The 144,179-nt window shown below is 37.2% G+C and overlaps 1 protein-coding gene across 1 annotated transcript; it reads left to right on the top strand.

Moving 5' to 3' along the window:
* Positions 1-1,091: 1,091 nt before the first annotated feature.
* PROS1 (protein S) lies at positions 1,092-79,987 on the top strand. Its single transcript, XM_047794331.1, has 15 exons — positions 1,092-1,473; positions 25,031-25,188; positions 28,400-28,424; positions 37,206-37,292; positions 39,604-39,726; positions 39,824-39,955; positions 43,197-43,322; positions 49,030-49,151; positions 50,678-50,793; positions 54,277-54,466; positions 67,053-67,220; positions 68,629-68,797; positions 73,567-73,715; positions 75,896-76,121; positions 79,511-79,987. Exons 1-15 carry the CDS (start codon positions 1,398-1,400, stop codon positions 79,669-79,671), a joined length of 2,028 nt encoding a protein of 675 aa, XP_047650287.1. The 5' UTR covers positions 1,092-1,397; the 3' UTR covers positions 79,672-79,987.
* The last annotated feature ends 64,192 nt before the right edge of the window (positions 79,988-144,179 follow it).

Genomic DNA, 144,179 nt, shown 5'->3' on the forward strand with positions numbered 1-144,179 from the left:
CCTGGCCTTGCTCAGTGTGTTAAAGATCCGGCGTTGCTGTGAGCTGTGGTGTAAGCAGCAGACATGGCTGGGGATCCAGCGTCGCTCTGGCTCTGGCGTAGGCCCGCGGCTACAGCTCTGATTAGACCCCTCGCCTAGAAACCTCCATATGCTGAGGAAGCAGCCCTAGAAATGGCAAAAAGACAAAATAAATAAATTAATTTAAAAAAATAAAAGAGGGAAGTATATGGATATATTCAGCAATTCCTTTGCAAATGTTCTTACCAGAAAAGTGATTCTAATATCATCCTCCATGCAGCTGGATCACAAAACTACAGAAAGCCAGAGCAGGATTACACCCTTGAAAGATGATCAGCCTATTGACTTTGACTCATAGACAAAATAAATCAATTGATATGTTCATGTGCAGAGAAATACTGCAAGTGATAATAGTAAGTGTGCCATAAGTATGTACTACTACTTAACACACTTATTGCTTCACGTGTTACCTCTTTAAATTCTTACATTAACATTGTGAAAAAACCTACTATTACCCCCATTTATTTACAGATAATACAACTAGTAAGTGGCAGAGCATTGCCATTTGAATCCAGGTAGTTTCGCGCCAACAGCGGACTTCAACATTAAGTAACATTTCACGCGTGCATGTCTAAACACAAAAAGGAGAGGTTATGGGTAAAAAACAAAAACACGAACTGTTGCAAGTTTATAGAATTTGATACATTCTCTTTTCCCCCAAAACATGTTTTTGCTATAGTTTTTTTTTTAACACTATAAATGCAAGAACAAAACAAAAATGTGCGTGATCAAAACTATCATATTTGCTTCTATTACTTCTGTGTTCTGTAGCGTTCCTAGTGTTCTCTAGGTTTAGGTTAACATCCTCATGACCAACCTCAGTCTCTCCTGATTTTTCCTTCTAAGCCGGGGGTACTCCTAACTCTGAGTCCTCAAAGTTTTCTTGGCCGCTCAGCCTTCCACTCCAGCTCACTGGAGGGTTTTTTGTTTTGTTTTGTTTTTACTGCGTTTGCTTCTCCTTCCCCTTGTCAAACCACAAACGCTGGAGATTGGGAAAGGGCGAGCGAGGAAGGACGTTTGGACAGTGTTTACTAGGCCTCCAGCACTCTCCCTGAGCCCTGCCCCCAGCTCTGAAAAGAAAAGCTTCCTGGAAAAGTCCTTGTTATCACTTCCCACGTCGGGCTGGGGGCTGGGAGCTGGGAGCGGGCGGTCCCCTCCGCCCCCAGCTCGGCAGCTCCGCGGGCTCGTAAGCTCGCAGGCGCCGCTGCGCCGCAGTCTTCAGAGAGCGGCGCCCGGGTCGCAGCTACGGGGCGCGCCGAGCGCAAGGGTCCCCACAGAGACGCGCCACCGTTGCCGCCTGCGCCTCCGCCCGCTTCGCCATGAGGGTCCTGGGTGGGCGCTGCGGGGCACTGCTGGCGTGCCTCGCCCTAGCGCTTCCCGTCTTGGAGGCGAACTGTGAGTAATCAATAGGGTCTTTTCTTCTTTCCTCAGTTGTGCCAACTGAACGAGCCCTGTCGGGAGGATTTTCTTTTCCAGGGCTTCAGCCTCCTAGAAAGTTGCCAGTAAGTCCAGCAATCACTCGGCTGCTTCCATCAGCCGTGGATCTAGTGGGCAGTGTAATGGTGGGACAGAGTTGATATTTACCCTGCTCTGGGAATCCGGGGTTGCCTACAGGACAGATTCTAGAACTAGAGTGACACTAAATATCAATGAAAGAATTAGGACACCTACCCATTTGCCACAAACAGCTGAAGTTCTCAGAGGAGAAAGATGGGCACGTTATAGTATAAAACGCGAGAGGAAAAGCTAACGCACTCTGTCTTCCCTTTGCACAAGCTCCTGTCCTCAACCAGCACCCCCTGCTGCAACCTACCTCCCTATTGCAATTTCTGAACTTTGAGCTTGGTTTGCTTATCTCAGCATTGACAAACTAATTGTTTTGAGATGACTGCGGGTTTGCAGAGCAGTAGGGAGATGTCATTTTAACCTTGAAATCAAAAGGACTGTTAAATATTGTAGTTCTTAGATCATTTTGTACTGGGGATTTTTGACACCGAGTGCCACTGCTGAGGTCCTTGCATGAGTTCTTTGAACTTTATCTTTGTGTTTCCTATTCTTTATGTTCCCATGCCTGGATTCAAGGCAGGTCTCTAAAAAATACATAGGGATATTAAGGCATTTAGCACATCTTAGTTGTCAGTTAGTTTGTTCTCTAAAGTTTAAGCCTGTTCACTGATCAAAAATGCTAACTTGTGTTATGTTTTATTCTCAGGAAATGGCATGGGAGAGATAAACTCCGAATTAAACCATAACTTTTAAGTTGCTTAAAGCTCCAATGTAAGCTTTTCAAAGATGATAATTTCAGGGCAATTAAATAGGTATTTACTAATATCCCACTGGTTTTTACTAGTTACAGATCAGGATGAATGAAGTATTTTAAAATTCTAATTTAAAGGCTAAAACATTTGTTGATCTTTTAATAAAGACCTACAATAGCAGAAGTTCAACATTCAAACCTCTGTCGTTAAGCCTATATGTTGATCTTTATTACTAAAGACCTACAATAGCAGAACTTCAACATTCAAACCTATATCATTAAGCACATACACTAACTCATTATCTATGTAGTTCATTAGGACAATTAAGTATTTGTCTGATAACCAGTGTTTTGGAGAGGAGAAAAAGGCAAAAATGGCTTGCCACACTTACTGCTTGTCATCACAGGAATTTGCTAAACCCTTTCTTTTTGTAGAGATTGTTACATTTTCATTGAACCTAGGCAGAGTTAAAAATGTGTGTATGTATATTATACACAGATAATCAAACCATGTAGATGGAGAAATATACTTGTCATGTATACTGGTAAACAAACACTGATACAGTGGCTAAATTAATTCTACAAATACATCATATAAAGAAAAGTTGTCGCTAGAGTTCCCCTCTGGTGCAACCGGTTAAAGATCTGGCACCAATTTTAATCCCTGGCCCAAGACCTTCCACATGCCATAGGCGTGGCCAAAAAAAAAAAAAAAAAAGAATAGTTGGCCCTATAAGGCCTTTATTTTTAAAGATATTGTAGTTTAATTGAATTAAAAAGTCAGTCACTATAAAATCATAACAAATACTTCTTCCTTTTCTGCCTTCATTCCTGACCTATGCATTTTGGTTTTAGGAAAAAGAGCACCATATAAGATAATTCAGAGCATGTAGCACTTTTTCAAAAAAATCACATTTTCAAAGATAGTGTGTCTCAAAAGGCCATACCTGAGCCCTGAATAATTAGTTCGGAATTTCATAAGGCTAGCTCTTTCCAGGTATCATAATACACAGACCAATGAAAACCATAATAATCACCCCATTGATTTATTTCCTTATTAAATATCTCTAACCTATAAGTACAAATCACTGCTCTTTCATGAAAAAAGTGCCCTAAGTAGTCAGCCATTCACCAGGTAACTGGTTGAATTTTGTAGTCTGTCCAACTTCCAACAGCTGAATGAATGGAAGTTCTGTTAATAAATTTGGTGTTTTGCTTTTTTTCTTAGTAGCAAGTGTGCAGTGGTCTCTGTGAGGGAAAGTTGTGTATTTGAGTCTACAGGTAGCCTGCATCCTTGCCATGATACATGACTGCTATTTTATGAGTATTGAATAGATACTAGACCGAGTAACACAAAGCCACAGCCTGAAGTCCATATGTACCCACAGACTTGTGTGTTGGTTCTCATGGCGATTTAAAAATCAGAAAATTTCATCTAAAGTTTTGGTTTTTTTTTTTTTTTTTTTACATTTTACTTTTAAGGACTGCACTTGCAGCATATGGAAGTTCCTAGGCGAGGGGTCAAATTGGAGCTGCATCTGCCCACCTATACCACAGCCACAGCAATGCAAGATCCGAGCTGCATCTGTGGTCTACACCACAGCTCATGGCAACTTGGGATTCTTAACCCACTGAGTGAGGCCAGAGATTGAACCTGCATCCTCATGGATTCTAGTAAGATTTATTAACTGCAGAGCGACGACAGAAACTCCTCATGACCTCTTTGGAAAAACAAAAGAAGATCTTGTAATACTGGGGCCCACATTCCAACATAGCAAGATTCAGCTAGAGCTGATTCATGGCTACCTTCTTTAGCTAGAATATACTCTCTCCAGTTTGCCATAAATCCAAGGATCCCTCATTTTCTATCAGCAAATTCTCTTCCCTTGTTTATGGTACCTGTTTGACACTTGTAGATTTTTGAGTTTATGGCCCTTGCACTAGATTACTTGAAAAGAAACACAGCTGACAGTCATTAAGTGGGCCATTCTGTCCTCTCTTATAATTAGGAACCTCTCTGGTATGGGACTATCCTGTGAAATTAGCTTGGAACACAAATATTCTCAGCTCTGAGGCAATTCTTGCCCAAAATTCCTTGTTTCTAAGCCTTAGATCTAACTTTACAGATCTCTAAACAAATGGACAGACCATTTGTAACCATTGAGATCCTGATATCAGATAATTTCTCATTCTAAACAACGTGAAAAATAAGGTTTATCTGTCTGCCCATCTTAAGGGTTTGTTTCTCCTATGCTCTTCAGCATCACCCTTGAGAGATGCTGTGTTTGTTAGTCCATTTCTGCCTTTAGATTTATAGCAGGTCTACCTCTGGCTCACGGTGGTACATCACACCGAAGCATCTTTTCATTTTCATTCTTGATCATGGGATTTTCTTTATGAGTCCATAAAGGGAGCTGGAGGGAGGGAAAGAAGTCAGGAGAGTGAGCCATCTGCATAGGCCACTTAGCAGTGCTTTAAGCTCATCCCATTCATATCATTTGAATATTCCACAACTGAACTCCTGTCATAACTAAATTTATGGCTAGATGAGAAACGTAGAATCTCATTCGTGATGAGCTGATCAAATCACAGAGTCTCCTGTGTCAGATCTTTATACCACAAAAGTCCAAAAGGGCACCAGGAACAAGTTTCTCAAAGGGAAAATAGTTTCAAAGGGAAAAAAGAAATGTGACTTTGTCCCAATTCATAGACGTCTCTACTGAAGTTCTTCTGGGACTTGCTACAGTCTCTCAAGAGTACCCTGGCATTCTATGGACTATTTGAGCCTGATTGGATCTGATGAATTGGCTCAGCTACAGGAAAGACTGCTTGAAATGAACTTTGAACTTGCTAGAGGGCATTCTCTTATTCTGGTTCCCTCCTACATTTGGCAGCTTTGGGGCTCATATTGTAAAAAGATTAAAAAGGGAATATGCCTCAAAAATGAGAGATTCATCAAAATCTATTCTACTGTCTTAGTGACAGCCATCCAGGATAACAACTTATCTGTTACTAGGGCAGGAATATTCCAACATGACCAAATTGTTGCTGAAAATAGTTCAGTGTTCTCAGGCCTCTCACAGATTGAAGATTGAGGCTGACTGGGCCTCTAGTTAGATAGTTTCAGGACAGAATTCCCTTCGTCAACTGAGATTCAAAAACTTCAGTTGTGAACAACATACCTTGGATCTTAGGTGTTTTGCTTTCTCAAATGCCAGTATCTAATAATAACTAAATTTGGGGGAATTTTTTTCCTTAGTACAGTTACCCAGTGCATTTATTTTGTGTTTTCGAAAGGTAGGAGAAAAGTTTATAGATACTGCTTCAAGGGTATCTCTCCTCTGCTTCATTCAAGAGGTTCTGTATTGGTAATTAAGACAAGGTGGTGGTTTCTTTGTATTGTGACTCAACAGTCTCTATTTGCTAATCCAGAGAGTTTTGGACTGGTAAACTCCATGAAGAATTTTGTGGGTTGTCTTTCCATCTCATTCTTGGGAGATCTTTGGCTGTTAATCCTTTCTCCAAGATTTGATCAATGACTTTGATTCAGGTCACTACCTAAGCTCACTCACCCTGGTTTCTCCCATCCCACCTGAAATTTGGGAGCCCATTTCGTTGCAGTATCTCCCAGCAGGATTTCTGATCTAGGGATAACAGCTGGTAAAATGCTTTTTAAAAATTCCTCAATAATCTGTTTTTATAATATTCATGAAAATATGTTCTTTTCTTCTATATTAGGGAGTGGGATGGATACGTGAGGAACTGAATAGGTAGGGACCACGTGAACCATTCAAGGCAGAATGCCTGTCTCCTAGTCTTTGTATATTCATTCCCTTATATTATGCCAAGGAATGTCTGGCTTTTCAGTGTTGTTCAGTGTGTGCCAAGGTTTTGTCTGGGATGGCATTAGCTAACCATGTCAGCAGTCAGAACTGAAGCTAGTGTCCCTAGCTAGTACATAGAATGAAATGAACAATATTAATACATTCAGCCTGATTCAAAACTTTATACGCCTTTTGGTATTAGTTTTTTATTGTTGTGTAACAGATTACCACAAACTTAGCATCTTAAAACAACATAATTTATTTTTGCATAGTTTCATAAGTCAGAAGTCCAGGTTCAAGTTTAGGATGCTGCTCAGGAGTCTTATGGATAAAATCAAAAGGAATGAAGATTGGAATCCTCTTCCAAGCTTACTGATTATTAGTAGAACTCAGTTTCTGGCAGCTGTAGGACTGGCTGTCAGCTTGTGAGGGCACCCACCCTTCCCACCAGGGGGTTTTCTTCTCAACATGGCAGTCTGTTTCTAAATGATCAACAGGAGGCATCTGCTGCTGCTGGTTTTGTCTCTTCTATTTCTGAGGACTGAACATGGAGTACAAGGCCCCTGATCTGGAGGCTTCCAGATTCTTCTCTCCAAATGAGTTTCCCTGCTGCTCTACTCCAAAAGGATCATTCTGTGTCCCCTCTTCCTTGTGGTCTTTTCACCTGCTAGTTCTCCTGCTTAGAAGACTCTTTCTCTTTATTGTCTTCCCCAACCATCCCATGTGATCTGTCCAAAGCTTCCCAGACTTTAGGATACTTTATAAGATTTTATTTTCCTTTTTTTTTCCTATCATAGATTGGCATGTGATAAAGCTTTCTAGGATTTTTATTTCTACATTTGTATTAAAGGATAAGTTAGAAAATTGTTGTTTTATTTATTTGCTATTCTCTAATATTTAAATATTTGGGGGCTCTTTTTCTTTTGCTTTATTGGTTGTGTTATTCAGGGAATAAACTGAAGTTCTCTGTCTTATCTATGTGAGTTTTTGCTTTCTCTAGAACCCTCTTATTTTTAGAATTAATGAAGGAGCAAATTAGCACATTATGCTCTAAGTATTAATTTAACTTTTCATAATCTTTTATTAGTTAGGATAAGATACATTGTGGAGTGATAACACTTTAATCCACAAATCTTGAAATTAATCTCCAAATCACCAAATCTTAGTGGTTTAGCAAAATGAAAGTCTGTTTTTTTAATCATGTAAAGTCCAGTGTAGTTTGTGTAAATATCTTACATCATTAGTTGTACCATCTGGAACACACAGCCTCCAATGTCCCTTCAAGAAAGAAAAGCAATTGAGGTGTACTTGTTCTTAAGTGCTTTAGTGTGCAAATGACAAAACTCACATCTGATTATAGTTTAAATAGACCCAACCCAAGGAAGCATGGGGAATATTTGGTCAGCATCGTCTCTGTTACAAACAGTCTTACTCTAAGGTCAGGATTGTTTCTAACTCTAAGAGAAGCACAAATGCTTGTCTATTTAACCTTTGGTGATATATATTACATAGTATGAGGTTGTTTTAAATATCTGAATAAAATTTTTGATATAGAGAGGGCATAATTGACTAAGCCTACTAACAAACCAGCTGAAGGCTTAGTATAAAGACATTGAGTTGACTAATGATGGGGCAGGGTGAAAAAATATTATAACTGTTGATATTGAAATTATTCCTATGGTGAGAACTGTTACTGTTTTAGAAATTGCCTCAAAAAATGGATTTAGATTTAGAAAGTAAAATCCCTAAAACATTTTCTATAGCTTTGCTTTGCATGTAAGTCCATGGACCAGCAGCAGCAGCATTACTGTGGAGTTTATTAAAATGAAGTATTTCTGGCCCCACTTCAGTCCTACTAACTCAAAATATGCATTTTAATAAGACTATCAGGTGATTCCTCTGCACACTTAAAGCTTGAACCATTCTGTTCTTCCTGTAATATATTTCCCTTATATATCTTTCAAAATAACGTTTGGCATTTTCTTATTGAATTTCACAGCTATTCTGTGAAGCACCTTCTCAATTTAAGGAAAATGTTACATTTACTCTGCCTGTATCTAAAGTTGTTACTCACTCCTCTTCCTATGCCCATTTGATCTTGGAGAAAGAGTTTATATTCTGGAGATCTTCATTTCCTTTCTTCTCTCCCTCCCACTGGAATTGGTGACTGAGAATATTAATGGTGATTCTATTGTTAAACCAACTGTGTACATTTTAAACTCTCATTTTAAATAATAGTAATTATTATTATCAACATTGCAACATTTGACACTGTTGAAAATTATCCTTTTAAAATTGACCTCCTTTTATGTCTATAAACATCTTCACAGTTTCCGTTGTGGTGCAGTGAGTTAAGGATCTGGCATTGCCACAGCTGTGGCATAGGTCACATCTGTGGCTTGGATCCCTGGCTAGGGAGCTTCCATATGCTGTGTGCCACCAAAAAAGAAAAAAAAAATTCAAATTTTATTTCTTCCTCTACTTACATGTTACTAATTCTGCTTCTTTTTTTTTTTTTGATGCTTTTGCTTTTCCTTAAATGTTAGAGTTTCCTGGAGTTCCATTATGAACTTCTGGCCTTATTGGACGTCTTTCTCCAGCTTAAACTATTAGCTTAAGCTTACTATCACCCTAAAATTTAAAATCATTCAAGTAATCTATGCTTACTATAATCTAATTTTGAAATACAGATACATATGTGCTTAAAAAATGCCTTTTAAGTTTAATTAGCGAGAGAGCAATGTAACATTTTGCTTTATATTCTTCTAAGCCCTTTTGTCTGTATATATACATTCTTAGAAAATAAAATATGAAAGTGCAAGAATGCGATTTTCCTCTACATATTATTTGTGGCTTGACATTTCACCTAAAAATATGATGATTGTTTTAAAATCAATAAATTAAAATCTATGCAACACTTTAAAATAGATTATTTTCCTTTATGTATGTTCACCATAAGATATTTACCCAGAACCATATTTTTGGATGTTAAATTATTTCCAGGGTTTTACTTATATCATCAATATTGTGATGAACATATTCATATATATTTCATTGCATATATCCATGTTCATTTTCTCAGTTTAATTTCCAAGAAGTAGAATTGTTAGCTGAATGTCTAACAATTAATTAATAAGGGTGCACTTATTTTGCAGGTTTTAGATACATGTTGATAGATTTTACCCTGGAAATCTGCTTTTATAAGTAGACTTAAAGAATGTCTAATTCCTCTCATCTTTGCCAACATTGGATATTAACTTCTTTTAAAATGTTTGTCAATGCAATAGGAATAAAAAGGGGCTTACTTTTGTGGGGTATGGGGAATAGTCCATTCTGTTTTTCTGTTCATCCATTAACTTTTCATTTCAAAATCAAATTTAGTTCTCTGCTTCTCCTTTTTCATAACATACTTTTATTTTATGGATGCCAGATCCTATCAATTTATTTAGGATATTAATTAAAGAGTCTTCAAAGAGGGAATTCCTTGGTAGCCTATTGGTTAAGGATCCAGCGTTGCCACTGCTGTGGTGCCAGTTTGAACCCTGGTCTAGGAACTTCTGCATGCTGCAGATGTGGCCAAAAAAAAAGAATTTTGAAAGATATTTTCTGTGCTTTCAATTACCTCCTTTTTTTTTTTCTTTTTTTTTTCTTTATAGGGCACCTGCAGCATATGGAAGTTCCCAGGCTAGGGATTCAATCAGAGCTGTAGCTGCCAGTCTACACCACAGCAATGCCAGATCCAAGCCGAGTCTTCAACCTACATCAGAGCCCACAGCAACACCGGATCCTTAACCCACTTGAGGGAGGCCAGGGAAAGAACCTGCATCCTCATCTATACTAGTTGGGTTTGTTATGGTTGAGCCACAGTAAGAACTTCTGCCCTTCTCTTTCATGCTGTTAATTTTATACAAATATCTGGTGTTACTTCATATTTTTTGAAGTTGATTAGATTGTCTAAATAACTGGCTTAGAGTTTCTCTAACAGGACATTCTCTTTTGGGAAAGCTGTTATCAGTCCTCTGTAAGTGGGCAGGTTTCTCTTTAGGGACCTGTGTGGGAATTGGGCAAGGGCAATTGTCCAGGTAAGGAGTGAGGGTGTTACTCTTTGAAAATAACACTTTTTTTTTTTTTTGGCTTTTTAGGGCCGCACTTATGGCATATGGAGGTTCCTAGGATTAGGGGTTGAATTGGAGCAGTAGCCACTGACCTACACCACAGTAACGTGGGATCTGAGCTGCTTCTGTGCCTTACACCACAGCTCAGGGCACTAAGTGAGGCCAGGGATGGAACCTGCAACTTCATGGCTGCAAGTCGGATGCGTTTCTGCTGCTCGACGACGGGAACTCTTAAAATAACACTTTCTAGCTGCCCTGTTAACATTCTTTCACAGTGTAACTGGGATGAGGTTTGGAGTGAGTGGAAGTTTTTTTTTTTTTTTTTTTTCTCTTCTAGCCTTTTTTCGTGAATGTGTGGCATATGGATGTTCCCAGGCTAGGGGTCAAATATGAGCTGCAGTTCTCGGCCTACACCACAGCCACAGCAAGGTGTAATCTCTAACTCACTGAGCAAGGTCAGGGATTGAACCTGCGTCCTCATGGATACTAGTCGGGTTCGTTACTGCTGAGCCACAACGGGAACTCCCTGAGTGGAAGTTCTCATCTTCTTGTCATCCCAGTTCCATACGTGCATTCTTCCCAAGCAACATCACCCTATCTATAGGGAGCAGTTTTCAAGTTTTATCTTTAAGACTAAAATGACTGCCTCTTCTCTCAATGGAAGGAGGGAGAGAAACTCCAGTTGCTTTCCTATTCTGAATGGAGTTGGATAATTAATCTGATGCCTATTCTTACTTGAGTAGGCCCTGTTTATATGAAGACTAGTAATTTTCATCAGCTCTGGAAAATGTTCTACCTGTCCTTATATGATAATTTTCTTCATCAGTATCCTCTGTTTTTTCTTTCCAGAACTCCTCTAGAATTGATCCTTTGTGACTTTGACTCACATATTTCTTGTTTCTGAAATTTGCTCTATAGACCAAGAGATTTAATTTTTTATTTCAACCTTTTTTTAAGTAAAAATCATATTGTAAATTTCTTGAAGTATTTTTTTTTCTTTCTTTTAGGCAGGGCCACACCTGTGGCATATGGAAGTTCCCAGGCTAGGGGTCAAATCGGAGCTGCAGCTGCCAGCCTATGCCACAGCCACAGCAACGCCAGATCCGAGCCATGTCTGCCACGGCTCATGGCAACGCCAGATCACTAACGCACTGAGCGAGGCCAGGGATGGAACCTGCAACCTCATGGATACTAGTTGAATTCATTACTGTTGAGCTGTATTCATTACTACTGATGGAACCTGTAACCTAATGGATACTAGTCGAATTCATTACAGGAACTCCCAAAGTACTTTTTTCTTTGATTTTACTTTCATCCATTTCTTTCATGGATGCATTTTTTTTCTTAAATCACTGTAAAAATATTCATTAGGCTTAAAATGTTTTTTAAAGTTCTCTGAATTACCTGATTTTTTTTTCTTTTGTTGGTTTTCTTTTTCATGCTGTTGGTAGTTGCTAATTTTTTCCTCTCTATTTCTGATGACTCTTGGTTGCCTCTTCATATTGAAGCAACAGTATTGGGTTGGTTTTAGGTGACTTGTGTGGGTTTCTTCTGCTATTTTATGTATCAGTCTGGTTTTCTACTAGTCTTTCTTCTAAATGGGAGAGTTAGCAGGTAGCTCTGTATACACTCATTGTTGATTCGTTTATATGATATGTTTATTGGGCTCACTATGAGTGTACTGCTGCATGTACTTTGGGTTGTATTCGGAAACAATACTGTGTGTCATTGCTGGACTTTCAAATTAATCCCCCTGCTTCTGGTTGCCCTTCTCCACTAATGAATGCTGTGTTATAGTCTTTCTGAGACTTCTTATTTCCAAAGGGCAAAAAGGTTCTTACTTCCCTTGTATCTGTATCTCATATTTTTGATCAAGTCTTTCTCCCTTTGTTTTATTCATCAACAGGTTTTCATTAGTTTTCCTTCCAGCTTGGAGAATTTGCTGAAATAACTTAACAATAACCTTTTCCATTCTCTCAACTATTGTAAGTTGTTCTTTTTTTTTTTAAAGAGAAAGAAAATTATCTTATCATTTTTATGCAATCTCAGAGAGAGAACAGATAAAAGCTCCTTGAGTCTGACATCATTAACCATAATCACCACTTCTTCTCTCTTTTTTGCTTTGTCAGCCATACCTGTGGCATATGGAAGTTCCCCAGCCAGGAACTGACCTTACTCCACAGTGGCAATGCCGGATCCTTAACACACTGTACCCTGGCCGGGAGATTGAATCAGTAACTCCACAGAGACAAGCTGGGTCATTAACCCACTGTACCACAGCAGAAACTCCCATAATCACCATTTTCCATGCTTTTAAAGAGCAGCTAGAAATAGTCGCTAATCTTTTTACCTTATGTATTAGTCTGCTTTGACTGCTGGAACAAAGTATCACAGGCTACATGGCCTAAACCAGAGAAATTTATTTTCTTGTAGTTCTGGAGGCTGGAATGTCCAAGGTCAAGGTTCTGGCCAGTTCAGTTTCTAGCCATGGTTCTCTTTCTGGCTTGCAGATCTTGCTTTCTTGCTATGTCCTCACATGACTTTTCTTCAGTTCATACATGCAGGGAGAGAGAGCAAGGTCTCTAGCATCTCTTCTTCTAAGGACACTAATCCTATAGCATCAGGGCCCTACCCTTATGACCTCATTCACCCTTAATATTTCTTTAGAGGCCCTATTGCCAAATAAGGCCACACTGGAGACTGCTGTTTCAACATATGGATTTGCTGGGTTGGGAGGACAGAGGTTGTCATGTGGCACAGGTTCCATAGTGCTTCATCATGTAGAACAAAAATGTTTTGTGGTGTTGTTGTTGTTGTTTTTTCTCATTATGATGCAAGAGAAAAGTCAGTTTCTTTCCTTCCTTCTTTCTTTTTTTAAGTGATAGTTATTTTTTAATTGATGTATAGTTGATTTACAATATTATGCTAGTTTTAGGTGTACAGCATGCTGATTTGGGCTTTTTTAAAAGATTGTATTCCATTATAGGTTATTACAAGGTTTTGGGTACAACTCCCTGTACTATACAGTAAATCCTTGTTACTTATCTACTTTATGAATAGTAGTTTATATCATGCCCCAACTTATTTCTCCCCAATTCCCTTTCCCCTGTGGTAACCATAAGATTGTTTTCTGTATCTGTGAGTCTATTTCTGTTTTGTATGTAGATACATTTGTATTATTATTATTTTTTGTCTTTTTGCCATTTCTTGGGCCACTCCCGCGGCATGTGGAGGTTCCCAGGCTAGGGGTTGAATCAGAGCTGTAGCCACCAGCCTACACCAGAGCCACAGCAATGTGGGATCCAAGCTGCGTCTGTGTCCTACACCACAGCTCACGGCAACACCAGATCCTTAACCCACTGAGCAAGGGCAGGGATCGAACCCACAACCTCGTGGTTCCTAGTCAGATTCGTTAACCACTGCGCCACAACAGGAACTCCACTGTATTATTTTTTATTTATTTTTTATTTTTTTTATTTTTTTGTCTTTTTGCCGCTCCCGTGGCATATGGAGGTTCCCGGGCTAGGGGTCGAATCGGAGCTGTAGCTGCCAGCCTACGCCAGAGCCACAGCAACGCAGGATCCGAGCCTCGTCTGTAACCTACACCACAGCTCACGGCAACGCCGGATCGTTAACCCACTGAGCAAGGGCAGGGACCGAACCCTCAACCTCATGGTTCCTAGTCGGATTCGTTAACCACTGCGCCACGACGGGAACTCCTGTATTATTTTTTAGATTCCACATTTAAGTGATTTCATATACTTTTTGTTTTTGTCTGGCTTACTTCACTAAGCATAATATTGTCTAGGTCCATCCATGTTGTCACAAATGACAACATTTCATTCTTTCTGTGGCTGAGTAATATTCCATTGTGTGTGTGTTTTTGTATGCCATATCTTCTTAAGCCAATCGTCTGTTGATGGGCACTTGGATTGCTTCCATATTTTGGCTATTGTAAATAGTACTACTGTGAACATTGGGGTGCAAGTACCGTTTCAAATTGGAGTTTTTACTTTTTTTTTTCCAGATATATACCCAAGAGTGGAATTGGTGGATCATATGCTAGTTCTATTTTTAGGTTTTTAAAGGAACTTCCGTACTGTTTTCCATAGTGGCTGAACCAATTTACATTCCTACCAGCAGCGTATAAGGGTTCCTTTTGGGGAAAGATAGTTTGGTTATTTTTTGTTTGTTTTATTTTGCAGTTATTTTTTTAGGTTGGCCTGAGTTTTTATATGTTAACTGCACCTTTCCTTATCATTTGCTTTTTTTTTTTCTTCTTTCCCTCCACTGCTTATCCCAATCATTTTCTGTCCTTTCCTTAATAAGTTCTCATTTTATTCCATTGTTATTTAGATTGTGTGTTATAGCCTTTTAGAAAGTCAGTAGGGGCTTCTGAAAGCCTGGCAGAAATTGTATTGAATTATAAACACCTATACAATTTTTACCAATATTTCAAATAATCTCATTTCCTTATCAGCACTTACAAAATAATAATATCTTAAGAGTCAAATGGGAAGCCATTGAGATCTAGAGTCTTTCTAACTAAGCCTTTGAACATACTTCAGACTTGCTTATTGGGAAGATCTGGGAGATGTTACAGGATGTAGGATATTGCGGAATTAGGCCAGCTCTTTCATTGTTGCCTTTTGCTTTTCCAAACATAAATACAGACACAAGCCAGTGAACTAATAACATTAATTGATGCCACCCTAACAAAATAGGTCAAATAGAACAAAAACAAAACATTTACTGTGCTATATAACTTCTTGGTACGTGACATCAAATCAGACGGTGTTTTGGTGTCCTAATGTGTAGGAGATAAAAAAGACAAAGCAAGATGACTATGTGAATATCTTGCTACACATCCTAAAAAGAGACTACCCAATGTTGCCTCAGAAAGTATAGCTAGTTTGCAGTGTAGTAGTCTAGAGAATAAAAGAGAAGGGTGTAGAAAATTTCTCTTCACATCATGCCAAAATCTGAACTCTGAGTTCCTTCAAATGGAGTACCTTAATTTATCACTTATACAGGAGAAAAGAAATGAAATAATGGTCAATGGTCACATTTTTTTAAAGCCAACAATGGCTTTCTACTTCAAAATGAATACCAACGATCACCTCTTCTAATCCAAATGTTTCAGAACATTTCTATGTGCAGCATATAATTCACAGATTATTTCCTCTTTTTCTTTCTCAGATTTAAACCCTATCCAGACCTACCTCTTATGATTTTTTATTCTCTTAAATTATTTTTCATGAGCCTGTGTAATGCTCAGTTCTCTTGAAGGACAGCAGCATTGTTCACCTTTACAGAATACTTTTTCTAATGCCTTTCTAACTCTTATAATAATATGAGAAGAATCACTTGCTCAGCAGTGTAGTCCTCAATATGAAACAAAGTATGAAATTTTGAGAAAAGCAAGTATGTTTACTCTTTTTTTAAAAAAGTAAACTTTCTTTAAAAATTGAAGTATAGCACATGTTCAGACGTAGCATTTATTTCTGAAGACTAACACAAGCTTTTCTCAAAGTTTGTAATGATTATAAAGCCTGATGAATGCCTAAGTAAAAATCTATCTTCGGGTTTTTCTTACTCCTTACAACCTTCACATTTTTAAATAACTCTCCTCAATTGTGTCTGTGGTAGAAACCTTTTTTTTTTTTTTTTCTTTTTAGGGCCACACCTGTGGCACGTAGAAGTTCCCAGGGTTGGGGTGAATACAATCTGCAGCTACCAGCCTACACCTCAGCCACAGCAACGCCGGATCATTAACCCACTGAATAGGGCCAGGAATCAACCCCTTGTCCTCATGGATACTAGCTGGGTTCATTGCCACTGAGCCACAATGGGAACTCCTATGGTAGAAATTTTTATGATAAAAAAATGAAAGCTTTTACACTTAATTAATATGTGATTATTTAAAATAAAATATGTAATATTTGGCCATATGTTTTCCCATCATTATTAACTAAAAGTCTCCCTATATTACATGCATTTTTATTATTTTCTTTTTTTGTCTTTTAAGGGCCAAACCCACAACATATGGAGGTTCCCAGGCTAGGGGTCAAGTCGGAGTGGTAGCTGCTGGCTTACACCACAGCCACAGCAATGCAGGATCTGAACCACATCTGTGACCTACAGCACAGATCCTTAACCCACTGAGCAAGGCCAGGGATCAAACCTGCATCCTCATGGATGCTAGTCAGATTCGTTTCTGCTGAGCCAAGACGGGAACTCCATTACATTGTTCATATCAGTCTTTGGTTAATCAAAACATGCCATTTCAACAGTTGAGGCATAGAAAATACAATTACATATGAAATCATTAACTAATTGTTCTATTTGTACATTGAATGCCATTTTCCCTGACCCTGTCCCACACTGGAGAAGAAACAAAGATTCAAATACTCTGTCACACCAAATGCTAGCCCAAGATTCTCTTCTCAGACACATTATTTTAGAAACAGTTGTTTAAAAAATTTTACTGAAGTATAATTGATTTACAGTGTCTACAGTATTGTTTTAATTTCTTTTGGACAGCAGTGACATTCAGATATATATACACACACACATATATATACACTTTTTCATATTCCTTTCCATTATGGTTTATCATAGGGTATTGAATATAGTTCTCTGTGCTATCTATCCTATATAGTTTGCATCCACTAATTCCAAACTCCTGATCCTTCCCTCTGCCCCTGCCCTTGGCAACCACAAATCTGTTCTTTATATCCATTTCTGTGAGTCTGTTTCTGTTTCATAGATATGTTTATTTTTTATTTTATTTTTTATTTATTAAAGGATAGCTAATTTACAGTGTTGTATATTTGTGTCTTATTTTAGGTTCCTCATATAAATGATATATGGAATTTTTCTTTCTTTTTCTGACTTTTCATTTAATATGAGAATCCCCATCCATGTTGCTGCAAATGGCAGTATTTCACTCTTTCTTATGGCTGAGCATTATTCTATTGTATGTATGTACCACATCTTCTTTATCCATTCATCTGTCAATGAACATTTAGGTTGCTTGAATGTCTTGGCTTGTAAATAGTGCTGCTATGAACATAGGGGATGCATATACCCTTCTGAATTATAGTTTTCTCCAAATATAGCCCAGAAGTGGGATTGTTAGATCATATGTCAACTCTACTTTTAGTTTTTTGAAGCCAATCTACATTCTCATCAACAATGTATGAGGGTTCCCTTTTCTCCACACCCTCTCCATTATTTTTTATTTGTAGACTTTTTAGTAATGGCCATTTTTTTTTTTTTTGTATTTTTAGGGCTTCACCCATGGCGTACAGAGGTTCCCAGGCTAGGGGTCCAATTGGTGCTTTAGCCACTGGCCTACACCACAGCAACATCAGATCTGAGCCAGGTCTGCAACCTATACCACTACACCACAGCTCATGGCAATGCTGGATCCTTAACCCACTGAGCAAGGCCAAGGATAGAACCCATGTTCTCATGGATACTAGTTGGGTTCCTTAACTGCTGAGTTACGATGGGAACTCTGTGATGACCATTCTGACTGGTGTGAGGCATTATTGTAGTTATGATTTGCATTTCTCTAATAATTAGTGACGATGAGGGTATTTTCATGTGCCTATTGGCCATCTGTATGTCTTTGGAGGAATGCCTATTTATGTCTTCTGCTCAATATTTCAATTGGATTTTTTTTTTTTTGATATGGAGTTGTATTAGCTGTTTGTATATTTAATATAATCCCTTGGTGGTTTCACTGTTGGCAAGTATTTTCTCCCATTCTGTAGGCTATCTTTTCATTTTGTTGATGGTTTCCTTTACTGCCCAAAAAGTTTTAGGTTTGATTGGGTACATTTACTAATTTTTGCTTTAATTTCTGGGATTCTGATCTAAGAAAATATTGCCATGATTTATGTCAGAGAATATTTTGCTTATATTCTATTATAGGAGTTCTATGATACCACACTTATATTTAGGTCTTTAAACCATCTTGAGTTTACTTTTATACATGATGTGAGGAAGTGTTCTGATTTCACCAATTTTCTGTAGCTGTCTAGCTTTCCTAACATCACTTGCTGTAGAGACTGTCTTTTTTCCATTCTATTTTTTTATCTCTTTGTCAAACATTAATTGACCATAGGTATGTGGGTTTATTTCTGGGCTCTGTATTCTGTTCCATTGATCTATATGTCTGTTTCTGTGCCAATATCATGCTGTTTTAGTTACCATAGCTTTGTACTATAGTCTGAGGTCTGGACAGATTATGCCTCCAGCTTTGTTCTTTTCACTCAGGATCGCTTTGGCAATTCTGGGTCTTGTATGGTTCCATATAAATTTGTTCTGGTTCTAGTTCTATGAAAAATGTCATGGGTAATTTGATAGGGATTGCATTAAATCTGTAAGTTGCTTTGGGTAGTATGGCCATTTTAACAAGATTAATTCTTCCAATTCAAGAGCATGAGATAGCTTTCCATTTCTTTGAATCATTTTTAATTTCCTTTGTAAATGTTTTATGGTTCTCAGAATGTTAAGCCTTTCACCTAGGAGTTCCTGTTGTGGTTCAGTGGGTTAAGAACCCAACTAGTATCTAAGAGGATGCAGGTTCAATCCCTGCCTTGCTTAATGGGTTAAAGGATTCTGTGTTGCCATGAGCTGTAGGGTAGGTTGCAGATAAAGCTTGGATCTGGTGTTCCTGTGGCTGTGGTGTAATATGGCAGCTGCAGCTCTGGTTTAACCCCTAGCCTGGGAACTTCCATATGCCACAGGTACAGCCCTGAAAAAACCAAAAAAACAAAAATCAAGTCTTTTACCTAATTGATAGGATTTATTATTAAGTATTTTTTGCTGATATGATTTTAACAGCAGTTGTTTGTTTACATTCCCTTTCTGATATTTCATTGTTAGCATAAATAAACTCACCCAATTTCTGTATGTTAATCTTGTATCCTGCTACCTTGCTGAATTTGTTTATAAAATGTAGTAGTTTTTGTATGGAGTCTTTAAGGTTTTCTGTCATGTCATCTGTAGATAGTGACAGTTTTACCTTTTCCCTCAAATTTGGATATATTTCATTTTTTTTTCTTTGTCTGATTGCTGTGGCTAGGACTTCCAATATATGTTGCATTTAAGTGATGAGAGTGGGCATCCCTGTCTTGTTCCAGATTTTAGCAGGGAGGCTTTCAGCTTTTCACCATTGAGTATTATAATGGCTGTGGGTTTGCCATAAATAGCTTTTATTATGTTGAGTTACATTCTATCCATAGCCACTTTCATAAGGGTTTTTATTATGAATGGATGTTGAATTATATCAAATGTGTTTCTGCATCTATTGAGATAATCATGTGGTTTTTGTCTTTTCTTTTGTTGATGTGGTGTATCACATTGATTTGTATAGGCTGAACTATCCTTAGGATAGGGGCAGTTTATCATTCTTGGGGTGCTGAATAAGAATGGCTAAAAAAGAGAAAGTGGAACTGAAAAAAGAGATGAGCTTTTGAAGGGAGGAATATGAGACCCATCTGTGTGAAGGACAAGAGAACAGAATGGAAGAGATTCAGAGGATGAACTATCCTAATGCTTAGATCTCCTCCATCTGCCACCTCACCCTCATCTGACTGACTAGTTTTGGACAAACTGCAGATCTATGGTCCTGACACCCATGAACGGGGGGTAGCAAGCTTGGGCAACCTAGTGGGAAAGGCACCTGAAGAAAGGATCTTGTCTTGATCAAGGTTGAACTAAATTGAATAGGGGAAGAGTTTTCCTGTTAGTAGAGGTAATACTAACCCTGCTATCCTTACTACAGGTTCTTAAATGAAGAACTAATAATAATAAATTATTTTTTGGAGATAAGACAATAAAGTTTATGCTGAAAAAAAAAATTTGCCCCCACAGAAAATATTGAGGGGAACGTGTGAAGGCTGTGAAGACAGTTTAAAAAAAAGAATTCTAGTTAATGTTTGCACAATGTTTATATTATTGATGTGATTGTTCAATTTCTGTGGTTACTGTTTTGAAGAAGGGATGACTCAGATAAGTTAAAAAAATCAAGCAGATCCAGTTATACTTCTTTTTTCTTTTTTTCTTTTTTTGGCAGCACCTGCAGCATTTGGAAGTTAGTTCCCTTGGCCAGGATTCCATCCTGGCCATAGCTGTGACCTCTGCCACAGCAGTGGCAACCCCAGATTCTTTAACCCACTGCGCCACAGCAGTAACTCCCAGTCATGCTTCTAATCTTGAAGGGCTTATCTCGAAACATTGCAACATAAAAATTTGAATCTGAATGTAACACTTTTCAAGCAACATAGTTAAGTTTTAACCAGGACGTTCTTGAAAAATTTCTTAATCTTCTTTAGAAGTGCAACAAATGCAAAAATAGAATGGGTTTTTGAGGCAGGCTTGACGCTATTCTTAGCTGTGTGAACTTGGTAAAATTAAACTTAACTTCTCTCAGTTTTAGTTTGTGCAGAACAATTGTGATTAGGATTAAAAGGAGATAATGCAAAAGCAGCATTTACATGCTTCTAGTGCCGTGGTTGTTGTTAGGATGGATAACGGAACTTTTTAAACATTCCTGCATGCCAGCAGGGTGGATATTTGGGGGCAGATAGATTTGAGCCAGCTGATAAAAACACTTCTGACCGGGAGTTCCCATCCTGGCTCAGTGGTTAACGAATCCTGCTAGGAACCATGAGATTGCAGGTTCAATCCCTGGCCTTGCTCAGTGCATTAAGGATCCAGCGTTGCTGTGAGCTGTGGTGTAGGTCGCAGATGCAGCTTGGATCTGGCACTTCTGTGGCTCTGGCATAGGTCGGCAGCTACAGCTCTGATTGGACCCCTAGCCTGGGATCCTCCATATGCCACAGGTGCAGCGCTAGAAAAGAAAAAAGACAAAAAAACAAAAAAACACAAAAAAAACCCCACCACTTCTGACCGTATATTTGTCTCATCCTACAGTTGTAATTCTTATTTTGGATCTGTGATATCATGTTTATATCTTTTTGACAAAGGAATAGTAGATGCCTTTGAGAGCACACTCTGTGTTGATGGATGGGTTTATTTTATAAAGAACTGTAAATACCTTATTTTAAGATACCAAACATGTCCACTACACGACAACATAATTTATTTTTTATTTTTGTCTTTTTAGGACTGCACCGGCGGCATATGGAAGTTCCCAGGATAGGGTTCAAATAGGAGTGGTAGCCGCTGGCCTACGCCACAGCCACAGCAATGCGGGATCTGAGCTGCATCTGTGACCTACACCACAGCTCACAGCAGTGTTGGATCCTTAACCCACTGAGCAAGGCCAGGGATCAAACCTGTGTCTTCATGGATACTAGTCAAGTTTGTTTCCACTGAGCCATGATGGGCACTCCCATAATATATTTTTTAAAATCAATTACCATGTGCCTTAAGTGGCATAATGCATGGAAGAAGGAGCACTGAACTAGGAGGATGGTATATTTGAATTCCTTTCCCATTAGGATCACTTCGCAGCTCTATGGCCTTGAACAAATCATGTAACTTCTTTCAGCTCCAATTTCTTCCATAGGAAAATGGGAATGAATTCTAATCCTGTAATACATTTCATTATTTATGAGGATCAATGAAATAATTAATATACACTTTGAAAATTAGTAAGTACCATGCCAATTGGGAGTATTATTGGGGTGAACCTAGGTGAAATAAAACATAAGCTTTCAAATTCAGTCAAAATTTATTTAGACAAATTTAAAAAAAATCTTTAGTTTTATCACCCAGAGTTCCCAGAGTGGCGCAGTGGAAACGAATACGACTAGGAAACATGAGGTTGCGGGTTCGATCCCTGGCCTTGCTTAGCGGGCTAAGGATCCGGCGTTACTGTGAGCTGTGGTGTAGGTCGCAGATGTGGCTAGGATCTGGCGTTGCTGTGGCTGTGGCATAGGCTGGCAGCTATAGCTCCCATTTGACCGCTAGCCTGGGAACTTCCAGATGCCGCAAGTGTGGCCCTAAAAAGCAGGAAAAAAAAATTTATTAGATCAGAGGTATAGGTTTTCATTTTTAATATTCCTCTAATCATTGGAGATAATGAAATTTCTGCCTATTTTCTGAAAAGCACCAGCAAGCAAGTAGTTATTAGTGGTCACAGTTCTGAGCATTGGAATATCTGTGATCTAAGTTGTATTTTGCTATTTATTACTAGCTTTATACCTTAGAGAAAATATTTTGAATGCTCCTGTTTTTTTGTTTTGTTTTGTTTTGTTTAAGGGCTGCACTCTTGGCATATGGAGGTTCCCAGGCTAGGGGCAGAATCGTTACTACTGCTGCTGGCCTACACCACAGCTGCAGCAATGCGGGATCTCAGCTAACGGCAATGTTGGATCCTTAACTCACTGAGTGAGGCCAGGGGTAGAACCTGCATCCTCATGGATCCTAATTGGGTTCATTAACTGCTGAGCCACGACGAGAACTCCCGCTCATGATTTTTCATCATCTCTGAAATAATGGAGGTTACTACATTTCCTTATAGTTTTAAAAATTTATGTTGGCATTTAACTACCACCTTGGTTCTCCCTGGACAGTTGAGAACTTGCCCTTCACAACATCAATATAATGTGTGTTATACCTTGTCAGTGTCCTGCAGTGGGGACCCTTGTAGGGAAAGTGATATTCTCAAATATGAATATTAATGTCTGAATTCTAAATCTTTATATTTTGTAAGGAAGAAACGCCAAGGAGTGATATTTATGGTTTGTTTTCCAAGTGCATTTGACCTTGATTGTTTTGTTATTATATCAATATACTCATTTTAAAAAGAATATATTACTGTTTTTTTTTCACATATTTGCTTTGACATTCAGAAGGGCCAAGTTTTTGCTGTATTTATTATCAAGTAGCATACTTAAAACTACCTCAAATAAATGAGATAATTGGCAATGTTGGACTCTTTCATTGTTGATTGGGCTGCCATTTATCAGTCATCAATACACTTGCAGGCAGCAGGCTCACAGAACAGCATCTTTTAGACACATTGCACAGCCTTGATTCAGTCTTGATCTTGATGAACAATGATAAAGATGTTGAGAGATAGAGTTAAAAATATAACTCAAACACTTTAGTTAGTTAATCATTGCATTTAAACTTCTGTTTTAGCAAGGAAAAAAGTAATTAAAAAGATAAACTTAATTCCTCTTGAAAGATTTTCAATTATTCAACTAATAATTATAGTGAGTCTTGATTAATTAGGCCTTTTATTTTTCTTTCTTCATTCTATTGTCAACTTTTGATTATCTATTTCTTATTATTTACTAGGTTATAAGAGAAATAAGAGAAAATAAATTTATCTGTTTATGTTACTTATCTTTATGAAAGAACCATTTGTGGTTAAAATCCATATTAAAAATTTTATGTTTGAATAATTTTTTCTTTGACTTCAACGTGCAGTGGCTGAATGTGGGATCTCAGTTCCCTGACCAGAGATTGAACCTAGCCATTAGACTCCTAACCATTAGAGTCCTAACCACTAAATCACCAGGGAACTCACCATATACTTTTCAGTTCAACAGTTCTGCTTCTAAGTAAAGTCCTACTTTACACATGCACATAGAAAAGGTATGTATGGAATGTTTATTGAAAGACTTTATTATCAAAAAATTATAAATGACATAAGTAACTATCCAGAAGGGAATGGGAAATATATATATACATATATATGTATAATACATGTACTGTGGAATAATATGCAGCTCTGAAAAACAAGAAAGACACTCTTACACTAAAGATCTTCAAGGTATATCATTAAATTAAAAAACGTACATTGTAGATGCCACCCCTATAGCATAATCATATATATTACCAGCCATACCTGTAGATATGTAGACAGATACATAAAGAGTTTGGAAAGACGCTCAAGTTATCTTCAGTTATATTTGAAGAAAAGAAGAGAGGGTATGAAGTTTGGGCTTTATCATTTTAGTATGTAAATAGAATATTGTTTTTTAATGAAAAATTTAAAGGCACAAGTACAATCTACAATGGAGAGATAAGCAATAGAGTGAGGGCTGGGAGTGTGGACTAGGGCACAAGTGATGTGGACAGGGAGTTGGGGGTGCAGGACAGGAAGTAAGATGAAATAACAAATGTTTTTTCTTTCATTTCTCCCATTTCTTCCTTTCCAATCTATTGTCTGATGTTGAACTTTGCTATGTTATTTTTATTGTTGTTGGTCAACTGGTTAAACTTTTTCTAATAGCCGAATTTGCTAAACTTTTTCTTTGCCTTCTATATTTTGTGCTTTGCATAAGGTCTTCCTTTTGCCATGGATTTTTAATTTCTTGTTCAAGTGTCTTTCGAATAGCTGATTGGACTATATTCCTGCATTTCTCTGTCTCCACAGAGATCACACAAGTTTTCCATTAAAATTGAGAAAGTCTGTTACTCTAGCTTTGAAGACGATGTGGCTATGACTTTTGACATAGTCATTTCAGCATGATGCTCTTTCCAATGTAGTCATAATGAGGTAAATGTTAAATTATTGTACCTCAAGCATCAACTTGAATAATTTGTGTAAATCATTAGACAAGTGTGTAGCTGCACACCAAACTGCTCTCTGAGTTTTTAACCAAAGCGCTCATGTATCTGCATTTTTTCCACTGTTCAACCCTAATAACTTTAAATCTCGTGTAATTTACAGGCAGAAAATGATTTAAAATCTCATTGTGTAATAAAATATTTCAGGCGGAGAAAGATATGTTCATGTAAACTTATCTTCTTTCTTTCAGTTTTGTCAAAGCAACATGCTTCACAGGTCCTGATTAGGAAACGCAGAGCAAATTCTATGCTTGAAGAAAGGAAACAAGGTAATCTTGAAAGAGAATGCATCGAAGAACTGTGCAGTAAAGAAGAAGCTAGGGAGGTCTTTGAAAATGACCCTGAAACGGTAAGAATTCATGGAAAGTGGTAAGTTAGCATACCTGGAAATACAACTACAGATGGAACGTTTCCAGCTTGAGTCTGTGTTCCCTTGTGTTCCTTTTTAAAGTTAATGATTGTGTGTATCACCTTCTGCATGTAACCACTGAAGCATTTCAGGAAGTACCTTCAAGGGAAAGTAGGCTTGTTAGGGAGACACTATTTGCCAAAAGCACTGTGCTCTAACCAAACTGTAATTCAGTTATACCTAATTGTTGCAAATAGTAGGAACCTCACGGTTTGTAACTACTTTTTCCCAGCCAGAATTTATAGTATTGGATGAGGGGGAGGCATCTCAAGTATGTGTATGTGTGTGTGCATTTTTATCATTATATTGCATTGATCTCCCCATTGGCATTTTTATTCAAGCTTTAGGAAACAGGGCCTGTAATCCAGTGCTTGGTGTATAATTGTTACTCGGTGAATGCTTAAGGAATAATTCATTACAGTACTCTGTTCCTTGAGAATACTTTTAATTTGCTCAATAAACTTTTGGGAGGTTACCTGAGCCTACTTAAAATCATCAGTAATACCTGAGGTTAGAATTTATAGCTTTAATATACAAATTTTTCCTAGTTAGTCTAGAAAAATATAATCATAAAGACCCTTAAATATTATAGAAAAATATGGGGCCTCTAGATATGATCTTCAGTCCCCTGATTTTACTAGAGAAGGATGTGCTCTAACATGTCTTGCAGGTAGCAGGAATATTAATAGTGCCTCTGTGACTTAGGGTGAGGGTGACCTCGAGAATTCAAGTTTGGTAACCTTCAGGTTTACCTTAGTTTTTTTTCCCTGAGATGAACTACGTAACCAAAAAGAAATGAAGGAGACAACACAGACGAAGTGCCTCCTTCATCTTTGCAGTAGCTCCTGGAACCATGAGACTAGATGAGAAGAAACAAGCAGGAATCATTGTCAATAGTTAGAACTTGTCCAAGACCATGATAACTTGTGTTATCTGGAATGCCTTTTAATCCTCTTACCTCCACCTACTCTAATAGGTTCAAAGGGCGTTTTTCCTAAGGGGCACAAAGATTCATTTTTAATACTCTCCAGGATTGAATCAAAATATTTGTCTTAGTTTTGTTGCCTTTTGTGAAAAAACACTTCACAAGACAAAAATGTTTTATTCCACAAAATATAACAGTATCCTCTTACTGTGTAGGAAACAGATGCACACACACGAACCCACACACATTTCTTTTTATTATGGAATTTGAAAACATATCCCAAAGTAGAGAGAACAATGTGATAAACCCAGTGTAGATACTTCCACTGTCAGTGATTATCAATGATCTGCCAAGTTCTGCCTATTCTCTGTCCCACTCACTCTAATTTTTATTTTGTTTTGTTGGAACATTGTAAGGCAAGTCTGCATTCCTAAAATTTCATAATCATATATCACCCATAAATACTTGAGCATGTATTTCTAACAGTATAAATATGCTTGCATAGTTTAACTTCTTAGTAGCAAGTGGGGGAATAAGACAGAAGACATATGGAAAGAGGAAAAATAGTGGAGAAAAGTAACTTAGTCATGTGCCTCATCTCCTTTAAGCATGCTGACAATAGTGTTATTGACAGAAGAGTAAGAAAACAGAAAGAATGGAAGAAATGAAAGAAAAGAAAAAAACATTTGTCATTGCTTCGCACTTCCTATTCTGCTGCCCACAGTCCCTGTCCCTCTCCCTTGTGCCCTAGTCCACCCTTCCAGTCCCCACTCTATTGCTTGTCTTCCCTGTTTCCCTGTTGTTCCTAATGTATTCCTTTCACCATTACATCATCTCCTTTTGAACTTATTCATCTTTGCCTATCCTCCTCGCTTTTATTCTATAGTAGACAACACTGCTGTCTGAATTGCTTAGTGGAAGAGCCCATCCTTATAAACTAATAGGTAAGTGTTGTGTAGGTTTACATGTGAGAGGAGGAAGGTGGGAGGACTTTAACTCTGTCCTGGATGGTTATGTTCTTGAGGCTGTTTTTGTGTAGAAATATTTGTTTCTCATGAGGAGTTTTTGTGCTATTCATGCTGCTTATTAGGTATATTATGGCTTAAGAAGACTTTTGTGAACCAGCCTAGGAGCTTTTCCTTTTTTTTTTTTTTTGGTTTTTAGGGCTGCCTTTGTGGCATATGGAAGTTTCCAGGCTATGGGTCGAATTGGAGCTGTAGCTGCCAGCCATAGCCATAGCAATACGGGATCCAAGCCTTGTCTGTGACCTACACCACAGCTCACAGCAACACTGTATCCTTAACCCAGCAAGTGAGGCCAAGGATCAAACTCATATCCTCATGGATACTAGTCAGTTTCATTACCACTGAGCCATGACAGGAATGCTTACCATCAAGAATCATTTAAAAAATTTTTCTCCTTTTGGTAAAGTGAATTCCGTAGTCCAAATTACTGATTTACAGATTCTTGGTACATAACCATTTTATAAGTAAGATATTTATAGGTATGTAAGATGCTAAGAGATAAATGTCAACTTCAATTCAAATCATGTTGCTATTATTCAGCATTGAATCTGGTGAGTGTAATCGGCATGATGTAAAATGGGTATCTAATTATCATGGAAAATTAAAAGGTTTAATTAATTTAAACGGGGGCATATATGGTCACATTTAACATCTTCAGTGGAACCTATTTTCAGTTTAGAAGCTTTTGAAACATGATTTAATCAGTCAGTATTGCTTTAAGTCTAAGCATCTTATTGGTTTAATGTTCTTTTTTTTTTTTTTTCTTTTTAGGGCCACACCCATGGCACATGGAGGTTCCCAGGCTAGGGGTCCAATCAGAGCTGTAGTCCCCAGCCTATGCCAGAGCCACAGCAACACTAGATCCAAGCTGCGTCTGTGACCTACACCACAGCTCATGGCAACGCGAGATCCTTAACCCACTGAGCAAGGCCAGGGATCGAACCTCTGTCCTCATGGATGCTAGTCTGATTTGTTTCCACTGAGCCATGACAGGAACTCCTAGCTTAATGTTCTTAGTCATCTATTCCTGGTGTACATTTCACTTTAAAAAATGTAATATTGTAATGTGGAAATGACAGTTATATATAATTTATTTACATCTTTAATGTAAAACACATTTTAAAATTAAGTATCAACTCTGTAGTGAAATTTAGGTTTGCTAAGATATATTAGATATATTTTTTCTTTTCTTTTTTTCTAGGAATATTTTTATCCAGCGTATTTAGGTAAGTTCAAAAGATCTCAATCATATAATCTTAAAAATGGAAGAGAAAAAACATGGTCAAATCCAACCCTTTATCTGTATGTTTGCCATCAAATACTATTTCATTAGCTGTGGGAGTAATGTCTCGTTCTGGATGCAAATTTTTGTCATTTTATTTAAAGACATGTAGACAAATTTGGAATGATTTTTCTAATTACTATTGACATTTTAACTCTTAGTTTTTTTATTCTCTTGTCTTTCTCATAAAGAGTCATTGAACTGATGCAAAGTTATGTTCAGGTACTAGAACATTGTCTAACAACTACATGAATTTTCATGTTATCTTTTTCAAAAATTTTTATTGAAGTTTACAATGTTGTGTTAATTTCTGCTGTACAGCAAAGTGACTCAGTTATATATACGTATATATATAAAATGTTCTTTTTTGGGAGTTCTCGTCATGGTGCATGGAAAAGAATCCGACTAGGGGAGCTCCTGTCGTGGTGCAGTGGTTGACGAATCCGACTAGGAACCATGGGGTTGCAGGTTCGATCCCTGGCACTGCTCAGTGGGTTAAGGATCCAGCGTTCCCGTGAGTGTGATGCAGGTTGGAGACTCGGCTCGGATCCTGTGTTGCTGTGGCTCTGGCATAGTCTGGCAGCTTCAGCCCTGATTAGACCTCTAGCCTGGAAACCTCCACATACCACAGATGCAGCCCTAGAAAAGGCAAAAAATAAAAAAAATTAAAAGTAAATAAATTTTAAAAAAAGAGAGAATCCAACTAGGAACCCTGAGGTTGCAGGTTCCATCCCTGGCACTGCTCAGTGGGTTAAGGATCCAGCATTGCAGTGAGCTGTAGTGTAGGTCACAGACATGGCTCAGATCCTGTGTTGCTGTGGCTGTGGCATAGGCTGGCAGCTGTAACTCTGATTAGACCCCTGGTCTGAGATCCTTCATATTCCACGCGTGTGGCCCGAAAACAAAAAAGGCAAAAAAAAATATCCTTTTTGATATTCTTTTCCATTATAGTTTATCACAGGATATTGAATATAGTTCCCTGTGCTATACAGTAGGACCTTGTTTATTCCATGGGTTATCTTTTAATGAAGGGAAAAATCTCTACACTCTCCTGAGATTATGACATAAATAATTTTCATCTAAATATTAATAGAAATTAATAACCTCCCTCTTTCCTACACCATGTCCTTATTCCCTGTGATAACCTACGCGTGTTTTGCTTTGGGATACAATTCTGTGCTCTCAAGGAGTGAGGTGGCATTTCCCTATCTAAAGAGATTAGATAATCCCAACTACATGTCAGTTATTTTAAGAAAATATAAAAATATTATATTACTATTTTGGGAGACTTGCCAGCATTTCCAAAGAATGAAAGTGGGGAATCATTTGTTCTTCTCTTTCTGATGAGATTCTCTGTAGGTCCAGACCACAGAGGGGTGCTCAGAGTATTCCCCATCTGTGCATTCTTCTACTTAACTCATGCTGGCCAATGGGAAGCCACAAAGCCTGCAGAAATGAAAAGTAAATCTTCCTTGAAAAAAAAAAGTAGAAATGTATTTTGATTTACATTTATAACTGTGTAGCCTAAAATTGTTAATATGATTTTGCAAATAACTGTTTCTATTAAACTCTCATTTCTCTTGAAATTTGAGGGTTAAATTACAGTTTAGGGTGTACCATTTTCTTTGTTTTTGTTTGTTTCTGAATACCCATACAGAGATTGCTGAGACCATCTTTCGACAGGGGACTCCTTATACCTCTCCCCCTTTCCTAAGGAGCCTTCTGTTGAAATGATGGTATGTATTTATATTAACCCTTCAGGACAGTTAACAAGATAAGAGCCCAACATCATTGAGTAGAAGGCTTTGCTGAACCAAAAACTTCTTCATAGATCCTGCAGTGGGTGCTCTTCTGTCAGTGTCCACAATAGTGTGAATCTTATTTGTGTGGCACTTTCTGAGTCAAGGAGACCCAGCTATAATACACTGCCCCTCATTTCACCTTCTCTTCAACTGCAGGGCATTGTTTCAGTGGTATCTTTCTTTAGAACCACATAGCATGATCCATTTCTGTTCTTGGGCTTCTGAGTGTTTTCCATTTGACTTATTACAATTTCTTTTTATTAATTCAAACCCAAAAATTATCTCATACAAGATCTTAAAATTATTTAACTTCCATGAGCTATAGTTTTCCAATTTACCAAATGGATAGTAACAATTTATCTAATAATTCTAACAAGAAATAAAATGAGTTAATATTTTCAAAACAGGAGTTCCCGTCGTGGCGCAGTGGTTAACGAATCCGACTAGGAACCATGAGGTTGCGGGTTTGGTCCCTGCCCTTGCTCAGTGGGTTAAGGATCCGGCGTTGCCCTGCGCTGTGGTGTAGGTTGCAGACGCGGCTCGGATCCCGCGTTGCTGTGGCTCTGGCGTAGGCCAGCGACTACAGCTCCGATTAGACCGCTAGCCTGGGAACCTCCATATGCCGCGGGAGCGGCCCAAGAAATAGCAGCAGCAACAACAACAACAACAACAACAACAACAACAACAACAACAACATATTTTCAAAACACTTCATGAAATATGTCATCCTAATTCTCTTCATTTTTCCTTCCTGACTTCTCCTCTAGTCTCATTTTCTTTTCTTCCCTTCCCTTCCCTAGCTGCTAACAACAGACTTAACCAGTTTAGTTTGGATTTGGAAAGAGGATGTTATAAAAATTGTGCAGTGGTATTATTTATGTCTAGACGTGAAAATTCAAGTTTTTCTAAAATATTTTGCTACATGTCTTTAAAGGGCAATGGAATATAGATATGAAAAACATTTCTTTTGTAAAGTTAGACTTTCACTCCCCGCTTTCTAAATCAAAAGCAAGAGTTTATACTGTTAATGTGAAGAAAAGATGGAATATCAAGAAGATTTGTCTCTCCATGTTAGGTAGGAATTTTAATATTTTGTAACTAAAATAGATAATATTTGGTCTTTAAAAATTACAAGCTTACCTTAAAAATAAGTATTAAAATCCTTTTTTTTTTTTTTTTTGGTCTTTTTGCCTTTTCTTGAGCTGCTCCTGCAGCATATGGAGGTTCCCAGGCTAGGGGTCTAATTGGAGCTGTAGCCACCGGCCTACGCCAGAGCCACAGCAATGCAGAATCTGAGCCGTGTCTGTGACCCACACTACAGCTCACGGCGACGTCAGATCCCTAACCCACTGAGCAAGGCCAGGGATCGAACCAGCAAGCTCATGGTTCCTAGTCGGATTTGTTAACCACTGTGCCACAACGGGAACTCCGGTATTAAAATCCTTGTTTCTTAGGTCTATGTAGTAAGTCTGTTTCTGTAGGCATCAACACTCTGGAAAACAGCACACCTTTGATCACAGAGTACGTTTAGATAAAGATAACATTTTAATCCAACATTATGTGTTTTGGAAAAGTTAAGAGAAATTATTTTTCTTTTTCTTCTATTCCCTTCAACTTCTTCTCTGTCTTTGTACAACTTTCTGTTTTCTTTGCCTAACTTATTTCTTAGTAAGATAGAAAAACCAAGTCCTAAAATAAAGTAGTAATAATAATAAGATGTGGGCTGTATTTTCAGACCTAAAAATTTCTGCTGTGTAAAGGTTAAGCAACTTATTTAACTTTTCAGGTTCTGTGTTTAAGTCACACTATAACTAACTTCAGAGCTGTTGAGAATACAAAATAAGTACATGTAGATTCTAACTTCAGAGCTGTTGAGAATACAAAATAAGTACACATAGCTTCTTCTTCTTTTTTTTTTTACCATGTGGAACTTTCTTCAAATGTGAAGAATTATTATTTAATTGACTTATATAATGAAACAAAAATATACTTTTTATTATGATTCTTTTATTTTTTATTTTATTGTATTTTATTTTTTTGCTTTTTAGGGCCATACGCATTGAATATGGAAGTTCCCAGGCTAGGGGTAAAATTGGAGCTGTAGCCACTGGCCTACACCACAGCCACCACAATGCAGGATCCGAGCCTGTCTGTGATTTACACAGCTCATGGCAATGCAGGATCCTTTAACCCACTGAGTGAGGCCTGGGATCAAACCCATGTCATGGTTACCAGTCAGTTTCATTAATGCCGAGCCACGACCAGAACTCCATGATTTATTTTTTGATTCACATTTTATATTTTCGTCGTTATGTAGTTATAAGTATATGTGATGAATTCTGCTGTTGAAAACAGGAAAAAAATGCTCTAAGTTAAACTTTTTTGTCATTTGATGTGTATATTTTGTAGGCCAGTGGTCCTAACTAAGGAGCTATAACCCTTTATTATCCTGTCTCTGGTAAACCTAACAGTAATTTTACTAATCACCACAGCTCATGCTGGTAGCTCTTTACAGTGAGATAAGTTCACCCAAGAAATTAGACCACTAATACTAACTCATCCTTTTTGGACAGTGTTTGGATTTAAAGTTGTAAGCGTCTGGAAACTACTTTAGTCTATCCATATATTCCATGTACTGCACTGAAAGCATGGAATTTGGACACAAATACTCTGAATTTTATTATATAAAGAGAAGTTTGTGTTCTGTTCCTTAGAAAGTAGAATAAATAATTCTACCATCTGTGTGGACCTTTGAAATATTACCCGATAGAATGGATGATTAAATTAATGGGAGAAAAACTTCTTGGGAAGAATGCTAAATTCCGAGCCAAAATATAAACATCAGAAATAGTTTTTAGTTTCTAGTTCTTACCAAATTGGTGGATTGGCTCAGACTGCTGACTTCTCTTAAAATCATCTCGAGAGAAACAGTAGCATTCCAGGCACCAATAATAACAAATTAAAATGAAAACAAGAAATGTGAGAAACCCATGGGTAGATTGAAGGATGATTTGACCTAGTGTGTGTGCAGAGCCCGGAATGTTAACTGATGAGGCAGTGGTAAGAGGGCAGATTGGAGTATTTTTAAAATGATCTAAGCATTTAAATCAAGTGAATTTTTAAAAGTTCAACAGAGCAAATCCCAAGTAACAAAAAATAAGGAAACAGAAAAAATAGAGACCTCTGGCGAGAATAATCAAAGAAAAAGAAAAAAAGGGAAAGAGGAAATGTCAAAACACAAAGTGTAGCATAAAAGGAGAAAACATCTCATAAAATATTAATAATACAAAGCTATAGAAAGTAAGCCATATTATTGTGTTGAAAGTATATGTAGACTAATGAATTTAGCGGAGTTCAAAGACAGACCCATGTATATACGGCAACCTAATATTTGGTAAAGATGATACTGTAAATCCCTATGGATTGTTTAGAAGATGGTGTCAGGGAGACTGGCTAAGTATAATCAGAAAAATAAACCTGGATTCCTAACTACCACTAAAAATAAAGTGGATTCTAGGTAGAATAAAGACAAAAATATTAGAACTATGAAATTAAAGAAAAAACATGGGAGGAGTTCCCGTTGTGCCTCAGTGGTAATGAACCCAACTAGTATCCATAAGGATGTGGGTTCAATCCCTGCCCTTGATCAGTGGGTTAAGTACCCGGCCTTGCTATGAGCTGCAGATGCAGCTTGGATCTAGTGTTGCCATGGCTGTGGTGTAGGCCAGCAGCTGCAGCTCCAATTCAACCCCTAGTCTGGGAACTTCCATATGCTGCAAGAGCAGCTCTAAAAAGCAAAAAGATTTAAAAAAAGAAAAAACATGGGAGAATACAGTATCTTTGTGATCAGTGGCATGGGGAAAAAATACTTCAAATGCAGTAACCATAAGGCAAAATAATTGGTAAATTTAACTGCAACAAAATTAAATTCTTATACCATATAATTAATATCTGTCTCTATACATAGTTAGAAAAATTGAGGACTTTTGAAGGTCTACTTCTTTTATGTGTGTGTGTGTGTGTGTGTGTGTGTGTGTGTGTGTGTGTGTGTGTGTGTGTGTGTGTGTCTTGAGGGCCACATCTGCAGCATATGGAGGTTCCCAGTCTAGAGGTCAAACTGGAGCTGTCTAGAATGAAAATTTCTTTTTAGGATGTCCTATCCTGACCACTGGAACTTCTTTTGAAAGTGCCTTTTTCTTAGGCTTTTCTCACTGATGGCCCTAATTTCCATTTCGTAGGAGAGCTTCTGCTTCAGGCTACAAAAGCTGGGACAGTCTCTCTCCAAATCTCACCTTCTTATTCACTCTCCCCGATTGAATCCATTCCTGTTGTGCAGCAAGAAAGAGAAGGGGGAATGTGAGGGATCTGAATTGCAGTGCTTTGGAGCAGCCATGCAGCTGGTTCTCCACATTGTAATTCTAAACACTGGTTTCCAAAAAAAACACCATAGTCACATATATTAGAATAGATCCATATATAAGGGACTTTTTATGGGTTAAACCTATTCTGTAGTCTGGCTTGGGGTCCTAATTGCCATATGAAGCATTTCACCTGGACTTCCAGCTTAAGGATTTTCAAATTTTGGTTGTTATTCATTGTCAGATTTGTTCAGAGGAGCAAAATGAGGATTTCTTACAAAGATCCTGATGAAACATTCCTAGTAGAACTCTGGGAGTGGGTGATTCAGGACCCATGTATATATGGCAACCTAATATTTGGTAAAGATGATACTGCAAATCAATTCAGAGAAAGAATACTTAAGACCTAAGGCTGCTTTAGATCCCACTGGGCCTCCAGAAAGATCACCATGATGTAAAGTGTTTTTATGCGCAAATATTGGTGGTAGGCTAAATAATGACCCCCTCCTATCCTCAGAACCTCTGAATGTCAACTTATATGTTATTTTTGATTAAGTTAAAAATCTTGTGATGGGGGTATTATCTTGGGATTATCTGGGCCCAAACTAGTCAAAAATGTCTTTCTATAAGAGATACAGGAGAGTTGGTAGTAGGATATATGACAGTGAAACAAGAGCTGGGAGTGATATGAGAATGGGTCCATGAGCCAAGAAATGCAGGTGGCCTCTAGAAGCTGAAAAGGGCAAGGAAATATATTCTCCCTTGAAGTCTTTCTTCCCCACTACTATATGGAATCTATCCTTCCTATCCTCCCTGACCCCCAAATCTGGGTGGACCCTGGGACAGCTTTGATCATTAGCTATGGTGGAAGTGATACAGTGTCTCTTTATTGGCCTGGCACCTTCTGCCTTCTTCCTCTTGGAAGCTAGGTACCATGAAAGTAGTGCCACTTTATCACTGCATCCTCAGGGAAACTCAACCACATGGAGAAGCGCTGAAGCATGGCATGCCATATGAAGAGAGAGATGCCAGGAACCTTGTGCTGTCAAACATGTGAGTGAAAAACCATCCAGGAGGTGATCTTCCAGTCCCAGGCATCCTGGCTGATTCCATGAGCAGCAGGGACAACAGCTTAACCAAACCCTTTCTAAATATTGGATTCCCAGATCATAAGCAAAACAGAATGATTATTTTTTTTTTGTCTTTTTGTTGTTGTTGTTGTTGTTGTTGCTATTTCTTGGGCCGCTCCCGGGGCATATGGAGGTTCCCAGGCTAGGGGTTGAATCGGAGCTGTAGCCACCGGCCTACGCCAGAGCCACAGCAACGCGGGATCCGAGCCGCGTCTGCAACCTACACCACAGCGCAGGGCAACGCCGGATCCTTAACCCACTGAGCAAGGGCAGGGACCGAACCCTCAACCTCATGGTTCCTAGTCGGATTTGTTAACCACTGCGCCACGATGGGAACTCCTTTTTTTTTTTTTTTTTTTTTGTTGTCAGAATGATTATTTTAAGTCACTAATTTGGGAGTTTGTTTGTTACTCAGCAAAAGATAACCAAAACACCACCTTTTTAGTACGTCGGTGAATATCTATACAATGAACTGATACATATAATGTTGTCTTCAGTGTCTATTAAGAAATTTTATATTCTTAGCACTAAATGACCCCTGGGGAATTTAAAGTCTGTACATATTTTTGTCTTTTTTTTTTCTGTCTTTTTAGGGCCGCACCTGCAGCACGTGAAAGTTTCCAGGGAGGGATCTAATTGGAACTGTAGCTACTGGCCTATGCCACAGCCACAGCAATGCGGGATCCAAGCATCTCCAACCTACACAACTCACAGCAATTCCCGATCCTTAACCCACTGAGCAAGGCCAGGAGTCAAACCCTCATCCTTGTGGATATTAGTCGGGTTCGTTAACTGCTGAGCCACTACGGAAACTCCAAATGTCTGTACATATTTTATTTCTATTATTCCAGCTGTTGTTTCTGCCAGAAATAAATTAGAAGTATATCTAATTTCACAGAGTTGTAGTGAGAAATAAAATAAATAAAGTAAACCTGCTTTGTAATATTGAGGCAATATATAAATATTATTAAGTTAGTATTTATGCAACTTTGGAAGACTTGGAAGTTGCCTACAGCAACCAGAAATACTAACTCATTCTGTTGACTTAATTATAGACAATTTATAAATCAGGCTCTGGTTTACAGATTTTAGGTTAACTTTAAGTCTCTGCCACAGACTTAAGAACAAGATTTATGTGACAGTAAATTTTCCTGCTAATCCAAGATATTATTCACCTCTGTCTTTAAGGTTCTTCTCCAAAGAGAAACTTCTAGAAATCTATTTTTCTTGATTCTGTATTTATTGCAGTCTTGCTTGTAGATTTTTAATTTTTCTAAAAGGTGGATGGAAACATTTAGCATTATCATTTTGAATGCTCAATCTTGTAAGTCCACAGAAGCATAAATATTCTACCTCTTTGGATGATTTCTGCCATGATTTCAGATCAAGAAAGTGTCTCTACTCTCTAAGAAGGTTGCATTGTTTGTATTTACAGCTTGTCTTGGCTCTTTCCGTGCTGGATTATTTACTGCTGCCCGGCTGTCAACTAATGCTTACCCTGACCTAAGGAGTTGTGTCAATGGTAAACACCTCTACTATCGATTTATAAAACAAAACAAAACAAAAACCTACAAGTAAGGCAAACCCATAGAAATATAACTAATGTTTTAAAATCAACAAATGAGCACTTTGAAGGACTATAGACCCATCAAGGAGGCATTCTTAAAATGCCTTTGGAGAAATGTTTTTCAGTTGTAAATATTGTTTTACATAAAGTAAAATTCCCCCCTAATGTTTAAATTGGACAGCGTTTCTTGTTTGCTAAGCTTTTGGTCATTGACCTCAGGATTTTATTCCCAACAGCTTTACTTAGGTTGTTGTGCATAATCATGTAGTTGTGACCAGCTGTTACAGTTGATTAATAGATCAAAGAAGAGTCATGTTTTATTCTTCAATCTTTTGGCATCAACAACATGAATGTGGCGATATCAAATTACATTTTTCCCTCTGAAGTTCACATAGGCCTGGTGATAATTTTGGTAGATGATTTGTCTCTAGTTTATCAGTTTCCCCACTGAACGTCAGAGAGGAAAAAGGTGAAATTGCAACATGTAAATTGTGATGTTTGTCCAGTGACTATTTACCACGCAGCATTGGCATTGTGAAGATTCTCATGTATCAGCATTTTCTATACATAGGTTAAAGTTGGCTGTAAAACAGTTTGCCAGAATGTGTATATTTAATTGGTGCTATATTTTTTTTAATTTAATTTTAAAGAACAGAAAAATAATTTGATGATTTTCTAATTAGCCTGTGTGCTGCCATTTTAATGACCACCTAATGTATTACTACTTTTTTTTTTTTTTTTTTTTTTTTTTTTGCTTTTTATGGCTGCACTTATGGCATATAGAATTTCCAAGGCTAGGGGTCGAATCTGAGATACAGCTGCCGGCCTACGCCAGAGCCACAGCAATGCCAGATCCTAGACACATTTGTGACCCACACCACAGCTCACAGCAACACTGGATCCTTAACCCACTGAGTGAGGCCAGGGATTGAACCCACAACCTCATGGTTCCTAGTCAGATTTGTTTCCACTGAGCCATGACGAGAACTCCTACTTTTCAAAAGATGTGATTTTATGAGGACATTTTTTGAAAAGTTTTTTAATTAGGTTTTAGTTAGGCTTAAAAATTTTTTTCTCTGCAAGCAATAGAAATCCCTCTGGCTAAGAGGAGAGGGAATATAATGGAAGAATGGAAGGAACTTGCAGAGTCAACTAGGAAGGCTAAAGAAACAAATGTGGAAATATGCAGGAGCCAGGGAACACTACGGTGTCTGGTGAGGGAAGAGACACCACAAACAAATCGAGAAGCAAATGAACATATCATTTGAGATAGTGACAAAGAGCTGTGACATTTTATGAAGACTATGTCCTTTCCTTAGGAATCACAATATTCTGCTACCTGTTGCCCAATGTCTGAAAACCATTTGACCAGATTTCTATTTATTGATTTATTTTTAAAATTTTTAAAATTTATTTTATTTATTTATTTTTGTTGAGAGTTTATTTTGTTATTATTTTTTTTTCTCTTTTTTTCTTTTCATGGCCACACCTGCGGCATATGGAGGTTCTCAGACTAGGGGTCAAATCAGAGCTACAGCTGCCTGCCTGTGCCACAGCCACAGCAACGCCAGATAAAACGTCTGTGACCTACATCACAGCTCGCAGCAATGCTGGATCCTTAGCCCACTGAGCGAGGCCAGGGATCAAACCTGCAACCTCAAGGTTCCTAGTTGGATTCATTTCCGCTGTGCCACGATGGGAACTCCTTTTATTATTTAAATTTTTTTTTCATATAATGATTTTTATTTTTTTCCATTATAGCTGGTTTACAGTGTTCTGTCAGTTTTCTACTGTACAGCATGATGACCCAGTTACACAGACATTCTTTTTTAATGAACCTTTCCACAGAAAAGAAAATGATGGACTTGCAGAATTCTATTTAAAACAGGAGGGTAAATCTGGTTCCTGTTACTTTTAGTCCAAATTGGAAGTCTCCTGTTTTTCCATTGATACTGAGTAATTTTATCGTTCTGTCTACCTCATGGAATTGTTTTAGGATCAAATAAGATAATATATATAAAAGAATATCAAATGAGTTATAAAAAAGTACAGTATATATTAACAAATATAAAAGTAGTTCCCTTTTGCAAAATAAAGATTTGTCTAATGGATTCACTGCTTTCTAAATGAAATATTATTTAAAGGAAGGAATTGTACTTTTTTTCCATTGATCATAGACTTTGTGCACAGGATTTCTATTAAAGGATATATAATTCTATTTTACTGTGGCAAGTGATAAAATTAAACAGATGTATATTTCCTGCAGCCATTCCAGATCAGTGTAATCCTCTGCCATGCAATGAAGATGGATATTTGACCTGCAAAGATGGCCAAGCTATGTTCACTTGCATTTGTAAATCAGGTTGGGAAGGAGAGAAGTGTGAATTGGGTAGGTATAACAAATCCAGCTAGTTCATCTGGACTGACCTCCTGAAAATTTCTTTGAAGGCTTTATTTCTTTAAAAATAATTTTTCCCCCTTTTTAGATATAAATGAATGCAAAGATCCTGCAAATATAAATGGAGGTTGCAGCCAGATTTGTGATAATACACCTGGAAGTTACCACTGTTCCTGTAAAAGTGGTTTTATTATGCTTTCAAATAAAAAGGACTGCAAAGGTAAGAGTAAGAAGGTAGAATAAAATAGTATTTACTGTGTGAGAGCAAAATTCAGTTATAGGAGTTTCCCCGGAAAATTCATGGAAAACTCTTGGGCTATAAGTGCTTATAATAAATATACATTATTATCCACCTTGAAAACTTGTGATACTAAGGAGCTGCCTTTTAGTTTATTATTTATAGGAGATTTTTGTTATTTACAGAGTATTTTCTTGTTTTCTTATTGTATTTTATTGTTTGTAGAGTGTTTTGTTGGTTTCTTATTGTGTGTGTATGTATGTACATGCACGTGTATGCATTTTAATGAAGAATTTCCTTGCATGGTGATACAGTAAAGTTTCAATACCCATCCTTGCCTGCTACAGTCTTTGCAAAAATCAGTGTTTATCCTTTTTCTTTCAGACACTATAATATTATTTCCTTTACTGCAGTAAGATAAACAGCTTACAAATAAATCACCACAATCCTTAATAACTTATTTCATTGTATTTTATATTTTCTTGTCAGAAATACCTCTCTAATTTCCAGTATAAACCCTTCATCTTTCACCTTTTCCTGTTGTGATTTTGAAAAAGAAGTTCTGGTTTTCTTTCTCTTTATACATTTAAGATTTACATCACTGATCATAGCTCTTTTTTTTTTTTTTTTTGTCTTTTTGCTATTTCTTAGGCCGCTCCCGCGGCATATGGAGGTTCCCAGGCTAGGGGTCGAATCGGAGCCGTAGCCACTGGCCTGCACCACAGCCATAGCAATGCGGGATCCGAGCCACGTCTGCAACCTACACCACAGCCCACGGCAACGCCAGATCCTCAACCCACTGAGCAAGGCCAGGGACCAAACCCGCAACCTCATGGTTCCTAGTCGGATTCGTTAACCACTGCGCCAGGATGGGAAGTCCATAACTCTTTTTTAAAACTTCAGATTTAAATAACTTCTGTCAGCTAGTTTAGCTTTTCACAGGTCATTTTACTAGTGTATATCTTTTGTTTCTTATTATGCTTCTCTTCCTCCCAAATTATAAGTTTGTTCTCTCTGCCTAATGTCTTTTCCATTAGACTACTTTAATGGCCATTTTTATATCTTCGATTATAAGTGCTAGGTATGTGGATGATTAAAAATGAAATTTTCCAGCCTAGAGTTAAATTTTGCATTTAGAAACTAAGAACAAATTTTTCTTTCTTTTTTCCTTTCCTCTTTCCCTCCCTCCCTTCTTTCTTTCCTTCCTCCCTGTCTCCCTCATTCCCATCCTTCCTCTCACCCTTCCTCCACACATTCCTCTCCTCCTATGTCTTTTTCTTTCTTTCTTCCTCTTCACTTTCCTCTTTCTCCTCATCTTAAAACCATCATAATTCTGCATACCATATGCATTCCATAAATAAATAATATCGATTCATACTTCTACACCTAAATACTTGAATAGTCTGTACTTCTAAGAATTTGTAATTTATTTTTTTAATTTAAAGGTATTTAATCCATATCCATTAATATACATTAACAAGAAGTTCTCTTATAAGAGTGTCTCTGATGATCAGAAAATAAGTTCTCTTGTGCTTATTTATATAGTCTTTTATCCATGATACCTAAATAATAAAATGTAGAACTGTTACATAGGGCCTTTGCTGAAATGTAGATATGCTTGGAATTATGTGTGACAGTAAATGTCTAAAAATGAAAGAATAAAACTTTTCATCAGACATTAGATGTCAGTGGAGAGTCATAAAATGTATGTGCTATAACCTATACCAATGATTTAAATGATTCCTTTGGTTTGTAATATGCCTCAAATTTAGCTCTTTTAAAAATCAAGTATTTTATTTTGCAGTAAATAAAATTGTAAATTCACTTGCAATTGGGAGAAGTAATAAAAGATCCTATGTACCCTTTACCCAGTTTCCCCCAATTGTAACATCTTGTAAAACCATAGTACATTATCACACCCAGGATATTAACATTGATACAGTTAAGATATAGAGAAATTCACTTACCACAGGAGATTGATTCATTTATTTTTGTGCATGTTATTTTAAATAGAGAAATGTCTGAAAATTTGCCTATTAGTCTGTGGAAAAATTAAACTCTCAGCTTTTTAGAGCAGAAAATCCATTTTTCATTCTGAGTTTGTCTTTCCTCAGAGAGTACAGATGAGAAGAGTTCACTAATAATATCTCCATTGAACTGTTTCTGTCACTTGTTCTGTTTTTCTCACAGGTGCTTATTTAGTAACTAGTTGCAACCAATACTTTGTCTCCTATTCTACTATGTAATATAATAAATACATCTGAAATTTCTGGAATGTTAATTTAGCACTAAAATTTATGTTGTATTAGCTGCATAATGAACATAATACATTAATACTTTGAGACCTTACCCAATCCCATTAAAAATTTTTTTTTATTGAAATATGGTTGATTTACAATGTTGTGTAAGTTTTGGGTGTACAGTAAAGTGACTCATTTATATACATGTAAGAGAATACATATATTATTTTTTTACATTTTCTTCCATTATTGGTATTATAAGATGCAGATATAGTTCCCTGCCCAATCTCATTTTAAATTTGAATCACTTGGAGTTCCTATCATGGCTTAATGGTAACGAACCTGACTAGTATCCATGAGGACACAGGTTCAATCCCTGGCCTTGCTCAATGGGTTACGGATCTGGTGTTGCTGTGAGCTGTGGTGTAGGTTGGCAGCTATAGCTCTAATTTGACACCTGGCCTGGGAACTTCCATATGGTGTGGGTGCAGCCCTAAAAAAAGACAAAAAAATTTGAACCACTCTTGGATACTTGAAGCCATAATAATAGTATGCAGATTTAGTTATTATCCATTCCCAAAGTAAAGCCTGACTGATGAACCATCTCATATTTATTTTTTAATATTTGTGATAAGACAGTATATACGCCTTTAAGGCCATATTTTAGAAACGTGTTTAGGGATACATATTAAGAATATGATGAGTCTCTTTTTCCATTTATTTTCATACGTAACTTAGTAGATAAGAACAACAACTAACCTTTTTTTTTCTTATATGTGACTACAAAGGAAATGGCAAACACCAGATTCCCTATGCGTTTGTATAAAAAAAAACGTATTTAAAATACTAAATATTATTCCCAGGCCACTCTATTGCCTCATTAGATATACAAAACTAGATCCAGAAAACAGAAGTCAGGGGTTCTTTGCTTGTATCTTCTGGAATGGGAAAAATGTTTTTTAATATACTGGTTTCATTTATAGATGTGGATGAATGCTCTGTGAAGCCAAGCATTTGTGGCACAGCTGTGTGCAAGAACATCCCAGGAGGCTTTGAATGCGAATGCCCTGAAGGCTACAGATACAATCCCACATTAAAGTATTGTGAAGGTAGTGTTTTGGTGGTATCATTGGTGGTGGAGAAGGGGAGTTTGCACCCTGTTTTGATTTGAGAAGCATTGATTTGTTTGACCTCAACAATCAGATTTTCTAAGATGGTAAAATCCATGATATAGTTTGATCATTGGGTGATGGTTGTTTTCCTTCCAGATTAAAAGTATTTAAGACACATGGTCTTTAGGTTTACTGTGTTATGCAAGGTTTTTGGCCCTCTAAACTGTATATGAATTGGAGACCTCCCATTTGTGATAAAAAAAAATAAATACATTTTCACATCATTAAAATTCAAAGATACAGAGAACTTTAAGTGGGAAAGAAAAATATACACAAAGAAAGACAAGATTTAAAAATCACTTGGGTGGAGTTCATGTCATGGCTCAGTGGAAGTGAATCTGACATATCCATGAGGACACAGGTTTGATTCCTCACCTCCCTCAGTGAGTTAAGGATCCAGCATTGCCCTGAGCTGTGGTGTAGGTTGCAGATGCAGCTCAGATCCCATGTTGTTGTGGCTGTGGTATAAGCCAGTGGCTACAGCTTGGATTCTACCCCTAGCTTGGGAACCTCCATGTGCTGCGGGTGTGGCCCTAAAAAGACAAAAAACAAACAAACAAACAAACAAACAAAAAAAACCACACAGATGTTAAAACAAGGATTGTTAGAAACTTTCAGTTTTATATGAAGCTTTTCAATGATTTTCTGTGTCTATATCAGAGTATCCTTTATTGTGCAATAGGAAATGGTCTAGTTCTGTTGTAATTAAATACATGTAAAAGAAAATATCATTATAACCAAGTAATAAGCTCTAAAGCCTTGAGAAATGCTGATTAGTAATGTCAACGCCTGTGGATTTGGGGGAGCCCCTTGCAGCTCGTGATTACATCATCCTTCTGGCTCCAGCATGCTGCCATGTGTGCCTCGGGCAGCTTAGACCTATTAGAGGGATTTTTTTAAAAAAATCATAGATATAAACAAATGATCTCATATCCTCCTTCAAATTTTTTTACATTTCAAATTGAATTTAATACCATGACTAAAACCAATCAAGTCAATAGTAATTTTTCTATTGTGACAAAATATACACTACTTTAACTACTTTTAAGTGTACAGTGGCATTCATTACATTCATACAGTAATGCAACTATTGCCATTCTGTTCCAAAATGTTTCCCAAAAGAACTCTGTAAACATTAAATAATAATAAATTCCCCCTACTCCCTTTCCCAACCCCTGATACCCTCCAACCCTACTTCTGTATCTGTGAATTTGCCTAAATCAATAATAATCTTAAAATAGTTTTTTTAACTATTTATACTCCATTTGAGATTTTTGATGTTTTATTTCCTCATGCACTCACTGAAAAATATACTCCCCGGGGTTCCCTTTGTGGCTCAGTGGTTAATGAATCCGACTAGGAACCATGAGGTTGAGGGTTCGATCCCTGGCCTTGCTCAGTGGGTTAAGGATCTGGCATTGCTGTGAGCTGTGGTGTAGTTTGCAGACGTGGATCCCGGATCCCACGTTGCTGTGGCTCTGGTGTAGGCTGGCAGCTACAGCTCTAATTTGACCTCTAGCCTGGGAACTCCATATGCCGCAGGAGCGGTCCAAGAAATGGCAAAAAGACAAAAAAAAAAAAATATATATATATACACTCCCCCACACCATTTCTAGTCTCCCATCACTTCAGATAGACATTATTGAAATAAGCCCCAAGAATAAGCAGATTTATTATTAACCAACTTCACCATAGTATTGCAGTTATATTCAATTAATGACCAATTTTTTAAAAGATTTAAACTGTAACATATATATAATATTTTATTACTTTATTTAATTTTAATGTTATTAAGAGCTCATTAATTTGGGGTTCTATTTCAAGGAATTTTGTGGGGTAGCATATGCTATTATAGTATGTATGAGTTTAGGAATTTTCAAAGATCACAAGGTGTATTCATCAAGGACCTTTTTTTTTTGACTCTGTTTAGGGGCACACCTGTGGCATATGGAAGTTCCCAGGATAGGGTTCAAATCAGAGATGTAGGTGCAAGCCACAGCTACAGCAACACGGGATCTGAGTCACGTTTGCAACCTAAACCACAGCTCAGGGCAACACTGGATCCTTAACCCACTGAGCAAGGCCAGGGATCAGTCCTGTGTCTTCACGGATCCTAGTCAGGTTTGTTACTGCTGAGCCATGATGGAAACCCCCTAATCAAGGATCTTATGTAGCTCTGAAATGTACTAGAGCATCTTATTACAGGTTTTCAAGAATGACTTAAAATATGCGGTGGGGACAGAGACCATATAGATTTCACAGTGTGGGAGGAAATAGCACAGTAAATTTTTTTTTTTAAGTTGAGAAATATAAATATGTCCTTAAATTTATTGCTACCATTAATCATTGCCTTTGGAAAGTGATATGTTTTTGATGTGGTCATTTAATCCTCAGTTAAATTTTTTTAAAATTTTTATTTATTTATTTTTTTATTACTCAAATGGATTTATCACATCTGTAGTTGTATAATGATCATAACAATCTGATTTCACAAGATTTCCATCCCACAGCCCAAGCACATCCCCCCACCCCCCAAACTGTCTCCTCCGGAGACCATAAGTTTTTCAATGTCTGTGAGTCAGCATCTATTCTGCAAAGAAGTTCTGTCTGTCCTTTTTTCAGATTCCACATGTCAGTGAAAGCATTTGATGTTGGTGTCTCATTGTATGACTGACTTCACTTAGTATGATAATTTCTAGGTCCATTCATGTTGCTAAAAATGCTGGTATTTTGTTCTTTTTGATGGCTGAGTAATATTCCATTGTGTATATGTACCATATCTTCTGGATCCACTCCTCTGTTGATGGACATTTAGGTTGTTTCCATGTCTTGGCTATTGTAAATAGTGCTGCAATGAACATTGGAGTACATGTGTCTTTGCGAGTAGTGGTTTTGTCTGGATAGATGCCCAGGAGTGGGATTGCTGGATCAAATGTTAATTCTATGTTTAGTTTTCTGAGGCATCTCCATACTGCTTTCCACAGTGGTTGCACCAATTTACAATCCCACCAACAGTGTACTAGGGTTCCTTTTTCTCCACACCCTCTCCAGCACTTATTGTTTGTAGACTTTTGGATGATGGCCATTCTGGCCCATGTAAGGTGGGACCTCATAGTGGTTTTGATTTGCATTTCTCTAATAATGAGTGACGTTGAACATCTTTTCATGTGTTTTTTGGCCATCTCTATGTCTTCTTTGGAGAATTGTCTGTTTAGATCTTCTGCCCATTTTTGGATGGGGTTGTTTGTTTTTGTTTTTTTGGTATTGAGATGCAGAAGTTGTTTATAAATTTTGGAGATTAATCTCTTGTCAGTCGATTCATTTGCAAAGATTTTCTCCCATTCTGTGGGTTGTCTTTTTGTGTTGTTTAGGGTTTCCTTTGCTGTGCAGAAATTTTTAGTTTAATTAAGTCCCATTTGTTTATTTTTGTTTTTGTTGTCATTCCTCTAGGAGGTGGATCTGAGAAGATGTTGCTGTCGTTTATGTCAGAGAGTGTTTGGTCTATGTGTTCCTCTAGGAGTTTGATAGTGTCTGGTCTTATACCTAGGTCTTTAATCCATTTGGAGTTTATTTTTGTGTATGGTGTTAGGGAGTGTTCTAATTTCATTCTTTTGCATGTGGCTGTCCAGTTTTCCCAGCACCACTTATTGAAGGGGCTGTCTTTTCTCCATTGTATATTCTTGCCTCCCTTGTCATAGACGAGTTGGCTGTAGGTGCGTGTGTTTAATTCTGGGCTTTCAATCCTGTTCTACTGATCTATATGTCTGTTTTTGTGCCCATACCACATGCTTTTGATGACTGTAGCTTTGTAGTATAGTCTGAAGTCAGGGAGCCTGATGCCTCCAGGTCCATTTTTCTTTTTCAGGAGGTCTTTGGCTATTCTGGGTCTTTTGTGCTTCCAGAGAAACTTTAAAATATTTTGTTCTACGTCTGTGGAAAATGTCCTTGGTAATTTGATAGGGATTGCATTGAATCTGTAGATTGCCTTGGGTAGTATAGTCATTTTGAAAATATTGACTCTTCCCAATCCACGAGCATGGTAGGTCTTTCCATGTATTTGTGTCATCTTTGATTTCTTTCATCAGTGTCTTATAGTTTTCAGAGTATAGGTCTTTTGTTTCTTTAGGTAGGTTTACTCCTAGGTATTTGATTCTTTTGGATGCAATGGTAAACGGGATTGCTTCCCTAAATTCTGTTTCTGATCTTTTGTTGTTAGTGTATAGAAGCGTCATTGATTCCTGTGTATTAATTTTGTATCCTGTGACTTTGCCAAATTTGTGGATGAGCTCTCACAGTTTTCTGGTAGAGTCTTTAGGATTCTTTAGGTATAGTATCATGTCATCTTCAAATAGGGATAGTTTTACTTCTTCCTTTCCAATTTGGATTCCTTTTCTTTCTTTTACTTCTCTGATTGCTGTGGCTAGGACTTCCAGAACTATGTTGAAGAGTAGTGGCGAGAGCGGACATCCTTGTCTTGTTCCTGATCTCAGCGGGAATTCTTTCAGCTTTTCACCATTGAGAATGATGTTCACTGTGGGTTTGTCGTATATGGCCTTTATCATGTTGAGGTAGGTTCCCGTTATGCCCACTTTCTGAAGGCTTTTTATCAGAAATAGGTGTTGGATTTTGTCAAAGGCTTTTTCCGAGTCTATTGAGAGGATCATATGGTTTTTATTCTTCAGTTTGTTAATGTGGTGTATCACACTGATTGATTTGCGGATATTGAAGAACCCTTGCATCCCTGGGATAAATTCCACTTGATCATGATGTACAATCCTTTTAATGTATTGTTGGATGCCGTTTGCTAGTATTTTGTTGAGGATTTTTGCATATACATTCATCAGTGATATTGGCCTGTAGTTTTCTTTTTTTGTGGAGTCTTTGTCTGGTTTTGGTACCAGGGTGACGGTGGCCTCATAAAATGAGTTTGGGAGTATCCCTTCTTCTGCAATTTTTTGAAATAGTTTTAGAAGGAGAGGTGTTAGGTCTTTTCTAAATGTTTGATAGAGTTCTCCTGTGAAGCCATCTGGTCCTGGACTTTTGTTTGTTGGAAGTTTCTTAATCACAGTTTCAATTTCAGTTCTTGTGATGGGTCCATTCATCTTTTCCATTTCATCTTGGTTTAGTCTTGGAAGATTGTACTTTTCTAAGAATTTGTTCATTTCTTCTAGGCTTTCCATTTTATTGACATATAGTTGCATATAGTAATCTCCAGTTACATTAACCTTCAATTAAAAAGGATCTTTTCTTCTCTTCCCTTCCATATCTTTCAGTCCTTCCCTGCCCTCACTCCTCCTCCTCTCCTCTCCCCTTCCCTTCCTTTTCTTCAAAACAAAGGTAGTGCCAATGGAATTCATATGATCAGAGGTGACAGTTACCTTGAGACTCTCAGTCTTTTTTCTTCAAAACCAAAAAATTAATATAATTTTTATATTTTACTAATTAGTAATTACTGAAAGTTATTCATTTGACTAACTGTTGATTCAGGTATATAAATAAATAGACATTTTACTGTAACTCACTTAAATTTCCATGGCCAGTACATAACTGTGATTTGATGTTAAAAGTATCAGAATATTCTTTTTCTTCTTCTGTTGGATCGAACATTTTAGGAGATTAAAATTTATGTTTTCTTTTACCCTAGATGTGGATGAATGCTCTGAGAACATGTGTGCTCAACTTTGTGTAAATTACCCTGGAGGTTACTCTTGTTACTGTGATGGGAAGAAAGGATTCAAACTTGCCCAAGATCAGAAGAGTTGTGAGGTAACATTTTGCAAGGCTAACCTGCCCATCTCTTTTTTAAACTGAGAGATCCAGGTACTTTATTACCACATAGCTGAGGTAAATCAGGAACATGTAGATATTCTATTATAATTGTTATAATTCTAAGCAGGCTGTGAGTCACAGTCTCTTTACTAATTTTGGTCATGTAAGTGGTTAATACTGTGGATAATGAGTGACTGAATTTTAAAAAAATGCTCATCTGTATAGCCTGTACATTTATAAAATGTAAAGTGTATATTTACTTAAGAACATGAGAAAAGCTGAGGTTTATACTCCTCTTTGTGAGAAAAAAAATCTTTCATAGAAACTTTAGTGAAAGCATTTTCTTGTGTCTCCTTTTCTTCATTCCACTCTGACAAGTTTGATCACGCCTTAAGCATGTTAGTACTTCCAAGCATACTCATAAAATCTCTGGTGGAACAACTTTGTCAGAGTAGGATTTATTTGGGGTTTAAGTATATCAAAATTCAGAGAGGTCAATTTTGTTAATCTATGTCTCTCAAACTTGCTTTTAGTTACTCAGGCTTTATTCATAATTGACCCAGAAATTGAATGTTGGGAGTAGGTTGTAGTTTTTCTTCTATTGAAAAAAGTAGGGCAACATATGAAGCTCTCTCTCTTCCCCCCCTCAAATAAGGATCTTTGGTCCAATTTTTGAATCTCTTAATTTTTAAAAGTGAAAGTGAAATTTTATATGCTTCGAGGCAGTTTTAAAAACCCCTAAACTAAGTAATGATTTAATCACAGATTTACATATATACTTTTATATCTGCTACCAAGAAAAAGCTGTACCTGTGCCCAAAATGTTGCATTTTATATTATATCACCTACTTGGTAAAAGATGGGACGGGAAGGTAGTTGGCACATGTAGTAACTTTGGTAAGTAGTTAATTGAAACATATTGTGTGAATGTCTGTTTTGCAATTTGGTTTCCTATTATTTTAGTATTTGTTGTAGTTACACATCACCAGAATAGATTTATTGAAATTCTAAGGTGAAATAAGTTGTTATTTTTGGACCTAAATTTCTCAACCTATTTACACAATTCCCTTAGAATATCACTATGTGTATGCCCAACTTATCTCTTAAAGAGCTTTCCGTTTTGGGAAAAACAAAACAAAACTTGATATCAGATTATATGACTCTAAATCACTTTTTTTGGTGAATTCCTTGGAGATTAAGATGATATCTTAATTTATATTTATCCCATTCAGGTTTTCCAGCATTCCCTTTACTATCTAGGTAGCACATTTTTGCTCAAAAAATTTTGGCTTAATAAAACATTAAAACATATGTATTCTTGGAGGTTTTAGTGATGGACTATACAAGGAAGTAAAGGTATTACTTTATTAGTACCATAGGTGGTCTTAGTCTATTTGAGTGTAACACAGAGGATACGTTTGAAAGGAACTCTAGTAACCAGAGAAAGGTTGATATCTAAGTATCTCAGGTAAACACCAAGTAGTAACCTATACTTTTGGTTTGTTTTGTGTTCTTTTCTCCAGGCTGTTCCAGTGTGCCTTCCTTTGAACCTTGACAAAAATTATGAATTGCTTTACTTGGCAGAGCAGTTTGTAGGGGTTGTTTTGTATTTAAAATTTCGTTTGCCAGAAATCACCAGGTGAGGTACCAATGTCAATGATAATTTCTAGCGGTAAGCAGGTCAGGACAGAAAAAAGGAGGTGACTGAAAAGGTTTGAAATGTATGAAATTTTATTAAGAATCAGATAACTTGGGTGTATTATCAGTCAGATGATTTGAGGTACCTCAGTGGTCATTTTTTTCTTCACACATAATTTTCATGCTTGAATCATTGTGGGTCATCCTAGGCTGATCTTCTCCAAAGATCATTTTACCTCCATAGTTCTGCCTTTTCTAGTAAATACATAGTTATTAAGAATTTGGGAAAGTAGATTTAATATATTTGTGAAATTTACATTCTTCCTTATATACATTGTAAAAGCTAAGTAATGAGAGAGATTCAAAATATTGCTTTTAGAATATAGCTGTATTCATAATTATTAAGGAAACTATATAAGATTGCTTAAGTTGTATTTTAAAGAAATGCATTACATGATTCTAGTTAACTATCTGATTACTTTGTTATTCCTGTAGTTAGGTTAACTTTACGGAGGGAGTAGTTTCTGTTTTTGAGTCATGACTCTAATTATCAAATTTTCTCAGAGCCATACATTGTTGGAACTGGGAAAAAAAAATAGAATTTTGTTAGAATAATGGAAAGGAAACAAATTTGAGACTGATTACAGAATCTAAATTTTAAAATATTTTAATTAGATAAGTATGCATATTTAGAATTTAATTTGTTAGATATAGGAATGATTACTCATTAAATAATTCAACTCAATTAATAGAAATTTTATCTTTAAGGAACATTCAAATTTATTCACTGATAAAATTGTGCTCTTTCAACACTTCCTTTTCCCCCCAATTGTGGCTTTCCCCTTTAACATATCAGAGCAAATAATATCTTCTGGTGATATAGATTGGAGACAACCTTTCCTTACTATGAAATTAATAAGAATGAGAGAGAAGAGTTGATTATTACCTACCTCAGGTACTTTCTGAGGTATTCATTTCTCACTGATAATTTACAAAAGCTTGGGCTCTAAAATTGGATCAAATCGGCCAAATAATTATTTCTTTCAGTATTTATTTATTTATTATTTAGTTAAGCTTTTTATTGAAGTATCATACATACACTCACACGTATATATACAGAAGTGACATATTTTACATGTACACTTGATGAATTTTTATAAGCTGCCACCTGTGTAACAAAGAACAACTAAAGCTTGTTTTTTTTTCCCTTTTTTGCAGAGTCCTTTAGCTCTGTTTCCCATGATCAAATACTTACCCTACCCCAAAGTTAACAAATTCCCTTTTTTTCACTCTGCAATACCTCTGAAAAAGAATGAATTGTTCCCCAGTGTAATGTATCAGTATGTTGATGTATTCCAGACTGAAAATATGAGAAGAATTACTGGTTTAGTGTGATTTTGCAAGGGGAAGGAAATTATCTCCATAATAGGATCAACTTCTGGAAGACCCTGAGCATACACAGATTCACGTTTTGGCAAGATAATAATGGCTTCACATCAGCAAAATGTGATGATTATGAAAGAGAATAGAAGTCCCAACTCCAAGCAAAATGGTTCTTTTTAACATAATCTGAGTTCAGTAAATTGATAGTATATTGTTATCTACCCAACATACCATACTCCACATTTCCCTCTCTATAATCGCTTCCTGGAATTCTAAAGACAAAAGTTTATACTGTCACTTTTTCTTTGTTCCATTTGAGGTAGATCTGTGCCCCATTGCTAATGGTGCCTCTATTATGATTACTGTCGTATGCAGAATAAGAAAGTGTGGGATTCTTTCTTGCTGTATTTTGTAATTATCTGAAGTTTTGATTTTTTTTAACTTAAATTACCTTTATTTTAACTTAACTGAGATGACTAATAGTTATACAACTATTTTTCCTCTTCCCTGTTTATCTCTTTTCAACTATTTTGTTTTGCTTGTCCCTTGGAAACTTTAATGATGATTCTCATTGTATCCTAAGGGCACTGAATTGATATATATTCTTCTGTAGTCCAACATCCTTAAGATTTTTTCCCTCCTCTGTGGTAGCTACATATATGTGCAGAGTCTGAATAGCAATGGACATTACCAGAGTTCAGATAGCCCCAAACACATGGCTGTATCTTTTAGGCTCTCCTTCTGCTATTGAAATTAAGCTAACAGATACATTCAAGTTTTTGACTTTACCTTTCTTACCACACATGAAGGCTTAATTATGGTTGCAGTCATCTAGATGCTATCTTGTACATTTCTGTGAGGAATTCCTTCCTGACATATATGAAATCATGGGGAAAATATACTTTTTGATGGATGAACCAATCATGAAATTGTAGCATCTTTTACTAATCATGTAAGGATACAGAAAAAAAAACTTTTTTTTTTGTTTTTTTGTTTTTGTCTTTTTGTCTTTTTTGTTGTTGTAGTTGTTGTTGTTGTTGCTGTTTCTTGGGCCGCTCCCGCGGCATATGGAGGTTCCCAGGCTAGGGGTCTAATCGGAGCTGTAGCCGCTGGCCTACGCCAGAGCCACAGCAACGCGGGATCCGAGCCGAGTCTGCAACCTACACCACAGCTCATGGCAACGCCGGATCGTTAACCCACTGAGCAAGGGCAGGGACTGAACCCGCAACCTCATGGTTCCTAGTCGGATTCGTTAACCACTGCGCCACGACGGGAACGCCGAAAAAAAAAACTTTTAATGTCAGAGTATATAGTTTATAAAAGACTCCAGGAGAGGGATAAAATGTCTAATATTTGCACATGTGTACTCCAGCATTTTAAAGAGTGCTTTCAAAACAAATACCAAAAGATGAAGTATTATCAAAGCATCTGTTCATTGGGGAAAAAAATATTCCAAGAATAAGTAAGAAAATATAATAACTTTTTTTTTCCTTTCACCACACCTGCAGCATGTGTAAGTTCCTGGACCAGGGACTGAACCTGACACACAGCAGCGACCCAAGCTGCTGCAATGACAATGCCAGATCCTTAACCCTGTGCTCCACAAGAAAAGTCCAAGAAAATATAATAACTTCATTTTATGTATTTTATTTTATTTTATTTTTGTCTGTTATCTTTTTAGGGCCACACCCGTGGAATATGGAGGTTCCCAGGCTAGGGGTCGATTCGGAGCTGTAGCCACCAGCCTACATCACAGCCACAGCAGCACCAGATCTGAGCCGCATCTGCGACCTACATAACTCATGGCAACACTGGATCCTTATCCCACTGAGCAAGGCCAGGGATTGAAATTGTGCCTTTCATGGATGCTAGTCATATTTGTTTCCACTAAGCCATGATGGGAACTCCTAATGATTTTAAATACGCATGGAGTGAGAGATAATGCATGAACAGACTAATCCTACCCTTTTCTTTTAGGAATTCCAGAGGAAGAAATGGTTGATTCTTTCAACATATTGCTGTTTGCCAGTACGAGAGAAAAAGGATAATATAGTCTTTCATGTTTCTCACTGTTAAGGCTCTTGCTTTGTCCACTGTTTAGATTTTCAGCTGAATTTGATTTCCGGACATATGATTCGGAAGGTGTTATCCTGTATGCAGAATCTTCTGATCATTCAGCTTGGTTCCTGATTGCACTTCGTGATGGAAAGATTGAAATTCAGTTTAAGAATGAACATACAACCAAAATCACAACTGGAGGCAAAGTTATTAATGATGGTCTATGGAATATGGTATGTTTCACAGAATTCATAAAGAATATTTCCACTTTGATGCAGTTTGTTTAAAATTATTATTATTTTAATAGTGATACCAAGCCAAAATGAGTTTGAGTTCATCAGATATTACATGAAGTATATTCTACACACTGTAAATGGCATGAGAAACAATAACCTCTCTTAATACACTGGAAATTTTCTCATAACTGAAGTTGTTTTCAATTATTTGCTTGAACTACTTTGTCTTTAACTTCTTATCTTTTTTAGTGACTGTCATTAGGTGAACAGTGATGTAGCCCCTGTAGGTCAGGGGTGGATAGCAAATAATGTTTTAACGTAAAAGAGAAATACACATAGTAACAAAATAAAAAAGTTAATTTAATTTTAAATATTAGCATATAGATACAGTCAGTTTGTGCAAAGAGGATACACCAGCTGATACCAGAGTGCTTAGAAACTAGCATTTTTAGAAAATTCCTTAAAATGAACCATTATTTTAATAATCAAGAATGGCACGTTTTCTCCACATCCACTTCAGCACTTATTGTTTGTAGACTTTTGGATGATGGCCATTCTGGCCCATGTAAGGTGGGACCTCATAGTGGTTTTGATTTGCATTTCTCTAATAATGAGTGACGTTGAACATCTTTTCATGTGTTTTTTGGCCATCTCTATGTCTTCTTTGGAGAATTGTCTGTTTAGATCTTCTGCCCATTTTTGGATGGGGTTGTTTGTTTTTGTTTTTTTGGTATTGAGATGCAGAAGTTGTTTATAAATTTTGGAGATTAATCTCTTGTCAGTCGATTCATTTGCAAAGATTTTCTCCCATTCTGTGGGTTGTCTTTTTGTGTTGTTTAGGGTTTCCTTTGCTGTGCAGAAATTTTTAGTTTAATTAAGTCCCATTTGTTTATTTTTGTTTTTGTTGTCATTCCTCTAGGAGGTGGATCTGAGAAGATGTTGCTGTCGTTTATGTCAGAGAGTGTTTGGTCTATGTGTTCCTCTAGGAGTTTGATAGTGTCTGGTCTTATACCTAGGTCTTTAATCCATTTGGAGTTTATTTTTGTGTATGGTGTTAGGGAGTGTTCTAATTTCATTCTTTTGCATGTGGCTGTCCAGTTTTCCCAGCACCACTTATTGAAGGGGCTGTCTTTTCTCCATTGTATATTCTTGCCTCCCTTGTCATAGACGAGTTGGCTGTAGGTGCGTGTGTTTAATTCTGGGCTTTCAATCCTGTTCTACTGATCTATATGTCTGTTTTTGTGCCCATACCACATGCTTTTGATGACTGTAGCTTTGTAGTATAGTCTGAAGTCAGGGAGCCTGATGCCTCCAGGTCCATTTTTCTTTTTCAGGAGGTCTTTGGCTATTCTGGGTCTTTTGTGCTTCCAGAGAAACTTTAAAATATTTTGTTCTACGTCTGTGGAAAATGTCCTTGGTAATTTGATAGGGATTGCATTGAATCTGTAGATTGCCTTGGGTAGTATAGTCATTTTGAAAATATTGACTCTTCCCAATCCACGAGCATGGTAGGTCTTTCCATGTATTTGTGTCATCTTTGATTTCTTTCATCAGTGTCTTATAGTTTTCAGAGTATAGGTCTTTTGTTTCTTTAGGTAGGTTTACTCCTAGGTATTTGATTCTTTTGGATGCAATGGTAAACGGGATTGCTTCCCTAAATTCTGTTTCTGATCTTTTGTTGTTAGTGTATAGAAGCGTCATTGATTCCTGTGTATTAATTTTGTATCCTGTGACTTTGCCAAATTTGTGGATGAGCTCTCACAGTTTTCTGGTAGAGTCTTTAGGATTCTTTAGGTATAGTATCATGTCATCTTCAAATAGGGATAGTTTTACTTCTTCCTTTCCAATTTGGATTCCTTTTCTTTCTTTTACTTCTCTGATTGCTGTGGCTAGGACTTCCAGAACTATGTTGAAGAGTAGTGGCCAGAGCGGACATCCTTGTCTTATTCCTGATCTCAGCGGGAATTCTTTCAGCTTTTCACCATTGACCGTGATGTTAGCTGTGGGCTTGTCATATATGGCCTTTATTATGTTGAGGTAATGCCCACTTTCTGAAGGCTTTTTATCAGAAATAGGTGTTGGATTTTGTCAAAGACTTTTTCTGCATCTATTGAGGTTTTTATTCTTCAGTTTGTTAATGTGGTGTATCACACTGATTGATTTGCGGATATTGAAGAACCCTTGCATCCCTGGGATAAATTCCACTTGATCATGGTGTACAATCCTTTTAATGTGTTATTGAATTCGGTTTGCTAGTATTTTGTTGAGGATTTTTGCATATACATTCATCAGTGAAATTGGCCTGTACTTTTCTTTTTTTGTGTGTGTGTGGTATTTTTGTCTGGTTTTGGGTGATGGTAGCCTCATAAAATGAGTTTGGGAGTATCCCTTACTCTGCAATTTTTCAGAATAGTTTCAGAAGGATAGGTGTTAGCTCTTCTCTAAATACTTGATAGAATTCACCTATGAAGCCATCCGGTCTTGGACTTTTGCTTGTTGGAAGTTTTTAATTCACAGTTTCAATTTCAGTACTTGTTTTTAGTCTGTTCACCTTTTCTATTTCATCTTGGTTTAGTCTTGGAAGATTGTACTTTTCTAAGAATTTGTTCATTTCTTCTAGGCTTTCCATTTTATTGGCATATAGTTGCATATAGTAGTCTCTTATGATCCTTTGTATTTCTGTGATATCTGTTGTTACTTCTTCTTTTTCATTTCTAATTTTATTGAGTCCTCTCTCTCTCTCTTTTTATTTTTTTGTCTTTTTGTCTTTTCTAGGGCTGCACGCACAGGATATGGAGGTGCCCAGGCTAGGGGTGTAATTGGAGCTGTAGCTGCCGGCCTATGCCAGAGACATGGCAACGTGGGACTGAGCTGTGTCTGCAGCCTATACCTCAGCTCATGGCAACACCAGATCCTTAACCTACTGAGCAAGGCCAGTTATTGAACCTGCAACCTCATGGTTCCTAGTCGGATTCAATAACCACTGACCCGCGACGAGAACTCTCTTTTTTTTTCTTGATAAGTCTGGCTAATGGTTTATCAATTTTTTTTGATCTTTTCAATGAACCAGCGTTTAGTTTCATTGATCTTTTCTATGGTTTTCTTTGTTTTTATTTCATTAATTTCTGCTCTGGTCTTTATGAGTTCTTTCCTTCCACTAACTTTAGGTCTTGACTGTTCTCTCTCTAGCTGCTTTAGATGTAAAGTTAGCTTGTTTATTTGAGCTTTTTCTTGTTTCCTGAGGTAGGCTTGTATTGCTATTACCTTCCCTCTTAGAAATGCTTTTGCTGCATCCTATAGGTTTTGGAGTGTCGTATCTTTGTTGCCATTTGCTTCTAGGTATTTTTAAATTTCCTCTTTGATTTCTTCAGTGATCCATTGGTTGTTTAGTAGCATGTTGTTTAGTCTCCACGTGTTTGTTTTTTTTTTTTTTGCAGTTTTTTTTGTTGTTGATTTCCAGTCCTATAGTGTTGTGGTCAGAAAAGATGCATGATGTGATTTTAATTTTCTTAAAGTTACCAAGCCTTGATTTGTAGCCCAGGATGTGATTAATCTTAGAGAATGTTCCATGTGCACTTCAGAAGAATGTGCAATCTATTTCTTTTGGATGGAATGTCCTATAAATATCTATTAAGTCCATTTAGTCTAATGCTTCATTCAGTGCCTGTGTTTCCTTACTGATTTTTTGTCTGGATGATCTGTCCATTGCTGTAAGTGGGGTATTAAAAGTCCCCCGCTATTATTGTGTTATTGTTGATTTTTCCTTTTAAGGTTGTTAGCAGTTGCTTTATATATTGTGGTGATCCTATGTTGGGTGCCTAGAAATTTAAAATTGTTATATCTTCTTCTTGGATTGGTCCTTTAATCATGATGTAATGTCCTTCCTTTTCTCTTAAAATATTCTTCATTTTAAGGTCTATTTTGTCTGATATGAGTATTGGCACTCCAGCTTTCTTTTGATTCCCGTTTGCATGGAATATTTTCTTCCATCCTCTCACTTTCAATTTGTATGTGTCCCTAGAAGTGAAGTGGGTCTCTTGAAGACAGCATGTATATGGATCTTGTTTTTGTATCCATTCAGCCAGTCTATGTCTTTTGGTTGGAGTATTTAGTCCATTAATATTTAAGGTAATTATTGATATGTATGTTCTTATTGCCATTTTATTAACTGTTTTGAATTTGTTTTTGTTGCTCTTTTTTCTTCCCTTCTTGTTCTCTCCTGTTGTGGTTTGATGACTATCTTTAGTGTTGTATTTGAGTTGATTTTTCTTATTTGTTTGTGTATCAATTGTAGGTTTTTGGTTTGCAATAGCCCTGAACTTTTGATACAGGAGTCTATATATAAGAGATTGTTTTAAATTGTTGGTCTCTTAATTGCAAGTACATCTCCAGTGTCCTTGCATCTGTACCCTCCTCTTCTCACAATTTTTGATTTTGGTGGCATAATTGTGCGTGGATGATTTCCTCTCTTTACTGTATATATACCTTTACTTGTGAGCCTTGTCATTTGTGGTGTTTTTGTTTCTGGTTGAGGCCTTTTCTCTTCTGTCTAGAGAAGTTCCTTTAGCATTTGTTGTAAAGCTGGTTTAGTGTTGCTGAATTCTCTTAGCTTTTGCTTATCTGTGAAGCATTTGATTTCTCTTTCAAATCTGAATGAGAGCCTTGCTGGGTAAAGTAATCATGGTTGGAGGTGTTTTCCTTTCATCCGGTTAAGTATATCATGCCACTCCCTTCTGGCCTGCACAGTTTCTGCTGAAAAATCTGCTGATAACCTTATTGGGGTTCCCTTGTATGTTACTTGTTTATTTTCCCCAGCTGCCATCAATATTTTCTGCTTGTCTTTAATTTTGGTCAGTTTGATTAATATGTGTCTTGGGTTGTTCCTGCTTGTGTTATTTTTATATGGTACTCGTTGTGCTTTCTGGATTTGAGTGAGTGGATCCTTTCCCATGTTAGGGAAGTTTTCAGCTATTATCTCTGTGAATATTTTTTCTGTCCCTTTCTCTCTCCAGAGGGAAAAAAGAGGGCTTCTCCTTCTTGCACCCCTATAATACAGATGTTCATGCGTTTAACACTGTCCCAGAGTTGTCTGAGACTCTCTTCATTTCTTTTCAATCTTTTCTCTTTTCTGTTCCACATCAGTGATTTCCACTAGTCTATCTTCCACCTCGCTTATTCGTTCTTCTGCCTCCTGTATTCTGCTGTTGCTTGCTTCTAATGAATTTTTTATTTCAGTTATTTTATTTTGCATCTCTGCTTGCTTATGTTTTCAATCTTGTATTTCTTTGCTCAATCTTTCCTATAAATTATCATTCTTTGCATCCAGTTTATTTACAATGTCTTGCATCATCTTCAGTGTCAACAGTCTAAAGTTTTTTTTCTGGATTCTGAGAATCTCTAGATCACTTGGCCGATTTTCTGGGTTTTTTTATTTCTCCCTTATCTGAGTTATAGTTCTGTGTATTTTCATTTTTATAGGTTTTTGGTATGGTGTCCTTTTGCAAACAATAGAGTTGTAGCCTATCTTACTTCTGGTGTCTGCCCCCCTTGTGACTGAATTTGGTATGGGGGCTTGCTGTGGGTGGGACTTTGCCTCTGGGAGAGATTAGAGGTGGCTGTAGGTGGGGTTGTTGCTGATGATGGGACTAGATTTACCCAAAATGGCCACCTCCAGAGAAACATATGGTGATGAACATTCCCAAGAGCTTTGCCTCCAATGTCCTTCCCCCACAATGAACCACAGTCACCCCCTGTTTTCCCAGGACATCCTCCAAGAGCTGCAGTCAGGTCCAACCCAGATTCCTATGGAGCCTGAACTTTGCTTTGTTCCAGGACAGTGCATATGAAAGTCTGTGTTTGCCTTTCAAGAGTGGGGTCTCTGTTTTCCCCAATGCCATGGAGCTGCTGCACACAAGCCCCACTGGCCTTTAATGCCAGATGTTTGGGGGACTCTTTCTCCTAATGCCAGATCCCCAGGAATGGGGATTTGACTTGTGGCTCAGAACTCTCACTCCTGTAGGTGAACTTCTGTGATATAGTTACTTTCCAGTTTGTGGGCTTCCCACCTGGGAGGTATAGGGTTGCTTATATCACGTAACCACCCCTCCTACCTCTTGATGTGGCCTCTTCTTTGTCTTCTGGAGTAGGATATCTTTTTGAAGGTTTCTAGTCCATTTGGTTGAAGGTTGTTCAGCACTTCGTTGTAATTTTGTTGTTTTTATGAGAGAAGTTGAGCCCTAGTCCCTCTATTCCACCATCTTAATCCCATCTCCAAATATGACAAATTCTTTTAACATTTGGGAATCCCTGGGAGACTGTGTTCTGGAGGTGGCTACTATTTGTTCAGTCAGTGTCTCCTTAGCTGACCGGGTCTGGGTTCTTCCCTTTCTGGCTGTGGTCATGGCAGATACTGGGAGCTGCACATGATCCAGCCTTTGTGGTACCCCTGGGTAGGGTGAGGCTTAAGAATGGCACTTTAATCTACTGTATTGAAATTGAACTTTTTGGATTGGGATTACTTGGAGAAGGGATGACTCTTAGTACACAGTGGAGAGAATTCTTTTCTGCAGTTAAATCACTGCCATTTTCAACAGAGAATAGCTGAGAGAAGATCAGCTTTGCCTTAGAAAGTGGTGCCCCTTTGGGAACTGACTAGAGGTCCATATTGAGTAGCCATATAAAGTTATCACTAAATTATTGGATTCTTATATTTACCACTCTTGCAATCACGTATTCAGTAAGCTTTTAGTGAGCATGTCAAAAGTGCTAAGTTCCTGAGTTCAAGATGCTAGAACCTATAGCAAGAGATTTTCCTTGCTCTTGAGCTTAGTACCTCATAATTTAGAAGCTGATGCTGCCTTGTGAACCAATACAGTGTAATACACTGTATACAGTGTATTACAGTGTATTACAATACACTGTATTGTGTAATACAATACAGTGTATTGTGAACCAATACAGTGCAATACAGTGTAATGTGAAATAGGTTACAGTACAGATGGTAATAAAGAACAGTTGGATACAGATATGGTTCTCCAAAGAGGCAGTCATGGATTTTTGAGCTCCTAACTCTAAAAGAATAGTATCTTCAGAGTTCTGTTTTGGCACAGTGGGTCAGTGATCTGGCTTGTCTCAGTGGGTGAAGGATCCAGCATTGCTGCCACTGTGGCATAGGTCAAAACTCCAGCTCAGATTCAATCCTTGGCCTGAAAATTTCCATATGCAGTGGATGCAGCCGAAAAAGAAAGAAAAGAATGAAAGAAGGAAGGAAGGAAGGATAGAGAGGGAGAGAAAGAATAGTACCTTCAGAAGCTCAAATGCAACTGTCAGAGAAGTCAATAAAATTCTTTGATTTCTGATGCTTATTAGTGTAGCTTTGTTACTGCATCTTTCATGTTATGTCCGTATCTAAAATATTTGATGTATACAGCTATTCCTCTAGTGTGCTGAAGAATACATTTTAATGTCTAACGTCCATAAGGCACCTATCCAAAATCGCTAAAATCACTTTTGCAGTAAAAGAGAGTAAACAGAATTTTTTCCCAATGAGTTTATAAAAATTGAAAATATCAACTGTTTGGAGGTGAATTTAGATAAATTTCTAGGTATGATATAATATGTATAAAGAAGAAGGTAAAGAGTTACCTATGAAATTAACATCATGAGTTGCAGGTAGTGTTTTCTGAAGAATTGTTCATGAGTCATATTGTTAAAGATAAGATTTGGGCTGGATGGAAGGCAACTGTTCAGTTTCATTCATTTGTTTCCTATGCTTATGATTCTTGGTAATAAGAAAGTGTAGTTAATGGTATGCCCATGTTTTAATTAAAACATTTTAATTAAAATCGCCCTCTATAAACTGAATATGATTTTATATAAAAAATAAAGTTTAAGGGAATTTCTGTTGTGGTGCAGGGTAAACAAATCGGACTAGTATCTATGAGGATGCAGGTTTGATCCCTGGCCTTGCTCAGGATCCGGCATTGCCCTGAGCTGCAGTGTAGGTTGCAGATGCAGCTTGGATCCCATGTTGCTGTGGCCGGATCTCCGATTCAGCCCTGGCCTGGGAACTTCCATGTGCCATGGGCATGGCCCTAAAAAGTGAAAAAATAAAATAGAATAAAATAAAACAAAATAGAAAGTTTAAGAGCAATACACAAGTCAGAGAAAACTGCTCTGATAATAAATTTGGTGCTAGCTGTTTTTCTTTGAATTGTAATTCATTATTTTAACCATTGATGCACTTTAACTCCCACCCATAAGTAGGATTTCTTTTTTTCACTCCATATCGTTTATATTTAAAATATTACTGAATGTTATTTTTACAAAATTATAATCCTGACAGCTTATTAATGAATTATACTGTTTTAAACTTATGCAGCACAGGAGTTCCTGTTGTGGCTCAGTGGTTAACGAACCCAACTAGTGTCCATGAGGACATGGGTTCGATCCCTGACCTCGCTCAGTGGGTTAAGGATCTGGCATTGCTGTGAGCCGTGGGGTAGTTCGCAGACTCGGCTCCAATCCTGCTTTGCTGTGGCTGGAGGCTACAGCTCTGATTGGGCCCCTATCCTGTGTGTGTGGCCCTAAAAATATAAAAAGACAAATTTATGCAGCGCTGAAATTATTTCAAATAAATAAACATTTTAAGGAAGCATTTTAATGTTAATTAAGGACAAATCTGTTAAGTTAAATTAATTACTGAACTATTCACTTGATAGTAACTGTTTCACTAATTTAAATTTTTTTTAAATTTCAAATAAAATATTTTAAAAATAAACATCAAAATGTATAACTTGGAACTGTTTTCTAATTCAGATAAATAAAATTGAATATGTAGTTATTAAGTCATTAGAATGGTTATAACCCAGAGAAATAACTGTTGCTACTTTTTAAGTAGTTATTATATTTCATGATTGGGTATGATCCTAATATTGGTGGGAAGTATATGATTTGTGTAATAAATTCATTAATTCAACAACATTTATTGAGCACTTTATGTGCTATTCCTTCTTCTAGGTGGTGGGGATACAATAGTGAATAAAACAATGTCTCTGCTCTTATGGAGCTTGCATTCTGGTGGTGAGATGAAAACCACAAATGCATCAACAAATAGATATGTCAGTGATTAATGCTATGAGGATATAGAGAAGCAAGGCCAGGCAATAGAGAATGATGTAGGTGAGTGGGCATGTGGAATCAGGAAAGCCATTTCTGATGAGATTACATCTGACCAGAGACTTGAGGACATCAGCCAGGACAAATGTGGGGTTGGGGAGTAGATAATTCTGTGCCATGTGAATAGCAAGTGTAGACTCTCGATCTAGAGGATGTGTTTGTTGTATTTGAAGAACAACGCAAAGATCAGCATAGGTGCAGTGCTGTGAGAGAGGGAGAGAGTAGTAGAAAACGAGGTCAGAAATGTGGTCTTGAATAAGGTTTTTGTAGGGGCAGGAGAACTGTAGTGAGGACTTGTATTTTATGCTAAGTAGAAAGACCTTAGATGATTTTATGCTAAGTAGAAAGACCTTAGATGATTTTATACTAAGTAGAAAGACCTTAGATGATTTTATACTAAGTAGAAAGACCTTAGATGATTTTGCACATTAAAAGATAATCCTGGTCAGGATCTAATGGTGTTTTGGAGACTAGACAGTAGAGAGTAAGGCTAGAACAGGACATGGGGTTAGGAGACTAATGCCATAACCCAGGAAGGGAAGATGGCAGCTTTTAACCTGGAGTGTTAATAGTGGGAGTGGTGAGAAGTAGTCAGATTCTGGATATATTTTTAAGGTCCAGGTGTCAATTTAAGATAAATAAAGACTTGGATATTCAACATAAAGAGGGCTTTAAAGGCCATGAGATTTATTATTGTCAATCTGTGGCTTTAAATTTTATCACATCTAATATAATGCCCTAATTGTTATATACAGAAGAAAATAATTTATAAAAATGATATCTATTTCAATATGTAAATGCTCCCACTCAAGCATAGTATTTGTCAATGCTTGCTTTTATACATAATATAACATGAAAGCTACAAATGAAGACTAATGCTGGGGTGTTGTATTGGCAACTCAGATACCATAAGAGCGTATATGATATTGCCATCAGTAATAGTAACTTTCCAAAATGTTGAGAAAATCTTGGTAAAGATCCAAACATAGGAGTTCCCATCGTGGCTCAGTGGAAACAAATCTGACTAGCATCCATAAGGAAGCAGGTTTGATCCCTGGCCTCGCTTGGTGGGTTAAGGATCCGGTGTTGCCGTGAGCTGTGGTGTAGGTCACAGACAAAGCTCGGATCTGACATTGTTGGGCATAGGCCAGCGGCTATAGCTCCAAATCTACCCTTAGCCTGGGAACCTCCATATGCTGCAGGAGCGGCCCTAAAAAGACAGGAAAAAAAAAGATCCAAATATAACCACCGTCAATCCTTTCTTGGCTTATAAGACTATTACATTCTTGAAAAACTCTGAGAGTGCTGAACTCATGCAACAAATATTTTGTGTTTATATGTACACACAAACAGGTAATTATAAGAATGAGTGTACCCTACATGAATATTTAGTAGGAATGTTCCCAAAGTTTGCAGGATATTTTATTATTTACTTTGCACGACTATTCTGCACATTGCAGGGCAGCTAGCATCTTGCACCCTCAGTATATTCTTACTCACTGTGAAAACTAAAAATGCCCACCACCCCTAAATTTGCCCTAGAGTGGGGCATCCATTTCAAAATATTTGCGTGACTAGAGGGAAAACGACTAGGGGCTGAGCTCTGGGGCTTATTGAGGTTGGTAAGAAGGAAAGGATCCAGTTAAGTAAGGAAACTGAGAAGGAGTGGTAAGAGTGTGGAGTAGAAGCAAGCCAGACTGAGTTCCTGAAGGCTACATCTTTCAAGGAGGGAATAATCATTAGAATAAAATGATGCTGACTGTTTATATTAAGGAAAGAGCCTTGACCAACATTAAAATCTGTAAATGTTACAAAATTTATTTTACTTATTTATTTATTTATTTATTTATTTATTTATTTATTTATTTACTTACTTATTTATTTTTGTCTTTTTAGGGCCTCACCCCACAGCATATGGAGGTTCCCAGGCTAGGGGTCTAATCCCAGCTGCACCTTCCGGCCTATACCACAGCTCACGGCAGCGCCAGATCCTTAACTCACTGAGCGAGGCCACGGATCAAACCCAAAACCTCAGAGCTCCTAGTCAGATTCGTTTCCGCTGTGCCATGACGGGAACTCCTTATTTTACTTTAGAGCATAGTTTTTCTTTTCCTGTAATAGTGCTTTAATATGCCTGTTGTTTGGCTTCCCTGATTGATTAGTAAATGAAGATTTTGCATTTTGGGTCCTACAGTGAGGACACTGCAGAAATGGTTCTTCAGATAGCCTTTATGGGAGGATTTTTCTTATTCTTATTTACCATTACTTCCAACCTTTTTTAGAAACCCAAATTACTTTCAAAATTGGAAAAAACCCGATTTAATTTAATGTATTGTGCTTTCTTATGACTTCACATACTTCTGAATTTTGAAATAAAATACAATTTGTGAGTGATAGGCAGAATACTGAATGTACTAACTTCTCTTAATTTATGTTAAAAATATATTTACATTGCTGATTTCATATTTGTACTATCGGACAATTGCAAAATGAAAGCACTTAAAAGTTTACTAAGGTTTTGTAGACTGTCTTGCTTTCTTTTTAAAAATATATTAATTTTGGTGTTCCCATTGTGGCGCAGCAGAAACAAATCTGACTAGGATCCATGAGGATGCAGGTTTGATCCACGGTCTTGCTCAGTGGGTTAAGGATTCGGCATTGCTGTGAGCTGTGGTGTAGGTCGCAGATGTGGTTTGGATCTGGTGTTGCTGTTTCTGTGGTGTAGGCCAATAGCTACAGCTCCAATTTGACTCCTAGCCTGGGAAGCTCCATATGCTGCAAATGCAGCCCTGAAAAAAAAAAAAAAGGCAAAAAAAAGATAAAATGTTAATTATATGGCACACTGGGGTTGAAAGATATATTTTATCAATGGATGTTTAAGTTTAACAGAGAAATATTAATTTGTGTGTGTGTGTGTTTTTAGGGCCTCACCTGCCGCATATGGAGGTTCCCAGCTAGGGGTCGAATTGGAGCTGTAGCTGCTGGCCTACATCACAGCCATAGCAATGTGGGATCCAAGCTGCGTCTGCGACCTCCACCACAGGTCATGGCAACACCAGAGGCTTAACTCACTGAGTGAGGCCAGGGATAGAACCTGTGTCCTCATGAATGCTAGTCGGATTTGTTTCCTCTGAGCCACAATGGGAACTCTGAGAAATATTGATTTTTAAACTTTAAAATTTGATGTTAATTTAACTTTTGATCAAGGATTACACAGTAAAAGAAATTTTTATCACCTTTATTCTAATTTGACATTTCAAATGTATTGGCACAAATTAACAAGTACATTAAAATGATCACTTTGGAAAATTACGTACTGGAATAAAACAGAATTTTCAATCTTAACATTTCAAATGATATGCAGCAATGTTTAGTTGTTTGATAATTTTTGTCTTTTTAATTGTAGGTCTCTGTGGAAGAATTAGAGCAGAGTATTAGTGTAAAAATAGCTAAAGAAGCTGTAATGAATATAAATAAACCTGAAAGCCTTTTTAAGCCTACCAATGGGTTTCTAGAAACCAAAGTATACTTTGCGGGACTACCTCGGAAAGTGGAGAATGCACTTATTAAACCGGTAATGACCCAAGCTTATATCATTCATCACGGATGAATTCCTTTTGTCGGTAATAGATTTGAAAATGTGTTTTTCTGAGAGTCAAAAGAAGTTATTTTGTTGAACACACCAACTGTGACAACTTGAATTGAACATGGAAAAGTAACATTATCAACCTTTGAAGTTATATTAAGGAAATGAGAAAATGAATGTAGTGTTTTTGAGCCCATTTGAATTCCCAGAATTATACATGGAGAAGTAGATTTTAAAAAATTCTCCAATCGTCAATTCAGTGTTAACATCATAGCAGTTCATACCATTAAACATATAAATATGTATAATTTGAATCCAAAAGTACATTATTTTGTAGAAGCCAAAGAACTTTCTTAGGTCTGATTTAGGACTAAAATCTGGGAGATAAGAATAGCACAAAAGGTGGAAGAATAGCACAAAAGGTAGCACTTAAAAAAAAAAATCTTTGGTGGGAGTATAACAGCAGATCGTAATAAATTGAAGCTGGATATAATAGATGATTATCTGTATGTGGTGTTTGTCTAATTTCCATGGAAAATGTTTCATGAAGGATACTAATCACTGACCTTGAAGAGTTTTAAATTTTTCATTTTGAAATCATGGGTCTGCCAATTTTACACTTGCTGGTTTAACTTAAATATTTACTATTTTATATCCATCTTTCAGTTACTTTAACTTTTAAAAGATTTCTGTGATATGATATAAAAACTGAATTAGTTAACTCATGTCAGAGTGAATATACCTGTCCTTTGAAATTGATAAATCAAGACATTTTAAAAGTAAAATAAATTATTCAAAAAGAATCAACTATTTATGAAATGGCTACATATCTTGAATCTGGCTGGATGCTTTAGTGAAACTAAAGAATGCAAACTTTTGTTCCCGAAGAGGCTTAATGTCTGATGGTAAGACAAACATATGTTGTAAATGCAGTTAAAGAAAAACAGATCACCTTGCCGTACAGTAGAAAATTGACAGAACACTGTAAACCAGCTATAATGGAAAAAAATTAAAATAATTATAAATGGATCCCCCCCCCAAAAAAAAAAAACCCAGAAAGCAGCCGAGAACCCAGGGCCACAGCTAGGAGCAAAATATGGAACTTGAGGGCAGAAGTTAGTGCAAGAAGATATAGGAGAGAGAAGTGGGGCTTGAGGTGTCAAAAATCATTAGGATCCCAGTAGGGATCTGTGATGACATAAACTTATTTTCACTGGAAAAGGCTGTCTATCTGAAGGACACCTTGAAAAAAATCTAGATGAAATTCAAAATATTTTAAAATGTTGCTGAAGAATTTTCCCTTCTAAATGAAAACCTATACCTATAATCAATTAAGCCACTTATGAGTCTGTCTAAGTTTAAAATGAATTCATAGGTCTGTATTTTAAATTGCTAGATTAACCCTCGTCTAGATGGATGTATTCGAGGCTGGAATTTGATGAATCAAGGAGCTTCAGGAGTGAAGGAAATCATTCAAGAAAAACAAAATAAGCATTGTCTTGTCACTGTGGAGAAGGGTTCCTACTATCCTGGTTCTGGAGTTGCTCAATTTAGCATAGATTATAGTAAGTGATTTCCCATTTTATCTTTCTTTTCTCATTAATGTTTAAATGAATTCATTAACCAATAGCAATAATTCCTTCAGTAAACCATATTGAATACTTACTCTATGCAAGACATAGTGTTAGGCTTATTCATACTGTTACATTTTTTTAATAGAATTTTCCCTAGTATATTGGGGGAAAAAAAGGTAGTTGGATATGCTTATGTTATTACTTTATGATTATTGGCACTGATTAATTTTGGGTAAATTCAATTGACCTGTTTTAAGGTTCACCAATTTCTCAGTTATATTGAGTCTACTGATTAAGGCATCAAAAGGATTCATCTTTATTTATAACATTTCCATTTGATCTTTTCCTAAAATATCCACCTCTCTGTTGAAATTCCTCACCTGTTCACACGTATTGTCATCTTTTTCATCCAAGCCTTCAACTTATTAATCATAATTATTTAAAATTCCTTATCTGATAGTTGCAACATCCATGTCATATCTAAACCTGGTCACATTGAATGTTTTTTCTCTTGACTGTGTGTTGTTTTACCATGCTTCTTTCTGTGTTTAATGAGTTTTGGCTTAAAGGTGGGTGTCATATAAAACAGTAGAGACTGAGATAAATAATTTTTATGTCTGGAGATGAGCACACATCTCCTTTTGGTAGGTCCTTAACAAGGGAGCTTGAATCAATCTGGGCAATAGTTGAGCTGCTGAGGTTTTCTTGTTTCCGTGACTACACCTCAAATTCCTTTAATATTACCTTGTGCTTAGGGTAGTACCGGTTTGCCAGAGGATTTCTTTTAATAGCTGGATCTATCCTCAGCTTTAGATATTCCTCTGAGGTGCCTCAATAAGGTGTCTCTCCATGGTCTTGTCTGACTTTCAGAAGAGTGTTCTTACTTGTTACTTGATACTTGCTAGCATAGTAGAGGGGTCTGGGGGTCAGGGGAGCATTCTTTGATGTTCTGGTGCAGATTAAGTCTTATATAAGTGTTATATCCCTGGCTCTTAGGGGTGTGGACTTTTCATTGCCCCCTCCTGCCCACTAGCAGTGGAGATATCTAATGGTCAGGACTCAAAGGTGTGTTCCTGCTCCTTCTCCATGGTAAATGATTTTTTGTTGCTGTTGTTTGTTTTATTTTTTTGCTTGTTTCTTTCTCGCATCTATAGCTGCAGTGGGTTTTCTCATGTGTCCTAATAGTGACAAGATTTGCTGCTTTTCCCCTACCGCTTGAAGTCTTGCTTAGAGGCGACAGAAAAATCTGGGTGAGACTTTGTGCCTTTCTTGCAGGTTGCTGCTCCTCTCTCAGGGGGGCCTGAGCTAGGAAGGAAACTTTCTTTAATCTCTTTCTCTGCTCCCACTTTTTCTCTTGAGCACCCAGTAAGATCCTTGAATATGAATTTCCCAGGTGTCTGCAGTTCCCCTGGCTTCTGCATTCTTACACCAACCCCTGCTTGGATGTTAGCATTTTGTTAAAATTTTTACCTGAATTCTTTTTACCAAATTATTTAATGTCTGGTGTCTGCTTTGGGTAAGAGGGTAGTCTCCTCCTGTGTCTCCCTGGAGGCACCTGTCTTTCTTTAGGTTTCTAGTCAGTTGTTCTGCAACCTCAGCTTTTTGAAAGTTCAAGAAAAGGTGCACTTTATATATAGATAGTTGGTCTTTTTTTTTAATTTTTAGCATTTTTTAGAATAGTTATTTCCCCAATACAATTTTTTTTCTACTGTACAGCATAGTGACCCAGTTACACATACATGTACACATTCTATTTTCACACATTATCATGCTCCATCATAAGTGACTAGACATAGTTCCCAGTGCTACACAGCAGGCTTTTGTTATTTTAAGAGTGGGAGCAATACTCTCTCCAGTTTTCTATACTCTAAGAGGAACAGGAAAACTTTCCAGACTGACCCCAGTTTTTCTTTCACCTTTGCAAATAATACTTCCAGGATATACTTGGATATATATCCTTGTACCTTTGCGTGATTAATCCCTCAGAGTTTATGCAAAGATACAATTTCCACTGCTCAATCAGGTTGTCTTCCAAAGATGTTTTATCACTTTATGCCAACAGAAGAAAGTTTATACTTTAGATTTGTTTCTAACTTGAGAGTTGGAAAATTAAATCTTGTAGTTTTAATTATTATCCCAGTTTCAACTGAAGTTGAATATCTCACCACACCATACTTTACTGCATTCTTTGTCTTTTTCTGTTTCAAGAGTTCATTATTTGAGCTACTAACATTTTGCATTATAAATTTAGTCTTAATTTGATATCTCTACTATACGAAGAAATCACATTTTAAATTTATTTACAGCCTTAAAAAGTATTACTACAGTTTTAAGGTAGAATCTTATATGAGTGCTTTCTGTTTTCCTAAGGTGAATTAATACAGTATCTTTAATTTCAGCTCTGTTCTGTATATGAAAGTTTTTTTTAATGCTTTGAGTCGATGGCTGAATATTGGAAAAAAAATAGACCCACAGTAATTTGTTCAAAGGAAAAAAATCCCTGGAAAGAAAATGAAAATAAGAGTTTTATTGTACCTGAAAAAATTACTTTTGTCATTAGTTATTTCACAGATAACATGAAGATGACCTACTTCATAATTAATATTTAATGTTACATTATAATTGCTCTTCATTTTAGCTTGAATTTGTTAATATTTTGTAGCAAATTTATTTACTTCAAAAAGATTATATATATATTTTTTTCCTCTTGGGTGAGAATGAAAGGATTATAGTGAAAACGTAATAGTATTAGATGTGGCTAAATGGAAGAACATCTTGTCAAAGGAAAATTATTTTCTCCATTCACATTCAGCCTTTCAAAGCCTCCAAGTGGTATTTGTATTGTTATATATTACTTTATATTAAATGAAGAATCCTCTGTTCAGGTTTTAAAAATAGAAATCCAACTACTTTGAAATCACATTAATTCAACAAGTATTTACATGACTTCTTCTAAAACAGTGATGATAGAGACATGTAGAGCTTGCATTTTTGTGGGATAGACAATTGACCTAGTAATTAGGAAAAAAAATGTTAAGTATTATAAGAGAATCATAGAAGAGTCCCTATTAGAATTTCAAAGTTAACTATTTGAGAATATTCAGAATATTTCTCTACTATCAAACCATCCAACCATCTCTATAGATCATATTTGACATATGATCTATAGAGATAATATTTTTTTTCCATTGCTCTAACCTGACCTTTATATGCAAGAGGAGTGGTGGGGTGGGTGTGTCAGCCCAAATTATCTCCCAGAAATATTACAGTAAATTTGTTATTCATGGGAACTCCAGGGTGGTAATATTTTAAAGTACACATTAAAAGGAGTTTCATATGCTATTTGTCTTTCTCTTCTGACTTAACTTCACTCAGTATGAGAGTCTCTAGTTCCATCCATGTTGCTGCAAATGGCATTATTTTGTTCTTTTTTATGGCTGAGTAGTATTCCATGGTGTATATATACCACATCTTCCTAATCCAATCATCTGTCAGTGGACATTTGGGTTGATTCCATGTCTTGGCTATTGTGAATAGAGCTGCAGTGAACATGCGAGTGCATGTGTCTCTTTTAAGTAGAGTTTTGTCCGGATATATGCCCAAGATTGGGATTGCTGGGTCATATGGTAGTTCTATGTATAGCTTTCTAAAGTACCTCCATACTGTTCTCCATAGTGGTTGTACCAGCTTACATTCCCACCAACAGTGCAGGAGGATTCCCTTTTCTCCACACCCCCTCCAGCATTTGTTATTTGTGGACTTATTAATGATGGCCATTCTGACTGGTGTGAGGTGGTATCTCATGGTAGTTTTGATTTGCATTTCTCTAATAATGATATCACTTATATCTGGAATATAATATACAGCACAAAGGAACCTTTCCATAGGAAAGAAAATCATGGACTTGGAGAATAGACTTGTGGTTGCCAAGGGGCAAGGGGAGGGAGTGGGATGGACTGGGAACTTGGGGTTAATAGGTGCAGTCTATTGCCTTCGGAATGGATTAGCAATGAGATCCTGCTGTGTAGCACTGGGAACTCTCTCTAGTCACTAATGATGGAACATGTAATGTGAGAAAAAAGAATGTATACATGTATATGTAACTGGGTCACCATGCTGTACAGTAGAAAAAAAAAAAGTTTAAAAAAAAAAGGAGTTTCAACGAATTTACTGTAGTAAGGTATTGTCATTGCTGTGGCTCAGATCACTGCCATAGTGCAGGTTCTATGTATATGTAACTGGGTCACCATGCTGTACAGTAGAAAAAAAAAAGTTTAAAAAAAAAAGGAGTTTCAACGAATTTACTGTAGTAAGGTATTGTCATTGCTGTGGCTCAGATCACTGCCATAGTGCAGGTTCTATCCCTGGCTGGGAACTTCCACATGCTGAGAAGATGGCCAAAAATTCCTCCAAACGAAACAAAACAACCACTCCAAGATTTGCGCATTGGAGAATATCTAAGACAGTAGGGAAGAGCTGTTAAAGAGATAACAGAAAATTCATAATAAACCTAAACACCACAATCCAGAATCCCATTCTAGGAAGAAGAACAAAAGGATGAGACTCCATTTGTGTGTTTCTTGCCTGAATTAAAACTGTTTTTCTTTGGCTTTATTTTGCCTAGGTTGTATAGAGTGTTGAGAAAAGAGAACGAAAATCCTTAGTATCACACAAAGATGGCTTTGAGTATTAATAAGACTATACTTGATTCCTCCTGGTACACTTACATCGATCCTGCTTATGTTTCATTGTTTAAACAGAGAATGCATCCAGTGCTGGGGCTTGGCAAGTAAATGTGTCCTTGAATATTCGCCCATCAGCAGGCACTGGTGTTATGTTGGCCTTGGTTTCTGGTAACACAGTGCCTTTTGCCTTGTCCTTGGTGGACTCTGCCACTGAAAAGCTTCAGGTAACTTTACTCTAAACCTTTATATTCCTTGTTTTGTAATTTTTTTTCCAATCTATAAAATGCATAGCATGGCAGTAGTTACCTCAAAGTGCTATTATGGAATTTAAATGAAATAACTTATATAAAGTATTTGGCCCAATCTCTAGCACATCATTGCAATTCAATAAATATTCATCATTATTACTTTTTTACCGGCTTCTTTCCAAAGTTTGAACCAAACAGTAAGGGAAGCAGGGATGGAAAAGCCTAGTGCTTCTATAGCTAAGATTAGGCAGACTCAGACACAGGCTACTTTGGAGCTTTCTCTGAGTACTTAGAGACCCTCTCATATTCAGAATCTTTGAAGTACTATGGAATTTATGTGTACTAACAAAATAGAAGTGAGTCTAATGGCAATCCATTCTGAAATATTCAGAGCCTAATTATAATGTTTTGTGCTTTCTGGCACTCTTAATCTTTTCTGCCATGAGTAAGTTAGGAAAGACTAGAAAAAACCAAAATCAGTCCACTTGTCTTCTTTCTGGCAACTATGACTTGAAATTAGGAGGAAGAACAGGGAAAACTCTTGGATAAGAGAAAACATGAGAGCTATCAGATCTGTATTGTTCATCCTTCCATTAGAGCCTAATAGTTCTGTCCATGTGTCATCCACAGTAGAGTCCAAGTTAAGGCAAGCAGCTTTTGTTTGTGCCAAGGCCAGCTTGGAGGCTCTCCGTAGCTTTTAGAAAGAGACATATAATTGAATAATGCCTTTAGTGAGTAAAAGGGGATGCTGTTTGCAATTTAAAGGATAGTTAGGGTCAGTTTCTGGTGAGTTATTGTAAGCAACCTGAAGAGATCCTGCTGAATTTTTGTTTATAGTTGACCTCAGGAGCTTGCTACATTTGGATTTCAGCTTTTTGTTTGCTTGTTTGTTTTTTTAAAAACAAAATGGAAATCCTATCTTCAGCCTTGCATTCTTGCTGAAGAAGAAGTTAACACATGTTATATCTCTGATATTTATTTTATCTTTTTGTATTTGTCTTCATGGCTCTTATGGCTTTTTTTTTTTGCAAGACAGATTGCTTTCTTAAGACTTGTGTATGATGTTTCATAACATTATTCCACATACTGTTGATCACTTTAGAACATTTTCTCAGCTGACTATTTTTAAGGCTTCTGAGAAGTTCCCTGGTGGCACAGTGGATTAAGGATATGATGTTGTCACTGCTGTGGCTTGGTCCACAGCTGTGGCACAGGTTTGATATCTGGCCCAGGAACTTCTGATCCTGGGCCTGGGAACCTCTTAATGTGGCAGGTGTGGCCAAAGGGAAAAAAAGAGAAAGACTTTTCATGAGTTCAGGATATAGATATATATATATAGCACAGTAATAGATTTTTCTCAAGTAACCTGTGTTTGGGAAGTATAGACTGCATTTAACATAGGTATCTTGGATTTCTACAAAAACACATCATACTCTCTACTATCTGGGAAGCATCAAAACATCCATCTCCCTAGTTTTTATTTCATTTTTTCTCTTACTTTTTACATTTCCTCTACACAATGTAAAGCTATATGCAGAGATGACTCTTGGCAAGTTGAGTAAGTTAAGTGTATCATCAGTTTGAAAATTTCAGAAAATAGATTTTCTTCTTTGAGAATATTCTGATAAATGCTCTATTAACTTATTGCTGGCAATCCTGGTTTTTCTTGGAGACTTCATTCAATTTGTCCAAAGTCTACAGGATTGCTTGGGTGGCACAAATAAACCTTTCAGTCTTGTCTTCAGTCATGTTCTTACTAAAGCACTTTAAATTTTCCAAGTCTTCTCCAAGAGTAATTCAACTCCCTCCTCTTTCATATATAAGTTTTTAAATTAGGAAGGCTCATAAACAAATATATTGCTTAAGACATTATTTTAGGTTCCCATGATTGATGAGAAAACCCTGTTGCTTTATTGAATTTTCAAACCCTGGTGTACATTTGCATCTTAGCTAAACCTGGAATTTGTAAAACTAATGTATACTCTAAAATTTTGATTATTATAATAATTAATAGTTTTTTCATTAGAACTTGAAAACTCTTATTATTTTTTCCCTTCATTGAAATTCAGTTTTTGAATTTCAAAAACCAAAAAGTTACTCTTATGTAGCATTACCATTAATAATTGCTTACCTTGAGTCTTTGCTCTATTCTTCAGGATATCGTGGTATCTGTTGAAAATGTGGAAATAGCTCGAATAAAGGCCTTAAGTCTGTGTTCCAGTCTACAATCCCTTCTGGAAATGAGAGTCAGTGTAAACAGTTTGGAGCTATTGACTCAATTTGAAAAACGTAGGATCTCCTCTGAAGACTATCAGGGACAATTTGCCATCTTGGATAAAGCAATGGAAGGAACAGTGGCCACTTACCTGGGTGGCCTTCCAGGTATCTTCTTACTTTTTCTTCAGTTTTAAAAAGTACATTTTTAATGAAATTGATAGCATTTTAAATATATAATTATAGTAAAACAGCCTATGTATACAACATATACATATATACAGCATATGTAATTGTAGTTAAAGTGCTTCAGAGGGAAGACAAAATTCCATTGTTCATTATTCTTTTTCTGGGGACTTGCATGAACATTTCATGGGTACATCTTTATTTAATTTTTTTTAATGGTAAACTGAAACTAACCAAGTTTTGCTGTGTTTGACTGTCCTAGCCAGAAATGATTTATTATTTCATTTCATCTTCTAAATTATCTTGTGAGTTTAATATTTATTCTTCAATTCAGCCATCACCCACCTAATATTTATTAAGAACATATGTCCCAGGCAGCAGGGACACAGTAATAAACAAATGGATATGATCTCTGCTATTAAACCTTTACAATCTAGTGGCAGAAGCAGATATTAAACAAGTGATTAGGAAAATATCAAAAAATTATAATTGTCATAATGTCTATGAAAGAAAATCAGGGGTTGCTTTTAGAACCTGAAAATGAGGACTTGATCTGGTTTGGGGGCCAGGGACCAGCTCTGTTAGGAAGAGACTAAGATAAAATCTGATATTTGAAGGATTAAATGGATTTAACCAGATGATGAGGGTGAGGGTTGGAGCTGGTATGCAAATAAAATTGTCCATGGCAAAATGGAAAGGGGTTGACATGCTTGAGGAAGGTCAATGCTGTGAGAGCATATTGGATGGGGTGGTGGGGGCGGGGGGGGGTGTCTGTGAGGGTGGCCAGCACAAGAGAAGGCTGTGAACTGAGGCTTGTGGACTTGGTTCAGGGGCCTGTTTTTAAAAGCCATCAATCAGGATCATTAAAAACTTTTAGAAAAGGATGTGGTATATTGATGCAACTTAAAAAATATCCCCCTGCATGGGGGACAGAGATGGACAGGTGGGAGACAAAAGTGGATGAGATGAGTTGGGGGCTGCTGAAGTATTTCAGATCTTAGAAGCAGGGATAATAGTAGTGACAACTGGTACGTAATAAACAGTCTGGGCATTATTCAGAGTGCTTCAAATATATCAACTCATTTAATTTTCAGAGTAGAGCTGTGAAGTAGGTACTATTGTTATCTTCGTTTTGCAGGTGAGGAAGGAAGCTGCTAGACTAGGGTGATGGCCGTGGAGATAGTATATAATGAATAAATTGGAGATATATATGAGAAACAAAGTTAACAGAAATTAAGACTGAAAGATGGGTATAAGAATCTCTTAGGTATTTGGCATGAGCAGTTGCATGGGTGAAGATTCCATTCACCAAGATGGGGAAAACTGGAGGAAAAGCAGATTTATCTTTAACTTAATATTGGAAAATATGAAATTGACATCAACATTGTACTTTAAATACAAAAAACCTGAGGCAGAAAGTTTGTTAGAAGCATTTTCAAATGTCATTTGCATGTTATTCTCATGGGGAAAATTCTCAGTTTGATGTAACCTTCATTATATTACTTTAACTTCTTAATGTATTCATTTCCCATATATGGAAATGTTATCTGAGTTTTGGGAAAATAGAAGTAAATAGCTATAAAATTTATAAATAGATCTATAGATATAGATCCATAGATTGATAGATATGGATACATAGTTACATTAATGTGATTAATTATTAGGAAGTATAGTTACAGTTCGAATGAATGAATTCTACATCCAAATCCACCTACTACCTCTTTTACAAATTAGTTGAATGTAATTTTGGGAAATCAAACAATGAAAAGAGTTCAAAAGAAGTAAAAATATCAGAATTTCAGTGGTTCCAGGACTTTGGCCACAGTACTGACTTCAGGCAAGAGGTGTTTAGAAAAAGATGGAGGAAAAAATGGAGGAGAACTGAAAATTGAGATATTGAGGCTGTGAGCAAAGGGATGGTCAGTTATTAATTGATATGCGAAATAGGCATATTAAATTGCATGTCGTGAATTAGAAATCAGGGGACACAGATGATTCTGAAAACATTTATACAAGTGGTATAGCCTATGGGAGTCAGCCAGACTTGAAAGACCTTCTTAAAAAAACAAAAGTATGGGAGTTCCTGTCGTGGCGCAGTGGTTAACGACTCTGACTAGGAACCATGAGGTTGCGGGTTTGGTCCTTGGCCTTGCTCAGTGGGTTGGGGATCCGGCATTGCCGTGAGCTGTGGTGTAGGTTGCAGATGCAGCTTGGATCCCACATTGCTGTGGCTCTGGTGTAGGCCGGCAACTACAGTTCCGATTCGACTCCTGGCCTGGGAACCTCCAATATGCCGTGGGAGTGGCCCAAGAAATGGCAAAAAGACAAAACAAAAACAAAAACACCCAAAAAACAAAAGTATGGACTTTATTCACTGTATTGGCAAGTTACAAGTGGAAATTTGAAGGTTTTTTTTCTTTTCTTTTCTTTTCTTTTTTTTTTTTTTTTTTGCCTAAGGTTCCAAGAAGGAAGATAAGGGCTGAAGAAAATCCACTGGCTATTAAAATTCATGGAGATTAGAGTTCCCTGATGGCCTAGTGGTTAAGGAGTCAGTGTTCTCACTGTTGTGGCTAGGGTTTGATTCCTGGCATGGGAGCTTCCACGTGCTGTGGACTTGGCCTAAATAAATAAATAAGTAGAATAAAAATAAAAAATAAAATTTGTGGAGATGAGATGCCACAAAAGAGGAAGCAACTAAGAGATAGATGTTTTGACGATGAACCATAGTTCTTAGGAATCCAAGGATGTTGCCTTAGTATTAAATTTGATAAGGAAAGTTAGTGTTGAAAGTCCCAAAGGCCCTAAACTATTTACTGAAATATTATTAAAATTGCTATTTTTTAGAACACCGAACATTACATAAAAATGAATATCTTATCATGACCTGCTATTGTATGCTCAGCAAGACACTATTTCTTTGGAAAATACAGAAATCTGTTTTTATTCCAGCAAAAATAAAAGATATATATTTATCTTTTAAAAAGATTTCCAAGTAGCTATAATTTTGAGTTGGAAAAAATGGCAGTAATTCTTAAACTATTGCTCATAGTAAAAGAGAAATAATAAAGTAGAACATCAGAAATAAGAGGATGCTATTTTTTTACTCCTTTTAAAATGAGTTTATCTGAGGTTTGGATGGAACTATTTATGAAATAAGAGCAATTCATGATAGTCTGAATTCAATGTCAAGCAACGTACCTTATATAGATAGGAGTCATTTAATATGAATTTCTTGAATAGAATTACATGATTAACTTTTCCCTTAGGATTAGAATTTGGTTGGAAATGGGCAATCTGAATAATTTCTCTAATTATAAGCAAGTAAGATTCTAAAAGTCTTGGGCTAATATATTAATATTCTGTTTTTACAGATGTTCCATTCAGTGCCACACCAGTGAATGCCTTTTATAATGGCTGCATGGACGTGATCATTAACGGTGTACCGTTGGATCTGGATGAAGCCATTGCTAAACATAACGATATTAGAGCTCATTCATGTCCATCGGTTTGGAAAAACACAAGGAATACTTAAGGCATCTTTTCTCTGCTGATATCTTTTTCCTGTGTATAATTATACTTATGTTTCAATACTAGTTGAAGGGTTCAACTTGTGATGTGCAGACCTTGATTATTTTGTGGTATTTTAACCTTTCTGGAATTTTAAAAAGGTCCTTTTTCAAGAAAACAGGGTTCTTTTGTGATATAAATCACATTGAAAAATTCTTATCTCTGTTGCTGTTTAGAAATTAAATAATGAAACAAAAAATTTTAATTTGAATGTTTTGCTACAAATGGCATTTCTTCATTTTTATGTTTGTAAAAGTAAAATGTAATTTTATCATCATGAACCAGTGGTTTGTTTTGTTTGGTTTGGTTTGGTGTTTTTAGGGCCACACCTGCAGCATATGGAAGATTCCAGGCTAGTGGTCGAATGGGAGCTATGCTGCTGGCCTATGCCACAAAAACTCACTATTTAAGGCAGGTCTGCAACCTACAGCATAGCTCATGGCAATGACATATCCTTAAACCACCTAGCAGGCCAGGGATCAAACCCTTGTCCTCATGTTTTCTAGTCAGGTTTGTTATCACTGAGCCATGACGGGAACTTCCAGGAAACAGTGTTTAAACATCCCTTTTTTTTGGAGTTCCTGTCATGGCTCAGTGGTTAACGAATCCGACTAGGAACCATGAGGCTACCAGTTCGATCCCTGGCCTTGCTCAGTGGGTTAAGGATTCGGCATTGCCGTTAGCTGTGGTGTAGGTTGCAGACACGGCTCGGATCCCACATTGCTGTGGCTCTGGTATAGGCTGGTGGCTACAGCTCCAATTAGACCCCTAGCCTGGGAACCTCCATATGCCGCGGGAACGGCCCTAAAAAAGACAAAAAAAAAGTATATATTTTTTTGGGGGGACGACAAGGAAGTTAAACTCTTGCTGGAGCCGAACAAAAGTGCACGTGACTAAATAACGTTGTTATCAGCCCTCCCAAGTCGGTTCCCAAGGATTCTTCAGCCCCACATCCTTGGAGCCAATAGGAGACTGAGTTCAGTTCAGAAACAAAGGGAAACTTTATTCTTGGATCAGAGAATGGAGAGAGAATGGAGTGCACTACGGTGCACTAACTCTCCTGGACAGGCCTTTGGCGGGCTGCTTTGTAGGAATCTCCTTAGCAGGGAGGGGCGGAGTTCTAGCGGGCCGCGCAGCTGTGCTGCTCACGCCCCACATCCCACGCTGAGCGCAGCCTCTCTGCACTCGGCAGCCGCTGCCGCCGCCATCTTGAATTCAGTATGCCAAGCAGAGCTACACGTCCTGAGCTGTGGTGTCCGGGAAGAGCTGTTGCACACAAGGAAGTCTGGTCTGAAGGGCTGAGTGCGAGACTCCCCTGAGCAGGTGAAACAAGACTAAGCACAAAGGATGAGAAGAGGGTTAGATTTTATTTTATTACCCAGATTCTATTTTTATTTCCCAGGTTTTGTTAATGGATTTGCTGGTGGCACTGTTGATCATAGTCGATACTTTTTTTGTTTGTTTCCATTTTTTCCTAATGATGGCAGAAGAGACATTGGCATGTTAAGTATGAGTTGAGTGGAAGGCCTCAAAGCTTTATTCCAGGAAAATCCCTCAGGGGTTCCAGCTTTGACTTCCTTTTTCTTTCACCTGATTTCACCTGGTTTGAACCAGTAGCTTTACTGAGTTGGGAAATAAGTGGGGTAAATTTTTGTGAGAGCAGAACATGAATATTGCTGGTTAATAATTGGATTTTATGAGGAGGATATACTAGATTGCGTTGGAGTAAGTGTAGAAACCTGGGATCGGTACATTCCTTAAATTTGGCTGTGTGGGTCACATAAGCTATAGATTAGAAAAGGCAGAACCTAATGATGGGAAGAATGATTGAGAGAATTAAAAATATGGAAGTTCATAGTTTTCCATGAATCAAACTTTAACTACCAGAGCAAGTTGCCAGAATTTGATTTTTGAATAACAAAAGAAACTATGAAAACTAGAACAAATTTTAATGAAAGCATAACCAGTGAGGGACGTGATTAATATTGTCTTTGTAATATCATATCTTTGGAGTAAAGGAGTAAGATTGCTATGTACTTCCTGGTAATACAATTCAAGTGGCAGTTTTATCCCTCTCAGACCTACCATTCACATTAGGTATATATCGTATGCTTCATTGACAGGTTTAGAAAATAAACTTTTTTCCACTGTAAGTATCTTACATCATGTAAAACATAATTCATTGGTGATATTTTGAAAATGTATAGGAATAATATCTATATTCTATCAAGTCTTTGAATAGAACATAAAATTACATAATATATATGCAACTCTTCATGTCCCACAGTAGTTCTTTAGGAAAGACAGATGAAACTCAAATATTTGATCAATAGCTATGGTTAAGTCGTATAGACTTGAGCTCAGAAAGGGAAGAAAAGCAAAACTAATGTGTATTAACTGTTTGACACCTACCAGAAATTGTGCTAGATCATCTTACTGGATGTAACTTCTCTGCTGGTTGCCACCATGTTCTATGGGTGACAAATTTCATTAAGCAACTATTGATAGTTACTTTAATGTGAAAAAAGCAAGTAAGTGGTAAAACAAAGTGTGTGAAAAGCAAAAAAAAAAAAAAAAAAAGGAAGAAAGGGGAAAAAAATGAATTTTCTTTGGGAAAGAGTTCTCTGATACTCATTTATTTATGCCCAGATACAAGGACATCTATAGGAGTTAATTTCACATTTTCCATGAAAAACAGAAACTTCCCAACATGCAGTGATCTTCATAGAGGCTCATTTATAAACTGCATCTGTCTTTGAAATGCCTTTACATACGACTTAGAAAGAAAAAGGCTCTAGATCTTAGATCTCAATCTTTGACAAGATATACAAATTCCTACTTTTAAATAGTGGTAGGGAAGAGTGGTTTCATGAAGGCCGATTAGAATATTTAGTGCTATTTAAGTTTTGTGTCATGGAAAAAAATCTAAGTGACAAGGTCATTACAAAGTCCCCAACACCTTATCATTTGCAGAGCTGGGTTACAGATTAGTGAAAATAATAGTTAATTTGTGAGTATAGAGTTATTCACCTCATTCTTCTGTTGGAAATTCTAATTCTTGTCTTCTTATTTGCCATATCAGTCTTGTAAAGTATTTCCAATTTTCTTTTCATTCTGAAACTGGTGTTGCTGGAGAGAGAACTTTTTGGTATGTTTGATTAATAATGGCCTTACTTCTTTTAGAAATCCCTTAGCCTTTTAATCTCTATGGTTAGTAAAAAAGACTGTTATATTTAAAATAATTTCACTTCAGATTTCTTGATATTGCTGTTAATAATATGAGCTTGGGAGAAGACAGGCACTCTGGAACCTCTAGGGACAAGTGTGATCAATTTGTAATTTTTCAGCAACAAATATTCATTGAGCACCTACTCTGTGCGTGTGGAGTGAAATATCTGAAGAGTTGAGTTCAACTGAATAGGGATTGACAGTACTCAGTAGGTTTGTGGTAGACCTCAAACTCCGGTTCCTTGAAGTTACAAAGCCTGTCCTTTTAGGTTGTCCCAAAGAAATTGAAGCAATAAAACTTAATCAGTGCTCCAATATAAGAGTGGTTTGGTTCTTACAAATGAGACTGACTCGACAGTGATCTTGCACATGGGTTATTTATCCTGTAGAAGAGGCATTGGTCAGAGGTTCATCCAGTGATGTGCTGGGATCCAGCCCCAGTTCATGGCTATCTTGTGGACATGTTTATAGAGTGAGAGATGAGGTACAGTTACCTTGGTTAACATCCTATGAGGCTTTCTGGGACATAGAAATATAAGCAATGCAAGGCCATATTAACCAGTCAGATTGAACCAAGATATGTGAAGCTAAGTGGGTCAGAAATAGAGGGGAATTGACCATAGGGAGGTTTGAAAAAAGTAGCAGAGCTTAGAGGCTGGAAGGCATTTCTTGAGACATAGTCATCTACTTCTGCAACACTTTGGACCTGCCATGGTATAGCAATTACCTTGTGGTTAAGAATTGTATCCAGTGAACCTACCGACTCATTTTTTGCTAACCTACTTCCCACAAAAAGCCCTCTCCAAAAATAACCCTAATTCTATGAGAGGAATAAGAGGATAAAATTTGCAATTTACTAGTAAGAAATAATCTTTCTTGCTGACGTTTCAAATGGTAGAATCTGGAATCTTATTCTATAACTAGTCTCCAGATGGAAAAACTACATGCTTCACTCTGATATTTCTCGAAATTGATTTGAAGAGAAAGGAGATTGGGGCAATATTTAACTGATGTGAAAGGCTCTCACATTATTATCTGGAATTCACAAATAATAAATATAAAATAATAAATTATTTGTATACATATAAATAAATATTTAATAACTACAAATATAATAGATATATACATGTAATTAAGCAAAGCCTTTTGAACATTTGGACTGAGGCTGGAGCCTTCAGAAATGGGTATTTTCCTGAGTCACCTAAGCATTTACAAGGTTGCCACAGAAACTACAGCCACAGAAACCAACAGCTAGCTGTTCTGGAAATAGGCACAGTCTTACCCTTTTTTGTACATTTTACAAGTGGCCAAGCTGAGATTCAAACCCAGGATGTCTGGTTCAAGAGTCCACTGCCAAATTCATTGCCCCTACATTCTTACTAGTTACCCCATCATTTAGTGAATGTTGTTTATATTTTTGGAGTGAACAAAGTCTAGCTCCAACTCTGCATGTAACCTGCTGTGTCATTGAGTCTTAGTTGGTAATATTATCAACATAATGGTTTTGAGAACAAATGCATATTATTTAATTCAATTAAGCAAATGCTGATAATGACTTTGAAAAGTTACATACAGTGGGCCTTCTATGTCTGCAGGTTCATACAAGCAGACTCAATAAACCATGAGTGGGAAATATTCAGGAAAAAATAATTCCAGAAAGCTCCAAAAAGCAAAACTTGAATTTGCCACACATTGGCAACTATTTACATAGTAGTTACCTTGTATTAGGCTTTGTAAATAGTCTAGAGTTTATGTAAAGTTCAGGACAGGTTGTGCAGAGGTTATATGCAAATACTACGCTATTTTATATAAGGGACTTGAGCATCCTTGGATTTTGTGTCTGCAGGGAGCTCCTGGAGCCAGGCTTCCTTGGATACCAAAGAACTACTGTAATTAGAACTCTGGGCAGTATACTGTCCCAGGAGAACAATGGAGAAAGTGTCCTACTCCTGTTGTCAATATATTTATAGTCTAGGGGATAACACACAAATGGAGAAGTAATTCAAATATGGACCCAAGTTTGGTAAAAGCTGCAACAGAGAAATAAACATTTAAAGGGGGGTTATGGGGATGAAAGAATGGATTTCAAAGGAAAACCTAGTGAGGTACTATTTGAATTAGGTTCAATAAGATAGATATGACTTTCCATTAGTTTTCTCTGCTTCCAAGTCCTCTTCTCCACCATGTTTTCAGATTATCTCTCACACACAGATCTTATTTAAGTATAATCTTCAAAACCTCTTTTGTTTCCCTATCAATCACTGCTTGAATGCTTGTATTTAATCCTGGCTTTCAAGAGCTTTCATCATTAAACCAGTAGATCTCAACCCAAATGCTTGTTAGATTCACTGGCCCCATCCCAGACAGGAAGACCAGAGGATTTCCATGGGTAACCAGATTAACAAGCCACAGATCCAGGCTCTGGGTACCTCTCTAAACTCTTGCACCCTCTTCTCCATCCTTTTTCTCCCGTATGCTTGTTAATGTGTACACACACTGTGCACAGCCATAAGGCAAAAATGAGTGAAAAATAGGGACAGGAAAGAGGAATGGATGTGTATGTGAACAAAATCAGCAGGAGAGGAAAAGACAGAAAGAAAAGAGAAAATGAGAGAAGGATATGAAAACAAATTTTCAGTGAAACATTTGGTAAGATACAAAATAGAGAATAAAAGAGGAAAGGGAGGAAACAAAGAATATAAAAACATACTGGGTGAAGAGGATAAGGCAGTTAGAGAAGAATACAAAAGAAATGAAATATCTACTTTTCTATAGACACTAAAATAAAAGTAGTGACAAGTTGAGATCAACAGAGAGATTGAAAAGAGACGTAAATATTAAAGTAGAAATAGAAATTTGAAAGGAAAAGGTAAAAGAAGAAAAGGTTAGATAAGAACAAAGGGAGAGAGAAAGAGAAACAAAAAAGACCAGATAAATGGAAAAAATAGGTTGAGCAAAGGAAAATGAGTCAAGCACAGAAAAAGGAGAGACAAAAAATAATAAATATAAATGGAAAGAGAGGGAAAGAGCATCAGAAGAGAAGACAAGAAAGGAAGGTAGACATAGAAATAAAAAAAATGAATGTCTGAAAAGAACAGAGCAGGAAAAAAAGGAAAATAATAACTCAAAGGGAAAAAAGTCAGATGACTGGAAAGAGACCTGGAGACAAAGTCAGAAAGAAAAAAAGATAGAAAAATGGAGTTCCCGTTGTGGTGCATCGATCGGCGCATCGGAAATGAATCTGACTAGGAACCGTGAGGTTGCAGGTTCCATCCCTGACCTTGCTCAGTGGGTTAAGGACCTGGTGTTGCTGTGAGCTGTGATGTTGGTCACAGAAGTGGCTTGGATCTGGTGTTGCTGTGCTTGTGTTGTAGGCCAGCAGCTGAAGCTCTGATTTGCCCCCTAGCCTGGGAACCTCCATATGCTGCAGGTGCAGCCCTAAAAAAAAAAAAAAAAAAAAGAAAAGAAAAGAAAGAAAAATGGAATGAGGTGGGAAGAAGAGGATGCTCAGCTAGTTTATCCAAGGTAAGGATGGTAACCATGACTTGGTGTGGAGGTGATGTTCCCCATCCTGGAGGTGAGGTCTTGGCTAAGCAGCTGCTAGAGAGTGTACACTCCAAAGTGTCCCTGAAATCTGTCATCAAGTAATCCTCTATAGGGATAGTTAGAGATGATGATTTAACATTCTGCCAGGAACAGGGCTGTCAGTCAACTTTGTTGTCTGAAGCAAGTTCTCTTGAAGGTGGTCTGAGCAGCACACTTCCATGTCTCCCACAGCCAGCTCTGACTACAGACTCCATACTTAACATACAGACTCCATACTTAACACTAAGTGCTCCTGTGTTACCGACATAAGTGACTTAGGACCCCACTGGTTGCAAATAGACTCAGTTGAAGCTAGCTTAAGCAAAAAGAGAATTTTTGGAAAGGCATTTAGTTAACTTAGGGAATTCAAGGGATGAAAGTCTGCTCCTGGAGCTGGGATTGCTATAGTGAACTAAGGAAATCTCAGTGTTATTTCTCATGGCGCTTTCTGAGCATTGATTCTGCTCTAACAATACATGCTGTTGTCTTCAACTCTTAAGTTACAATGTGGAACGTAACTGCCAACGGCTTCTGAATTTACATTTTTCATGTCACATACAGTTCTGACATGGCAGAGGAGTAATCAGTTAATCTTTCAGCCCCAGTTTAGAATTCTAAGGGGAAGATCTGATTGGCCTGGCCTGGGTCAAGTGTTCAGCATTGAACCAATAAATAATGGTGTGGAGGCGGCTTATATTAAGCCAGTGGTTCTCAAACTTGGCTACACAGTGAAATCACCTGTGGATCATTAAAAACACTGATTTCCCTCCTTTTCTCACCCTCCCCCACCCCCAGCCACCAGTGAGGGATTCTCATTTAACTGGTTTGGTGTGCAGTATGGGCAATAGTTTTTTAAAACCCTGATTCTAAGGTGCATCACAGATATGTATATCCCACAAAGAAAGGTGGATAGGATGGTGATGAGAGTTCAAAAAGAAGTCCTCTCAGCCCATTGTTGATGCCCACTATAGAATAAAACTTCCTGTTGTTTTTCAGGAGTCTTCTCATTTAAGTAATTCAGTAGAAGCTGTATTTCTACAACCTATTTTTAAAGAATGTCTTATTTTGCCATGATTTTGATAAAAAGATTTTATAAAAAACAAGTACCAAAAAATGCCCTCTTCTACTGTAAGAAAACAACTTGTTTTAGTATGTAATATACCTTTTAGACCTTATGAAAAATAATGGTTGTATAGAAAAATGTGTTTTAAATATACTTTTCATATAGAAAATAAAAGTCTGAAAGTGTGTCCTTCTAAAATGAATCAAAGTTTTGTCATAAAATATACTCTGGCTGGTAACTCTTTCTAAATCATCTTCTTCCATTGTTAAGAAAATACTGCTTTGGCAGCGGATCTGCTGAGGCAAACTCTTCTACAAGTTTCATGCAGTGACTCTTTTGGCTCTTCAGAAATGTTCTAAAAACAACTTTGTTGGATTGAAATATCAAATTTTCTCTTGAATTTATCTTTATATGAGTTTAGCAAGTCTTCGTAAAATTTATGGCGTTCTTTTGTAAATTATCTTCCTTTCTGATTTTATTGTTCTGTTTGGTTAAATCAGAAGTTTGGAATATAAACAAGTGCTCTTTGTAATAGTGCACAGATATATCTACATGAATTACTAAATGAACTGGACTGTGGAAGTGTTGCTGTCAAAATTGTGACTTTTAAAAACTTACTGGGAACTCAACAATCAGATTTTAAAGGTTTGGCATGTAGATATGAACAAATATCTCAAATCTGCCATTGACAAGGCTGCAATTGGGAAAAATTACTTTAGGTAATCTCTCCTAAACACAAATGCTCCAAAGTTGGGGGGAAATAAACCTGTTCTTCTTCTTTAGATGTTTCTATTGTAAATACGATATATAGTGACATTATTAGAGGAGTTAATCAAGAGAACATGACCCTTATTTGATCTGAGAGCTGAACCTGAGCAATTGGAGTTTCCTCATCCCCTCCCCTGTGCTTAGAATACACACTCTCCACTGTTCCCACAGTGGGAGCCTCTTTGAAGGATGCAGGCTTGAGAGACCAATATGCTGTCGAGACCACTTGGATGGTATACATGACTGAACCCAGTTAAGGCCTCAACAAAAACATTTAAGATTCTGGCAGGTGGGTGCAGAGATCTACTCATCTCATATCTCCTAAGACAAGCCTCTTAAGTTTCCCTGCTTAAGAAACTTCCCACCTACCAGTCAGGAGTGGCCTGCTGGTTTCTTTTGTCTTTCTCCACCCTCCGGCATATGGGACCAGTTTCAGATTTCACCTTGGCAGCTCGCTCCTGAGAAGGTTTTTAACAGTGGAAAGCTAGCTAGAAGACCCAAGAAATGGGCACTGGAAAAGAAATATCCTTGAGAGAATCCTGGGTTAGCCATTGACTTCCATGTGGGAAGGGGTGACCTGTATGCTAGATACTTATAGGCTGCTGCATGAGTACACAGATGTCCTTGAAAACACTGTCTGGTCTAATACACTTGTTTGAGGAATTGCACAGAGTGCCATGCAGCAGAGAAGAGAAACATGTGGTTGCCACAGTGGGCTGGCCTCCGCTGTGGGCAGATTGCTGGATACTGATGCCCAATTAGAGGCGGAAGGTCAAGTTAGAAATTTGGAAGAAGAGCCAAAGTTAGAGAAGGCCAGGCAGGTATCTACTTCTCTGCTAGCTTTGCAGCTGGCAAACAAGGTGGGAGAGTAGGAGAAGAAGTTGGAGAACCTAGTGTACATTTGGCAAAGCTAAGAGGGAGAAAACTGCCATGGATCAAGGTCTCAGCCCTTGTGACAAAGATTAATTAGGACCCTAAGAGGTGGAATCCATGGGAAAGTGAGGAAAGTGAAGAGGAAGACGCTGTGGTACTAGATAGTGAAATATCTGCCTATGTACCCAATGACCATCTGACCACTAATACAGTGAAAACCAAAATCATAGCAACAATGACCCCAGCCAGCAGGGCAGACCACAATTCAAGAAATATTCATGATGAGGAAATATTTTTCCTCTGAGTTTATTGATATAGCTGCCAAGTTCCAGCAAAAGGCCAGGGAAAGGGTCCGAGCATGGTTAATGTGGCTATGGGAGATGGGATCAGGGGGGCGGGGAATGGCGTTTTTAAGAGCCCAGGAGGCAGGGTCAAAACACTACTACACATACACTGCCCTCCAGCAGCACCTGCGTAGTGCTGGGGGGAGGCATTCATGGGACTCATTTCCTTGGATTATTTTATGCTACAGTGAGGCTTGGCTCAATAAGGGGAAAGCCCTGATCATGTGGAGACCTGGAAATCTATAGAGCAGGTACAACAGATTCTTTAGGAATTAAGAATGAGACAGGCTCCTGTCTTTGAAGCCTCTAATCAGGCCACATTCACTGCAGGAAAGAAAGCCCGGATACTCCAGACCACTCTCAGTACCTGGTATGGGACACTGATGTCCACGTTGAGTCCAGCTGTGGGACAAGATGTTTATGATGCTGGGAGATCCATTGCTGATTTGGGGAAATACAAATTCCAAGAACGGGTGTGGGCTAGCAGAAAGACCAGAGACAGAGGGTGCTCAGAAATCCAAAAGGCTATTCTTTTTTTTTATGGTTAATTTCAGCTTTCATTTAAAAAAATTTTTTTAATGATTTTAATTTTTTCCATTATAGTGAGTTTAGAGTGTTCTGTTAATTTTCTACTGTACAGGAAAGTGACCCAGTCATATATATATATATATATATATATATATATATATATATATATATATTCTTTTTTCCACATTGTCCTTCACTGTGCTCCATCACAAGTGACTAGATATAGTTCCAAGTGCTATACATTAAGATGTAGAGATTAAGCCCTTGTCAGTTGCATACTTTAAAACTGTTTTCTCCCATTCCATAGGTTGTCTTTTTGTTTTTTTAAAATGGTTTCCTTTGGTGTGCAAAAGCTTGTTAGTTTGATGAGGTCCCATTGGTTTATTTTTGCTTATATTTCTGTTACCTTGAGAGACTGACCTAAGAAAACATTTGTAAGGTCAATGTCAGAGAATGTTTTGCCTATGTTCTCTTCTGGGAGTTTGATGGTGTCTTGTGTTATGTTTAAGTCTTTAAGCAATTTTGAGTTTATTTTTGTGCATGGTGGAGGGTATGTTCCAGTTTCATTGTTTACATGTGGCTGTCCAGTTTTCCCAGCTGCACTTGCTGAAAAGACTGTCTTTTTTCCATTTTATATTCTTGCCTCTTTTGTTGAGTAATTGACCATAGGTGTCTGGTTTGTTTCTGGGTTCTCTGTTCTGTTCCATTGGCCTGTCTGTCTGTTTTGGTGCCAGTACTGCACTGTCTCGATTACTGTGGTTTCAAAAGACTATTCTAATTAGCTGTCTGGTCAAAGTAACCCAGAAGCAAATGTGGTTTGACTTCATTGCTACAGAGACCCCACCTGAACTGATAGACTGATAACCCAATGCTGAGTTGGTTGGCCTGTGCAAAGCCTTAAAACCTGAACAGTTCAAAAGTTCCCGTTGTGGCAGCAGGTTAAGAACATGACATAGTGTCTATGAGGATGCAGATTTAATCCATGGATGCATTTAATCTCAGTGCATTAAGGATTTGGCATTGCTCTGGCTGTGGTATAGACCCGCAGCTGTGGCTCTGATTTGACCTCTAGCCAGGGAACTTCCATATACAGCCCTGAAAAGAAAAAAAAAAAAAAAAAACCCTGAGCAATTCAACCCTCCCACCTGCCCCTGTGCTTAGAATGTATGTTCTTCCCACTGTTCCCAAAGTGGAAACTGTTTTCAGGGACATATAGCTTTGAGAGAACATGTTTCTGAGACCATCTGGACAGTATTCATGACTGAACACACAAAGGTCTCCACATCAACTTTTAAGATCTGGCAGGTGGGTGTAGAGATCTGTTTACCTTGTGGCCACCCTTGCTTATGAAACCTGCCATATTCCAATCTAAAGTGCTGTACCTTCTTTTAGTTTCTCCTTGCCCTCAAATATGGGGATTGGTTTCAGATTACATCTAGGCAGCTCCTGAGGAGGTTGCAAACCAACACATAGGATCATTATAGCTATAGGATTCCGTTTGCTTGTTTGTTTGTTTGTTTTGGTTTTTTTTGGGGGGCCACACTTGTGGCATATGAAAGTTCCCAGGCTAGGGGTTGAATCAGAGCTGCAGCTGCCAGCCTACACCACAGCCACAGCAATGTGGGATCAAGCTGCATCTGCAACCTACACCACAGCTCAGTGCAACACCAGATACTTAACCCACTGAGCAGTGCCAGGGATGGAACTCTTGTCCCCATGGTTACTAGTCAGGTTTGTTACTGCAGAGCCACAGTGGTAACTCCAATAGGATTCCATTTTAATAGTCCTTAATTTTTGTATATCTTATAGTTTTTGTGATTTCAGACTGGTAGATCTGTGAGCTTTGGCTTGATGACTTATAGAGTGGAGCCCGAAATATCTAAGAATTCCACAAATTCCACTGGGGTAGACCCTAGCATTTCATATAATACTTAAATTTTCTTTGTTCAAAATTTCAAATATTATACATGCTTTTCATAAGAGAATTTAAAATGCATAAATAAGTAAATATTTTTGTAAACTGATGCTTTTAGTTGAAATTACAGGTGAAAATAAATGTTAATTTAAACATTTGAGGGAGTTCCTGTTGAAGCTCACTGGGTTACAACCCATCTAGTATCCATGAGGATGCAGGTTCAATTCCTGGCCTCACTCAATGCGTTAAGGATTTGGTGTTGCCATAAGCTGTGGCATAGGTCGCAGACATAGTTTGGATTCCACATTGCTGTGTCTGCAGCTTGGGAATTTCCATGTGCCACAAGTGTGGCCCTAAAAAGCAAAATAAATAAATAAATAAATAAATAAATACATAAATACATAAATTAAAAAATAAACGTTTGATAGGAGTTCACTGGTGGCCTATAAGTTAAGGATCCGGCATTGTCACTTGCTGTGGTGCAGTTTTGATCCCTGGTGTAAACTCTGCATGCCCTGGCTACAGCCAAAGATGATATTTCAAATTCCTCTAGATTTCTGTAGCAATTTATCTTCCCTCAAATTTAAATGAATGTTTTCTGTCTCCATTTCCTCACTGACTCTGGACATTGTTATTATTTTTGATATTTTGTTAATCCTATGAGAAAAAAATAATTGCTTTTATTTACATTATTCTCTTAATGGAAGATGTTGAAGAATTCTGCATATATTTATTGGAATTTTATATTGTTTTGTTTTGTTTGAGGAGAGAGGATTTCTTATTTATTGCATACTTTGCTACTGGATGCTTTGTCTTTCTTATTGAAGTCTAGTTCTTTATATATTAATAGATATTGTTTCTTCTATTATTTATCTTATAAGGATTCACTTCAATAAGTGTTCCATTTGGATTGGAATATTTTTCAGTAAATTTCTTTGGCTTTCTACTACTAAAATAATGGTCATTTTACTTCTCTGTACATTATTTTCTTAGTTATTATATTGGTGAGGGCTCCCAGAATATTGTTAATTATTAACAGTCATCCTTATATTGCTCTTGATTTTAATGAAATTATTTTTGGTCTTTGACCATTAAGTCAAAATTTGTGGTTGTAATTTTAGGTCTAATCTAAAAATATTACTCATAAATTTACTTATAAATTACTCATCGATAATGCTTTTTTCTACTTTTCTATATTTTTTTCTAGATTGCTAAAAATATTACTCATAAATTTACTTATAAATTACTCGTCGATAATACTTTTTTTACTTTTCTATATTTTTTCTAGATTGCTTATTGAAGCTTATCATATATGTTGTGTCTATAATTTTTCTCTAATATAGTAATTTACATCAATATATTTCCTAGTATGAAACTATCCTTATATTTCTCAAATGAAGGATTCTTTTTTATAGTATATTCTGGCAGTTCCCATTGTGGCACAGTGGAAATGTATCCAACTAAGAACCCTGAAATTTCGGGATCCATCCTTGGCCTTGCTCAGTGGATTAAGGATCCAGCATTGCCAAGAGCTGTGGTATAGGTTGCTGATGCGGCTCGGATCTGGTGTTGCTCTGGCTCTGGTGTAGGCTGGCAGCAACAGCTCTGATTAGACCCCTAGCCCATGCTGTGGGTGCTGCCCTAAAAAAGGACAAAAAGACAAAAAATAAAATAAATAAATATAGTATATTCTGACACTTCAATATTCATAAGTGGAAGTAAGTCTAGTTATGTTTTCTGGTTCTATTCTGGTCCAGTTTTGCTATTCAGATTATGTGAGTTTGAAGAATGAATTCAAAGCCTTTAAGTATAAAGAGTAGGGAAGGAGAAGAGAGTAAGGACCGTGATGGAAGAGAAAGAAAGTGATCACATGTGGTTGAAAGGATTATGGAAGCTGTATTAGTTTTCTAGCGATGCTGTAAAAAATAGCACAAACTGGTTGGCTACATAACAGAAAATTGTCATTTCATAGTTCTGGAGGCCATTCATTCGAAATCAAAGTGTTGGCAGATTTGGTCCCTGCTAAGGGCTGTGAGGAGAGGATCTGTTTCAGACCTCTTTCCCTGACTTGTAGATGACCATCTCCTCCCTGTCTCTTCACCTCATCTCCCTTCTTACCTGCCTGTCTCTAGATTTTCCCTTCTTATAAGGACACCAGTCATTGGATTAGGCCCAACTCTAACAATCCTATTTTAACTTGATTACTTCTGTAAAGACCCTATCTCCAAATAAGGTCCCATTCTGAAATAATAGGGGTCAGGACTTAACATGAATTTTGGGAGAGCACAATTCAGTTCATAAAAGAAGGTTTTCTGTAGCTGGGTCTTTGGTGAAAGTTTTGATTTGGAAAGAAATGTATAGGCTAAATTAGCAGACATTTAGAAAGTAGAGTCATGTTTATAGGTTTCAACTTAAAATGCCTTTTGGCTTGAGAATATCTGATCTCAGTAATTATTCTATAAGAATACAAAATTAATGTTAGAGTAGAAGTATGTGTATGGTGGGGGTGGAGAGAAATGGGATTTGAATATGCCCTGCTTAACTAGCTTTTATAATAGGTATATTATGATAAACATAAAAATCCTTTTCCTCATGTTTAGTAACTATTTATATTTCTATCTTGGTTTATCCACATCTCTTCCTATTCCTATACACACTATCAATAATAATTAAATCCCGCTATAGGACATAAGATGACTTTCCCAAGGAAAGAATAGACATTTCCTCTTGATAGAGTTTAGAGAGATACTAGGCACAATGAATGAGAACTGAAGAGACTGGAGACCCAGCAAGAGTGAACCACCTTAGCCCCCAAGACTGCTTAGAGTAAGAGACAAAGCAGTGAGGGACCCCTGATTGGGAGCACTTTCACAGCCAGTTTGCAGTATTCTTCAGTAGTCAAAAACCCGTTCTTGCCAGCCTGTCTGAGCTGGCTCCAGCACATCACTCTTGACAGTTTCTCAAAATTATTTCCAATGTTATTTACCATATTGTCTCATTATTTACCATAATTACTTGTTATTTACTGTATCTATTTCTCAAGGCTGCTGTAACAAATTACCACAAACTTCATGGCTTGAAGCAACAGAAATTTATTCTCTCAGTTCTAGAGACCAGAAGTTCAAAAGCTGGCCTGGCTCTGCTTTCTCTAGGGGCTCTAGAAGAGAATCCACTCCTTACCTCTTCCAGTTTCTGCAGGATGTCAACATTCTGTGGCCACATCACACCTGTCTGCTCTATCTTTACATTGCTTTCTCCTCTGTGTGTATCTTCCTCTTTCAAGGATGCTTGTCATTGATTTAGAGCCCATTGGAGTAAATCAGGGTAATCTCATTTCAGACCTCTAATTTAATTACACCTGCAAAGAACTTCTTTCCAAGTAAAGTTTGGTGAATTATGGTTTGGGGAATTAAGATGTGGCCATACCTTTTTTGAGGGGGCAGGGGGAGGCACCATTTACCCATGAAATTTATTATATGTCTAAAATTCCTATTAAATTGGTGTTAGAATTTGAGAGAACAGAGAGACTGAGAGGAATTCTGGAGTCTTACTATTTGGCTTAAATGCCAATACCGTCACTAACCAGCTGTGTGACCTTGAGTGAGTTACTTATTGTTTCTGTCTGTTTCCTCATCTGTAAAATGGGATAATAATAGTGCCTACTTTACTGTGTCAATGTGGAGATTAAATTGCCCATAGTATGAGATATATAAGCATTTGTTATTATTATTTTTATTATTAGAGGAAGGTTGGCTGTCCTCACAGAATTTATTAAACTAGTAACATAACAATGCTTGAAGGTCTTAAAGGCAGAAACTTGCCATGTGGAAGTCCACAAATTAGTTTTGAAAGGAGTGATTCCTACAGATCCAACTTTATTCATTGATATGTTTGGTCTCAGCCTGTTTTGAAAATGCTAACAAGCTGTTTTTTGTTTGTTTTGGTCTGGTTCCATTTTCATGCTGAAGAAGAGAGAGTGTATCTTCCACTTGATCAAAAGTGGCTCAAACCTGTCTCTTTGACAGTGCTAGATTTGGAAAAAGGATAAAATTTGAAAACCTTGAAAGATGTATTTATGATATATGTTTGCACTACCAAAATTTTCGCCAACACCACTAGGACATAAATTCACATTCATTATGGTGCAAGAGCAGAATTGCTAATCTACTAAGCACTCTTTTTTTTTTTTTTAAGCACTCTTATTAATGTTCATTTAACAAAAGAAATAGATTCTGACTCTCTTGTAAAATATGTGAGAGGGAAGTAAGGAACTTAGGAAATAATTAACTAGCATAATTCATTTAGATGCATCTCCTCTGAAAGCATTAAAATGTCTTTGTTGCTTCCTGCAGGAATGACTTTAAAACATTGATATATAGCGGTTCTTCTGTATAATTTTCAGATAGCTGATTGTGTATTTTAGAAAGTAAAAAGAGGACTCTAGAACTTTATTTTGAAGCTGGCCCTCATCATAGACCATAGATTATTCAAATGAAAATTCTTTTCTATGATGCAGTCAATTATATAGGTAGTTATTATTCAGGGCTTTGATCTTCTGTTTTTTAATTTTTAAAATGCCTTTTATTAAAAGCAAATACAAAACCTGTTTGGGTGAGCAGAATGGGAGATGCTAAATCACTCAAATAAAAAATCAGTTTAATTAATGAATCTATATTTTTTTCCTTCTCCTTCTTCCTTCCTCCCTCCCTACTTCTGTCTATCTGTGTGTCTGTCTTTCTCTCTCTCTCTTTCTTTCTTTCTTTCTTTCTTTCTTTCTTTCTTTCTTCCTTTCTTTCTTTCTTTCTTTTCTTTCTTTCTTTCTTTCTTTCTTTCTTTCTTCTTTCTTTCTTTCTTCTTTCTTTCTTTCTTTCTTCTTTCTTTCTTTCTTTCTTTCTTTCTTTCTTTCTTTCTTTCTTTCTTTTCTTTCTTTCTTTCTTGCCACACCTGCAGCATATGGAAGTTCCTAGGCTAGGGGTCAAGTCGAAGCTGCAGATGCAGCTGGTCTATGCCACAGCCACGGCAATGAGGGATCCGAGTCACATCTGCAACCTACATCACGGCTTGCGGCAATGCTGGATCCTTAACCCACTGAGTGAGGTCAGAGATCAAACCTGCATCTTCATGGATACTAGTTAGGTTCTTAACCTGCTGTGTTACAACAGGGAACTCCAATAAAGATATAGTTCTGAAATAATTTTTATTTATTTATTTACTTTTTTTTTTTTTTGGTCTCTTTGCCTTTCCTAGGGCCACTTCCCGCAGTGTATGGAGGTTCCCAGGCTAGGGGTCTAATTGGAGCTGTAGACACCAGCCTATGCCAGAGCCACAGCAACGCGGGATCCGAGCTGCGTCTGTGACCTGCACCACAGTTCACACCAACGCCGGATCCTTAACCCACTGAGCAAGGCCAGGGATCAAACCCTCAACCTCATGGTTCCTAGTCGGATTCGTTAACCGCTGCGCCATGATGGGAACTCCTGAAGGCTACTTTGTTATTATATACATACCTGGCTGGAAACTGGAAAGCACCAGGCCATTAGATGTAGAAACGTGGTCTCACGGCCATGTTGAGGTTAAGTCTGGAGAAGACTGTATATTTCTAAATTATTCTCATGATTTTCTATTATTCTGTAGTCATGAAATTACTCAGTAGTACTTCAAGTTTAAGAAGTATTTAGCTCTGTTAATTTCATGATAAAAATTTACCACATATGAAGTGTATCTTAGGGCTGAGAAAGTACAAAATGCTTATAATTATGAGTTGTCCAGATTTAACAATATGATTAGATGTTTTCATTTTTGTTCTTAATGACTTATATTTTTAAAGTAGCACTTTACATCTGCTTTCTCTCCACTCATGCTTTTAGTTTAGTATCTAAGTTAAACCCATGGTAATGAGAGATACAAGTGTCTAATTGCTACATGTCCTCAGTTCTTTTCCCCAACTTCTACCTTCTTCCTTACCTGCACAAATTCTTCTCCCAGAGGACAAAGACTAAATCTTTATTACAGACAAAAAGAACTTATTCTGTTGTTAATCTCATTTTAAAACAGACTACTTCCCTAGCCAGTAATTGTTTATGTTCATTTTCTCTGGAGGGTTCCTATGGTCTTTTGTAATCTTTTCCCCTCCTATTGTCCCTAGCCATCTTCTCTACCTCAACAGGTCATTTACTTTGTGGCCCTTCACAGTTCCAGTTAATCCATTTGTTTTTATTTGGCTTTTACTTGCTATGTTTTTCATTCCACAAACAGAGCCCTTTCCATCTTCCTTCAGACTTTCCCAGATCAATCCATCCATTCTCCCTTGTAGCACTTAACAACATGTGGGTATAATTTCATGTATACTGTTTATTTACAACGTGTCCTTCTGGAGACTTATGTATTTAAGTCTACTTCTGCAGACTTTTAGGAAAGGAGGGACATTACCTGTACCCCAATGCCTGGCATTTAGTAATACATATTTGTTGAATAAATAAATATATTCTATTATTTAAATATACTTGCTTTACTTTTTCTCCAGCTAGGTTGCAAAACATTTATGTACAGGGAAAACATGAATCTTTGTGAATCCACAGCAGTTTCTGGGCAACCTCCCTGCTTCCTAAAATACCAGTGACTCCATGGATACTTGAAAAAGCTGGGCTGGGAGTTCCCGGTGTGGCTCAGTGGCGTAAGAATCCGACTTGTATCTATGAGGATTCGGGTTCTATCCCTGCCCTTGATCACTGAGGCGTAGGTCAGAGATGTGGCTCAATCCAGCCCTCAGGTGTGGCCCTAAAAAAAGAAAGAAAAGAAAAAACTAGGCTTATTAAAGCCAGTGAAGTTGAAAGGGATAACAAGGAATATAGTAAAAAAAAAAAAGACTGAGGCATGTGAGTTTTAGTATTTTTTAGCTTGCTGAGATGAGCTATATTATGCTTCACCATCATCTTGTCTAGAAGAGAGGGTATTTTGACAACGAAGTTTTTTGGAGCCGAATGTTTAGGGCAGACTGTTAGCAGGAGATAAAGGGAAACAGTGAAGACTTCTGTGTTTGTGTTCTGTCCATAAAGAATCAAGAATGACCCATCCTTATTCAAATGAGAACAAGCTGATTTAGGATAAAAGGAATTGAGATATTACCATGTAAGGAAGATATTGACATGCAAAGATGCAGCCTATTTCCTCTTCATTCTTGGAATTTCATGTCCCAAGCAAAACACATGACTCACATTACTGTAGAACATCCCATGCCCACAAATCTTACCAGAACTGTCTCAAAGGAGATCCTTAACTTTTATATCAGCCTGGATATGCCATTATTTTTCAAATACTCTTATGAAAAGAGTTTTTTATTGTTACTTTGACATTCTTGGGAATCACTCAAATAAATTCTACTTAGCCATAAAGATAAAACCTCCAATTATTTAAAGTTCACAGGCTTGATTTTCCCCCTCAAAAGCCCAATATCAAACTACATTTTCCTTTTGTATATTTCCTACTTTTGCCCACAATACAGCTTTTTCTCTTTCTACCTTTGAAGATAAACTCATATTTCAGTCTTAATTTTGTGTCAGGTCAGTAAAGTCATAACAGAATTGTAACAGATTTGGCAGAACATACCAGTTCTCTTCCTGTTGTCTCATACTAAACTTGGCTGCATGCTTTTCAGGCTCTCACTTATGCTCACTACTTTTTTAAAAAAAAATTGAAGTAAAATTCATATAGCATATAATTAGCTATTTTAATTAGCCACTTTATTCCATTCAGTGGCATTTAGTGCATTCACAATGTACTCACTAATTCTTTCACTTCTCTCCAGTTTGACATCTTTCCTATAAATTTAACTAATTTTTATTAGCTCTTCATGTCTGAGCTCAGCCCTGCACCTTCAGCTCTCACCAGATTATCTAACGTCTAAATTGCCTAAGAAGATGAATTTGCCAGTCTTTCTCAGCTGACCTAGTTTTTCACCCTCCTTTATCCCTTCCTCCCCAATACAGAGGGAAAGCAGTGTTCCTCCCATTCAGAGTTTATCCTGTCCAATGTGCTCCTGTCCTGTTTCCTCTGCTTTGTGGGTACCTGTGCCACCAAATACCCTGTGTTCTTTGCATTTTTTTTGTCTTTTTTTTTTTTAATTTTTAGGCCACACCTGTGGCATATGGGGGTTGGCTAGGGACGAATCAGGGCTACAGCAGCTAGCCTACACCACAGCCACAGCAATGCCAGATCCAAGTCACGTCTGCAACCTGTGCCACAGCTCACGGCCACGCTAGATCCTTAACCCACTGAGCAAAGCCAAGGATCGAACCCTAATCCTCATGGGTACTAGTCATGTTCGTTAACCACTGAGCCACGATGAGAACTCCATTCCTTGCATTTTTTTTTTTTTCTTTTTTAAAGAGCTGTACCTGCAGCATATGGAAGCTCCCAGGCTAGGGGTTGAATCGGAGCTGTAGCTGCTGGCCTACACCGTAGCTACAGCAACGGCAGATCTAAGCCACGTCTGCAACCTACACCACAGCTCATGGCAATGCTGGGTCCTTAACCCATTGAGCGAGGCCAGGGATTGAACCGGTGTCCTCATAGATACTAGTCAGATTCGTTTCTGCTGAGCCACAATGGGAACTCCTCCTTTCCTTGCATTCTTTTTTATTTTATTTTTTCCTTTCCTTATATTCTTAATCAGCATTTTTCTTTGCCTATATTCCCTGGTCTCCAGACTTACTCATTATTTCTCCATTCTGAGAAAGGCTTTTAGTCAGTTCTTTTCTCTTGGTTGCTACCTGTTTTTCTCCTCTTCATCACTATGAAACTTCTCAAAAGAGTAATACGTATTCTCTTGACCATATAAAAAAGCCTCTGTTTACAAGTTAACTCAGGTTGTGATGATGGTTGTACAATTACGTACATAATAAATTTCATTGAATTAAAAAAAGTTAACTCACTACTCAACTCAGCTGTTTCACTAAAACTGCTCTTGTGTAAGTCACCATTGACCTCTAATTTGCCAAACTGAAGATCTTATTAATTCTCAAGGACATTTTAACCATTTTCAAAATATAAGTAATAACAAGAAAAAAAGGATGAATACAAGGAGATTAGAAAGTTGAGGCAGGAGTTCCAGTTGTGGCACAGTGGGTTCAGTATCCAACTGCAGTGGCTTGGGTCCCTGCGGAGGTATGGGCTTGATCTTTGGCTCAATGCAGTGGGTTAGGGTCTGGCACTGATCCGTTTGCTGTGTAGGTCCTATGTGGCTTTGATTCTATCTCTGGCCCAGGAACTTCCATATGCCATGGATGTGACCCCTCCAAACAAAAAACAAAGAAAGAAAGAAACGAAAGTTGAGGAAACGAGACATCTAGGAGGCACAGGCATAACCCAGGTGAAAGAAAATGTGAGCCTAGGGCAGGAACATTGCAATGGTAATTGAGAAGAGGTAAAAAAAACCCTGAAATATGTTAGTGGTAACATTGAGGAGACTCAGGAAACACATGAATATGAGGGAAGCAAAGGGAGAGAGAAGTATATGAGGTCACAGAAGAATGAGGTTTTTAGAGAATGTGCCTAAGTAAATGATGATCCTTTTATTTAAGGTAAAGAACATAACAAGAAGAATAGGCTTGCAGGAATTAATAAAAGTGCAATTTCAGGTTCAGTTAATTTTGCAGTGCCAGGTATGTGTTGGGGATTGTCTAGAGATACAGAATAAAAACTCAACAGGAAAAAAAAAAAAAAAACTCAACAGAAGTCAGGCCTGGAGATAAATCTTTGGAAGTTTTCTTCAAGGAGTTTGAACTCTCCAAATGGAATATGTAAAAAATGGGCATACTTTGCAGGGCGGCAATTTATACCCAGTTGCAGGAAATAAAAAGGGTTTATATTTTACTGTATGGCAAAGAATTTCCAGCATTTTCCATGAGAAAAATTAAAAATTAACCTCACAGTAGGTACTTTACTGCCTAGAGGAGGCAGTTCAAACTCATCTTCTTGCCAGTATTCCATTGTCATTCTCTATCTTGAATTTCTTCTGTGCCCTCCACGGTTCAGCTACTCTCAGTGCACTTAGTTTTCTGAACACATTCATTTATTGAACGACTTCTGTATGATAAGCATTATGATAACTGCTGGGGACTTAAGGGGGAAAAAAGACCAAAAAGAGTTTCTACCCTCAAGAAACTTCATTTTAAGCTTCTAATGATTTGATCATATTGTTTTTCTCTCCATAAAATATCATTCCCTCTCTCTCCCCTATCAAACTTTTATTGTTCAAGTCCATACATGATGCTATTTCTGTAAAGCCTTTCTGTTTCACTCCAGAAAATATGAATCATTCTGTTTGCATTCTGACCATATTCATACTTTCGTATGTGTATATGTTCATATTATATTTTTCTTATATGTATGTATGTATGTATTATTATTATTTTTTTGCCATACCTGTGACATAGGGAAGTTCCTGGGCCAGGGATTGAATCTGAGTCAGAACTGTGACTATGCCACAGGTGTAGCAACACCAGATCCTTAACCCACTGTGCTGGGCCAGGGATCAAAACTGTGCTGCCACAGAAACAATGCCAGATCCTTAACCTTCTGTGCTAAATTGGGAATTCCTGCTTTTGTATATTATTGCTTTTTTGAAATTTTTTTTTGGGTCTTTTTAGGGCTACACCAGTGGCATATGGAGGTTCCCAGGCTAGGGGTAGAATTGGAGCTGTAGCCGCTGGCCTGTGCCATGGCCATAGCAATGCCAGATCCAAGCTGTGTCTCCGACCTACACCCCAGCTCATGGCAATGCCAGATCCTTAACCCACTGAGCAAGGCCAGGGATCGAGCCCGCATCCTCATGCATACTAGTTGGGTCCGTTAACCCCTGAGCCATGACGGGAACTCCTCTTTTTAAAATTTTTTATTAAATTTTTGTTTGTCTTTTTAGGGCTGTACCCACGACATATGGAAGTTCCTGGGCTAGAGGTCGAGTCAGAGCTACAGCTGCTGGCCTACGCCACAGCCACAGCAACGCCAGATCTGAGCCACATCTGCAACCTACACCACATCTCATGGCAGCACCGGATCCTTAACCCACTGTGGGGGGCCAGGGATTGAACATGCATCCTCATGGATGCTAGTCAGGTTTGTTACCCCAGAGCCACAATAGGAACTCCCTGTATATTCTTGTTGATATTGCCTCCTAAGTATTTCTCAAAAATGTCTATTTCTGTCCATCTTCAGCACCACTACTGGTCATCATCACTTTGTACTTGGACTGCTACAATGGTTTGCTTTTAGTTGTTCATTATCCACGTTTGCTCCTTTTTACCCATTCTCTACAGTGGATCTAGTCACCACTCTCTGGTTGGAATCTCTTCAGTGGCTTCCATGGCTCCTAGATGTGGATCAGCATTCTCCAATTATCATTCTGCTTTCCGCATGGTCCAGCCTACATTAACAGACTAGCCCCATACTTATCATGTCCCCATTCTATGACTCGGGACCTTACTCAAATGGTTTCTCAAATGGTTATTCCCAGGACTTTTGCCCATGTTTTATTCCTTCACTCTAGAAATCTACCAATCTGCCTCCTTTCACTTTATTTAGCTCACCCTGCCATCGAATCTCAGCTTAATCATCATAGATCTGTTTTCCCTATTATATGCTTAATAGCACTGTGTTTCTTGCCTTCATAGCCTTACTTATTTGTAACAATTCTTTGTTTATTAATGTCAGTCTACCCTAGTAAATAGTGTATAACATTAAAGCAGAATTGATACCTTTTTTTGCCTCATCTTTGATCCTAGTTTCCTGAAAGAATGTTTCTTTCCCTCCCTCTTTTTCCCTCATTCAATATATATATGAAATGAATAAGAACTTAATTATTTTTTAGCAAGATTGTAAGCTTACTCCTTGAGAACAAGACCCATGGATTCCTCACATGAGTATCCTCAGAATCAAACACAGTGCCCGAGTCATAGTCAAACGTTTAGTTCAGGCATACTATACTGAATTAGGTTTTCACTATTAACACAATCATGAATGTATAGTCAATGAAAGATGCATGGTGTTTAGGGATCTGTAAATATGGTTCAAGTTAACTTACTGAGAGGTATAAATAATAAAATAATGATGACAATTATAATCAAATTTTGTATTATTTTTCATTAATTTCTATATCTTAATTCGTCTTAATAGTTTAAAATGTATATTGTTATTTTTCTGGCTTTCCAGAAGATGGTAATTTTTCCATTGTATTGTCTATCCTTAAATATTAATCTCTGATATAAAGCTTCAGTGAGACAAATCACATTTAAATTCCCATTTTTACCAAGGACAGTCAAGACCTATTCTCCTTTATTGTTGACTGAAAAAAGTACACACCAAATGAAAAAAATGCTCTCAATAAAAAGTTAAGAGCTATGATTTAAAAAAAATTGTCATTATTTTTTTGGCTGTACCTGTGGCATGTGGGAGGTTCCTGGATCACGGATCAAACCTGCACCACAGCAGCAACCAGAGCCACAGCAGTGACAATGCCAGATCTTTAACCTGCCGAACCACCAGGGAACTCCCAAGACTTATGTTTTATTTGGCAAACAAAACTGAGGATTTAAACCTAGAAGATAGCCTCTCAGATAGCTCTGAGGGACTGCTCCCAAGAAACTGCAACCAAAACAGTTATTTAAAGATTACTGTTAATTAAAGAAAACCAGATATTTCAAGTTAATAAATTTAGAATGCTTTTCCGTGTATGGGAAGATGCAAGAATATGAGCTTATTGAAATCATTTCTTTCTCTTTTCTTTTCTTTTTTTTTCGACCATGCCCATGGCATATGGAAATTTCTGGGCCAGGGATCGAATCCTAGCCACAGCTGTGACCTATGCCACAGCTGCAGCAATGCTGGATCCTTAATCTGCTGTGCCACAGCGATAACTCCTGAAATCATTCCTTTGATAGGCACCTTAACTATCTGGGGCCAGTATCCAGCTTTTCTCCATGCTGAATCCCCATAGGGTGCACAGTTCTGTGTATCTTCTGTGGCTGCTGGCTTGATGGCCACAATATCTTTTGTTCACTGATACCACAGGCAACATTTTTCATCCACAGCATTATTCAGTGGCTTAATTATAACCAGTCATGTTTTTAAAAATTAAATAGTCATCATGGAGTGAGAGGTCATTTTGTATATTCTATTGCATTATTTAATTGCATCAGATTCATTTTGGAAACAGGAACACTTATGCTTGTTTGAAAGTTCTCCCATGGAACCAGATGAGAGTTCATAACTCCACCTCCACCTCTGCAGAGGACATGTGTGCATGTTCTGAGAACCTGGACAGGGCATGGAATGGAACATGTCCATATGCGGTACACCCTACACTCTTCATGGATCCCGTCCATTGAGGGACTTGTGACAGAGGAAGAAGTGAAGTTGAGACAGTTGCTGTTGTAGAATGTGCACTGACGCTTAGACATATGATCATTGATTGACACACAGAGGGTAAGAGTTGTACATACAGAATAAGATAGGTTAAGATAGTATGTTAGGATTGAAATGACATGGGCTTTGGTATCAAAGATCTAGGTTCCCTTTGAGGTTATGAGCTGTGTGACTGTGAGTGACCTACTGCTTTTTGAGTTTCAATTTTGGAATCTTTAAAAAGAGGATAATATACATATCAAAGTAACACTGTGACAAGTAAATGAGCTTTTACATGTAGTAAATAAATATAGTGTCTGGTATATAATAGGAATTGAGTAAATGTTAGCTATTTTTTAAACAATAACAATAATGTTTTAAAATCATAATTAGTCAAAAAGAAGTTATCTTAAATTATGCTAATCAATAAAGTTACCAATGGCCAAATCAAGGTTTTATTCTTCAGTAAATGGTTTAATTGTTAATAATTTTTCCTGTGTCACATTCAGTTTAAGCCTTTTCCATGTTCAAAAACGAATACATTGTTGATTCAGGATATGCCTCTCTGTCAAGGTTGCCCTTAGTTTGTTTGCCAAAGTCCAAGAAAGTGGTTCCTCCTGTTTTCCACCAGATATTTCCTGCAGTCTGAACTTGGGTGGTTTCTGACTATACCATCAATCTCTTCTCTTAAAATAGAATATTCTTCTAGTAGAGGTGGGATTTGGCAGTCATTTGTATACTATATAACTCCCTGATCCTACTCAATACTTTACCACTTTCCCCCAGAAAAATCTGGATTAATCAGAACCACTTTTATTCCACACTTGAATGGAACTGAGAAGTAATTCATCTGACATCACAAAAAAGAGTATTATCTTTAGAACTGGTAAGTGATATTCTTTTCAATTCAAGTTCATTGAAATAAACTTACGTTTCAATGAAAAATTTATGAGTAAATTGTGGAAATTATTAAGTGAAAATAAATTACAAACCAAGACCAATAAGTTAGATGGAAAGTTATGGTCATGCACAATAGAGCAGAGATGCATGGGTGCAGAAACAAAAATAAAATAGGCATGCAGAGAGGAAAGCAGAGGAAATAGTTCATGAGGCTCTGGAGGTCCAGAGAGAGAGCTGGGTGATCTGGTTCTGATTCTTCAGTCTTCATTAAAGATGCTCATACTGCTTTTTCTGTGTATAAGATAGCTTTAGTCTTAGGTTGGGTTCTTCAATCTAAGGAGACATAAAGTAAGTTACCTGTGAGATAGATACCCTTTGGGTTAGGTTAGTTTCTTCAATATGAGAAGACATTAAGCAAGGGATTCATATGCAAGTAATTTATTAAGGAAGTGCTCCCTGTATCCTGGTAAGGGAGTAAGGGAAGAAAGAGAAGGAAGGTAAGCAGCAAGGGTGCTATTTCAAGCAAGGGTGGTGACAGCCTGATCCAGCAGAGGAATTTTTGAATGTAGGTTACAATGCACTGCTTGTCCTGACTCAAGGTGAAGTTGCAGGGCTTTCACAGTCCCTTACCAATCAGTCATTGGATTGCAGCTACCTTGGGGAGCTGTGGTGGTTGTAAACTCCCAAGCACTTCCTGTTCTCTGCTTATGCTGGCAGAGGTGCTTCACTACCTCAAGGCCCTCTTTTGAAGAGGATGGCTAGAGTGGTCTCCAGAACTGTGAGAGAATAAATCTCTGTTGTTTTAAGCCACTAAGTTTATGGTAATTTTACATGGTGGCCACGAAAATCTAATACAGCCAAAAAGTACTCTATCAAATGCGGTACAGTTTTCTAAATGCGTAATCTCAGTTTCTATAACTAATCCCATCATGTTCTTTGGATCCCTCTTTGAATAGCACTATATACTTACATCTATATGATGAATGGCCTTCTTTGCTTTGCTGCTCAAATAAATTTCAGTTACTTGCAATCAAAAGAATGTTGTCTAAAGATTGCCTTCATCCTTCCTTGGCCTTAAGACAACAGACATGTATTTATAAAGCTGACTGATACTCCTTCCTTGATGTTACTCCACAGCCAAATCAACTGGAAGCCATTCATCTAGGGTTGAAAATTCAGGTGACGTTCAATTTGTAGCCCTACCATTGGCAGCTGCCCCTGATACTCCTATTGTGTCAAAATACATGGTGGCTGAATTAAAGTTTTTGTGAGATTGGCTGGCAATTAAGTAGCTTGTGGACTGGTCTTAATTGTGGTTCTACTTTCCTTAAGTCTATTAAGGGTGTTTAAGACTCCTGTAGGCTTTCTACTTGTTTTATTGTGTCTACTTGCTGGATTTTTTTTTTCATAATAGACACTTATAACCAAAATAATAGTGCTTATCTTATCATTGGGTTAGAAAATCTCCATCACTACTTAACACATTTTTTTTTCTTTTTTCATTAAGATGTTTACTTACTAGTTCATTTGTTTTCTTTCACTCATATACAGATATCCTTCTTTTGTACTAGATTTCATCAGAATAGACTTTTTCTATGAACTATTACAAACTTATGAATGTGTTGTAGAAAGTCAGTATATCAGATGGAAGGAAATTATAGAATTAGTGACAGCTTAAGACCAAAAATTTAGATTCATAGTTATGTTCTAATTTTATATGTTGATAATTTTACATCTTTTAAATCTATAAGAAATTTGTGATTGGTATTTTTTTTTGTCTTTTTTTTTTTTTGCTATTTCTTGGGCCGCTCCCGCGGCATATGGAGGTTCCCAGGCTAGGGGTCGAATCGGAGCTGTAGCTGCCGCCCTACGCCAGAGCCACAGCAACGCGGGATCCGAGCCGCGTCTGCAACCTACACCACAGCTCCCGGCAACGCCGGATCGTTAACCCACTGAGCAAGGGCAGGGACCGAACCCGCAACCTCATGGTTCCTAGTCGGATTCGTTAACCACTGCGCCACGATGGGAACTTCTGATTGGTACTTTTAAAAATATGTCACCACACAAAGCTATTGCATAAATATTGACTATATTACCCACACTGTACATTTCATACTGTGACATTTATTTTGCAACTGGAAGTTTGTATCTCTTAATCTCCCTCACCTTTTGTGGTTGGTGTTTTATAGAGAAGGAAAAAAAAGAAAGTAAATTAGGATTTTGTCTTACAAAGTTGATTGGTGTATTTAAATTTCATAATCTGAAATAATATGTTTGAGAGTACTTGGCATTTCTTAAAACAATATAGGAAGACAATAGAGTTTAAATGAAATGACCCTGTTTCTCTCTTTATGCTATTAATTAGAGGCAGAAATTTCACCAGCTCATTTAATACTTTCTAAAGTGAGAGAAGTCATTAACAGAACTGCATTTCTCTGTGGTCTCTACCACATTTATATTTTTGTAAAGTTTTATTTCTGAAAAAGAATTTTAAATGCTTTATTAGAAGAACATTTGTATGTAAACCTAGAATCAGTCCCTTACCAGCTTGCTTTTTAAATTTCTCTGTTCCGACCTTGCAAGAAAATTTTTAATTTTAATTTAAATTTATAAAATATAGATTTGGTAAAGTAATCTCAATGTGCTCATAATTTGTATGATTATACCCACCCATCAGTATTAGAGATGTTATTGAAAATTAACTAGAAGAGAATTGGAGCTAACGTTTGATTTTGTACCTTTGAAAATAGATGCAAATGATTTAAGTGAGAAAAGTACAACATCATGCTGTGTGTTTAATATTTCCAATTTAAATTGCTATTATTTTCTCCATATGTGCACTTAAACTTGTCAGTTCATGGCTGCAGATTTTTTTTTTTTTTGTCTTTCTGCCATTTTTTGGGCCGCTCCCCTGGCATATGGAGATTCCCAGACTAGGGGTCGAATCGGAGCTGTAGCTGCTGGCCTACACCAGGGCACAGCAACGCCAGATCCGAGCCACACCTGCAACCTACATCACAGCTCATGGCAATGCTGAATCCTTAATCTGCTGAGCAAGGCCAGGGAATGGACCCGCAACCTCATGGTTCCTAGTCGGATCCATTAACCACTGAGCCGCGACGGGAACTCCTGCAGATTTTTTTTAGTTAGGCAAAAAAGGCACTATGGTTATATACATATATTTATTATTATTATTATTTGTCTTTTTGTCTTTTTAGGGACCGCACCTGTAGCATATGGAGGTCACCAGGCTAGAGATCCAATCAGAGCTGTAGCCGCTGGCCTACACCACAGCCACAGCAATGCAAGATCTGAGCTGCTTTTGCAACCTACACCACAGCTCACGGCAACACCAGATCCTCAATCCACTGAGCGGCCAGGGATGGAACCCGCATTCTCCTGGATGCCAGTTGGGTTCGTTAACCATTGAGCCATGAAGGGAACTCTCGGCATTATGGTTATAAATCATCATTTTAACTGTAACATGATTTTAGAAAAATTTCATAAAGAATACAATTTTGAACAGTTGCTAGGTCTTTTAGAAGAAAATCTGGTTATGGGGTAACATAAAAAAGGGGCTTTGGTCAGCTTCATAGATATATTTCTGTTGTCTTAGCATAGGGTACCCAGGATATTGAATAGTTCTGAAATGGGAAATGTTATTTGCTGCCTGTAGTCTTCTCAGCTACTGCTGATTTGGTTCTGACTTTAGCACACACTGTCCAAGCCCACTGGTAAATAGGTGCTGGTAAAAAAGGCTTAGATATATAGTATGAAGTTATTACAGCTTACTCTTCCTAGGCTGTTTTTGAGAAGATGAAGATTATTGGCATGAACCAAAACAAATAGCACATTCTTTGTCTTCTGGGACTTTTCACACTATTTCAAATAAATTGGTATGTGCTTGGTTTACCACACGATGGCGCTACATCAATGCCTTATCATGAAAGCAAGCTCAAAAAAAGTAGTTTTCAAACTGCATAATATAACAACACAGATTATCCATTAAAACCTGAATGTGACCTAACTTGGTTCTCCTATTTCACAGAACATTCTTCATATTAAAAATATTATCAATCTATGCTCTTTATATTAGGGTTTCTCTCTCTCACATCACAGTCTGATAGAATTATTAGTAATCAGTAAATGCAGGCAGATGGTAAAGATATAGTTGTTTTGATTCTATTTTTAGTGAAAAGAATGACTAATCCTTTTTATGAGTAGTAAAATAGTAGTATCAACCCTTTGTCAATTTAGAACTCTTCCAAACATTATTTCATTATTATAAAGTGTTCCCCCCCCTCGTATTATTCCCAGGACACTTCTCAGAGGGAAGTAATAAATAATTATCATTTAAAAAATGGAAAATATATTGCCTACATATTAAAATTTCAGGACAGGTAAGAAACAGTGAAAGTCTTTTAGAAGGGGAGAATTTTGAAGCCACCATTGGTTCTCCTACCAACCAAACTGAACTAAAACCAATGGGTAGAAATATACATATTTTTAAAAGATAAATGAGGCAACAGAAAGCAAGATGAGTTTGATTATTTATATTAGAGTTAAACTTTATATGGGCGTTCCCGTCGTGGCGCAGTGGTTAACGAATCCAACTAGGAGCCATGAGGTTGCGGGTTCGATCCCTGGCCTTGCTCAGTGGGTTAGGGATCCGGCGTTGCCGTGAGCTGTGGTGTAGGTCGCAGATGCGGCTCGGATCCCACGTTGCTGTGGCTCTGGCATAGGCTGGCGGCTACAGCTCCGATTGGACCCCTAGCCTGGGAACCTCCATATGCCGCGGGAGCGGCCCAAGAAATGGCAAAAAGACAAAAAAACAAAATAAACAAACAAAAAACCTTTATATTGTTTTCTACTCTGATAAAACCTAGGGTTAAAAAAGAAAAATTCATTCCTATATTCATATGTGTTTTGTGTAGACACCTATTTTTTCCATTGTTGTATTTCAGGCATCAAGTTTGAGTTTAAAATACTTCAGTCAATTCAGCCTGTGGTGGAATCTCTTTGTGAGTTCGTTATATTAGGAAAATATTCCTGATAGTCCATTTAGGTTACCCTTTGATTAATAGAAATTTGAAACTGCTGCATAATTACCATCTTGCTCTTTATTTCTACTCATTTGTAATATACCTAAACAGGAGTTCCCATCATGGCTCAATGGTTAACAAACCCGCCTAGTATCCATGAGGATGAGAGGTCTATCCCTGGCCTTGCTCAGTGGGTTAAGGATCTGGCGTTGCCGTGAGCTGTGGTGTAGGTCACAGACACAGCTCAGATCTGGCATTGCTGTGGCTGTGGTGTAGGCTGGCAACTACAGCTCCAATTCAACCCCTAGCCTGGGAATCTACATATGCTGCTGGTGCGGCCTTAAAAAGCTCCTCCCCCGCCCCCTAAAATCTGAACAGAATCCTGTCTTATTCATTTTTTGACCTCACTTGACATTACATGTTTCATCAGCTTCCTTGTATCATACAAGTCAATCACTGATGTGAATTCCTCTGATTTTTTCCTAAATCTTCCACAGTGGGAAACTAAGCATGGAAATACTAGTTGTCTTTGGATGCTTCTGAGAATGAACTATCAACCTGTTTATCTTTAATGATTTATTTGGGTATGTAAACTATACTGTATACACAGTCACAGAGGCAAAGAAAGCCTGTCTATCTGATTTCATCTTTAGATAAGTCTGTTCTCTTTGTTTAGCTGACTGACTTAAATCACTTGTGTGTGCAGAACGTCAAAGCTACAGAGAAAGGACTCATGTAACAGACTGCACCTCCTTCCCCTCTTTGCTCTTCCCTTCCTCATTCTTCCTTTGCTCCCCTTTTCTCCTCCTTTACTTTTATTTTATTTTTTTTTGTCTTTTTGCTATTTCTTTGGGCCACTTCTGCGGCATATGGAGGTTCCCAGGCTAGGGGTCTAATCGGAGCTGTAGCCACCGGCCTACGCCAGAGCCACAGCAACGCGGGATCCGAGCCGCGTCTGCAACCTACACCACTGAGCAAGGGCAGGGACCGAACCCGCAACCTCATGGTTCCTAGTCGGATTCGTTAACCACTGCGCTATGACGGGAACTCCATCCTTTACTTTTAAATTTGAAATTCTAGGTTCTCAAAAGCAGTCAAGAACAGCAAGAAATGAGGAGGGGAAACACACAATTGTCAAATTACAGCCTCAAGGGACATGTTAATAAACATCAACCTGAAGTTATTTTGGACTTAGATTGCATGGTTATTGTAGGCACATACAAACCCTATGTAAACTTGTGGCCCCGCTTACATATTGATCTTGGAAGTCATATCTAACTTCTTAAATGCTCTTCAGTCTGACTGTTGTGAAATTTCTCTGTCCTTAGCATGGAAGTTTATTCCTATGAAAAATAACATCAGTGTTTTCATTTCCATACCTTTAAATGTGGAGCCAAAACAAGCATTTGTGAACTGTTGCTTCATCCTGTCATCCTCATCTATTTGGCCATGATAATTATACTGCTGTAACCAGCTTGAATTCTCTTTAGTTCTAATTCTAAAATGACCCATGTAACTATGATGAATATGTGTTTTTATGGAGCTGGCTTCATTTCCTCATCCTTAGGATTGGGTGATTGTGTTTCCTCTCTGGATGAATTAGAGTAGTATATTTGAGATTATATTTCATTAGTTTTATTGCTGCTTGTTAAAATTTTATTATCCTCTCTGTTTTATATTTCAGGCTGGCAACACTTGCCAGCAGTGCTAAGTGACTTGATATATATGAATCATAACTTTGTGACCCAAGAATATACTGTCTGCAAATATAATGGTGTCTTCGAAGTGATATTTTATAATGCTACTAAACATATGCATCCACAGAATAGCCATCCAAAACTAAGGAATTTTATTTCATCCTAGTTAAAGTATTTGGCATTTTTCTTAAGTGGTACATTAATATACTATAGCTAAGAATTGATTGATTCTGGATGATTTTCATTCATTTCATGTAATTGTTATCTACTATGCGATTATAATTCAATAATGTCTATAAAGCAATCTCACACTCAGGTAAAATCTAGAACCACTGGGTGCTACTTAGGTTGATGTTTCTTCACTCAGCTGAATAAAGAGTTAAGTAGGTATAATGAATAGTTACTTATCACGTAATTGAATTGGAGCTGGACAGGTTGATGAAGTACATATTCTACCATAGTTACAACACCGTTCCTCCGAACTCATACTGTGATTTCTTGTTTTGTAAATGAAGATTAAGAATGTAGCACTCCCTGATACATTAAAAGTAGTTATTAAAATGTGTGCAATTATCATAGAGGACATGATTCAAATAAACTATCTAAAATTAGACTCCTTAGAACAAGATTGCTTAAAAATATTTTGTTTTTCTGAAAAAATAATATTTTCCTTTTTCTAGTAAAGAGACTATCATCTGCAACCACTGTTAACTTATTCTCTTGAAGGAGGATGATTAGTTTATGAATATTTATCAAGGTCTCACCATATCCAAAGGATATTTTTGTATTTTTATACTTTATGTAATTGAACCTAGGAGTTGCTGTAAAAAATTACTACTTAGCTAGATGTTTACCACCAATAATCTAAAATTCTTTGGACATTTTAGAGGCACAGCCTATGTTTTTATAGGGTTTTTTTTTTTTTTTTGGTAATAGTCTAACACTTAAAAAATTAAATAAAATTTGATTAGTCATTAAGTCAAACTTCTCTTTACTCATTAAATGCAAAATAGGACAAAAACAAAGGCTGTGAGAAAAGAGACAACATTGAAATATTAGCTTACTAGTTTGGGGGGCAGGCAGATGGAAATCTCTGCTTGCTTCCTGGTGAATGGCAATGCAGAGCCACATTAGCGGGCACCAGGCACCATGTCCTGGCATTTCATCTCAAGTGCCAGCAAAGCACTGAAGACATTTACATCTCCAAAGTCAGAGGGCTCTTGAGGTCTCTGTCCTGTAACTTAAATACCGAGATTTTTTTATTGTTTCCCACTAATTACAAAATCCCAAGGGATCCTAAAAGAGAATACACTGTAAACCTCTTGAGAATTCTAAATGTCTTCTGAAGAGCCTGGATTTTGAGAATAAACAAAACATAATAATAGTAAGATATCTGGAAAATAAATGTTCACATGTGATGGGAACAAAAAATGTTAATATGTGAATGCTTACCCCTCCCACTTTGTCCCTTCTTTTCTCCTTGTCTCTGACCTCCAAGGAGAATTCTATCAGTTCTTATGTTACTATGATGCTGCTTTGGGCCATTGAAACAAAACAGAACCAAAAGCAAAAACTGAAGAAGAGAGGATGGAATATTTACTTTGGGAAAAGAAAAAAGAACAGGGATAGGAGGAGACTGAGAAAGGAAGGAAAGACAAAAACCCTCACAGGATGGTGGGGCTTTAATAGGGTGCTTAGTTGGGAGTTGAGAGTATCAGAGACGAAGACTTTTAGGAGATGTTCTATTCCTGTTGGAGTGTTAAGGGTTATAAAAGTGGGGAAAATGGATATTTAAGATGATTTGTAGTTTTTAGTCTATTTCCTTCTTGTCATCATTTTAAAAAGGACATCTTTAAATGACTTGAATGTTTTTTAATTCCTTCTAGTTACTTTACAGTTGGCCTGAGTTTCTGGATTTGAAGATTCAACCATGGAAAATACTAAAAAAAAAAAAAAATCCTAGAAAGTCCCCAAAAGCAAAATTTGAGTGTGCTGTGCACTGGCAACTATTTACATAGCATTTACAGTGTATTTACAACTATTTATGTAGCATTTACAGTGTGTTAGGTATTAGAAGTAATCTAGAGATCATTTAAGGTATATGGGAAGATGAGTGTAGGTTATATGCAAATACTACACCTTTTGGCATGGGGAGGGGGTGTAGTTCTAGAACCCAAACTGGAAGATATGGAGGGATAACAGTAGTATGTTTCATTGACCATAGGTCTGAGCTAAGCCTAGATCACCTGGGCCTGGTTGTTACTTGGGTTACTCCATATTTCTAGATGACATCAGGTTGCCAAATGTCAGAAACACTTATGGTTGATTTGTTGATCTGCTGGTGGGGAGTTTGCACAATGCCATCTCTCCAGAGAGTGAAAAAATGGAAGGGCGATCCTTCCACTTACTTCTCACCATGGTTTTCTAGGCCCCTTCACCAGAGAAGCCATTTTCTAGCATCCTTGAAATAAAGTTCAAGTTAATGAATTAAATCTCTTGGAAGAGTTGGAGGAACTTTTGGTGAGTGTAGAAAAGTGAGCCTATAAGAAAAGTCATGGAAGAAGGCTTTACTCAATGTCCCTGAGTTGAACTTCCCTACCTTAGAGATACTGAAAATTGTGGAGTCCTAGGGGTTCCACTGAAGTCTTTACTGAGAATATTCATTGTTCTGTCTTTCATATTGAGAGAAAAGAGTCTGTGGTCAATTTTTTTTAAATTAAATGTGGTGATTATGCTTTTCCCAGTAGCAGAAATAACAGCGATCTTTTGTTATCATTTCTCACGTTGGTCAAGTGTTAACATCACTCTTCATTTTCTTCTGGTTGTTCCTCAAATGACTGAAAATTCAATACATTCAAACCCAAACTCAAACTTTTCTCTCATGAAATTTCCCCCTAGACTTAACTTGGCTTGTTTTCTTGTTTACTCATGTTTGGAACTTAGAAATCTCTTATTGTTGTCTTCACTCTTGCCTAATCTTTCATGACTGATTCTTTCTTTATAATGTTTTTTAAATCCTGATTATTGCTAGTGATATGATTTTACTCAGGCTCTTCCTCCAGAGGGGGAAATCTGCCTCCTTCCTGTCTACTTCTTTTAAGAACAAAAGTAAGTCTCCTGTTTTAGAGTAGTGTCTGCTCCTAAGTTTAATGCTCACACCTCTCTCTCTTTCTGATATGTGCTTAATAATTACTATATTTCTTGTGAGAACTATTGTGGGTATATTAAAATGTATTATTTTCTGTGCATCTGGCCTATATGCTTATTCAGTCCTATAGGCTGCAAAAATTACTATGCTTTCTTTTCTCAACAGCTGTCTCTTATTCTTGAATATCCCTTTGAATGTACACTAAAGTGCTGGGGTCATAATATGTCCTCATTACCTTTTTTTTTATTACTCAATGAATTTATTACATTTATAGTTAACAATGATCATCACAAATAAATTTTACAGCATTTCCATCCCAAACCCCTAGTGCATCCCCCCACCCCTGAAACTGTCTCCTTTGGAAACCATAAATTTTTTCAAAGTCTGTGAGTCAGTATCTGTTCTGCAAATAAGTTCATTGTGTCCTTTTTTTAGTTTCAACCTGTAGGTGATAGCATTTGATGTTGGTGTCTCATTGTCTGCTGACATCACTTAGCATGATAATTTCTAGGTCCATCCATGTTGCTGCAAATGCCGTTATTTCTTTCCTTTTAATGGCTGAGTAATATTCCATTGTGTATATGTACCACATCTTCTGGATCCACTCCTCTGTCGATGGACATTTGGGTTTGCTCCATGTCTTGGCTATTGTATATAGTGCTGCAATGAACATAGGAGTACATATGTCTTTTTGACATGGTTTTCTCTGGATAGATGCCCAGGAGTGGGATTGCTGGATCAAATGGTAGTTCTACGTTTAGTTTCTGAGGAATCTCCATACTGTTTTCCACAGTGGTTGCATCCATTTACATTCCTACCAACAGTGTAAGATGGTTCCCTTTTCTCCACACCCACTTCAGCACTTATTGTTTGTAGACTTTTTGATGATGGCCATTCTGGCCCATGTAAGGTGGGACCTCATAGTGGTTTTGATTTGCATTTCTCTACTAATGATTGATGTTGAACATTTTTTTCATGTGTTTTTTGGTCATCTTTATGTCTTCTTTGGAGAACTGTCTGTTTAGATCTTCTGCCCATTTTTTTTTTTTTGGCTTTTTGCTATTTCTTTGGGCCGCTCCCACGGCATATGGAGGTTCCAAGGCTAGGGGTCGAATCAGAGCTGTAGCCCCCAGCCTAAGCCGGAGCCACAGCAATGCAGGATCCGAGCCGAGTCTGCAACCTACACCACAGCTCATGGCAACGCCAGATCGTTAACCCACTGAGCAAGGGCAGGGACCAAACCCGCAACCTCATGGTTCCTAGTCGGATTTGTTAACCACTGCGCCATGACGGGAACTCCTGCCCATTTTTTGATGGGGTTGTTTGTTTTTTTGGTATGGAGCTGTAGGAGGTGTTTATAAATTCTGGAGATGAATCCCTTGTCAGTCGCTTCATTTGTAACTATTTTCTCCTATTCTGTGGGTTGTCGTTTCATTTTGTTTAGGGTTTGCTTTGCTGTGCAGAAACTTTTAAGTTTGATTAGGTCCCATTTGTTTTTGTTTTTGTTGTCATTCCTCTAGGAGGTGGATCTGAGAAGATGTTGCTGTCATTTATGTCAGAGAGTGTTTGGTCTATGTGTTCCTCTAGGAGTTTGATAGTGTCTGGTCTTATACCTAGGTCTTTAATCCATTTGGAGTTTATTTTTGTGTATGGTGTTAGGGAGTGTTCTAATTTCATTCTTTTGCATGTGGCTGTCCAGTTTTCCCAGCACCACTTATTGAAGGGGCTGTCTTTTCTCCATTGTATATTCTTGCCTCCCTTGTCATAGACGAGTTGGCTGTAGGTGCGTGTGTTTAATTCTGGGCTTTCAATCCTGTTCTACTGATCTATATGTCTGTTTTTGTGCCCATACCACATGCTTTTGATGACTGGTAGCTTTGTAGTATAGTCTGAAGTCAGGGAGCCTGATGCCTCCAGGTCCATTTTTCTTTTTCAGGAGGTCTTTGGCTATTCTGGGTCTTTTGTGCTTCCAGAGAAACTTTAAAATATTTTGTTCTACGTCTGTGGAAAATGTCCTTGGTAATTTGATAGGGATTGCATTGAATCTGTAGATTGCCTTGGGTAGTATAGTCATTTTGAAAATATTGACTCTTCCCAATCCACGAGCATGGTAGGTCTTTCCATGTATTTGTGTCATCTTTGATTTCTTTCATCAGTGTCTTATAGTTTTCAGAGTATAGGTCTTTTGTTTCTTTAGGTAGGTTTACTCCTAGGTATTTGATTCTTTTGGATGCAATGGTAAACGGGATTGCTTCCCTAAATTCTGTTTCTGATCTTTTGTTGTTAGTGTATAGAAGCGCCATTGATTCCTGTGTATTAATTTTGTATCCTGTGACTTTGCCAAATTTGTGGATGAGCTCTCACAGTTTTCTGGTAGAGTCTTTAGGATTCTTTAGGTATAGTATCATGTCATCTTCAAATAGGGATAGTTTTACTTCTTCCTTTCCAATTTGGATTCCTTTTCTTTCTTTTACTTCTCTGATTGCTGTGGCTAGGACTTCCAGAACTATGTTGAAGAGTAGTGGCGAGAGCGGACATCCTTGTCTTGTTCCTGATCTCAGCGGGAATTCTTTCAGCTTTTCACCATTGACCATGATGTTCGCTGTGGGTTTGTCGTATATGGCCTTTATCATGTTGAGGTAGGTTCCCGTTATGCCCACTTTCTGAAGGCTTTTTATCAGAAATGGGTGTTGGATATTGTCAAATACTTTTTTTGCATCTATTGAGAAGATCATATTGTTTTTTTTTTTTTTTGTCTTTTGCCATTTCTTGGGCCGCTCCTGCGGCCCATGGAGGTTCCCAGGCTAGGGGTCGAATCAGAGCTGTAGCCACCAGTCTACGCCAGAGCCATGGCAATGCGGGATCTGAGCCGCATCTGCAACTTACACCACAGCTCATGGAAACACTGGATCCTTAACCCACTGAGCAAGGCCAGGGATCGAACCCGCAACCTCATGGTTTCTAGTCAGATTCGTTAACCACTGAGCCAGCATGGGATCTCCCAAGAGGAGCATACGGTTTTTGTTTTTGTTTTTTTTTTTAATTTTTATTTAGTTAATTTTAAATTTTTTTTATTATTTTATTTTATTTTATTTTCCCACTGTACAGCAAGGGGATCAAGTTATCCTTACATGTATACTTTTTTCCCCCACCCTTTTTTCTGTTGCAACATGAGTATCTAGACAAAGTTCTCAATGCTACTCAGCAGGATCTCCTTGTAAATCTATTCTAAGTTGTGTCTGATAACCCCAAGCTCCTGATCCCTCCCACTCCCTCCCTCTCCCATCAGGCAGCCACAAGTCTTTTCTCCAAGTCCATGATTTTCTTTTCTGAGGAGATGTTCATTTGTGCTGGATATTAGATTCCAGTTATAAGTGATATCATATGGTATTTGTCTTTGTCTTTCTGGCTCATTTCACTCAGGATGAGATTCTCTAGTTCCATCCATGTTGCTGTAAATGGCATTATGTCATTTTTTTTATGGCTGAGTAGTATTCCATTGTGTATATATACCACATCTTCCTAATCCAGTCATTTGTTGATGGACATTTGGGTTGTTTCCATGTCCTGGCTATTGTGAATAGTGTTGCAATGAACATGCGGGTGCACGTGTCTCTTTTAAGTAGAGTTTTGTCCGGATAGATGCCCAAGAGTGGGATTGCGGGGTTATATGGAAGTTCTATGTATAGATTTCTAAGGTATCTCCAAACTGTTCTCCATAGTGGCTGTACCAGTTTACATTCCCACCAACAGTGCAGGAGGGTTCCCTTTTCTCCACAACCCCTCCAGTGCTTGTTATTTGTGGACTTATTAATGATGGCCATTCTGACTGGTGTGAGGTGGTATCTCATGGTTGTTGATCATATGGTTTTTATTATTCAGTTAATGCAGTGTATCACACTGATTTGGAGATATTGAAGAACACTTGATCATGATGTATAATCCTTTTAATGTTTTATTGGATGCGGTTTGCTAGTATTTTGTTGAGGATTTTTATGTCTGTGTTCATCAGTGAAAATGGCCTGTAGTTTTCTTTTTTTGTGGTATCTTTGTCTGGTTTTGGTATCAGGGGGATGGTGGCCTCATAGAATGAGTTTGGGAGTGTCCATTCCTCTGCCATCTCTTGCAATAGTTTTGGAAGGATAGGTGTTAGCTCTTTTCTAAATCTTTGACAGAATTCTTCTGTGAAGCCATCTGGTTCTGGACTTTTGTTTGTTGGAAGATTTTAAATCACAGTTTCAATTTCAGTACTTGTGATTAGTCTGTTCACCTTTTCTATTTCATCTTGATTTAGTCTTGGAAGATTGTAATTTTCTTAGAAATTGTCCATTTCTTCTAGGTTTTCCATAATATTGGCGTAGAGTTGTATATAGTAGTCTCTTATGATCCTTTGTATTTCTGTGACGTCCATTGTTACTTCTCCTTTTTCATTTCTAATTTTATTGATTTGAGTCCTCTCTCTTTTTTGCTTCATAAATTTTGTTCATCTTTTCAAAGAAACAGCTTTTCATTTCGTTGATCTTTTTTATGGTTTTCTTCTTTTTTATTTCATTGATTTCTGTTCTGATCTTTATGATTTCTTTCCTTCTACTAAATTTAGGTCTTGTCTGTTCTTCTCTCTCCAGCTGCTTAGATGTTAGTTAGCTTGTTTATTTGAGCTTTTTCTTGTTTCCTGAGGTAGGCTTGTATTGCTATAAACTTTCCTCTAAAATGGCTTTTGCTGCATCCTATCGGTTTTGGAGTGTTATATCTTTGTTGTCATTTGCCTCTAGGTATTTTTTAATTTCCTTTTTGATTTCTTCAGTGATCCATTGGTTGTTTAGTAGCATGTTGTTTAGTCTCCATGTGTTTGGTTTTTTTGCAGTTTTTTGTTTTTTTTTTACTTTCCAGTCATATAGAGTTGTAGTTGAAAAAGATGCTTGATATGATTTCAATCTTCTTAAAGTTACCGAGGCTTGATTTGTAGCTGGGATGTGATCAATCTTAAGAGAATGCTCCATGTGCACTTCAGAAGAATGTGCAATCTATTTCTTTTGGATGGAATGTACTATAATATCTATTAAGTCCATTTAGTCTAATGCTTCATTCAGGGCCTGTGTTTCCTTACTGATTTTCTGTCTGGATGATCTGTCCATTGCTGTAAGTGGGGTGTTAAAGTCCCCCACTATAATTGTGTTATTGTCGATTTTTCCTTTTAAGGTTGTTAGCAGTTGCCTTCTATATTGTGATGAACCTATATTGGTTGCATAGATGTTTAAAATTGTTATGTCTTCTTGGATTGGTCCTTTGATCATTATGTAGTATCCTTCCTTGTCTCTTAAAATATTCTTCATTTTAAGGTCTATTTTGTCTGATATAAGTATTGCTAGTCCAGCTTTCTTTTGATTCCCGTTTGCATGCAATATTTTCTTCCATCCTCTCACTTTCAATTTGTATGTGTCCCTAGAAGTGAAGTGGGTCTCTTGAAGACAGCATGTATATGGATCTTGTTTTTGTATCCATTCAGCCAGTCTATGTCTTTTGGTTGGAGTATTTAGTCCATTAATATTTAAGGTAATTATTGATATGTATGTTCTTATTGCCATTTTATTAACTGTTTTGAATTTGTTTTTGTTGCTCTTTTTTCTTCCCTTCTTCTCTTTTCTTTCCTCTTGTGATTTGATGACTATCCTTAGTGTTATATTTGAGTTGATTTTTCTTATTTGTGTATCAATTGTACATTTTTGGTTTGTAGCTATTCTGAAGTTTTGATATAAGGGTATATGTATATACATGAGATTGTTTTAAATTGTTGGTCTCTTAATTGCAAGTGCATCTCCAGTGTCCTGCATTTGAGCCCTCTTCTCACAGTTTCTGATTTTGGTGGCATAATTTTTTGTGGATGATTTTGTATCTTTACTGTATATATGTCTTTACCTGTGAGCATTGTTATTTGTGGTGTTTTTGTTTCTGGTTGCAGTCTTTTCTGCCTAGAGAATTTCCTTTAGTATTTGTTGTAAGGCTGATTTAGTGTTGCTGAATTCTCTTAGCTTTTGCTTATCTGTGAAGCATTTAATTTCTCCTTCAAATCTGAATGAGAGCCTTACTGGGTAAAGTAATCTTGGTTGGAGGTTTTTTCTTTTCATTACATTAAGCATATCATGCTACTCCCTTCTGGCCTGCACAGTTTCTGCTGAAAAATCTGCTGATAACCTTATCAGGGTTCCTTTGTATGTTATATGTTTCTTTTCCTTAGTTGTCTTCAATATTTTCTCTTTGTCTTTAATTTTGGTCAGTTTGATTAATATGTGTCTTGGGGTGTTCCTCCTTGCGTTTATTTTATATGGTACTCATTGTGCTTCCCGGATTTGAGTGAGTGCTTCCTTTCCTATGTTAGGGAAGTTTTCAGCTCTTATCTCTTCACATATTTTTTCTGTCCCTTTCTCTCTCTTCTCCTTCTGTCACCCCTATAATACAGATGTTGGTGCATTTAATGTTGTCCCAGAATTCTCTGAGACTCTCTTCATTTCTTTTCAATCTTTTTTCTCTTTTCTGTTCTGCATCTGTGATTTCCACTAATATGTCCTCCACCTTGCTTATTCATTCTTCTGCCTCCTATATTCTGCTTTTGGATGTTTCTAATGAATTTTTTATTTCAGTTATTTTATTTTGCATCTCTTCTTGCTTAAGTTTTATATCTTGTATCTCTTTGCTCAGTGTTTCCTGTAAATTGTCCGTCTTTGCTTCCAGTTTATTTGCAATGTCTTGCATCATATTCAGTATCACCAGTCTAAATTCTTTTTTCTGGAGGCTGTGAATCTCCTGATCACTTAGCTGTTTTTCTGGGGTTTTTACTTTCTCTCTTATCTGAGTTATAGTTCTCTGTCTTTATATTTTTATAAGTTTTTGGTGTGGTGACCTTTTTACAGATAATAGAGATGTAGCCTCTCTTAATTCTGGCATCTGCCCCCTTTGTGGCTAAAGTTGTTATGAGGGCTTTCTGTAGGCTTCGTGATGGGAGGGACTGATGCCTGCCCACTGGTAGGTGAGGCTGATCCCTATCTCTCTGGTGGGTGGAACTTTGTCTCTGGGTGAGATTAGAGGCAGCTGTGTGGCTGGGGGATCTTTAGGCAGCCTGTTTACTGATGGGTGGGGATGTGATCCCACCTGGATTGTTGTTTGGCCTTGGGTTTCTCAGCGCTGATGGGTAGGGCCAGATTTTCCCAAAATGGCCACCTCCAGAGAAACTCACACTGATGAAGATTCCCAAGAGCTTTGCTTCCAATGTCCTTCCCCCACAACAAGCCACATTCACCCCTGCTTTCCCAAAAGGTCCTCCTAGAACCATAGCCAGGTGCGACCCAGATTCCCACAGATACCCTGCTTTGCCCTGGGACCCAGTACACATGAAAGTCTGTGTGCATCTTTCAAGAATGGGGTCTCTGCTTCCCCCAGTCCCATGGAGCTCTTGTGCACAAGCCCCACTGGCCTTCAATGCCAGATGCTCCAGGGGCTCTTTCTCCCAGTGGCAGACCCCCACACATGGGGGTTTGATGTGGGGCTCAGAACTCTCACTCCTGTAGGTGAGTCTCTGTGATACAGTTACTTTCCAGTTTGTGGTGCTTCCCACCCGGGAGGTATGGGGTTGCTTATACCATGTATTCACCCCTCCTACCTCTTGATATGTCCTCCTCTTTGTCTTTTGGTGTAGGATATCTTTTGGAAAATTTCTGGTGCATTTGGTTGAAGATTGCTCAGCATTTGCTTGTAGATTTTGTTGTTTTTGGTGAGAAATTGAGATCTAGTCCTTCTATTCAGCCATCTTAATCCCTCATTACCTGTTGAATTTAATCAAAATAACATTTTGGTTGTGTAACGCAGAATAAGAAGTGTAGTGGACAATTCAGTGAGCAAGAGTAAGGGCCGTCAGCTATACTTCTCAAACTTTTTCTCAGAAGTTTCCTTGAAGTAGAGGAGAGTGGCGAGGTCTCTACTGAAGTGTCCCAGGTGGCTGAAGAATAGCCTGAAGCATGTGCATCATATATGTTTGATGTTTCCTATTTAATTCTACAAATTCTGGGGAATTATTCTTATCTCCATGGTATCAGTGTTTGATCAGTATTAAAACAATGTTTTAAATTATATATTAGTATAATGATTTCTTTTCTGACTCTGCCTCCCAATCTTGCAAAAAAGTTGATGGTCCAGGAAGATTTGCCTGATTATTGGCATTTCTCATTCTTTCCCCCCCTTTTTAAAGTATTGTTGATCTACAATTTTGTGCTAATTTCTGCTGTGCAGCAAAGTGACTCAGTCATACATATATATTCTTTTTTTTTTTTCTTCTTTAAGGGCCACAGGTGCAGCATATGGAGTTTCCAAGGCTAGGAGTTGAATCTAAACCACCATAGCTGCCAGCCTATGCCACAGGCACAGCAACACCAGATCCGAGCCGCATCTGTGACCTACACCACAGCTCAGACAAATGCCAGACCCTTAACTCACCGAGCTAGACCAGGGATTGAACCCGCATCCTTATGCACACTAGTTGGGTTCATTACCACTAAGCCACTACGGGAACTCTGTTCATTCTTTTTTAAAATATTATTTTCCTTCATGGTCTATCCCAGGAGATTGGATATAGTTCCCTGTGCTATACATTAGGACCTTGTTATTTATCCATTCTATATATAATAGTTTGCAACTACTAACCCTGAACTCACTATCCTTCCCACTCCCTCCTCCCTCCCCTGGGCAACCGCAAGTCTGTTCTCTATGTCTCTGAGTCTGTTTCTGTTTTGTAGGTATGTTCATTTGTGCCATATTTTAGATTCCCCATATAAGTGATAACAAATGGTATTTGTCTTTCTCTTTCTGACTTAGTATGAGAATCTCTAGCTGAACCATGTTGATATCTATGGCATTATTTCATTCTTTTTTATGGCTGAATAGTATTCCATTGTGTGTATGTACCACATCTTTTTAATCCATTCATCTGTTGATGGACATTTATGTTGTTTCCAGGTCTTAGCTATTGTTAATTGTGCTGCAGTGAACATAGGGTTGCCCGTATCTTTTTGAATAATAGTTTTGTCCAGATAAATGTCCAGGAGTGGGATTACTGGATTATATTTCTCATTCTTTCACAGATATCTTTATTTGAGCTGATAATGAGGCCAATACTATACAGAAAATGGATAGAATATTAATGGGTATTAAACAGTAGTGAGGAATTATCACTTATGGAGGCTTATGTATATTTTCACTGACCAAAATTGTGACTACAGTAGCAGAGATTTAAAATGAAAAACTTTTGTTTGGCTCATAATAATTCAAGTTTTATTTATCTATATGTGCTCAAATTCAACTACCATTTTTAGTATATATCTTTAAAATATATGATCTAATTAAAATATATTTTCCATAAGAATTTAGTTTTACTTCTAAAAAGATCTATTCAAACTTGGTTCTTACCTATAACATTTCTTAATAATTTAAAGACTCAATTTAAAAACTTATTTTGCCAGTTTAGGAGAGATGTAGTATTAGAATTGGAATATTAATATTAAAATTGACTTGTACAAATAACATATATAATGTGGTAAAATGTTTTAATTGTGTGCACTTTAAATATTTAAATTTGCAATTTAATTATGCACATCACAATCTCGTAATATAATAATTTATAATTATTGAAATTATATTAAATTATAAAATTATATAAATAGATGTCACAATTATGAACATCATGCAAATTAATATCAATATTGTGCTTACAATCTCATTCAACCTTATTTATTTGCTAATATGGTTGCAATTATTTTAGTTATGGCACATTTGCAAATAAAATTAAATATTACTGTAAAGTTAAATAAATTAAAATAAATACAAAATGCACCATTAAAAATATCACCAGTGTTACCCACTTATATCACAATTATCATATTAATAAAATGTATTCTCTTAAAAATAATTGAAATAATTTAAATGTGATACATTTGTCAGAGATTAGCCCCTGGCATTCTAGTAAAGTCTAAAATTTTCTTTTGCTATTAACAAATCACCCCCATCTCATCCTTCAAATTCTATTTGAGTACACTGCTCTTAGTAAATGTTTTCTATTTCTATGTCTACATTTAAGGTTATGTAAAAATATGTTTGATTTTCACATTTTTCAGCTGCAAAAATTATGTTCAAATACACCTAGTTGTAAGTGGTTCCAACTTTCCATAGCTCTACAGTATCATTTGCATCTTTTCAGTTGGAGAGACTGATCCCAAAAGGGTATAAATGAGTCTCATTATTTCAATTTCTGAAAAACATATACAGATGGACTTTGATGCTGTATGGAAGCCCCTAATCTTGCTCTTCATGCCAAGCACTTTCAGTTCATGGTGTTTTAAAGTTATTTTATTTTATTTTTTTGTCTTTTTGCCTTTTCTAGGGCCGCTCCCACAGCAGATGGAAGTTCCCAGGCTAGGGGTCAAATCGGAGCTGTAGCTGCCGGCCCACACCAGAGCCACAGCAATGTGGGATCTGAGCCACTTCTGCGACCTACACCACAGCTCATGGCAATGCTGGGTCCTTAACCCACTGAGCAAGGGCAGGGATCGAACCCGCAACCTCATGGTTCCTAGTTGGATTCATTAACCACTGCACCACGACGGGAACTCCTAAAGTTATTTTAATTCACTAAGATTACTAGTTTTATCAGGAGTATTTATTGCAACTTATCAGTGCTTAAAGCTATACTTTACTACCTTATCATTTCAGTCATAATTGTTGGAATTTTGGGGAATATTATAGCATCATAGCCGTTACCTTTATAATCTAATCATGAGGATACCTGCCTGCTCCACTCACAATTTCACACTTGCATTATTTTATAGACTACCTCCTTTGAATAAGGATTTCTAGTAGCTTAATGCTTTTTTCCCAGATATCTAAAATATTCATAAAACTAAAACCTGAAATATCTTGAAAATAGCAGTTCCCAATATTTCTTAGTTTTTGTGTGCATTAGTTCTTTGATCATTTTCCTCTTTGAGACTGACATAAACTTTTGCAGTGTAAAAGCTTTCTAGGGCATTCCCATTATGGCTTAATGGTGACAAACCCAACTAGGATCCATGAGGACGTGGGTTTGATCCCTGGCCTTACTCAGTGGGTTAAGGATTCAGCATTGCCATGTTATTTGTCCAGGCTGGGAATGTCCATGTGCCACACTTGCATCCCTAAAAAAAAAAAAAAAAAAAAAAAAGCTTTCTGAAGATTTTCATTGCTTTTCTAAAATCAAAGTATTTAAATATGTCTTATTTAAATATATGTATTAAATGATATATATTTAAAACAGCTTGGAAATTAAAATAGGTTGAAAACATTCATCCATCCAGCAGCCAATCAGTAATACTTATTTCACTTTTGTCTGGCTAGAACTATGGAGATTCCTCATTTGATTTAAGACAGGACCTCTACTTGATCAAATGTTATAAGAACACTTCAGGATGGTTGCAGTGTATTTGACTTTCAAGCCCATTAGACTAAGTGAACAAAAAGCTCAGAAGGAAAAAATCTATTTTTAATCATTGTTTTATTTGAAAAATTATTGCTATGTCTCAGAACTTGGTATACTCATAGTGATATTTTTCAGTGAATATGAATTTTTCAATCAGTAAAAATTACAAAGCCGAGAGAAAAAGTTAGGAGGTGCTAAAGATTGCTATTTATATTTCTCCAAAACTTCCTCCCATACTATGCTGTTTCTTACTTCAGTTGACCTTAAGGATAAAGTTTGTAACTATACATAGTAAAACTGATATTATAAGGTTTTATATACTTTATGGTAAATAGTGTAATTTGTTTTCTTTACAAATTCAGTGACCTCATGGTTTACAGTTTCTTCTGAATGGCAGTGGTTTGCAACCTTGGCTGCATGTGAGATTCACCTGGGGGAGCTGTTAAACTACACCGATTCCCCAGCCATCATAGATTTTTCTTTCTTAATTGGATTAGAGAGGAGCCCTGGCATCTGTATGTAATAAAAGCTCCCAAGTTGCTTTAATAGACAGGATTGAGGACCTAATGATGGGGGCAGGGAAAGGGTTTTATTTGAATTATCTGGGAGAGTCTCATCACTGGGCATAGTACTAAATGCTATGTGTGTAGTGACACAGCATATGTTTTCAAAAAGCTCTCCCAGTAATTCCAATCTTGTAATAGATTCCAGGTTGAAATATATGTTCTTTCATATGCTTAGTTCTGGTCTCTAATTGCGGCTTTTTGGAAAAATAACGTTGGCAGGAGTTTGGTTTATTAGGTCATGTAAAAATCAGTCAATGTCAGCAAATTACCTCTGCACTTCATGGCATATTAACACTCTAGTTTGAGTTGTTTTTATAGTTACAGCTGAGATTAGGAATCTTTGGGATCAGAACACAGGACACACATGTTTTAATGGAGAGACTAGGATAACTTGAGAGAGTTTATAATGATGAAGCTCTGTCACCAGTGTAGAGGAGTTGGGGGGAAGAGTCAGCGTCATAATTGTTATCGAGAGTGAATCCTGTGTCTTGTTTTTCATAAGCATCTCAAAATTTTATTTAGAAAGCTGTTCCTGTTGGGTCACTAAATACCCTGAGAATTTTGTCACTGCTGTGGCCAAACTCAGTCACTTCGGATCATTCAGCTTTTATTTTTACAACATCTGATTAATCTGAACTTTTTCCAGGATAATTTGCAGTAAAAAAGAGATTTGAGAAAGAAAGGTATTTCTTTTTCATATTGGATTCAGCACTTGAGTACATATAAGAACATGTGGTTAATTTTTTGTGTCAACTTGTCTGGGCCTCGGTGCTTGGATATTTAGTCAAACATCATTCTGGAGGTTTCTGTGAAGGTGTTCTGAGGAAATTAACATTTGAATTGGTGGACTTTGAGTAAACACATTACCCTCCATACTGTGGGTGGGTGTCATCCCATCAGTTGAAGTCTTTTATAGAACAAAGACAAGGCAAGAAAGAATTTAGCTAGCAGACTGTCTTTGGGCTCACATTGCAACACCTCCTTGGATATCCATCTTGCTAGCCTACTCTGCAGATTTTGTATTCATTAAGCTCACATAGTGTGAGCCAATTCCTTAAAATCAATCTCTCTCTTCCCCTCTCTTTTTTCACATGTACACACATCCCTTTGGTTCTGTTTTTATGGAGAACCCTGATGAATACAAGCCGTGCTTAAGATATGAACAGAGTAGTCCACACTAAATGCTCATCTGTATGACTCCTGATCACTGGATCAGCAACATGAGCATTCCATGGGAACCTGTTAGAAATGCAGATCCTTGGGCCTTATCCTGGACCTACTGACTCAGAAACTCTGGTGTAGCTAACATCTTTTTTTTAACAAGTCCTCCCAATACTTCTGATGTATGCTAAAGATTAAGAACAACTGTTAGAGGCCATAGGGAACTTTAGGAATTAGCATTATCTACCTCCATCCTCACTCAGACTCTATTTTCTGGAAGTGTCCCATCTAGGTAAGAAGAAACATAGATCGGTGGTTTTTAAACTTGTCTGCACATTAGAATAATGTAGGAAGCTTTTAAAAATTCTGAGCCCTGGTCTATAGCTTATACCAGTTACGAATATTTCTAAAACTTGCCCAGTGCAGTGATTCCAGTGTGCAGTCAAGTTTAAAAACAGTGGCATGGATAAAGAAGCTACATTTTTTTGCTGGGAATAGAGAAAATAGTTATAGTCAAAGCATCCTCTGAGTAACTAAATTATAACAGTACAATTAGGAGTTCCTGTTGAGGCTCAGTGGTTAACGAATCCGAGTTAGAAACCAGGAGGTTGAGGTTCGATCCCTAGCCTCGCTCAGTGCTTTAAGGATCTGGTGTTGCTGTGAGCTGTGGTGTAGGTCGTAGATGTGGCTTGGATCCCGAGTTGCTGTGGCTCTGGCATAGGCCAGTGGCTACAGCTCCAGTTAGACCCCTAGCTTGGGAACCTCCATATGCCAAGGGAGCCGCCCTAGAAAAGGCAAAAAGGCTAAACAACAACAACAACAAAAACCAGTACAATTGGCATATCTTTTAGAAAGTTTTACACGCATATTAACTGATTTAATTCTCATAAGCTTAAAATTATCTTCCTTCTGCAATTGAGGTAGTTTTTTCCTGCAGCTGGTTCACCACTTGAGGAATTCTGGCATTTGCCATCCTTGCTAATTTGCCTTAGTGATCTATACAAGCATTAAAAGATGTTTCTAACTAAAGGCCAGAATATAAGTCATGACTCATCAAACATAAGAAAAAAATAGACTCCTGGAAAACATCTTAAACTAAAAAAAAATCTGAATGACATGAAAAGTTATTTGTGTGTTATGCTCAGAAGAACAAAATGAGCAGGTTCTGGTGAGTGACAAGGAACTGTTCTCTGTATTCATGTTATTAGCGTGGCATTTTCACTAATGGAGCTGTGTCATATCATCAATGATGTGTTTGTGTAGAGAAAAATACAACCACAGTTTCCGAAAGGCTTTATTTAAATCAATTGTTGCATACTCTCATTCATGACTAGTGTTGTGTGCGATGCAAAGAAAAATACTGCACTTGCTTTATATGCCTATTAAATGTTGGGACTTTCTAAATATAATATCTACTGAATCTATTTAATATTCACCATCTTAGTTAAGTTTGGAACTTTTTCTGTTTTATTTGTCATTTTACACATAATTAAATTTGTGGTCTGACCATGGCCATTGCTTACAGTATCATTTACAGATGTCTCTATGATGCATTTTTAATTCAGCTTGCCAGTATCAGGGCCTGATTTTGGGGAAGAAAGAAAAAAAAAATCAAAGGAATAGTTGAAGAACTGCTACAGTAACTTCTTTGTGGACTTCAAACATCAATCTGATTGATTTTGTGAGTTAACGTGATCTGTGTGTTAACTTGAGAATTTTAATACAGCCGTGATTGTTTGATTCCACAATATGGATTTGTTTTAGACATAATTATAGACTATCTGTGTTACTGGGTGGTAAAAATGTGCTGAGTAATACCCTTTCTGTTTAAGGAAAACTCACAGACATGAAGCTTGGTATATATCCTATTTACTGATTTAGTCTCAAGTTCAGAGAGAATAATGACTCTTTTTCTCAGTTTAGAGATACACTTGGTGCTTATTATTGTTGTGGGTATAAAACTTAACAATTTAAAACATTCTTTAAGCACTTAAGAAGCCTTCCTTATATGTTTTGTCCTGTTTTTATTATATTAAAGTTAGAGAACTTCTGAAAAAATTGATTTGTTTACTTTGAAAATGTATCATTTCTTCAATGACCATTAAGCAGATGTAGAAATCTATTCTTGGCAGTCACATCACAAGGATTCCTATGAAAAAGTCTATATCTATACTGAAGAAACAACTGGTCTATTTCCTGTTAATTGTAAAATTATTGGTTGCACAGAATAAAGAATAGCACTAGTGATCTTAATGAAGCTCTTAACTTCATCTGCTGTTACTTGCTGACCAGTAAAAAATCTTTGTTATTGCTTTTGTTGTAAACTCAGTGGAACAGTGCCTTCGAAAGTATAAAATATGAAAACAACATAAGAAATTTAAAATTTCTCCCTAAATGATAGGAATCCAAGAGGGTACAATAATATACAAAGTAAATTCACCTTCACAATTAAATTAGCTGCAGTTGTTTTGTTTAACCTAACACATTTCCATTGAAATAGGAATAAATGATACCAAATAAGAGACTACCTACTTATTTTCTATTAGCTGTTTCTTAATTTAAGAGTTTATGAAAGATGGAGTTCCTGTTGTGGCTCAGCAGAAATGAATCCGACTAGTAACCATGAGGTTGTGGGTTCTGTCCCTGGCCTCAGTCAGTGGGTTAAGAATCCAGCGATGCTGTGGCTGTGGTATAGGCCAACAGCTACAGCTCCGATTTGTTCCCTAGCCTGGGAATCTCCATATGCTGCGAGTACAGCCCTAAAAAGCAAAATAATAATAACAATTATGAAAGAAAGGGACTTTATACATTAATCCATTAATAAAATGATTCTTTCATATATATTAGTGTGTGAGAGAGAGAGAGAGAGAGAAAGAGAGAGGGGTAAGTTTTAGTTTTTTAATTTGTGATAATTTAGCCATGCATATCTTTCCATAAGAAGTTGAACTGTACATTAAAGATAGAACTGTACATTACTTATGACTGCGTGGGAATGGACACTGGCTCTCAAATCTTTCTTATTTCCTTGACCTGATTGCTGTCTAGTAGAAACTGACACAAAGAAATGATGCTCCTGCAATGGCAGCCTTATTATTGGTTAAGATAGCTCTTTAGTTCTTAGGAAAGGGAAGATATATGTATGTCATGAGAAACCATTTTCACTGTCCAAAGGTTTTCCTAAGAAATTCATTTTCACATTTATATCACTTTTACTTACTCTATGTTAGGAAAAATGAAGAGGTCATGGCTGATGTAATTAAGTGAAATAATGTATATAAAATACACTGTAAATAGCAATACAGTTTTAACATTTGAGGTACATTTTAGTTCACCCCCCAGAACCCCCCCACAAATACCTCTGACAAAGCAAGTAATCCATTTGAAGGGACTAGAATATTAATATAGCCTTTCAGCAATGGTTTGAGGCAGTAGACAGATTTGAAATGAGATGATGAATTTCCTAAAGAAAATCTCAGCAAATACATTATTTATACAGCTTCATCATATTTCTCTCATCTCTTCCTTGTCTTTTTTCCTTATGTATTAGCATTTTTATATGGCACTGTCCAAGTTAGTCTCCTGAATGCATCAGCTCCTAAAGATTAACAAAATTTTTTTAAATATGTAAAAAATAATTAAAAAAATTTAAATATAGTTTGAATTAAACTGCATTATCCTTGTAACAATATAGTTTTTAGTGTACTATAACAGACAACAGAAATACATAGGCTTTAAAAATATAAAATATGAAGAAAGGACAAATACTAAACACAAAGGAGTAGATTGGAGTGCTGGTTAAGAGGCATAATGGCCTCTGTTCAAACCCCAGCTCTTCCTACTTACTAACACATGATATTTGGCAATTCTTCTCTGTGTGCCTCAGTTTTTTCCCCTGTAAAATGGGACTAATAATATACTTATCTCACATAGTGGTTGTGAACTAAATAAGTTGACACATGTAAAATGGATCCAGCATTGCTGTGGCTGTGGTGTAGGTCAGCAGCTGTAGCTCTGATTCGACCCCTAGCCTGGGAATTTCCATATACTGTGGGAGCAGCCCTAAAAAGCAAAAAAATAAAAATAAAATTCATTGGAGAAGCACTTTAAATTGATGTGCACAAAAAAACCTAGAGTTAATACATAATCTTGGGAGAAAGATAGAAGGGAAATTGTGAGAATTTATTCTGTAGTTGGTGGGCAGGGGTGCCAGCTTCTATTAACTAAGCAAAGCTTCAGGGAGGAAGGAGGAATGCTGGGAAGGTTGAACTGTGGGATGATGAGGAGAATTTACAGGAGAGTGGAAGAGAGGCATGGAAAGGCAGAGATAGATCAGTATGAATTCAAAGGAGAATAAAATATGTTAATTTTAATCAAAAATGTTATGGGAAATCATTTTGAGAGCATGGAATGAATTATGCTGCAAAAAAAGACATTTGCCCAGACGCCCTGGTCCTGGCACCGATGTGGAGTTGCCTACAGCTGAGGGTTGGGCAGGCACCGTACCTCACTGAGCGGGGCTGCGTGAAGGTCCTCATGGGGGAGGAGGAGCAGGCCAGCTCCTGCAGCAGTGGAGAGGAGGAAGATCAGCCCATGTACAAGGCAGTCACAGGGCGGTGCTTGCTGTCACTTCAGGAAAGGAGTTCTATGGACAGGGACCCCCTACAATGCCTGGAGTAGTAAGAACTCTACCAGAGGGGTGGCCAAGATGTCCCTGAATTCTGCAGACCTCATCCATGATATCATGAGCCTCTCGGCCTAGGAGCTGAAATCCCTGGGTGACCCTGGATGATGGGATTTTACCAAAGTGTCCAGGTCCAAATGTCCCATCATTGGCTACACAGCCTGAAGAATTCTCAACAAGGGTGGCAGCCTCGATCTGGACTTCAGGCCTGAATACCAGCCCCATTTTGACATAAAAGCCCTGTTTGGACATCCCATCTGCAGGACCACATTCTCAGGAGCATGAGGTAGGGAGATACTTAGGTGCGAAATAGGCTGTCTGAGCCTCTGGTCACTGGCTCTAAATAAAGCAGATTTTTACGGGGAAAAAAAGATGATTAACTGTGGCTTCAGTGATGAGAGTTTTGTATATAGAAGTTACAATGGGTAGAGTGTAGGTTTAAATAAAATAATTTATAATAGATTATATTAAAATCTTAGAAAAATAGAAACAGAATTCATTATGTATATATGTATTATATATATAGATAGGTAGATAGGAACAATTATTTATCAGACTTTAAGGTTAATTTAATTTGCTAGAAGTGACTTTTGATGACTCTCATTTCTTTTCTTTTCTTTTTCTTTTTTTTTTGTCTTTTGTCTTTTTGGTTCCCAGGCTAGGGGTCACATGGGAGCTATTGCTGCCAGCCTATGCCAGAGCCACAGCAACACCAGATCTGAGCTGTGTCTGCGACCTACACCACAACTCATGGCAATACTGGATCCTTAACCCACTGAGCCAGGCCAAGGATCAAACCCATAACCTCATGTTTCCCAGTTGCATTCATTTCTGCTGTGCCAAGAAGGGATGATGACTCTCATTTCTTAGCTTCCTAGAAGAAAAGGCCCAAATGGTTAAGTCCAGACAGAAGGTGACTAAGGAAAACTCATACTCTGTGGTGCAGATGAGCCTCGACAAAAGTTTTCATGGCCTCTATATTTTTGTTGGTGGTGGTAGTGAATGAAGTTGCCTGAAAACAAGTTGTGGTACCTAATAAGTGTGGTATAATTTGATAAATTATATAAAAGAATTCCTCTCTAGTTTTACGGAGCAATAAATGTACTAATTGAATCATAACTTATTTTGTATCAAATGCCAGTTGATATTAAGGATTGTGAGACCATATTACCATCAAAATTTAACAAAGCCATAAATTTGAGGCTACTTTTAAAGGCTGACCCATAGATACACTTGTATTCCTGGATTCCCTATTTAATTTGCATTTTATGGTAGTTACAGAAGTTTGAAGGCAAGTGTTAAATATATATAGCCTTTCCATTTTTCTGAGTTGCTTAGGATGAAGACATAGGAGATCCTTACCAAATTGTATGAAGAACTTTAATAGGTGGGAAATAAAAATATCCTTGATGTAGACAGAGGTCGTTAGCACTTTGAGGAAGAATTATTTTATAACCGTTATGTATATCCAAAGCATTACTGCATAACACTTTGGGAACTAGCTCTGTATTGTGTTCAGTGGGCCAGGAAGGAATCGAACAAAGGGGAAGATGTGAGCAGTACAGACAAGGCCTGGAGAACTTCAGCTAACAGGATCTAAAAAGACATGTTCAAAAAGAAACGGGGTCAAATTATACCTGATTTTGACAAGCAAAACTATTCATGGTGAGTCTTGTTCAAGGTATATTAGGCTGGTTTCTTCATCAAATGAAGATAAGATTGGCAGCAATCAGAAATCCCAGGCTGGAATTTTGCTCAGGACTATGGATATCATCCTCTTACTTATCTTCCTTTCTTCCTCCCATCCATCTTTGAACTCTGGGAAGAAACTCTGGGACCTTGAGATCTGGAGTAAACTTTGGTAGCACATTGCCGGTAGTGCTGGGAGATAAAGGAGAAGGCGGTGTGTTTTGGTAGTGAGTAGTAGGGCTCTTACCCTCCAGCATAGGGAAAGAACTGCTTGAACAGAATAGACTGACTTCAGATTTTGTTTGCTACCATTGAGTGAACTGATAAATTTCTATTAGGCTTGACTCAGAGTAAACCTTAACTTAATCTGGGTTGAATAGTTCAGGTAAATGTTAATCCTGATAGGTTCTGATCAGCAAAAAGAATGTAACATTAGACATGATGGGTGTTAGGTATCTTCTGCATATTGAATGGCTGTATTATCCACATGATATGGAAGGGTTAAAATTATAGAAACCAAATTGTATCTTATTTTCATCTTCGAAAGGTTTATCTTCACAGGCAGAGAAAGAAAAAATTCCCAAGCTGTTCCTGTAATTTTTTCCTTTTCAGAGGTCAGTATTATTATTCACAAATCAAAATAATTGTATTTCTACTGTCAGACATTAATTTTTTTGAAATGCAGAATAATCAGATATGGAAAGAGTTAAACTTCATAATGGCTTCAAAATAGGGAAGTGGCTAAACAATTCAAATAAACAAGGATAAACATGTTTTATCTCCTTAATGGTGGGTAGATACAATATTGTTTAGATGAAGTTGTATATGTTTTACATACCCTAGTTAAATTTCTATTTTATTTCTGTAAATTACACGTGAAGTTATAAAAATGATCCCAAACACCTTTGATTTCATTTTGGTTCTGAATTTCAGTGTGATTTTTAAAGGAATATCGTCTTCCTCATTAGATGGCTATGTCATTTCCTCTGAGGGTGTCTAGCATCCTCCTCTTTACTTTGCCTAATTGATGTCAGTTGATTTGATCATTCTAACAGTGCCCTGCTCTTTAACAGAGGTTCAGCTCTTAAAACTTCTTCATTAAAAGTTCTCATGCCTCAGTTTGAGCATTTTTTGGTCTTAAATTTGTAAAGCAATTAGATCATTTTATAGACCTGTCAATGCTCTGCTGTTAATGATTTTCACCTACAGTGAATTCAAGGAGTTTCTAAAGGAATCTTCTTCACTAAGTGTTATGGATTTAGACTCCTTGGACATGGGGTGTAGACTGTTCTTTTTACCAGGTAGAGATTTTTACCCATTGCTTTATGGCCTGTACTTTTTAAAAAATGGATTCTGTTGACTTCTACTATATTTAAAAATTAAAGTTGTCAAATGATTAATTATGTAATTTACCTTAGAAGGTAGAAAAAAGATTAAGTGGTCATATTTTCTCCAGTATTCTTTTTAGCCTTAGATGAAATGAAAGATGATGTATACAGAAGACCCACTGTAGGTAATATGCATGCAAATAAAAAGTTTTGATATGAATAGCCAAAAGACTAATTATTTCTTTAAAATGTTCTATTTAGAGTAACAGAATCTGGGGTACACTAGACATAGTTCCCAGTGCTACATAGCAGGATCTCATTGCTAATTCATTCCAAAGGCAATAGTCTGCATCTATTAACCCCAAGCTCCCATCCATCCCACTCCCCCCTCCAGCAACCATAAGTCTATTCTTGAAGTCCATGATTTTCTTTTCTGTGGAAAGGTTCATTTGTGCCATATGTTAGATTTCAGATATGTGGTACCATATGGTATTTGTCTTTCTCTTTCTGACTTACTTCACTTAGTATAAGAGTCTCTAGTTGTATCCATGTTGCTGCAAATGGCATAATGGCATTATTTTGTTCTTTTTTATGGCCAAGTAGTATTCCATTGTATCTGTATACCACATCTTCTTAATCCAGTCATCTGTTGATGGACATTTAGGTTGTATCCATCTCTTGGCTCTTGTGACTAGTGCTGCAATGAACATGCGGGTGCGTGTGTCTTTTTTAAGGAAAATTTTGTCCAGATATATGCCCAAGAGTTCTATGTATAGTTTTCTAAGGTACCTCCATACTGTTTTCCATAGTGTTTGTACCAATTTACATTCCCACTCCACACCCCCTCCAGCATTTGTTATTTGTGGACTTATTAATGATGACCATTCTGACTGGTGTGAGGTCGTATCTCATGGTAGTTTTGATTTGCATTTTTCTAATAATCAGTGAGGCTGAGCATTGTTTCAAGTGATTGTTGGCCATCTGTGTATCTTCTTTGGAGAAATGTCTCTTCAGGTCTTTTGCCCATTTTTTTCCATTGGGTTGTTGGCTTTTTTGCTGTTGAGTTGTTTAAGTTGTTTGTGTGTTTTAGAGATTAGGCTCTTGTCAGTTGCATCATTTGAAACTATTTTCTCCCATTCTGTAAGTTGTCTTTTTGTTTTCTTTTTGGTTTCCTTTGCTGTGCAAAAGCTTGTCAATTTGATTAGGTCCCATTGGTTTATTTTTGCTTTTATTTCTGTTGCTTTGGGAGACTGACCTGAGAAAACACTTGTAAGGCTGATGTCAGAGAATGTTTTGCCTATTTTCTCTTCACATGTTTGTTAATTTTTTTTTAATTTTTTTTGTGTGTTGCCTCTTCTATTCAGAACTATTTATTATTATTATTTTATTTATTTTTTATTTTTTTAAAAATTTTTTTAGTCTTTGCTATTTCTTTGGGCCGCTCCCGCGGCATATGGAGGTTCCCAGGCTAGGGGTCGAATCGGGGCTGGAGCCACCGGCCTACGCCAGAGCCACAGCAACGCGGGATCCGAGCCGCGTCTGCGACCTACACCACAGCTCACGGCAACGCCGGATCATTAACCCACTCAGCAAGGGCAGAGACCGAACCCGCAACCTCATGGTTCCTAGTTGAATTCGTTAACCACTGCGCCACGACGGGAACTCCACATGTTTGTTAATTTAATGATTGAAAGAAAGAAATAATTTCACCATGTCTGGTCATATAACTAAGGTTTTCCTTCAAGTGTAATCTGTGCTTAATGTAAATCTTTCTTTCTGTGTATAAGTCCAAAATAAGGATCATGGAAGGCATATAATTAGTTTAAAACCTTTATGATATTTGAAATCACTGTAAGTAGAGGGTCAAGGTATTAAAGATGTACATGCCTTTTGTAAGACCATTAGATAAGCAAATTATATTTTTTGTCATATGGCTGTTGTTATTTTTATTCTGAAGAATAAATAAATAAATCAAAAAATATTTAGATAGGTGGTGTGCAGTGACACCATAGGGAAATGTATTTGATGACTTAAACTGTGTTCCAAAGCAAATTATAATTGCTGCCCAGGAGAGAAAAGCAAAAACCAAGACATTGTTTCTGCCTTTATTTGGTGGGAATTCTGTGCACATAATGCACTTGACAAAAAAAAAAAATAGTGACAAAGGAGAGGTAGAACTATTCATAGCAAGATATTTATAATTTTATAAATGGGTACAAGTGAAATGAAACTGCCTAAAATGGAGGAAAGTCATAAAATTTTTCAAAAGCATTCCCCCACCCAATACTCACACAAAAAGAGCTGATTTGTTTTAAAATAGCCCTATCTTTGTACCTGGCACTGTGCCTAGGAGTTTGTTCACATTAAAACACTAAGTCCTCCAGGAGTACTGTTGAAGTGTGTATTATTTTCTCTATTTTGCAGATGAGAAAATGGAATCTGAAAGAGGTTATGCACCTTGCTTAGCTCCTGAACAGTTACTAAATGATAGAACTGAGATTCTGCTTTGCATGATCCTCCTAACTATACAACAGAGGGCTGTTCATGGAGACCACAACCTGGATGCAAAGCATCACAGCCATTTTTGGCTGTTTAAACTCAACTCCATGGGGCCAGACATCTTTAGGGTGTCTCTTAGGATTAAATTTCCCAACTGATAGCAATAGTGAATGTATTTCATAGCAACTTTTAACATACATTTTTTTCATAGCCATCTCAAACAAAAATTTAAAAATGCCAAGTCACATTAAATACAGGGGCTGATTTGAGTTTATAGCAATTCTTTAAGTTCTGAAGTCTTGACTAGATTCAATATTTGAAAAAGTCAGCCTTAAAGAGTTGACATCTGAAAAAAAGGAGATCAGGAGAGGCAGCTGATTAACCTTATTAGTCATTCTGCAGATAGAAACAAAGGGAGCCATAGAGAAATGAACCAAATGCCAACCTAACAAACAAACAAACAAACAAACAAGATCTGGTCTAGGTGGAGTAAACATTTGGAAATGGGGCAGAGATGATGGAGATTTGTAAATGTACAGACAGAGGGAAAGGTTTTGGAAAAAGTCATCACTTGGTTGTTGTGGTTTTTTTCTATTGTGACTAGCTATTCCTTTTGTTGGAGGGAAAGCCTTTCAGGCTGTTTTTCCAGATTGTCCTTTACTTCCATCCTCATTAGCAGTTCCCTGACCTAGGACTGCCTAAGAGATGTTTTCAAACATATTTGATTGTTCTCACCAGTTCTGCTGACTTGAATGCTATTAAATAACCTATGATTTCTTTTTTAAACTCTGGAGAATAGAATATATATATTATAAACCAATAACTTTTTTCTTCTTTTCTCTCCTTTAAGTTTCCCTGGATACTATTAAAACTATACCCATTTTTTCCCTAGCTATAAAATTCTTCCTATATTATTGGGTTAATTTGGTCATAATCCACTGTGGATTTTATATTTTGTGATAGTAATCTAGCATAAGCAGGTTCAATTTGTTTACTTTAGTGACTTACTATGTTGGAGTGGTTAAAAAAAAAAAGCCAAGTTCCCTTATGAGAGTTTTAAGCCAAATTCCCTCTGTCCAGATGGTTCCTGCTACTAGGCCAGGAAAATGTAGAGCCTATTTCCTGCTGATTTGTTTATAGTGGCCCTTGATTGCTATTAACGATCCCCAGCTGTACTAGTTATTCTCTTCCATCTCTTCCACCCTCATTAACCCCATGGGGTCGGTTCCTGCTTTTTTGCCTTCTGATCCTTCCTCACTTCTTTGCAAAAGAAACAAAACTTTCATTTCAAGAACTTTCTAGGAAACAACTGGAAAAACAAAAATAATTAATTCTGTCCATAAAGGCATAAATGGCAATACTAACACCTGAACGATTCTAGGGAAGGCTTCAACTTCTGTTTTTTCCTTAACTTTCTACTCATGCAACCACACACATGCTCATTTTCACTCACCTTTAAAATAAATAATGGAGGAGTCCCCATTGTGGCTCAGTGGTTAACAAACCTGACTAGCATCCATGAGGACTTGGCTTCAATCCCTGGCCTCACTCAGTGGGTTAAGGATCCAGCATTACTGTGAGCTGTGGTGTAGGTCGCAGATGTGGCCAGATCCTGCGTTGCGGTGGCCGTGGCGTAGGCTGGCCTCTACAGCTCCAATTCCACCCCTAGCCTGCAGTCCTAAAAAGACAAAAAGGCAAAAAAAAGTAATAAAATAAAATAAATAATGGATTCTTAGGTATCTAAAAATACAAAAGACTCATGCATGCACATGTTTTTATCCATTTCACATTTTGGGGGAGATATTTTAGGTATAGCTTTGTCAAATCTGTAAAGTTTCTCATTACTCAAAGCCCACTCTTGACTACCGCTTCCCACTCCTTTGTAGGTGCTATTTCAGGTGCACAATATATAAACAAAAGTACCATAGTGTAAACTAATTTCCATTATGTTCAGAAATGGAGTATTTCTGTAGCCCTTGTTTGAGATAGATAAAATGTTCTGGAAAGGAAAAGAATGGAATGGAGAGTCAGCTCCATTTTCATTCTTATAGCATCTAGTTGGAACTTGAAGATATGACTATGAATTAAAGTGAATTGAAGTATCTTCTGCCTTTGATGTTATTTTATATCCTCTTTTACTGTTCCTTGCACTCTATCTTAAATATTAAGCTACATGTTCCTTTTAAGGTGTTTTTTTTTAAGGCCACACCTTTGGCATATAGAAGTTACCCCCCTAGAGGGGGAGTCAGAGCTGCAGCCACTGGCCTATGCCACAGCCATGGCAATACCAGATCCTACCTGCACCTGTGACCTAAACCTCAGCTTGCATCCATAACCCACTGAGTGAGATGAGGGATTGAACGCACATTCTCATGGACACTGTGTTGTTTTTTTAAACTGCTGAGCCACAGCGGGAACCCTTTTAAGGTTGTTTTAGAAAGTGCCTCTTTGTCTTTTAGTAGGGCACTTGATCATAAGAAATAACATCCATAGTACATGTTCCAGTTGCTGGGTGGTATACTATATACTTTACATGCATTGCTCTTTTATTTCTCACAAGACTTTTTGAAATAAATTTTGAAATCATTCTCATTCACAGAGGGAGATACTGAGACTGGGTATAAACATCATATAGGCAGTTCTTCTTTAAGAAGTATTTGAGCAAATTTAATATCCTAGTATTTTTCTCCTAAAGCTAAAATGACTGAGAAAGAAAAATCTGCCTTAGGGGAAAGAATCTGAGCATCGAGACCAGGAAGCTTAATGTTAAACAGCACCTTAAAGCTTCTTGTTGGGAGTAGCTGTGGAGGGCTGCTAGGATTAATTTCATCTAATAATCTCACCTCTATTCCTTTCTGAGGAAGGAAGAACAGGTTGCTTTTGATTTCCTTACTGAATGGTAGAAAGAAACCCTTATGTCATAGGAATAAAGAATATACATTTTTAAATAAAAGACTTAAGGTCTTTCTGATATACTTATGATGCCATAAACTAACATTTATCTGTTTAAATAACCATTATCAGATAGTGTGTATTTAGGGCTGTGACCAGCGAAGCCAGAATGCCTTCCACCATCTCTCCAGGAGGGATGTTTTGCTTGTGGGAACACAGGTTTGCTGAATGAATTCCCCTGGTACAAATACAGTATTCAAGGCAGCACATTACACTGTGCTTTAAGTGAACAGATACATTCCAAAATCAAATGAGGACTTGGGGAATTGCCCACATTTAACCAAATAACCAGCTGTGCAAATGTTAAAATGCAGTTGATCTACTACAGTATTTGAGAATCATGGAGGGTCATTTAGTTCAATACTCAGATGGTTACCCAGCAGGGCTGGAAGCTTTGCAGGTCCAGCCGTGAGTGATATTAGTCATTACTGGAGATGATCAAAGAGGCTGACTGGGCCTCTTTTAATCCTGTTACTATTCCATTTACTCATTCCTCCCCTCAATTTCCAGATCCTGGAAATTTCCTCCTTAAAATTTGGCTAAGGAGAAGGGTTTTTTCATACATTTTTTCCCCTCTTCATTTGATGATTCCTTACTCCTATATGACAAAAATATTCAGCAGAAAGTCAGTTTACATTGTAGACAAAAACTAAGAATCTTGCTCAAAAATGTTTTTGTTTTCTCCTGTCTCTTTCTTGTTTCTTGTTAATCTATCCCTGGTGCTTTAGTCAAGTTTACTTTATGATTTTCAGCCCCTAAAGTCTGTATTCACTTTTTTCCTTCAAATGGAAATAAAACTATTACACAAATCTTAGATTTCATATTCTTCTATTTCCTTTGTTTTTCTTCTGTGTTGGTTCTCTATTTTTCACTCAGCTTATTTTAAAGACTTATTCCTGGGGACTAAAATATTGTCCTGATATATATGCACACACATACCCACACAAATATATTTATCTGCAGCTATACATATATAGATAAAAAATTTTGTTAGAGAGTTACTCATTCCACTTAAAATTATGAAAGCATATTTTCAGTCCATTTATAATAGGATAGTTGTAAGATGTTGAACTGATAGTCAAATCCTTTGCTCTTTAGATAAGGGCTCTTATAACAAAAAGAAAAGTATTTCCTTTTGGCTGCACCTGAGATTTTGAGTTTCTAAAGTGTTATGGAACAATGATTTGGCACATGCTTAAGAAATGTAATTTTGGTGTAAATAAAAATAAAGTATTTATTATTTGAAAGAGTAACTTAGGGTTGAAGTATCATATTTTCTGCTGAGATGCAAGCCAAAGCGGAGAAAATTAAAAATTTTCTTTTACTTAAATAGCAGTTACAGCCTAAATTGTTGAAAAATAACACCTGAGAAAAACTTAGAAACTTATGGAAAGCAGTGTTAGTGTGTAAATGGGTCTAGGAACCAAAAGATGGTATCAAGTGAACAGAAACTTCTTCTCTGTATTTACTTTAGTGCAATAAAACATTGCCCCAAGAGGCAGAAAAACTGGTTTTAGCATTCTCTCTCCCCCAGCTAGTCATGGGATTCCATTTCCAAAATTAAGTCATCTCTTCACAGGTGATTTCTCTGGTCCCTTTCCACTCTTAAGTTCG

Source organism: Phacochoerus africanus, chromosome 1 (genome assembly GCF_016906955.1).
Source record: "Phacochoerus africanus isolate WHEZ1 chromosome 1, ROS_Pafr_v1, whole genome shotgun sequence".
NCBI lineage: Eukaryota > Metazoa > Chordata > Mammalia > Artiodactyla > Suidae > Phacochoerus > Phacochoerus africanus.

Excerpts from the sequence above, each read along its gene's own strand:
- PROS1 (XM_047794331.1), top strand. The coding sequence starts at position 1,398 with ATGAGGGTCCTGGGTGGGCGCTGCGGGGCACTGCTGGCGTGCCTCGCC. Across the intron at positions 39,956-43,196 it reads AAATAAAAAGGACTGCAAAG|ATGTGGATGAATGCTCTGTG; the intron begins GTAAGAGTAAGA and ends TTTCATTTATAG. Across the intron at positions 54,467-67,052 it reads ATGATGGTCTATGGAATATG|GTCTCTGTGGAAGAATTAGA; the intron begins GTATGTTTCACA and ends TTTTAATTGTAG.